At 51.1% G+C, this 142,018-nt stretch overlaps 3 protein-coding genes and 1 pseudogene across 3 annotated transcripts; all 4 read right to left on the reverse strand.

Annotated features, from left to right (window-relative positions):
- Nucleotides 1-838: 838 nt before the first annotated feature.
- On the reverse strand, nucleotides 839-16,395 carry LOC123345578 (annotated as a pseudogene).
- Nucleotides 16,396-26,328: 9,933 nt separating this feature from the next.
- Nucleotides 26,329-43,449, reverse strand: LOC123345576 (tripartite motif-containing protein 10-like). The gene is made up of 7 exons (XM_044982555.1): nucleotides 42,977-43,449; nucleotides 38,726-38,821; nucleotides 36,708-36,938; nucleotides 35,041-35,063; nucleotides 31,220-31,335; nucleotides 29,772-29,804; nucleotides 26,329-28,021 (listed from the first exon to the last, which is right to left on the reverse strand). The coding sequence occupies exons 1-7, from the start codon at nucleotides 43,391-43,393 to the stop codon at nucleotides 27,498-27,500; spliced, it is 1,440 nt and encodes a 479-aa protein (XP_044838490.1). The 5' UTR covers nucleotides 43,394-43,449; the 3' UTR covers nucleotides 26,329-27,497.
- A 10,177-nt stretch (nucleotides 43,450-53,626) lies between these two features.
- Nucleotides 53,627-77,174, reverse strand: LOC123345572 (zinc finger protein RFP-like). The gene is made up of 7 exons (XM_044982551.1): nucleotides 76,757-77,174; nucleotides 68,611-68,706; nucleotides 66,459-66,689; nucleotides 64,792-64,814; nucleotides 63,357-63,472; nucleotides 61,721-61,753; nucleotides 53,627-54,254 (listed from the first exon to the last, which is right to left on the reverse strand). Exons 1-7 carry the CDS (start codon nucleotides 77,171-77,173, stop codon nucleotides 53,728-53,730), a joined length of 1,443 nt encoding a protein of 480 aa, XP_044838486.1. The 5' UTR covers nucleotide 77,174; the 3' UTR covers nucleotides 53,627-53,727.
- Nucleotides 77,175-121,202: 44,028 nt separating this feature from the next.
- LOC123345583 (E3 ubiquitin-protein ligase TRIM7-like) lies at nucleotides 121,203-132,692 on the reverse strand. Its single transcript, XM_044982565.1, has 7 exons — nucleotides 132,276-132,692; nucleotides 129,805-129,900; nucleotides 127,640-127,870; nucleotides 127,212-127,234; nucleotides 125,632-125,747; nucleotides 124,042-124,074; nucleotides 121,203-122,170 (listed from the first exon to the last, which is right to left on the reverse strand). Exons 1-7 carry the CDS (start codon nucleotides 132,690-132,692, stop codon nucleotides 121,677-121,679), a joined length of 1,410 nt encoding a protein of 469 aa, XP_044838500.1. The 3' UTR covers nucleotides 121,203-121,676.
- Between the last annotated feature and the right edge of the window lie 9,326 nt (nucleotides 132,693-142,018).

Raw genomic sequence — 142,018 nt, forward strand, 5'->3', positions numbered from 1 at the left:
GTTAATAAGTAAATAAAAAGATTTCGTGCTCCGTTCAATAGTGTCTGGCGGTCTGGCTTTGGCTTGCGGTGCCCCTATTGACTGCCCCAGAACATGGCGGCGTGAGGAAGAGTTGTGGGATGAAAGAAGAGGCCACGTAATCTACTGGTCAGGTTTCAGAGCGGTCGCCGTGTTAGTCTGTACCAGGAAAAACAGCGCAGAGTCCTTGTGGCACCTTAGAAACCAACACGTTTATTGGGCAGAAGCTTTCGTGGGCTAAACCCCCTTCATCGGCTGCAGGGAGTGGAACATACAGGGGGGAGGTATAAACACACGGCACGTGAACAGAGGGGAGCTGCCGGACCGAGTGGGGGCTCAGTGCTAACGAGCCAATTCAATTAAGGTGGAAGTGGGCACAGTTGTCAACAGTTGTCGAGACTCAAACGCTGCCCCCCGGGCGCTTAGGAGCTCGTCAGTCCGAACCCCCCACCCAGTGTCCTGCTAACGCAGCTGGAAGAGCCGCTGGAGGGGAGCAGAGGACTCCAGTCCTGGGCTCTGATTGGAGGAACCCTGGGGGGCCCGACGGGTCCCCAGCCTCTGTGCGCCCCAAGCCAAGGGGCAGGACGTTGTCTGTGCAGCTGGGTCCTCCCTGCCCAGCTCTGCTTCCCCTGCGACACCTGCCCCTGGTCTCCTGGGAACCTCTCCCGCCTGGCGCCTGGTTTTCCCTCTGGTCTGTCCCCTCCAGCCCCCTCTCCCACCCTCTTCAGCCAGGGCTCCCCCTGCTCTCCCCTCCCCCAGTTGAGGGTCTCTCCCTGGCCCTTGGCTGGGTCCCTCCCACACAGGGGCTCCTTCCTTCCTTGGTGGGACACGCCCCTCCCCCAGAGTTGGCCTCCCAGGAGCACAGAGAACCAGCCTAGACCTAACACAGACCTCCACAGCCATAAAGCTACGGGTAGAGCATCACCCCCTTCAGCCCTGTCTGTGCCAGGGGAGGGAGGGAGAGGAGAGACCGGCTGAGTCCTCCAGGTAATAGAGATAAGGGGGGTGGGGGCTAGAGGAGCTTGTTTTGTGGGCACAGACAGGGCACCTCAGGGGGACAGGGTGAGCCGCGCACTAGAACCAGCCCAGAAGAGCGGGTGGATTCTCTCCCCAGCGAAAGAGGCCGGCGAGAAAGTGAAGATCGGGTCCCAGGTACCAGCATCGAAAAATGTCACCTGCCCCCGTTCACAGTCCAGAAAAACCCGGATCCTGCGGGGTGCTGAGCTCGGGGAGAAGCGGATGCTCTGTGCAGGGGATGTGGGAGCCTGGTACTGATCCTCCCAGCACTGCACAGCCCAGATCCCCTGCTCAGGGTAAAGGCTGATCCGTCCCTTCCTCCTCACAGACGCTCTGGCCACCCCTACGCCCCAGACTCCCCCCACCTCCACCCCCACCTCCCAGTAATGTCTGCCCACGGTGAATCCCTCACAGCCCAGCACACAGCGCACAGTGTCAAATCTCTCAGGGTTGTCGGCCAGATCCTGCCGTGCGTCCCCATCTCACACTTCTCCGATCCGCAGACAGGATAAGGTCGGGATGGGCCGTGTCTGGATCCAGAGTCACGTTCGCTGCAGAGAGAGAATCAGAGCGTGAGGGGCAGAGCTCAGCCCTGGGGCAGGGTCTGATCGTGTCAGTGACAGAACCTGCCCCAGCTGGGGAGTGAACCAGGCAACCTCCCCGCTCCCGGATTTACCCAGCTCTGCATGGGGAGCAGCGCTGAGATCTCAGCCCTGGGCCGGGGGGATTCACACCCTGACAGAGCCAGTTCAGGGACAGAGCGAAAGGATCAGCTCGGCTGAGCCAGGCCCCAGACCCTGAGTCTGAGTCTTGGTCTACACTACGAGTTTATATCGAATTTAGCAGCATTAAACCGAATTAACCCTGTACCCGTCCACACAACAAAGCCCTTTATATCGATATAAAGGGCTCTTAATACTGGTATCTGTAATCCTCCCCGACAAGGGGAGTAGCGCTGAAATCGGTATTGCCATGTTGGATTAGGGTTAGTGTGGCCGCAATTCGACAGTATTGGCCTCTGGGAGCTATCCCAGAGTGCTCCATTGTGGCCGCTCTGGAAAGCAATCTGAACTCGGATGCACTGGCCAGGTAGACAGGAAAAGCCCCGTGAACTTTTGAATTTCATTTCCTGTTTGCCCAGCGTGGAGCTCCGATCAGCACGGGTGGCGATGCAGTCCCAAATCCAAAAAAAGCTCCAGCATGGACCGTACGGGAGATACTGGATCTGATCGCTGTATGGGGAGACAAATCTGTTCTATCAGAGCTCTGTTCCAAAAGACGAAATGCCAAAGCATCTGAAAAAATCTTCAAGGCCATGATGGACAGAGGCCATAACAGGGACTCAGCACAGTGCTGCGTGAGAAGCGTAACGGAAAGCCAAAGAATCAAATGGACGCTCATAGAGGGAGGGGAGACTGAGGACTCCAACTATCCCACAGTTCCCGCAGTCTCTGAAAAGCATTTGCATTCTTGGCTGAGCTCCCAATGCCTGAAGGGTCAAAAACATTGTCACGGATGGTTCAGGGTATGTATCATCAGCCCCTCCCCGTGAAAGAAAAGGAAAAAAAATCGTTTCTCGCCTTTTTTCAATGTCATCATATGTCTACTGGATGCTGCTGGTAGACGCTGTGCTGCAGCGCTAAACAGCAGCATCTCCTCCTCTCCTCTCCCCAATAGCAGATGGTGCAATAGGCTTGGTAACCGTCCTCATCCCGTGAGTGCTCCTGGCTGGCCTCGGTGAGGTCGGTCGGGGACGCCTGGGCAAAAATGGGAATGCCTCTCGGTCATTCCCTTTTTAAGCTTTGTCTCCTGGAGATTCAGTCCTGGCTGGAATATCAGAGCAGCTGGAGGCTGCGCTCCTCTCCCACCCCCTTTTCATGTCTAATGAAGATTCGGGACTATCATAGCAGTGGGAGGCTGTGCTCCTCTCCCCCCCCACACCCTTTAATGAGCAATAGAGATGTCCTGCCTGGAATATCATAGCAGCTGGAGGCTGCCTCCCCCCAGTTTTATCTCAATAAAGTCAGTGTTGTTTCTTATTCATGCATTCTTTATTACTTCATCATGCAAACAGGGGGATAACTGCCATGGTAGCCCAGGAGGGGTGTGGGAGGAGGGAAGCAACAGGTGGGGTTGTTGCAGGGGCACCCCCTAGAACGGCAAGCAGCTCATCATTTCTGCGGGATGTCTGGGGCTCTGACTCGGAGCGGCTGTTTGCCTCTCTGGTTCTTTAGTAGGCTTGCCTGATATTCTAGGCAGGACTGACTCTACCTTTAGACAAAACATAAAGAAGGGAATGACCTGGAGAGTGATTCCCATTTTTGTCCATATGCCCCAGGCCGACCTCAGCGAGGCCAGCCAGGAGCACCCATGACAGCAGCAGACGGTACAATAGGACTGGTAACCGTCTCTGTTACCTTGCAAAGGCAAGGGAATGCTGCTGTGTAGCACTGCAGTACACATACGGTGAGAGTGAAAAAAGGCTAAACAGGCTCCATGGTTGCCATGCTCTGGCGTCTGCCCGGGCAATCCAGGGAAAAGGGTGCAAAATGATTGTCTGCCGCTGCTTTCACGGACGGAGGATTGACTGATGACATTTACTCAGAATCACCTGCAACACTGTTTTTGCCCCATCATGCATTGTGATCTCAACCCAGAATTCCAATGGGCGGGGGAGACTGCAGGAACTATGGGATAGCTACCCACAGTGCAACGCTCCGGAAATCTACGCTAGCCTCGGTACATGGACGCACACCGCTGAATTAATGTGCTTAGTGTGGCCGCGTGCACTCAACTTTATACAGTCGGTTTCCAAATACCGGTTTCTGTAAAATCGGAATAATCCCGTAGTGTAGACATACCCTCAGTGACTCCATCCTTGTGCCTGGGGGGAAGACGAGGGGGGTCAGAGGGAGCTGGTTTTAAGCCACCTTTGTCCTTCCTTTAGTCTGCCTGGCCCCTCGCTCCAGGGGCCTCAGGGCTGCGAAGCAGAGAGCAGCCAGAGTGTGATGGATCCTGTCTGTGCCCCCAGCAGATTATTGGCAATTAGCAGCAATGGCTAATACAGTATTGCTAATTTCAAGAGATCAAATGTCATGAGAGTGGCCTCAAAATCAGGACATTTTTAAAGAGGATTCTATTGTCCTTTTTTGTCAGTCTCTTGATGTTTGAACCCCCCTGGCCCCTCCCCAGGGTTGCGCATGTGACAGTCAGTGCTGCCCACTCTCCCACATGTCCTGGAGAAGGGGATTTTGGCTCCTGCTGCAGGAGCTCTCACCCCCCATCTGTCCATCTCCTGCCCAGCAATTAATCCTGTCCCCCAGCCCCCATCAGCTCTGTCCCCATCTAACCCCCTCAATTCAGTCCCCCAGCCCCATCATCACCCCCATCAGTTCACCCTCCCAGCACTCACCCTCTGCTCAGAACCCACCAGCAATGCAGCCCCCCCCTCAGCCCATCAGCCCCCCATTCACTTCAGGCCCCCTGCAGCCCCCAGGCCATAATAAAGCCTCCCAGCCCCACCTCTGCTCCTCCTAGGGCCCTTCACCCTGCCTAGGCCTGGGGGCTACAGTGGGGTTCCCCCTCCCACTTCCCAGGCTGGCAGGGGAGCAGCCGCACTGAGGTGGTGACAGCAGGAGCCCCAGCCGCACCCAGGGCAGCTGACAGGATTTCTAAGTAAAATTCAGCCTCGTTTTTAAAACTCTGAAATGTCGGGATTTTTTTTTTCAGCCACGGCTCTATGGTGAGATCATGAGTGAGGCTTAATTTTACTCAGAAATCGCATCTCTCACGCTTCATTCATGAGAGTTGGCCTGTCTGTGAACAGGTGATGTCTACCTAACCCCTTCTGACATTTTTAACATTTTTTCTTTTGACTTATAAAGTAGAGAGAAAACAGAAATGTCTATTTTTGTATGTTGGATTCTCCCATTCTTCATTGTACCACTTGTGCATTTGCTAATAATAGTAATATGGCCAGGGGATGTGATGTATGCGCATAAAGAGTTCTGAGAACGAGGTGAGATGTTCCTCTCTGATTTGCCAAAAGGCTCATTTTTAAACTCTTAGCTCTCTGCGGAGATCCACTGCTCGCCCCCTCTCCCGTACCCCAGCCCATCTGGGTAACCCAACCACTAGTTACAAATTCTAAATTCTAAGAGAGAAAAGAATCGACTTTTCTGGTTTTAGGAAAGATCTGGGCAGCCACCAGTAATATGTTGCTCAGCTCCTGTCAAATGCAAAATTGAAACAAATGCTGAACTATGGTGCTGCCAATGAGCCCCCATAATTCATAGGAAAGTTTTCACTCACCCTTTGATCCGAGAAATTTACCTTTGTCCAACCGCTGTCTAGACAACAGTGAGTCTAGAGGAAGAAATGGGGGAAAAAGACGAAATGTCAGGTTGTCGTGTTTAGGGATATATTCACATTGTTAATGTTCTAACACAAAAGCAAAATGAAAAGAAAACAAACTTTATGAAGTTCTAGTGAAGGAGGTTAAGTGCAATTCAGACCAGTACAAACCATTCCACCCCTCACTATAAAATAACCCCAAACATTAGAAACTAAGGACATGACAGACCAGAGATGTTTTACCAGCAATTACACACCTGTGGCTGGCCCATGACAGCTGACGTGGGCTCGCAGGGCTGGGGCACTGGGGCTGTTTCATTGCGGGGTAGATGCCGGGGCTTGGGCAGAGGCCTGGGCTCTGGGACCCTGTGATGGGAGAGAGTCGCAGAGCCCAGGCTCCAGCCCAACCCCGAACCTCCTGAGCCGCAATCAGCGGACACGGGCCAGTCACAGGTGTTTAATTGCTGTGTAGACAAACCCGCCCCCACTCCCAGAACCACAGCCCCCTCTTGGCTCCAGCTCTGGGGAGAGGGGGCAGAGACAGGTGTAAGGGGGGTGCCAGATAAAAAGTTTGGGGACCACTGGCTTTCAGCTCCCCCACTTGTAAAAATTCTTCCAGCACCACTGCCCCCACACCCTCTGTGGGGCTGGAGCTGCGAGCGCTGGCTCAGCCTGCTGCGGGGGAAGCCCCGAGCCTCCAGGCCCCCTCTGTGTCCTCCCATGGATGTGTGGTCAGCGATTGATTTTTTTCTGTGGGTCAATGGCCTGTGATAGAAAAAGGTTCCCCAGCCCTGCTCTGAAGCAAGAGAGGGACTGTGGTGACACCGGAGGCCTTGCAGACAAACAATCCAAACAAACATACTCCAGAAACAATGAACTCAGCTGGAAGCTCAAGCTCAGGTTAACGTTCCTGGGGGTTTCCTTTCTTAGCAGCTATGGAGTCCGAATGCAGGTCCCTAACCCAGTGTGTGTGGGCCGTACTGAGAGCTGGGTAGGGAATTCATAGTTTCCAAATGATTAGCTGACCATCTCCATCCACAATCATTGTCCCTAAGAGATTTCCCCAGCTCTGTCAATTATCAGTGTAACATAGGTGAGAAAATCCCCCAGGTGACTGGTTATTACCTTTGAATGTCCTCATTATGGTCTCCAGAGATGCGTTTCTTTGAGAAGATTCCCAGATTCTCCATTTCAGGTCAGAAGAAAAGGCCACTGGGTTCTGAAACTTCTCCCTCCCGCATCTGAAGAACAACCCAGTGTTACTCGCTGTGGAGTTCGGTCATGTTTGTGTTTTACTAACATGTATTTTACTCTAGTGAATGGCTGTAGCTCAGCAGACCCTGGAGGTTAAATTCTCTGTTGCCCCAGGAACAGGTCCAATCCCAGTTTGGACACTACAAGTTTCCCCTTCATTCTGGTGAGACCGATACTGGAAAACTGCATCCAGTTCTGGGGTCCCCATTTTAAAATGGACGTTGAAAAAGTGGAGCTGGTGCAGAGAAGACCCACAAATCTGATTTGAGGGCTGGTGAAAATGCCTTGTCCTGAGAGAACCCTGGCACTTGAGTGTGGGGTATAAACACCGTCCTGGGGAGAACAGACTTGGCACTAAAGGGCTCCTCAGTTTAGCAAACAAAGGCAGAACAAGGACCAATGGCTGGAAGCTGAAGGCAGAGAAATGCCCATGGGAATCAGACAGACATTGTTAGCAGTGCGGGTGCATTAACCATTGGCAGAAACTGCCCAGGGAAGTGGTGGATTCTCCATCTCTTGACAGGGCACCAGAACAGGGGGCCGTGGCCCCATCACTTTTAAAGGTGGGAGAGCTCTGCTCTCTGCCTTGGTACCTGCCTGAAAGGTGAGTGATGGGGGAGGGGGCGGAGAGGAGTGAGCAGGGGGCGGGGTCTCGGGGGAAGAGGCGGAGCAGGGGAGGGGCCATGGTTTGGGCACCAGTGGGGGCCCCCCCACTTCTAGGCGGCCTCAGGTGTTACTGTCTGTTGACGTTGGTAAATCAGGACTGACTGGCTTTCTGGAAGGTGCTTTAGTCAACACATGTCAGGATTTAGTCAAATACAAGTTATTGGGCTGAACACAGGAATAACTGGGTGAAATTTAAGGATCTGTGATACAGAGGCACCGACTCCATGGATGCTCTGGGTTGCACCCCGGGACCCCGTCGCACTGATGTAAATCTCCCTTGTTGCAAATTAAACCGATTCCTCCTTGTTCTGCCCTCAGGGGACGTGAAGAACAACTGGTCACCGCTCTCTGCAGAACAGCCTCAGGCAGACCTGAAGACTGTTAGGCCCTGCCTCAGTCTCCTCTTCTCTAGCCTGAACACACCCATTTATTGCAACCTTCCTCACAGCTCGTCCAGTCTAAACCTCGGGTCACTTCTGTTGCTCTGCTCTCAACTCTCTCCAATTTCTCCACATCCTTCTCACAGTGCGGTGCCCAGAACTGGACACAGGATTCCAGCTGAGGCCTCCCCGTGGCAAGAACGGGGGGAACAACGTCCTCCTGTGTCTTACACTGACACTCCTGTTAACACACCTGTGCTGGGTGTTCACCCCACATCAGCCCCGGAAAGGGTGAGGGAAGCAGAGAACGAGGAGATTGGGGAGACAGGCCACACATGGGGGGTTCAGGCCAGAGCAGTGACCCCTGGTTGGACGATGAAGCTCAGCTGAGCAGGTGGGGGCTGGGCTCGTGCAAAGCCAGGCAGGTGGCAGTAGAAATGGCTGCAGTGAGGAGTCTGCAGCCCCCCCGTGCACTCGACAGGGCAGGAGGGACCCAGGCAGAGAACAGGCTGCTGGGAGCCGGGCCTGGGGGAGGGAGTGTTAGACTCACAGGGCCAGAGGGGGCTGCCAGGGTCACCTGGTCTAACCCCCATCAGAGAGCAGGGGGGAGACGAAGGCCTGTGGGAGGGGAGTGGGGAGCAGCCCAGGGAGGGAGCAGACGTTGCCTGCATGTGGCAGGGTCCCTGGGCTGGACCCTGGAGCAGTGGGCGGCTCGAGCTCCCCACCCAGCCCCGGCTGGAGCGGCATTGCCTGGGCAGTGGGGCCAGCGAGACTCTGCCCCCCAGCAGGGGAACCATTCAGTGACCTGGCTGGGGGCTGAGTCACGCAGAGGAAGCTGCAGCTCCTGGGGGGAGAGATGAGGCTGCAGAGTGAGAGAGAGACAACAGGGGGGGGGGGGGGAGACGCCAGGGGAGGGGTTGGCCCTGGAAGAGCTAATCCCCAGAGCAGCCAGGAGGGGGCAGCACCTGCGGTGAATACAGCAACCTGGGACAGCCTCCCACAGTCACATCTGCCTTTTTCACAAGAGCATCACCCTGCCGCCTCCTTCACTGTGACCCACTGCAACCCCCAGAGCTTTTCCCGCAGTCCTGCTGCCTCCCCAGTGATTCCCCATTTCCTAGTTGTAGATTTGATTTTTCCTCCCAAAGTGCAGCACTTTGCCTCCATTGAATGTTCCCTTCAACTGATTTTAATCCTTCCTCCCTCCACCCTGTGTCTCTTGTGTCTATTTAGACTGTAACCTCCCTGGGGCAGGGACTGTCTCTGTCTGTGCAGCATCCGGCACGTTGGGCCCTGATTTTGGCTTGAGCCTCCAGGCGCTGCCATAGCACTACTGATAACAGCACGTTATAAACTCCTCAGAGCAGGGAACGTCTCTTCCATCGTATCTCCTGCCACGCCCAGCACACGGCTAGAGCTCACTGCACAAATAGAAACAAACAGCTCATTGAACAGTGATCAGATGGCACCGATTTTCCATCCCTACCAACCTGGATGGGGTTTGGAGTCTATGACCTAGAAATGAGAGACCCATTCTCCATCCCCAGTCCCCTGAGGTCTCCGTTCCACCAGCCATACTACAAATAACACCCCTGTCTGTAGGTCAATCACTCTTTTCTCAGGCTGCTCTATTCTGGAGTCTGGTCACAATGACAACAGCCCCGAGATTAGATGTAACGGAGGGAGATTGGGAACCAGCCCCACACTCTGCTCTGCTGGGCCGTGGGGAGCCAGGTCTCAGGTTTAAAATCCCTTCCCTGCCCTGGGAAGTGAAAGGGAGAGTGAGAAGGAGCCACCTACCTGCTCAAGGTGCCTTTGATGTCCTAGAGGGGAGAGAGAAAAGGAAATTCAGTCCCAGCTCTCACACTAAGGATCCCTCCTGCTCTGGAGGGGACTCACTTTGTCTTCACAGTTGGAAGTTCAGAGAGAAATTATTTGTTATTTATTAATGCAAAGAAAAACATTCAATGTGTTGCCTTTGCTCTTTCAGGGAAGTGCTCTGACTGCAGGAGCTGGGCCCGGGAAGTTTCTATAAGGAGGCACACAGGCTCTTTGTGTAGTGACATTTGCATAACCACCCGGCACGTAGAATCAAAGGCTCAGTCTTGCAATGTGCTGAACAAGGATCTTTCTAACACTCACAGGTGTGGGGAAGATCCCCTCCTGCAGACTCCAGGGGGGCCAGAGGGAGGGATGCCCCCATGCTGTAAACTCTCTCCCCACTCGCCCACAAACACTCTGAAGGCCGGTCCTGTGGGCTTCTTGACATCCACAGGAAGGTGGGGCTGGGTGAGAGCAGTGGGTGTGGGGTACACAGTAACACAGGGCCAATCACTGTCCTACATCCCAGGTTCAATGCAGGAAACCTGAGGAGTGAAGAATGCTTCCCACAGCAGATACTGGTCGCAACAGATAATCTGACCTAAATATCAGCTAGAGACATCCAGGATGCTACGTTTTATTTCTCGCCTTCTTTCTTATTTGCTAGAAAGAGGCATTTTTTGAAAAATAAAATCATCAGAAGGCTTTTGGAATTGTAATAACTATTTACATGTTCAGGCTACCGTAAGTAACGAACAGTTTCCCTGTCTAACTTCAGTTCTGGCAGAGAAAAATCATCACAGCCTCAGACCTCATGTGTCAATTTTAAGGCCAAGATTTTCCCTTTGTTATATGTAGGAAAGTGGCAAAATCAGGCTTTAAATGGAATCTTAGCCTCAATCGTAGCTATTTCCATAATTAAAGACTGGTTCCATCTTTAATCTTTTGGCATTAGCGTTTGGAACACAGGCAATGCCAGACTGGCTCAGATCGGACGTCCATCTAATCACTATTCTGTCTCCAAAGGTGGACAGTGCCAGATGCTTCAGAGGAAGGTATAAGATAATCTGCCTCCTACATTCTCATCCTTCTCTCTAACAGTTAGTGCCTGGCAGAAGGAATGAAGTATGAGGTTTAATATCACTCTGCATATTCTTGTTATCCATATAAATATCTGATCACTTTTGAGTTTTGCTAAATGCTTGGTCTCAGCAACATCCGGTGGCAATCAGCTCCACAGTCTAATTATGTGATGTGTGAATAATTGTTCATTGCATCGGTTTTGAATTTGTCACCTTCTAATTTTATTGAATGTCCCTTTGTTCCTGCACCATGAGACAGGGAGAACAGAGTTTGGAGTCTGTGATTTTTGGAGGAGTCTTCTCCTACTAGAATTCAAAAGAAGAATTACTTTTCATTTAGGCCTCGATCCAATGCTCATTGTATTCAAGAAGTATATTTCCATTGACTTTAATGGGCATTTTATCAAGCCCTTAAGGAACAATAATGTATATTGTAGCAATACTGTATGTTCTGACCATTCACTCCTACACTCCAAAAGTGAAGGGTTAGGAGACTTTCTTGCCCTGAGAAAGGTTCTGGGGTGTTTTTAACACCGTCTCACCTGCAGGAATTCCCTCACTGGCTGCTGGCACTTCTGCTCCATCTCACTGATCAGGGAACTGAAAGAAGATAGTTCCTCAGATAATTTGGCAACATACTCAGCCCTCCCCTTTTCAATTTCCTGATTCAGCTCTTCCAACTGGGCCAGGCGGAGTCGCTCTTGTTCCTCCAGAAACTGGCGCAGTTGCTGAAATTCAGACACAATCTTCTGCTTCTCAGTTTCTAGCTGTTTCTGAAATGACAAGATACGAACAGGAAAATCACTGCTCAAGGACAAGACTACGGAGTGAGTCATGGGACATTTTATGCACGTGGCAGCATGTCATTGCAACGTCGCAGAATTTAACTTCTGATATTTTATGGAGAACATACTCTATGCTCAGTAGACAGAAGATTTTCCAATAGATTTTCAAGAGTCCTAACTGGTGTTTAGAATATGAATTTTTCTTGCATGATTCGGTTAATCTGTGATCAGTGGCTTCTAGAAAACCAGATCCTTCTAGTAACAGGAAGCACAGCAGGTGTGGGATTCAGAACTGGACTGGCAAGGATTATTTTAGTAGAGGAAACAGCAGAACCCAAACTAAGAAGCACTAGACTTGATCTGGGGAACACAAGCTGTCCACAAAATACATAGAGACATAAAGGGCATTAAAAAAAAAAAGTACTAAAACTTGAGCTCCATCATTTGCTCTCATGAGTTCTGAAAACAGTTTTGGATGCATAACATTTGGCCCACCATAAATCTTGGATTTTAAGACACACAGGGATCTTGAGCACAAATTGGGCTGCCGGGAAGACCCTTTTGCAAATGCAAATCTGAGTTTGCAGGTTGGTTAGGACTGAGTGCATGTGAACTGGACAGAAGCCCATGAATTCATGCTGTTTCTGGAGCACTCTCTGGCCCCGGATACCCGAGGAGCCAGGAAATCAGACCAGATCTGGACCCAGATCGTCTCCATGGCAATGTCTAGCAGCGATACCATTCCGGGCCTGTTCCAAAGCTCACTGAACTGACCCAGAGTCTTTCCAATGAAGTCCTTGTGCTTTGTCTTAGGCACTAAGTGACCCTCCTCCTCTGGGGCAGCAGATTCCCAGAGCAGCTGCACTGATTGGCCAGCTGCGGTTCTCTCTGTTCAAAGTGCAGCTGGCCAAAAAAGTGGGGGGTGGGGGAATTTGAAAAAATAATTGAAATTTCAACGTTGTTTCCATTTCTTAGTTTTCAAAATGGAACTTCTTTTGATTTGTTTGAAAAATATGTTGAAATAACTTTTTTTAAATGTCTCATTTTTCTTTTTCCCTTTTCTCCAAATGGAACAAAATAATGTTCATTTCCCCCCATTTTTCTTTTTAGTACATCCTCTCTGTACCTCTTCAAAAGAGCTCCCAGTTTTGAAAAAGTGGCAAAAAGGAAAAGGAAAAACTAAGGGGAAAAAAACCTGGAAATTATTCACTTTAGTGCGCTCAGTCAAAAAAAGGGCTAAAAAGAGAAAGAAGGAGATAAAAAACAAACATGAACGTTTTAAAATTTTTCAGCTTTTTAAAAGCAAAATGAAAATTTCAGTTTGAAATGACACAAAAATGTTTGTTTCATTTTGAAATTTCCTGTAAAAAAATTTGAAAAATTTGTTGCAAGTGACTTTTTCCCATGAAAAAAATTGTTTTCTACTAATCCTCTTATCTGCAGGAACCTTTTTTGTTTGAAACTTTTTAACGAGCTTTGGTTGAAAGACTAAAGGAGAAACTACTGTTAAGTAAACAAATTACACTCGAATTAGCAGTGAAAGTATTTGGATGATTAAAACTCTTTCTTTAATGCTGCATTTTCCTGCTGACTCTCAATTAAAGCAGAACAGTTTTTCTTTACAATGAGAAGAAAGAAGTGATCATCTTTCACGGATGAGAATGTGTTACTCACTATTCCTCTGATGACACTCAGACTAAGCCGTGGATTGATAATGTCCCTGTGCACATCTGCATCTGAGTAATAATGGCACCTACCAGCAATTCCTGGCTTTTATTTTCCCCACTCAGTTTAAATGACAGAATCGCTTCTCTGTTTTTCTTCAAACTCTCCAAACGGCTCCGAATTTGGTCCTAAGAAATGAAAAACTGGTTTAGTTTTGGTTGTTTTTGGAGGATTTTCCCCCCAATTATTTACATTTGCAACAATATCAAATACATAATAAAATGGGCGAGTGCTCTAACCCCATGACTATACAGTCAGTCTCACGCTTGTGGTCTCTCTCTCTCTGGCCCAAATGACTCTTTATCCCCAGTGCAATAGCTTCTCCAGGGGAGAGGGAGGGAGCCCCACATCACAATACCCATGGGTAGGGCACTCCCCTGAGAGATGGCAGATCCCTGTTTGAATCTCTTCTCCTCATCAGGTGGAGGAGGGACTTGAACCAGTGTTTCCTACTTCCCAGGTGGGCACCCTAACCCCTGGGCTAAAAGTCAGGAGGGAGGCTGCCTCTGTGTGTACCAGCTTGTGGGGTCTGGTCTGGCAGGTGTGTTCAGAGGCCACCTACCAGGTTGGGCCTCACACTCTACCTAGGCAGCCGAACGCCTGTCTTCTTCCAGACTGTGAATCGCTCTAGGGCTTAGGTGGGAAATAGGCGTCTGGATGCCTAGCGGGAGGCAGCACTGCAGTGTGCATGTCTAGAAATATAGGGATGGTGTAAAAGCTGGAACGAGCCAGAAAGGCCCAGACCAACATTTTAGTCAATAAAATTGTTGCAAAAACCATCAGGTGTTTTTACAGACAGTTAAGAACAATATTTTAGTGATGAGAACAGACTCATAACACATTGTGCTCCTGGGGAATTCAGTGCCACTGTGCAATGCAGGATTTTGCAGAAATTAATGTTGGGCACCGAAAATTTCCTTTTCCCCACAGAAATGGGCTGCCGAGATGTTGGCCACCACTAGGGGCTGCTGGACTTGGCAGAGCCCAGATCTCAAACAGAGACAATCCCAGGGGGAGGGAACGGGAGTGTTCCCAGCAGCTGCTGTGGTTGCCAGCCCGCCCTGAGGGCAGGAAGGGGGCAGCAGCAAGCAGGAAACGAGTGAGGAGGGGGCAGGGTTGGGGTTGAGGAGAAGCCCAATGGCCCAGCACAAGGGAGGGGCCGGAGAGGAGAGAAGCCAGCTACGGCCAGGGAGGGGAAATGGTGCCCCAAATTTTCTGGTGCCCTACGCAGCCGCGTGTGCTGCATATGCCTAGGGACGGCCCTGAACGCCATCCCACGGAAATCCTTTTCTGAACCACCTTCAAGCGCCAGTTAATGGCAAAAAATAGCTTTATTTTGTCTGAGGTGGCACAAAGGAGAAACACGATTCCCATACACTGCGGTGCCATCTATAAACACGAGCCTGCATTGCATGCCCAACCGCCTGTGTATTGTCTGACAGGCGGTCTGCAGGCTGGGTCCGACATGCGGGACAATTCTCTCCAGCCTCGACGTAGAACAGACGGGTGTCCTTCGCAGAGCAGGACCTTGTGCGTAGTGCATGCGAGAGCATGTTCACACCGTAGGCAGGCCGCCGTTTTGGACTGCCTCAGGCGTGCAAATGACTGTCACAGACCGCGACTGTACACGTCACACAACTAACTGAGAACAGTTATGTTCTTAACAACACTAGAGAAAATCTTTGCTCCAACTAGCTTTATAAATAAAACTGCTGACGAAACAGTGGAGACTGTTACAGACACTTCAGAACAATCTTTTATTAACGAGAACTGACTAGTTACATGTGGTTATTAACCCTTTCTAACTCAGAAACTTTTATTTGAACACAGAAAAGGACCTGGAACACACGGTTCCAAAAGCGCTTGGGGACCAAAGCGATTCACGTAATACAACTCGCTGAGACTAATGCACTAACGCAGAAAACCTCTTCCAAACCCACCTGCAAGTGATGGTTTCAGGCACTCAGTTCTGAGGCAGCACAGGGGACAAAAATGATACTCACAATACCACCGAGACTAATGTTGGGCTACAGAACACCCCGACAAATCACCTGTTCAACAAACAGCTTTATTAACAAAACCACCCGCAGACTCAGCTCCAAAGTGGCTCACGGGATCCAAATAAAGGGCAATGGCTGGAATGGGATTTTAATAAATAAAAGTGATTTCAAACAGCTCAGTGGAAACAGTCAGACAACACTGGGAACGTTACTGTAGTCATGAGCACTGATTAACATTAACCCCTTCCAGCCCAGAACCATTTAGAAACCAAGGAGGAGCCTGGTCAGTTCTGAAGTGGCTCGCACCATCTTGTCAACTGTTGGAAACGGGCCATCCTGATTATCACTACAAAAGTTTTTTTTCCCTCCTGGTGATAATAGCCCACCCTAACTGATTAGTCTGTTAGAGCTGGTATGGCAACACCCAGTTGTTCATGTTCTCTGTGTATATATATCTTCCTACTGTATTTTCCACTGCATGCATCCGATGAGGTGGGTTTTAGCCCACGAAAGCTTATGCTCAAATAAATTTGTTAGTCTCTAAGGGTACGTCTTCACTATCCGCCGTATCGGCGGGTAGCAATCGATTTCTCGGGGATCGATATATCGTGTCTCATCTAGACGCGATATATCGATCCCTGAACGCGCTCATGTCGACTCCGTAACTCCACCAACGTGAACGGCGGTAGCGGAGTCGACATGGGGAGCCGCGGACGTCAATCCTGCGCTGTGAGGACGGTAAGTAAGGGGGTCAAACCGTATCTGATGGTTTTGCCATAATTTCTTTTATTAAAAGGCCGTTCCTGCCCGTTCCAGCTTTTACACCCTCCCGTGATTTCTCACCTTGTAATCCTCAGTCGCCTCCTCGATGGGCACCGCCGGGTGCTCTCGGTGATCTCGGGACAGGAGGCAAACCACACAAATGGGGGTTTGATCCTTTTGGCAGAAGACTTTTAACTCCTCCTGGTGCCGGTCACACACCGAGCCAAGCTCCGGTTCCTTTGCTAACTCCAGGCTCAGCATCCTGTCCGCGTGGACGATGTTGCTCAGCTGCCGGCTGGGCTGGAGGCTCCCCCGGGGGGAGGTTTCCCTGCACTCGGGACAGGGGAACTCCGCGCTCAGCCCCTCCCAGCACCGGGCGATGCAGCCCCGGCAGAAGTGGTGCCCGCAGCCCAGGGACGCCGGGTCTGTGAAATAATCGAGACACACGGAACAAGTCAGCTCGGCCAGGAGCTGCTGGGCCGGGGGCGCGGCCGCCGCCATGGGCGCCGCTGCTGCGGAGGGGAGCGGAACGGAGCGTCACTTCCCTGCAGAGCCGCCGGGGGGGGGGGGGGCAGCAATGGGCCCCCGGCTCCGCGCGGCCCCCCAGAGACCAGCGCAGGCTCCGCCCCCGCCCCGAGCCTCCGCGCATCCAGCAGCGGCCCCGGGCAGCGCCGCAGCGAGTCTCCGCCGGGGCCCCCGAGCCCCGCCCCCTCCGAGCCGCGTGGGGAGGGGGCGGGGCTGGGAGCTCCGGGCTGCGCTCAGCTGCCTCCGCGCGGCGCGAGCTCCCAGCCCCGCCCCTTTACTACGCCCAGGCCCCCCCCGGCGCTCCTAGCCCCGCCCCCTGACCGCGCGGCTCGGGGCGGGGCTCAGGCCCCCCCGGCGCTCCAAGCCCCGCCCCCTGACCGCGCGGCTCGGGGCGGGGAGTCCCGGGGACAGGGAGGGGGCAGAGGTGGGGGGGGGGACGGTCAGGGGACGGGGGGGGGTTGGATCGTGGGCGTTCTGGGGGGTCTGTCAGGACTCAGCGCAGGGGTGGGGGGTCCCGGGGTGGGGGGTCCCGGGGTAGTGGGGGGTCTCTGGGGGGCGGTGAGGGGACAAGGAGCCGGCTGGGTCGGGGATTCTGGGGGGGCAGTCTGGGGGGGGCAGGAAGTGGGTGGGGGTCGGATGGGGGCAGGGCCAGGCTGTTTGGGGGGCGCAGCCTGCCCCACCCTGCAGCTCGTTCAGCAGTGTGAGGCTGGCAGAGGAGCCGAGCTGTGAGCTTCTCCATTAGGGCCACCGGCCCTGTCACGCCTCAAATGCCAAATGATGGTCTGTATTTAATTTCAGTGCCACAGGGAGATTCATGTCAGGGGAGGGCGGCTTCATTTCAAATTAGCCAAGGGGGGGGAGGGATCACATGAGAAGAGCAATATCCTACGCCACCCACCTCCTTCCCAACCTACCAAGGGAGACCCCCACCCCTCCCCTGCATTCCCTGAGGCTCCAGAGGGTTAATTCAGAGGTTCTCAAACTTTTGTCCTGGTGGCCCCTTTCACATAGCAAACCTCTGAGTGCAACCTCCACCCTTTTATAAATTGAAAACACTTTTTTATATATTTAACACTATTATAACTGCTGGAGGCAAAGCGGGGTTTGAGGTGGAGGCTGACAACTCGCAACCCCCAGTAATAACCTCATGTCCCCCTGAGGGGTCCTGAGCCCCAGTTTGAGAACCCCTGGATTAATTTAATTTTAGCACCCTGTGTCCATTCTCATGCATGTGCTATTTTAAGCATGTCAGTTTTCACAACATAGGCTCATCCCAGATTCTGGAGCAAGCTCAAATGCTCAGTTTGTGGAGTATGTACATAAGCTATACTAAAGACAAACCCACAGTAACCATCTCCAGTTTGTGAGGGACCCGATGGAGCCAGTCTCTAGGAAACAGATAAATGCATGGAGATTAAGTCCATTAATGGCTGTTAGCCAGGATGGGTAAGGAATGGTGTCCCTAGCCTCTGTTTATCAAAGTTATGGAGACAGATATGAGTCAAGGAAGCCAGCAGAGTATCAGAAACCTGGAAAAATCTCTGACTGGATGGGCTCAGGCGTTTGGTTACAAGCTGAGGTGGTTCAAAAGTTTTGGATTTTTTTTTAAGCAGAATTTTTTTTATTATTTGTTTAAACAATCAAACACAGCAAGAGGCAAATACTTGGCCACACACTTCTGAAACCCCAAACCATGTTCAGGTTTTGGCAGACTAATTTCAGCTTTTCAATTAAAAAAAACAACAAATTTTGAAGGAAAGCAGACAGGAGGAAAGACCCAGAAAAAGTTTTGATGGAAAATATTTGTCCTACCCTTTTAATGAGCTTTAGTGCCTTTTAGCACTAGCTGATGCTGAGAACCAGCAATACCTTGTAAAGAAGTTTTCTCAAAACTGGGTTTGTGCTGAGATGTGGAAGGTTTATTTTTCCCAGGGGCGCCCGTGGGGGGGAGCAAGGGGGCAATTTGCCCTGGGCCCCGCAAGGGCCCCCAGGAGAATATACCATTGCAATTTTTTTTATAAAAGGGGCCCCCAAAATTTCTTTGCTCCAGGCCCCCTGAATTCTCTGGGCGGCCCTGGGCTGGAACAGGGCTGGATCAACTTTTTGTGGGCGCGGCACCAAACATATTTGTGGGCCCCCACTGGGGAAATAGGGCATGTGATGGGGGCAGTCCACAGATTGAGGGGCTGGTTGGGGACAATAGGCACAGCGGGAACGGTCCCACTCAGCCCAGCACAAGGGCACTGTTTACAAACCCACAACTGCTAGACACACAGTGGCCCGCCCAGCCCTGCGCTGCCAGCATGCCCCTTCCACACTGCCCCCCTGCCCTGCCCTTGTGCCAGCGCCCCCTCGCCCAGAGACCTCCCTCACTGATCCCTACGCCCGGCACCCCCCCTCACAGAGACCTCCCCCACAGATCCCTATGCCCGGTGCCCCCCCGCACAGAGACCTCCCCCACAGATCCCTACGCCCGGCATCCCCTCGCCGAGAGATCTTCCCCCCCAGATCTGGCCAGGTGGAAGTATTTCGGAAAAGGATGCGGGGGTTATAGTGGATCACAAATTGAACATGAGCCAACATGATGGAGGTGCAAAAAATGACTAATATTATGGGGTGTATTAACAGGAGAGTTGTATGTAAGATATGGGGCATAACTGTCCTACTATGATCAGCCCTGGTGAGGTCTCAGCTGGAGTATTGTGTCCAGTTCTGGGCACCGCACTTTAAGAAAGATGTGGATACATTGGGCAGAGTCCAGGGGAGAGACATGAAAGCGATAGGTTTGGAAAAACCTGATCTAGTGAAGCAAATGCCAAGACGTCTGTTGATTTCAGCAGGATTTGCAACAGGCTCCAAACGCATATCACAAAAACACATACACGTTATTCCCAAGAGCTAGTCATCCGATGCCCGTACGCGACAAAATCCATTGCCATAGAAGCAATGGCCAGTCGTGCATCAAAATCTAACACACACTTTTCCATTCTGAGCATGATAACTATGTATAGATTAAGCGACAGGTGGTGATTTTGGTACATACCTACTTTCCGTGCAATCCGCGGCTCCACACGCACGCTCCACTTGCTGTTTCGTGCTGTTCCAGCCACTTTGCATGTACAATTAAAAGCAAAAAACCTTTACCTGAAAGAAACAAAACAAACCTATACTGGGCGGAATAGTGAAACCTGAAAGAGTGCAAGTGAAAAGGACGGATTGATGCTACAAGGATGTGTAGATAGCTATGAAGAGAATATGAGATGTAGATAAATAGATATGAAGACACCAAGACACATAAATGAATCATATGGAGAGAGCACAATAAATCAAGAGATAACGAAAGCCTGATACAGACAGACAGGAAGAGAACGACAGCGATCAGCTAGACTGCTGTGGAGACACTGTGATAGACAGGTATGAAAAGAGAGTGAGAGATTAGATACGTACAGAGAGAGGGACAATTTGAGAGTTAGATATATAAAGATACAAAGAGAGTGTGACAGACAGAGCTGAGCATAGATACATGAGTACGTATAAGGATGGTGTAAGTGACCAGGGCATAGTCGGTCTGGCCTAGTGGTCACAGCTGGGCTGAGGTCTCCCCACCAGGGATGGGAGTTACTGCGGGGGAGTTGGAGGAATTGCAAGGCCAGGTCCCATAAACAAGAGTCAGGGTCGGGGACTGGAGACCAGAGGTAGTACCAGCTCAGAATCAAGGGGGAAGAATTAAGGGTTGAGTCAGAGACCAAACACCAGGAGATGAGGCAAAGCCCAGCAGGCCACAGACCATGTGGTTGCTCAAACAACTTCCTGGGTCAACCCCTGGGGTTAAATAGGGGCCCTTGGCCAATCAGAGACCTGCAGGGTGCTGTCACTCTCTGGGTCTCGTGGGTGGTACTTCCTGCTGCACTTACTCTGCACAGTGCGCCCTGGTGGCACCATGGGACTATCAGCCACCCCCAGCTGTGGGTTCTAATCCCCAGGTCCTCATAGACAGAGGGAACTGGGAATAGATGGGTATATAAGGACAGTTTTTGCTGTTTCTCCCCATTAAAATTATTCTAGACCAAGACACAGTGTGAATTTAAAGCCGGGTAACTGCTCCAGAACAACTCTGTGTGGAGCTACTTATTCTGGAATAAGAGTGTCTTGTTTCTGTTTAGCTTTTCCACTTTCCAAACTGGAACAGGGCACTTTTGTTCCAGAAAGTATCCGTGTAAGGAGGAGCATGTGTCTCTCCCCTTCTGACAGGGCGGGAGGCCGCACCACCTCACTGCTTCGCAAGCAGGGCGCAGCTCACAGCTAGTGAGCCCTCCTGGTGATTAGTGCAAGTAGCAGTTAGTCCCTCTGCCCAATCCCTCAGTCAGGGCGTTTCACAGTTTATAGCTCAGGATGAGTCCGGGCGATACAGCCCAGCAGTTCAGGGTGGGGAATTAGCTCCCAACCAGGAGTGACAGCAAATGCAGCTGGTGCCCTAGCTCTGGCAGGTGCCAGACTAATTCAGGCCTGGTGGCCACCCCTCCCAGGTGAGTTCCAGACCTCTGAGAGGTCTGGGTTCTCCATGGTCCTGGTTCCCAGACGCCGGCTTTCCATGGCACCTGATTTCCTGAGGCCGGGCTACTCTGAGGCCTCGTGTCCCTCATGCCGACCACTCTCATCACCTGGGTCTCTCCGTTCCCTATGGCCCAATTCCTACACAGCTGGAGTCCATCGCACCCACTGTCCCCAAGGGCTGGTTTCTGTAGCATCCCCGCGCGTGCTCTGGCCAAGCCACAGATTTTGCTCTTTCCATCTCTCAGAGGGAGCCAACCCCGGCAGCCCTGTGTGGACTTGACGCCCTTGTGGGCTCGCTTAGCTGCTCGCTGCCCCTCTCTATATGATTTGGCCTCTCTCTGCAAGGGGGGGCAGGGGAGCGGTGCTGGGGCAGGAGAGCACTGGGGTGCTGGGGGGTGCTGGGTGAGGAGCCGAGTGGCTGCTTTGGGGAGGCCATTTCCCGGTTCATTGGGAGCCGCCGTGCGTGCAGGGGAACGGCAGGATGAGGGTCTGTTCAGAGAGAAGGAGCCTGGAGTTCTTCATGGAGGTGACAGAAGTCACTGCCCTCCCGCATTGTGGGGTGGGGTGGGGGTTCGGGGAGGGGGTTCGGCCCATAGTTCACCGTGTGGGGGCTCATTCAGCTTGTCATGCACCACGGGCCGAGCTGGAGCCACCATCTTTGGGAGAGGTGAATAGATCACCAGCTGCGGCCTCCATCTTGAAGCAGGACAGCATTAAGGTCTGGGGTAGCCCGACATCTGTGTATGGGGCACGGCCTCCCCGCGGGCAGGTGGGTGCTCGGGTGGACTGGTCAGGGACTGTTCCCGTGAGATATGTGAGGGCATAGCCACCCTCTAGCAGATGAGTCTGTATCTCTTTGGCGGGGTGTCGTCAGTCCTGGGTGGACTTGAGGAGGGTGTCTGGCTGGGGTGGGGGATGGTATTTAATCCCTTAGGGGGCAGGTGTCTCTGGCCCCTCCCCCAGATCTGCATCTCCTTCGACGCCCAGGAGCTGACAGTGGCGCTGCCGGGGGAGCAGCAGCTCAAGTTCCCCAACAGGCTGGGGCTGGAGGCCATCGAATTCCTCTCGGTGGAGGGAGACTTCAGGGTCAAGTCCATCAAGTTCAAGTAGCTCCTCCCCTTCCCTGCTGGCTCCTCCCCTTCCCTGCTGGCTCCACCCCCTCCATGGAGAGTTAAAAACCTAACAATAAACATGAATCTGCTGGTCACCCTGTGCTGTCCCTGGGCTCATTATTCACCCCAGTGCAGCCCGGGAGCTGGGATCAGGGACCTGGACCCTTCTCAGCTGGCCCAGGGGAGCTGGTTGGGTGGAGGCTGGGCAGATGGGAGGGGGTGGATTCTCCTTTAGGGATAGGAGTTCCTCTGAGACTCATACAGGGGATGGGGGGAACCCAGGGGTTTAATACTGGAACATGGTCTAGTGTTTGGGAGCCAGGACTCCTGGGTTCTCTCCCCAGCTCAGGGAGGGGAGTGGCATCTAGGGGTTAGAGCAGGGCAGATGGGAGCCAGGACTCCTGGGTTCTATCCCCAAGTATGGGAAGGAGTGGGGTTACAGGTGGTGGGGGGCAGTGCTGGGAGCCAGGAGTCCCAAGTTCTACTCCTGGCTCTGGGAGCGGAAACACCTTGCGCAAAGGAGAGGACAGTTTCTCAGAAAGTTCTGATGTCTGGTGCTAGAGGGCGCAAGAACACCATGAGTGGCATACACACAGAAAACACCTCTCGTAGCCCCTTTGTATACCACCTCATTCCTCCTCCTCTCAATTCCCATGCTTGTAGCATGCATCCAAGGAACGTGTTAGCTCTCTTAGCTACAGCACTACCTTGGGAGCTCATGTTCAGCCGATTTCCACTATGGACCCCTACATCCTGTTTTTCAGAGTACCTCCTTTCCAGTTTTCAGTCTCTCATCCTGTAAGTGTGGCCTGCATTCTTTGTCCCATTAAGTATGACATTGCATGGGGCTGTCTTTAAACACGTTGTTCAGATGAGCCCAACCTACCAAGCCGTCCTGATCCATCTGTACAACTGGCCTGTCCCAATTTTTGAGTCACCTGCTAATTTTACCAGTAATGATTTATATTTTCTTCCTAATCATTGATAACGTTATTGAATTACATTGGGCTGAGAACAGATCCCTGCAGGACTGCATGAGAAACACCTCCATTGGATGACAATTCCCTACTTATCATTACCTTTTGAGATCTATCAGTTAGCCAATTTTTAGTCTATTTAATGTGGACTGAAATGGTTTTGCATGGGGCTAATTTTTGGTCAGAATTTTTTTAGCCCAATAAGTCTCACTCTTGTTCCATATTCCCATGACAAGTCCAGCTGGTGGTGTGACACTGGATGGGAAGGACGCTGAGCTACTACAGTGAATTCCTTCCCAGGCGTCTGGCTGGTGGGTCTTTCCACATCGTCAGGGTCTAACTGATCACCATATTAGCGGTTGGGAAGGTATTTTATTTCCCAGTCACAGATTGGCAGAGACCCTTGGATTTTTTGCCTTCCTCTGCAGCATGGGGCGCTGGTAGGTGACCAGACAGCAAGCGTAAACAATCGGGATGAGGGTGGGGGGTAATAGGTGCTTATATAAGAAAAAGCCCCAAAATTGGGACTGTCCCTATCAAATCTGGACATCTGGTCACCCAAGGCGCTGGTCATTTGCAAATTTAAACTAGTGTAAATGGTGGATTCTCTGTAACTCCAAGTCTTTAAACCATGATTTGAGGACTTCTGGAACTCAGCCAGAAGCAGGTGGGTGAGGTTCTGTGGTTTGCAATGTGCAGGGGGTCAGACTAGATGTTCATGATGGTCCCTTCTGGCTTTGAAGTCTAGGAGTCTCAAGAAGTCTCAGAGGGAGAGCCAGTTCCCTGATTATAAATGTTATCATCTTTCCCTTGCCAGAAATGTAACTTAATTTGGTGTGGGATCGTTCCATGTCAGGATTCCAATAAGCTATTTAGATAATATTCACACACATTGCCCTGCACTTTTATTTTAGGCTGACTAGGCAAGTTAGATCAGGTTGTAAATAACTCATTCTCAGAGAACATGGACAACATTTGCTTTTATCTCATCTACTAATGGTCCTTCCGGTGAATTCGTTGCCCGTGAGTACCGTAGTGGTAAGGCCGTGTCGATACTAGTAAAGTGCAAACCCATCTGTGCACACTTACATTGGTTTACACGTGGCTTACATCAAATACAGGACTTGGTCCAGGTGTTTTATATCATTGTAACTTAATTTGGTAAGGGATCTATTTCAACTAAATTGATATAGGCCTCAGTTAGTCTTGCTTGAGGTGTGACTGGAGGATCATAGAGATGTGGGGCTGGAAGGGACCTTGAGAGGTCCTCTAGTCTTCCCCCCTGCACTGAGACAGGACCATGTAAACCTTGACCATCCCTGACAGGTGTTTGTCCCGCCTGTTCTTAAAATCGTCCAATAACTGGGATTCCACAACCTCCCTAGGTAACCAGTTTGACGCTTCGCTATCCTTAGAGTTAGAAAGATTTTCCTAATGTCTAACCTCAATCTCATTTTCTGTAAACTGAGCCCATTACTTCTTGTCCTACCCTTGCTGGACATGGGGAACAATTGATCACTGTCCTCTTTGTAGCTGCCTTTTGCATATTTGCAGACCATCACGTCCCCATTCAGCCTTCTCTTCTCTAGACTAAACAAGCCCAGTTCTTTCCAGCTTTCCCTATAGGTCTTGTTGGCTAAGTCTCTCATCATGTGCTCTGCTCTTGTCTGGACGCTCTTCAATTTGTTCACATCTTTCTTAAAGTGTGGTGCCCAGAATTGGATACAGAACTCTAGATGAGACCTCACCAGGGCCATATAGAGTTGGGAATAATTATCTTAGAATCATAGAACCATAGAATATCAGGGTTGGAAGGGACCTCAGGAGGTATCTAGTCCAACCCCCTGCTCAAAGCAGGCTCCATCCCAACTAAATCATCCCAGCCAGGGCTTTGTCAAGCTGGGCCTTAAAAACCTCTAAGGAAGGAGATTCCACCTCCTGTATCGTACACCCAACACTTCTATTGGTACATCCAAGAATTAAATTTGCCTTTTTCGCAACAGCATCACAGTGTTGACTCATACTCCATTTGTGATCCACTATAACCCCCCGGATCCTTTTCTGAAGTACTGCCGCGTAGCCAGTTATTCCTCAGTTTGTGTTTGTGCATTTGGTTTTTCCTTCCTAAATATAATGCTTTGCACATGTCTTTATTGAATTTCATCTTGTTGATTTCAGACCAATTCTCCAATTTGTAAAGGTTGTTTTGAATTCCTATCCTGTCCTTCAAAGTGCTTGTCACCCCTCCCAACTTGGTGTCATCTGCACATTTTATACATATACTCTCCACCGCTTGGAGCAGAGAGAGCCAGGCATGCCCCTGGGCAGGGGGTTGTCATCTTCTAGCAGGGAGGAATGCAGAAGAACGGCTTCTTTACTTTTTTTTTTTAACCGAAAAAAATTATGAGTCTACTAGATGTCTTGGGGGGGGATGCCCCAGACAAGGCAGGAAACTGAATTTCTTTTCCTTACTCTCTCCCCCCCAAAAGGAATAAAATAAAATAAAGAAACATTCGCCTAACTACTTTTAAGGAGAACAGCAGTAACAAACCAAACACTACTTATGCAGATGGAAGTGAGGGGGTTCACCTCTGCAGTGCTAAATAGCCTCAGGATAGACCAGGAGGGAGGGAGGGCACATGCGCTGGCTCAATGGACACTGCTACCAAAAATCTCCAATTAGAGGCGCAGGGGTGCACATACACCTACAGTGGCGCACCCCAGGGACGCTACTCGAAGAAGAATAATTTGTTCCAGTATCTTTCTGGGTATTGAAATTAGGCTGGCTGGTCTCAAATTCCCTTGATCTTCCTTTTTTCAGACAGGCAAACATAGCGCCTCTCTCCAGAGCTCTGGGACCTAACCAGTCCTCCATACGTTCTTGGAGATACTTGCTAATGGTTCCAAGATTGCTTCAGCTGGTTGCTACGGTGAAAAGGCTTCAGGACCCACAAACTTAGATGTATTTAACTTATCTAAATATCTTTAATCGGTTCTTTCCCTATTTTGGTCTGAGATCCTTTCCCCTTGTTGTTAATATGAAGCACCTGGTCACAATTAAGCCTTTTGGTAAAGACCTGAGGCAAAATAGGGATCCCACGCTTCAGCCTTCAGAAGCAGTAGCACAGGTTAGATTTGTTTAACTGAAAACTGGCTTTTCAAGGGAAATGAAAAATGTGGTGGGAAATTTTTCATTCCTTTGAAATTTTTCAGTTTTTTTATTAAACTAAATGACAAATTGTTTAATTTAATTTAAAAGGCAGAGAGAAAAGTGAGGGCGTCGGGAATATAACAACCAAAGAACTGAAATGTTTTGTTAAGTTTGGTTTATTTTTTTTCAACTAAGGAAAAATTCCACAAAAATTGTCCCACAAAACACAATTTTTAAATTTTCCTTCAAATTTTTAATTTTTAAAATGAATTTGGCAGAGAAAATATTTTTCTCCTAGCTCTAAGGAGCAGCACCTGCCTTGGAGACCTCAGAAAACACTGACTCGTACAACAGTAGCTTAATCATAAAGAAAATGACATTTGTACTGCAGCTGAAAAGAGTTAGCCCAACAACGAAACTTTATAACACAATCTGCCAATATTAGCTTTTCAATAAACACTGTCTAAGGGAACAATCACTTCAACATCTTAATTGTTTCATTTGCTGGAAAAGGGGCGATTCCTCGGTTGAGTGTCGGGATTACACAGGGTATTGAGCTGTTTGTTCTGACAGGAGAGGTCACAGCTAAACCCCTTTGAAATAACTGGCCCACAGACCAGTGTCCAATCCCTCCCTTGCCTCTGTGGCAGGAACCGCAGATCTCAAACGCTGGCCCCCAGGGCGCTTGGGAGCTCGTCACTCCGAACCCGCCACCCAGTGTCCTGCTAACGCAGCTGGAAGAGCCGCTGAAGGGGAGCAGAGGGCTCCAGTCCTGGGCTCTGATTGGGGGAATCCTGGGGGGCCCGACGGGTCCCCAGCCTCTGTGCGCCCCAAGCCAAGGGGCAGGACGTTGTCTGTGCAGCTGGGTCCTCCCTGCCCAGCTCTGCTTCCCCTACGACACCTGCCCCTGGTCTCCTGGGAACCTCTGCCGCCTGGCGCCTGGTTTGCCCTCTGGCCTGTCCCCTCCAGCCCCCTCTCCCGCCAGGCTCCCCCCTGCTCTCCCCTCCCCCAGCCCCTTCAGCCAGGCTCTCCCCACCGCTGTCCCCTCCCCCAGTTGAGGGGTCTCTCCCTGGCCCCCGGCTGGGTCTCTCCCACAGTGGGGCTCCCTCCTTCCTTGGTGGGACCCCCCCACACCCTGAGTTGGCCTCCCAGGAGCACAGAGACTGATCCTAGAGCGCCACAAACAGACCTCCACAGCCATAGAGCTACGGGTAGAGCATCACCCCACTTCAGCCCCGTGGGCGTGTGGGTGGGGGCGGTGGCTGAGTCCTCCAGGTCAGAGAGATCAGGGGTGGGGGCTAGAGGACAGGGCACCTCAGGGACACAGCGTGAGCCGCGCACCAGCACTAACCCAGAAGATCGGGCGTATTCTCTCCCCGGCGAAAGAGGCCGGCGGGAAAGTGACGATCGGGTCCCCGGTACCAGCATCGAAAAACGACACCCGCCCCCCTTCATAGTCCAGATACACTCGGATCCTGCGGGGCACTGAGCTCAGGGACAAGGGGATGCTCTGCCCAGGGGACGTGTGAGCCCAGCACTGATCCTCCCTGCATAGCACAGCCCAGATCCCCTGCTCAGGGGTAAAGCTGATCCCTCCCTTCCTGCTCACAGAGTCTCTGGCCACCCCCACATCACAGACTCCCCTCCCCATCTCCACCTTCACCTCCCAGTAGTGTCGGCCTGAGGTGAATCCCTCACAGCCCAGCACACAGAGCTCAGTGTCAAATCTCTCAGGGTTATTGGGCAGGTTCTGCCATGTGTATTCCCATCTCACACTTCTCCGATCCGCAGACAGGATGAGCTCGGGATGGGCCGTGTGTGGATCCAGAGTCACGTTCGCTGCAGAGAGAGAATCAGAGCGTGAGGGGCAGAGCTCAGCCCTGGGGCAGGGTCTGATCGTCTCAGTGACAGAACCTGCCCCAGCTGGGGAGTGAACCAGGCAACCTCCCCCCTCCCGGATTTACCCAGTTCTGCACAGGGAGCAGCGCTGAGATCTCAGCCCTGGGCCAGGGGGATTCACACCTGACAGAGCCAGTTCAGGGACAGAGCGAAAGGATCCGCTCGGCTGAGCCAGGCCCCAGACCCAGAGTCTGAGTCTCAGCGATTCCATCCTTGTGCTGGGGGGGAGACGAGGGGGGGTCAGAGGGAGCTGGTTTTAAGCCACCTTTGTCCTTCCTTCAGTCTGCCTGGCCCCTCGCTCCAGGGGCCTCAGGGCTGCGAAGCAGAGAGCAGCCAGAGTGTGATGCCTCCTGTCTGTGCCCCCAGCAGAGCCGCCCCTGGGGAGGGTGAATCGGGGCGACCGCGCCGGGCCCTGCGCTTTGGGGGGCCCCGGGGGCTGGTGTGACTGGCTGGCGCGGTCGGTCCCAGAAGAGACGAATCCGTCACTTCCTCCCCACACACCCCCAGGGCCGGCCCTGGCCCCCAGCATGGCCCCAGCCCACTGCTACAATAACGGCTGGGGGCAGAGTTGCTGTGGAGCCCCTGTGCCAACTTCACACGGACGGGGGGGGGGGGGGGGGCTCCCGGGCACCGGAGCTATTTTCTGGGGACTCTTTCCAGGCACATCAAGGCCCCTTTGCTCTGACAGAGCAGCACGAACGGGCCTGACAGTCAGGCCCTGGAACCTTTCCCCACCTGCCGCCACCTCTCCCCACAGACGTGATCAGAGACCCTGGCAGCACAGGAGGCTCCCATCAGATCACGGGGCCCAACAATCAGGACATTTTAAAGGATTCTGTTGTGGGTTTTAGCTCAGTCTCTTGGTGTTTGAACCCCCCTGGCCCCTCCCAAGGGTTGCGCATGTGACAGTCAGTGCTGCCCACTCTCCCGCATGTCCTGGAGAAGGTGATTCTGGCTCCTGCTGCAGGAGCTCTCACCCCACATCTGCCCATCTCCTGCCCAGCAATTAATCCTGTCCCCCAGCCCCCATCAGCTCTGTCCCCATCCAACCCCCCTCAATTCAGTCACCCAGCCCCCATCATCACCCCCCATCAGTTCAGCACCCCTCCCCCACCGCCCTCAGTTCACCCTCCCAGCACTCACCCTCTCTGCTCAGAACCCACCAGCAATACAGCCCCCCCAGCCCATCAGCCCCCCAATCACTTCAAGCCCCCTGCAGCCCCCAGGCCATAATAAAGCCTCACGGCTTCACCTCTGCTCCTCCTAGGGCTCTTCACCCTGCCTAGGCCTGGGGGATACAGTGGGGGCCCCTCTCCCACTTCCCAGGCTGGCAGGGGAGCAGCTGCACTGGGGTGGGGACCCCGGGAGCCCCAGCCGTGCCCAGGGCAGCTGACAGGATTTCTGAGTAAAATTCAGCCTCATTTTTAGAGCTCTCAGATGTCGGGATTTTTTTTTCAGCCACGGCTCTATGGTGAGATCATGAGTGAGGCTTAATTTTACTGAGAAATCGCATCTCTCATGCTTCATTCATGAGAGTTGGCCTGTCTGCAAACAGGTGACGTCTACCTAACCCCTTCTGACATTTTAACATTTTTTCTTTTGACCTATAAAGTAGAGATAAAACAGAAATGTCTATTTTTGTACGTTGAATTTTCCCATTTTCACTCCCCCTTTGATAGGAGAAATTTACCTTTGCAGAACCACAGTCTAAACGACAGTGAGTCTAGAGGAAGAAATGGTGAAAAAGACGAAATGTCAGGTTGTGGTGTTTAGCGATATATTCACATTGTTAATGTTCTAACACAAAAGCAAAATGAAAAGAAAATGAACTTTATGAAGTTCTAGTGAAGGAGGTTAAGTGCAATTTAGACCAGTACAAACCATTCCACACCTCACTATAAAATAACCCCAAACATTAAAAACTAAGGACATAACCTAAGGTTACATGACAGACCCAGAGATGTTTTACCAGCAATTACACACCTGTGGCTGGCCCATGGCAGCTGACTTGGGCTCGCAGGGCTGGGGCACTGGGGCTGTTTCATTGTGGGGTAGATGCTGGGGCTTGGGCAGAGGCCTGGGCTGTGGAACCCTGTGACGGGAGAGGGTCGCAGAGCCCAGGCTCCAGCCCGAGCCCGAACCTTGTGAGCTGGAGTCAGCGGACACGGGCCAGTCACAGGTGTTTAATTGCTGTGTAGAGAAACCCTCTGAAACCAACACGTCATTCACAGACAGACCAACACACAGACACTGTGTCACTGATTAGCATTCAATCATTAGTACTCAGTAAATCTGGCTCATCCTTTGGGGGTCTCATTCTCTCCAGCTCAGGAGGGTAAAAGGTGGAGAATCTCTAAAGCAGGGGTGGGGAACCTACCTCTGCGAAGAGCTGCAGGAACTAGGAACACGGGGGGTTCCCATTTGCTGGCCCCGCACCCAGGACTCTGCCCCAGTCCCCAGGTGTGGTCCCAGCCTCAGCCCCCTTACCCCATCCTGTCCCCCCTCCCGGGGCCACGGCCCAGTCTTGGCCCCCGCTCTGGGGAGAAGGGGCACAGACAGGGGTAATTGGGGTGTCAGGTAAAATGTTTGGGGGCCACTGGCTTTCAGCTCCCCCACTGTAAAATTTCTTCCAGCGCCACTGCCTCTGCACCCTGCACGGCTGGAGCCGCAAACGCCAGCTCGGCCTGCTGCAGGGGGAAGCCCCGAGCCTCCACACCCCCTCTCTGTCCCCCTGCAGGTGAGTGGTCAGCGACTGATTTTTAATGTGGGTCAATGGCCTGTGATAGAAAAAAGGTTCCCCAGCCCTGCTCTGAAGCAAGAGAGGGGCTGTGGTGACACCGGAGGCCTTGCAGCCAAACAATCCAAACAAACATACTCCAGAAACAGTGAATTCAGCAGGAAGCTCAAGCTCAGGTTAATGTTCACAGCTGCTAGGAAAGGAAACCCCCAGGGGGTCCGAATGCAGCCCCCTACCCCAGTGTGTGTGGGCCGTACTGAGAGCTGGGTAGGGAATTCATAGCTTCCAAATGATTAGCTGACTATCTCCATCCACAATCATTGTCCCGAAGAGATTTCCCCAGCTCTGTCAGTTATCAGCGTAACATAGGTGAGAAAATCCCCCAGGTGACTGGTTATTACCTGTGAATTTCTTCACTATGGTCTCCAGAGATGCGTTTCTTTGAGACGATTCCCTGATTCTCCCCTTCAGTTCAGAAGAAAAGGCCACTGGGTTCTGAAACTTCTCCCTCTCGCATCTGAAGAATAACCCAATGTTACTCAGTGTGGAGTTCGTTCATATTTGTGTTTTACTAACATGTATTTTATTCTAGTGAATGGCTGTAGCTCAGCAGACGCTGGCAATAAATTGTCTGTTGCCCCAGGAATAGGTCCAATACCAACTTGGACCCTACAAATTTCCCCTTCGTTTTGGTGAGGCCGATACTGGAAATCTGCATCCAGTTCTGGTGTCCCCAGTTTAAAATGGACATTGAAAAAGTGGAGCCGGTGCAGAGAAGACCCACAAATCTGATATGAGGGCTGGTGAAAATGCCTTGTCCTGAGAGCTCCCTGGCACTTGAGTGTGGGGTACAAACACCGTCATGGGTAGAACAGACTTGGCACTAAAGGGCTCCTCAGTTTAGCAAACAAAGGCAGCACAAGGACCAATGGCTGGAAGCTGAAGGCAGAGAAATGCCCATGGGAATCAGACAGACATTGTTAGCAGTGCGGGTGCATTAACCATTGGCAGAAACTGCCCAGGAAGTGGTGGATTCTCCATTTCTGGACAGAGGCCCCAGAACACGGGGGCCGTGGCCCCATCACTTCTAAAAGTGAGCGAGCTCTGCTCTCTGCCTTGGTACCTGCCTGAAAGGTGAGTGATGGGGGAGGGGGCGGAGAGGAGCGAGCAGGGGGCGGGGTCTCAGGGAAGAGGCGGTGCAGGGGTGGGGCCACGGTTTGGGCACCGCTGACCCCCCCCACTTCTAGGCAGCCTCAGGTGTTACTGTCTGTTGATGTCGGTAAATCAGGACTGACTGGCTTTCTGGAAGGTGCTTTAGTCAACACACGTCAGGATTTAGTCAAATACAAGTTACTGGGCTGAACACAGGAATAACTGGGTGAAGTTTAAGGACCTGACACACGTCAGCACCAACTCTGTGGGGGCTCTGGGGCTGGAGCACCCATGGAACAAAAATAGTGGGTGCTCAGCACCCAGCAGCAGCCCCACAGATCAGCTTCCACCGCTCCCCCCCTCCCCCAGCTTTACATTGCCTTTCAGCTGCACTGAACGTCCCCTCGGTCTTGTATTGTGAGTGTAGCAAAAAGTCCTGGGGCACCTGATAGACTAACAGACGTATTGGAGCATGAGCTTTCGTGGGCGAATCCCCAGTTGGTCCTGCTCCAATACGTGTGTTAGTCTACAAGGTGCCACAGGACTCTCTGCTGCTTTTACAGATCCAGACTAACACGGCTCCCCGCTGATATTGTGAGTGTGGGAAGCAGGATCCCCTGACGTATCCCATACCCCACTGAAGGGAGATAATTAGGGACAATCCTTGGGGTGTTGTAGATGCCCATCGTACCAGGACCTGGCGTGAGACCCACTATCCCATTTCAAAGATAATTTATGTTCTTATTTAGCTCTTTGGATACATACGATGGTCAGTCCACTAGCTCCGGGGTCCTCAGCTTACAAAGGCCAGTGTGTTTCCCCCCCGCACTGGGGACGGCAAACGCCTGAATGAACCTGCACTGCCCAGGGAGCCGGGAGCAGTGGGAGTCGGTGCAGTTCTGGGGGGCAGGGCTGGAGCTGGGGGGAACTGGCTGGCGCCTTCTATTGCTGGTTCGTCAATGGCTGGGGGATGAGCCATGTAACACGGCCGGGCGGGTCCCTGCCCGCAGGTGTCTGTGTCAGCGCAGGGCCTGTCAGGCCTGTAGCTCGACATCAGCATCGCGGGGCGAGAGGCAGCCCAGGCTGGGGATCTGGGGGGCTCAGCAGTGCCACAGGCCAGGCTGCACCCCGGGACCCCGTCGCACTGATGTAAATCTCCCTTGTGGCCAATTAAACCGATTCCTCCTTGTTCTGCCCTCAGGGGACGTGAAGAACAACTGGTCACCGCTCGCTGCAGAACAGCCTCAGGCAGATCTGGAGACTGTTATCAGGCCCTGCCTCAGTCTCCTCTTCTCTAGCCTGAACACACCCATTTATTGCAACCTTCCTCACAGCTCGTCCAGTCTAAACCTCGGGTCACTTCTGTTGCTCTGCTCTGAACTCTCTCCAATTTCTCCACATCCTTCTCACAGGGCGGTGCCCAGAACTGGACACAGGATTCCAGCTGAGGCCTCCCCGTGGCAAGAAGGGGGGAACAACGTCCTCCTGTGTCTGACACTGACACTCCTGTTAACACACCTGTGCTGGGTGCTCACCCCACATCAGGCCCCGGAAAGGGTGAAGGAAGCAGAGAACGAGGAGATTGGGGAGACACGCCACACACGGGGGGTTCAGGCCAGAGCAGTGACCCCTGGTTGGACGATGAAGCTCAGCTGCGCAGGTGGGGGCTGGGCTAGAGCAAAGCCAGGAAGGTGGCAGCAGAAATGGCTGCAGTGAGGAGTCTGCAGCCCCCCTGTGCACTCGACAGGGCAGGAGGGACCCAGGCAGAGAACAGGCTGCTGGGAGCCGGGCCTGGGGGAGGGAGTGTTAGACTCACAGGGCCAGAGGGGGCTGCCAGGGTCACCTGGTCTAACCCCCGTCAGAGAGCAGGGGGGAGACGAAGGCCTGTGGGAGGGGAGTGGGGAGCAGCCCAGGGAGGGAGCAGACGGTGCCTGCATGTGGCAGGGTCCCTGGGCTGGGCCCTGGAGCAGTGGGCGGCTCGAGCTCCCCACCCAGCCCCGGCTGGAGCGGCATTGCCTGGGCAGTGGGGCCAGCGAGACTCTGCCCCCCAGCAGGGGAACCATTCAGTGACCTGGCTGGGGGCTGAGTCACGCAGACGAAGCTGCAGCTCCTGGGGGTAGAGAGGAGGCTGCAGAGTGAGAGAGAGACAACGGGGGAGAGACGCCAGGGGAGGGGTTGGCCCTGGAAGAGCTAATCCCCAGAGCAGCCAGGAGGGGGCAGCACCTGCAGTGAATACAGCAACCTGGGACAGCCTCCCACAGTGACATCTGCCTTTTTCACAAGAGCGTCACCCTGCCGCCTCCTTCACTGTGTGACCCACTGCAACCCCCAGAGCTTTTCCCGCAGTCCTGCTGCCGCCCCAGGGATTCCCCATTTCCTAGTTGTAGGTTTGATTTTTCCTCCCAACGTGCAGCACTTTGTCTCCATTGAATGTTCCCTTCAATTGATTTTAATCCTTCCTCCCTCCGCCCTGTGTCTCTTGTGTCTGTTTAGACTGTAACCTCCCTGGGGCAGGGACTGTCTCTGTCTGTGTCTGTGCAGCACCCGGCACGTTGGGCCCTGGTTTGCCTTGAGCCTCCAGGCACGGCCATAGCGCTACTGATAACAGCACGTTATAAACTCCTCAGAGCAGGGAACGTCTCTTCCATCGTATCTCCTGCCACGCCCAGCACACGGCTAGAGCTCACTGCATAATTAGAAACAATTAACAAACAGCTCATTGAATAGCCATCAGATGGCCCTGACTTTCCATCCCTACCAACCTGGGTGGAGTTTGGAGTCTATGATGTAGAAATGAAAAACTCGTTCTCCATCCCCGATCCCGAGGTCTCCGTTCCACCAGCCACACTACAAATAACACCCCTGTCTGTGGGTCAATCACTCTTTTCTCAGGCTGCTCTATTCTGGAGTCTGGTCACAATGACAACAGCCCCGAGATGAGATGTAACGGAGGGAGATTGGGAACCAGCCCCACACTCTGCACTGCTGGGCCGTGGGGAGCCAAGTCTCATGTCCAAAATCCCTTCCCTGCCCTGGGAAGTGAAAGGGAGAGTGAGAAGGAGCCACCTACCTGCTCAAGGTGCCTTTGATGTCCTAGAGGGGAGAGAGAAAAGGAAATTCAGTCCCAGCTCTCACACTAAGGATCCCTCCTGCTCTGGAGGGGACTCACTTGGTCTTCATAGTTCGAGGTTCAAAGATAAATTATTGGTTATTTATTAACGCAAACAAAAACATTCCATGTGCAGCATTTGCTCTTTCGGAGAAGTGCTCTGACTGCAGGACCTGGGCCTAGGAAGTTTGTACTAGGAGGTACACAGGCTCTTTGTGTAGTGACATTTGGATAACCTGCTGGCACATGGAACCAGAGGGCTCAGTCTTGTGATGTGCGGAACAAGGATCTTCCTAACACTCACAGGTGTGGGGAAGATCCCCTCCTGCAGACTCCAGTGGGTCCAGAGGGAGGGATGCCCCCATGCTGTGCTGCCCCCATGGTGTAAACTCTCTCCCCACTCGCCCACAAACACTCTGAAGTCCTGTCCTGTGGGCTTCTTGACATCCACAGGAAGGTGGGGCTGCGTGAGAACAGTGGGTGTGGGGTACAGAGTAACACAGGGCCAATCACTATCCTACACTCCAGGATCAATGCAGGAAACCTGAGGAGTGAAGACTCCTGCCCACAGCAGATACTGGTCACAACAGATAATCTGACTATAAATATCAGCTAGAGAAGTCCAGGATGCTACGTTTTATTTCTCACCTTTTTTTTTCTTTCTGCTAGTTAGAGGCATTTTTTGAAAAATAAAATCATTAGAAGGCTTTTGGAATTCTAACGACTACTTACACGTTCAGGCTGCCATAAGTAATGAACAGCTTCCCTGTTTAACTTCAGTTCAGGCAGAGAAAATCATCACAGCCTCAGACCTCATGTATCAATTTTTAGGCCAATATTTTCCCTTTTTGTGATATGTAGGAAAAGTGGCAAAATCAGGCTTTAAATGGAATCGTAGCTTCAATCGTAGTTATTTCCATAATTAAACAATGGTTCCATCTTTAATCTTTTGGCGTTAGCGTTTGGAAGACAGGAAATGCCAGACTGGCTCAGACAGGACGTCCATCTAATCAGTATTCAGTCTCCAAAGGTGGACAGTGCCAGATACTTCAGAGGAAGGTGTCAGATAATCTGTCTCCCACATTCTCATCCTTCTCTCTAACAGTTAGCGACTGGCTGAAGCAATGAAGCATGAGGTTTAATATCACTCTGTGTATTCTTGTTATCCATATAAATATCTGATCACTTTTGAGTTTTGCTAAATGCTTGGTCTCAGCAACATCCGGTGGCAATCAGCTCCATAGTCTAATTATGTGATGTGTGAATAATTGTTCATTGCATCGGTTTTGAATTTGTCACCTTCTAATTTTATTGAATTTCCCTTTGTTCTTGCATTATGAGACAGGGAGAACAGAGTTTGGAGTCTGTGATTTTTGGAGGAGTCTTCTCCTACTAGAATTCAAAAGATGAATTTCTTTTCATTTAGGGCTCGATCCAATGCTCGTTGTACTCAAGAAGTATATTTCCATTGACTTTACTGGGCATTTTATCAAGCCCTTAAGGAAAAATAATGTATATTGTAGCAATACTGTATGTTCTGACCATTCACTCCTACACTCCAAAAGTGAAGGGTTAGGAGACTTTCTTGCCCTGAGAAAGGTTCTGGAGTGTTTCTAATACCGTCTCACCTGCAGGAATTCCCTCGCTGTCTGCTGGCACTTCTGCTCCATCTCACTGATTAGGAAACTGAAAGAGGATAGTTCCTCAGATAGTTTGGCAACATATTCATCCCTCCTTTTTTCAATTTCTTTCTTCAGCTCTTCCAACTTGGCCAGCAGGAGTCGCTCTTGTTCCTCCAAAAACTGGCGCAGTTGCTGAAATTCAGCCACAATCTTTTGCTTCTCAGTTTGTAGCTGTTTCTGAAATGACGAGATACGAACAGGAAAATCACAGGTCAAGGACAAGACTACGGAGTGAGTCATGGGACATTTTATAAACCTACGGGATATTTTATGCACGTGGCAGCATGTCATTGCAACACCATGGAATTTAACTTCTGATATTTTATGGAAAACATAGTCTATGCTCAGTAGACAGAAGATTTTCCAATAGATTTTCAAGAGTCCTAACTGGTGTTTAGAATATGAATTTTTCTTGCATGATTTGATAATCTGTGATCTGTGGCTTCTAGAAAACCAGATCCTTCCAGTAACAGGAAGCACAGCAGGTGTGGGATTCAGAGCTGACTGGCAAGGATTATTTTAGTAGAGGAAACAGTAGAACCCAAACTAAGAAGCGCTAGACTTGATCTGGGGAACACAAGCTGTCTACAAAATAGAGAGAGACAGAAAAGGGCATTTAAAAAAAAAGTACTACAATTTCAGCTCCATCATTTGGTCTCATGAGTTCTGAAAACAGTTTTCGATACATAAAATTTGGCCCACCATAAATCTTGGATTTTAAGCCACAAGGGACCTTGAGCACAAATTGGGCTGCTGGGAAGACCCCTTTTTACCCATGCAAATCTGAGTTTGCAGGTTCCTTAGGACTGAGTGCATGTGAACTGGACAGAAGCCCACCAATTCATGGTGTTTCTGGAGCACTCTCTGGCCCCGGATACCCTAGGAGCCAGGAAATCAGACCAGATCTGGACCCAGATCTTCTCCATGGCAATGTCTAGCAGCGATACCATTCCGGGCCTGTTCCAAAGCTCACTGAACTGACCCGGAGTCTCTCCAATGACGTCCTTGTGCTTTGTCTTAGGCACTAAGTGAACCTCCTCCTCTGGGGCAGGAGATTCCCAGAGCAGCTGCACTGATTGGCCAGCTGCGGTTCTCTCTGTTGAAAGTGCAGCTGGCCAAAAACTTGGGGGTGGGGAGGAGGAATTTGCAAAAATAATTGAAATTTCAACATTGTTTCCATTTCTCAGTTTTCAAAATGGAACTTCTTTTGATTTGTTTGAAAAATATGTTGAAATAACTTTTGAAAAATGTCACATTTTTCTTTCTCCCTTTTCCCAAAATGGAACGAAATAATGTTCATTTCCCCCCATTTTTCTTTTTAGGATTTCCTCTCTGTACCTCTTCAAAAGAGCTCCCAGTTTTGAAAAAGTGGCAAAAAGGAAAAGGAAAAACTAAGGGGAAAGAATGGGAAATTATTCATTTTAGTGCGCTCAGTCGAAAAAAGGGCTAAAAGAGAAAGAAAGAGTTTAAAAAAATGAACATTTTAAAAAATTTCAGCTTTTTAAAAGCAAAATGAAAATTTCAGTTTGAAATGACACAAAAATGTTTGTTTCATTTTGAAATTTCCTATCAAAAAAATTGAAACGTTTGTTGCAAGTGACTTTTTCCTATGAAAAAAGTTGTTTTCTATTAAACCCCTTTTATCTACAGGAAGCATTTTTTTGGTTGAAACTTTTCAACCAGCTTTAGTTGAAAGACTAAAGGAGAAACTACAGTTAAGTAAACAAATTACACTCGAATTATCAGAGTTTTAATCATCCAAATATTGTCACTTTCTTTAATGCAGCATTTTCCTGCTGACTCTCAATTAAAGCAGAACAGTTTTTCTTTACAATGAGAAGAAAGAAGTGATCATCTTTCAGGATGAGAACGTGTTACTCACTATTCCTCTGATGACACTCAGTTAAGCCGTGTATTGATAATGTCCCTGTGCACATCTGCATCTGAGTAATAACGGCACCTACCAGCAGTTCATGGCTTTTATTTTCCCCACTCAATTTAAATGACAGAATCTTTTCGCTCTCTTTCTTCAAACTCTCCAAACGGCTCCGAATTTGTTTCTAATTAAAGAAAAACTGGTTTAGTTTTGGTTGTTTTTGGAGGATTTCCCCCCATTTATTTATATTTGCAAGAATATCAAATACATAATAAAATGGTGGGTGCTCTAACCACATGACTATACAGTCAGTCTCACGCTTGTGGTCTCTCTCTCTCTCTCTGGCCCAAATGACTCTTTATCCCCAGTGCAATAGCTTCTACAGTGGGGAGGGAGGGAGCCCCACATCACCACAGGCCATGGGTAGGGCACTCCCCTGAGAAATGGCAGATCCCTGTACCAATCTCTTCTCCTCATCAGGTGGAGGAGGGACTTGACCCAGTGCTTCCTACTTCCCAGGTGGGCACCCTAACCCCTGGGCTAAAAGTCAGGAGGGAGGCTGCCTCTGTGTGTACCAGCTTGTGGGGCCTGATCTGGCAGGTCTGTTCAGAGGCCACCTCCCAAGTTGGGCCTCACGCTCTACCTAGGCAGCCGAACGCCTGTCTTCCTCCAGACCGTGAATCGCTCTAGGGCTTAGGTGGGAAATCGGCACCTGGATGCCTAGCGGGAGGCAGCACTGCAGGGTGCATGTCTAGAAATATAGGGATGGTGTAAAAGCTGGAACGAGCCAGAAAGGCCCAGACCAACATTTTAGTCAATAAAATTGTTGCAAAAACCAGCAGGTGCTTTTACAGACAGTTAAGAACAGTATTTTGGTGATGAGAACAGACTCATAACACATGGTGCTCCGGGGGGAATTCAGCGCCGCTGCGCAATGCAGGGTTTTGCAGAAATTAATGTTGGGCACCGAAAATCCCCCCCCCCCCGAAATGGGCTGCAGAGACGTTGGCCGCCACTAGGGGCTGCTGGACTTGGCAGAGCCCAGATCTCAAACAGAGACAATCCCAGGGGGAGGGAACGGGAGTGTCCCCAGCAGCTGCTGCAGTTCCCAGCCTGGCCTGAGGGCAGGAAGGGGGCAGCAGTGAGCAGGAAACGCCGCGCAAGCCGGGACCCAGCATGAGGCTGTTTCTCCTTCTGGGTCCCTGGGCTCGGGGGGAGACGGGCTGTGAGTGTGTGGGCCGGGGAGGGCTCCTCAGCTCGGCTCTGGGGTCGGAGGAGGCAGAGAAGCAGGAACTGGGTTGTTGTCGGGGTTTCTTTAACTCTCTACCCCGGGGAAAAAATTGTGTGTGTGTCTGTATTGTTACAGACAGATTTGCTGACAGGTATTTTGAAATAAATTACGAAAATAATTAAAACTGGTGTGATTGTATTGTGTTATTTTGACAAATAAAATTTGCAGAATTTTAAAATATTGTGCACAGAATTTTAAATGTTTTGGTGCAGAATTCCCCCAGGAGTAACATTCTCATTAACTCATTTTGGCTCAAAACCATATTTTAAACCCCAAAAGACCTTGAGGACAATATTTTACCACTGAGAACTGATTCCTAGCACGCTGTTATTAACCCGTTCCAGCCCAGAGCCAGTTTTTAAACACCACGAAGGACCTGGGGCACATGGTTCCGAAGTGGCCCAGAAGGTGAGATGTGTAACCAGAGCACATTGCCTTATGGACAATATTGTACCACTGAGAACGGATTAACAGCTGACTGTCATTAACCTCTTCCAGCCCAGAGCCAGTTTTTGTACGCTAATAGGGACCTGGAACAATCGGTTCTGAAGTTGCACAGGTGGAGGAAATTATTACATATTGTACATAGAGATGAGAATACATAATGCTAATGAGAAACCCAGGTAATTTATCTTTGATGGGGCATTCTGGGTAACAATTAGCTTTATTACTAAAGCTGCACAGGACACATGGTTCCGAAGAGACACAGGAATGGCATTTTGATAAATAAAACTGTTGCCAAAAAGAGCAGATACTGTGGCAGACACTTAAGAACAACATTTTAGTAACGAGAACAGACTAATCGAACATCGCTATTAACCTGATCAGGCCCAGAACCTCTTTTTTAACCCCCAAAAGGACCCAGAACACACAGTTCTGAAGTGGCTCATGGGACCAGAATGATACGCACAGAGGCGTAGCGAACGCCCTCTGTACCCTCCGACCGGAGGGGGCCCCGCAAGGAAGGTGGCCCCTAAAAGTGGCAATAAAATAAATACCGCATTCCAGTTTCTGCATTGTCAGGGGCCCCGGACATATGTTCGGAGGGGGCCACATATGTTCGGAGGGGGCCACGTTCTTTGTTGCTATGGTCCTGGATACGCATAACACAACTCACTGAGAACAATGCTATCAGGACCGTCCTTAGGATTTACGGGGCCCTGCGCTAGGGTGACCAGATGTCCCGATTTTATAGGGACAGTCCCGATATTTGAGGCTTTTTCTTATATAGGCTCCTATTACCCCCCACCCCCTGTCCTGATTTTTCACATTTGCTGTCTGGTCACCCTACCCTGCGCAGCATTATTAAACGGTTGCCCCTCTGCTCCACTGATGGCGGTCCCCAGCCAGCGCTGCTGACCCCAGTGTGTCGAGGGGGCACAGCCACCACCCCCGTGCCCGGACCCCCAGAACCTCCCCCCCCCATTGCTGACACACACCGGCAGTGGCTCAAGACAGGCTTCACGCTGTCACATGGGGGCTGCATCTTGCCAGAGCCCACGGCCCTCCTGCAGCCCCTCGCCACTCCTGGCTCCCCACGGGCATTGTGACAGGAAGTACCAAGCAGTAACAACAACAACAATACTACGTGTGTGTGCGCGTGACAGTGTGTGTGTGAGTGAGTATGTGTGTGAGAGAAAGAACCTCTGTGTGTGTGTGTGTGTGTGTGTGTGTGTGTTGGGGAGTGTGAGACTGTGTGTGAGAGACAATCTGTGTTGGGGAACTGTGACTCGTGAGAGGCCGAGTGTATGTGGGTGTGAGAATCAGTCTGTGTGTGAGAGACTCTGTGTGTGTGTGTGTGTGTGCGCGCGCGACACTTCTCCTGTCCTGGCCCTGGTCCGGCCCCCGCCAGAGACGGAGCGGCGCAGCCAGGCAGGGTGCAGGGAGGGACTCCGCTGCAGGCAGCGGTGGGCTCCCCGGGGCTGGGGCGGCAGAGCTGAGCCGGCTGAGGAACGAGTGAGGAAGGGGGCAGGGTTGGGGTTGGGGAGAAGCCCAACGGCCCAGCACAAGGGAGGGTCCGGAGAAGAGAGGAGCCAGCTGTGGCCAGCGAGGGGAAATGGTGCCCCAAATTTTCCGGTGCCCTACACAGCCGCGTGTGCCGCGTATGCCTAGGGACGGCCCTGAACGCCATCCCACGGAAATCCTTTTCTGAACCCACCTTCAAGTGCCAGTTACAGGCAAAAAATAGCTTTATTTTTTCTGAGGTGGCACAAGGGACCAAAATGATACACACACAGTGTGGGTGCCATCTATAATGCAAGCCTGCATTGCATGCCTGACCGCCTGTGCATTGTCTGACTGGCCCCTGCAGGCTGGGTCCGACACACGGGACGATTCTCTCCAGCCCCGATGTAGAACAAAATGGTGTCCTTCGCAGAGCAGGACCTCACACACAGTGCATGTGAGATCATGTTTACACCGCATGCACTGGAATGGCATTTTAATAAAAACAACTCAGTGGAAACAGTCAGACAATAATGGGAACGTTACTGTAGTCATGAGAGCTGATTAACGGCTGAGTGTCATTAACCCATTCCAGCCCAGAACCATTTTCAAACCAAGGAGGAGCCTGAACAGTGAGTTCTGAAGTGGCTCACACCATCTTGTCAACTGTTGGAAATGGGCCATCCTGATTGTCACTACAAAAGTTTTTTTTTCCCTCCTGCTGATAATAGCCCACCCTAACTGATTAGTCTGTTAGAGCTGATATGGCAACACCCAGTTTTTCATGTTCTCTGTGTATATATATCTTCCTACTGTATTTTCCACTGCATGCATCAGATGAAGTGGGTTTTAGCTTTTCCACTGCATGCATCAGATGAAGTGGGTTTTAGCCCACGAAAGCTTATGCCCAAATAAATTTGTTAGTCTCTAAGGTGCCATAAGGACGCCTCGTTTTTTTTTAAACAGTGTGTTATGTCTGTTCTCATTGCTAAAGTATTGATTGTAAGGGTGTCTAACTGTATCTGCTGGTTTTTGCCAAAAATTATTTTATTAAAATGCAGTTCCTGGCTGTTCCAGCTTTTACACCGTCCCGTGATTTCTTACCTTGTAATCCTCAGCAGCCTCCTCTATGAGAACCGCAGGGTGTCCTTTGTGATCTTGGGACAGATGGCAAACCACACAAATGAGTGTTTGATCCTTTTGGCAGAAGACATCTAAAGCCCTCTGGTGTTTTTCACACACTGTCTCAACTTCTGGTTCTTTTGTTAACTCCAGTGTAAGTTTTCTGGAAGCTTCTACAATATTCCTCAGCTGTCTGTTTGGTTTGAGGTTTCTCCGGGAGAAGGTTTCTCTGCACTCAGGACAGGGGAAGTCTGTACTCAATCCTTCCCAGCACTGAGTGATGCAGGCCTGGCAGAAATGGTGCCCACAAGCTAGAGACACTGGATCTTTAAAATAATCTAGACACACTGAACAAGTCAGTTCAGCGAGGAGCAGTTGTGCTGGAGTCGCAGCAGCCATGGCTGCTTCTGCAGAGAAAAGAGGAATTTAGTTTCATTTCCCTGTTCTCAGAAATGGGCTGATTCTGAACTTTGCACACGAAGCAGGCGTTTCCTGTGCATTCGTTGTCTCATGTTACTCTTGGGAGGCTGGAACAGGGCCAGATTAACTTTTTGTGGGCACGGCACCAAACATATTTGTGGGCCCCCACTGGGGAAATAGGGCACATGATGGGGGCGGTCGGCAGAGCGAGGGGCCGGTTGGGGGCAACGAGGCGCAGCGGGAACGGCCCCACTCAGCCCAGCACAAGGGCACAAACCCACAACTGCTAGACGCACACTGGCCCGCCCAGCCCTGCGCTGCCAGCGTGTCCGTTCCACACTGCCCCCCTGCCCAGTGCCCTGCCCTTATGCCAGCGCCCCCTCGCCCAGAGACCTCCCCCACAGATCCCAGCCCCCTCACCCAGAGACCAGCCTCACAGATCCCAGCGCCCCCACCCAGAGACCTCCCCACAGATCCCAGCGCCCCCACCCAGAGACCAGCCTCACAGATCCCAGCGCCCCCACCCAGTGCCCTGCCCTTATGCCAGCGCCCCCTCACCCAGAGACCTCCCCCACAGATCCCAGTGCCCCCACCCAGAGACCTCCCCACAGATCCCAGCGCCCCCTCACCCAGAGACCTCCCCCACAGATCCCAGCGCCCCCACCCAGAGACCAGCCTCACAGATCCCAGCGCCCCCACCCAGTGCCCTGCCCTTATGCCAGCGCCCCCTCACCCCGTGTCCTCGCCGTCAGATCCCAGCGCCCCCACCCAGAGACCTCCCCCACAGATCCCAGCGCCCCCTCACCCAGAGACCTCCCCACAGATCCCAGCGCCTCCACCCAGAGACCAGCCTCACAGATCCCAGCGTCCCCACCCAGAGACCTCCCCACAGATCCCAGCGCCTCCACCCAGAGACCAGCCTCACAGATCCCAGCGTCCCCACCCAGAGACCTCCCCACAGATCCCAGCGCCTCCACCCAGAGACCAGCCTCACAGATCCCAGCGCCCCCACCCAGTGCCCTGCCCTTATGTCAGCGCCCCCTCACCCAGAGACCTCCCCCACAGATCCCAGCGCCCCCACCCAGAGACCTCCCCCACAGATCCCAGCGCCCCCACCCAGAGACCTCCCCCACAGATCCCAGCGCCCCCACCCAGAGACCTCCCCCACAGATCCCAGCGCCCTCACCCAGAGACCTCCCCCACAGATCCCAGCGCCCCCACCCAGAGACCTCCCCCACAGATCCCAGCGCCCCCACCCAGAGACCTCCCTCACAGATCCCAGCGTCCCCACCCAGAGACCTCCCTCACAGATCCCAGCGTCCCCACCCAGAGACCTCCCCCACAGATCCCTACACCCAGCACCCCCCCGCACAGAGACCCCCCTCCCCACAGATCCCTATGCCCAGTGCCTCCTCACCCAGAGACCCCCCCACAGATCCCTACGCCTGGTGCCTCCTCACCCAGAGACCCCCCCACAGATCCCTACGCCTGGTGCCCCCTCACCCAGAGACCTCCCCCACAGATCCCTACGCCCCCTCATCCAGAAACCCTCCCCCACAAATCCCTACGCCCAATGTCCCCTCACCCAGAGACCCCCCCACAGATCCCTACGCCCGGTGCCCCCTCGCCCAGAGACCTCCCTCACAGATCCTACGCCCAGCGCCCCCCCACACAGAGACCTCCCCCACAGATCCCAGCACTCCCTCGCCCAGAGACCTCCCCCACAGATCCCAGCACCCCCTTGCCCAGAGACCACCCCGACAGATCCCAGCACCCCCTCGCCCAGAGACCTCTCCCACAGATCCCTACGCCAGGCGTCCCCTCGCCGAGAGATCTTCCCCCCCAGATCTGGCCAGGTGGAAGTATTTCGGAAAAGGATGCGGGGGTTATAGTGGATCACAAATTGAACATGAGCCAACATGATGGAGGTGCAAAAAATGACTAATATTATGGGGTGTATTAACAGGAGAGTTGTATGTAAGATATGGGACATCATTGTCCTACTATGATCAGCCCTGGTGAGGTCTCAGCTGGAGTATTGTATCCAGTTCTGGGCACCGCACTTTAAGAAAGACGTGGATACATTGGGCAGAGTCCAGAGGAGAGCCATGAAAGCGATAGGTTTGGAAAACCTGATCTAGTGAAGCAAATGCCAAGACGTCTGTTGATTTCAGCAGGATTTGCAACAGGCTCCAAACGCGTATCACAAAAACACATACACGTTATTCCCAAGAGCTAGTCATCCGATGCCCGTACGCGACAAAATCCATTGCCATATGTAAGGGGACTGTTGCCCCCTTACTAACATTCAGTGGGGGTGTTTTGGTTGCTAGCTCCCAGCACTAAAAGGGGAGGGGTCGATGGCAAATCAGGACCCTGAGACTGACAGTCCCCAGGAACAATGGCAAGAGGCCAATGCTCCAGGTCAGCCTGATTGACAGGGCAGGCCGGCTAATCAAGGAGACAGAAGGCCAGGGTGGGTCCCGTCCTCTGTGTGTGAGCAGGAATGTGCCTGAGTCAGACAGAGTGGGGCCGAGCTAAGGAGAAAGCAGGGGCCTAAGCTGAGCTGGGGAACAGAGCCAGAGGGGCCAGATCCAGAGCTGCACCCACAGAGCCAGAGGCACAGCCCAGGGGGAGCAGATCCTGTGCTGGGAGCGGAGCTGCAGCCACAGAGCCAGAGGCACAGCCCAGGGGGAGCAGACCCTGTGCTGGGAGCAGAGCTGCAGCCCCAGTGCCAGGTGTGGTGAGCAACTGGGGCCAGCCAAGGGGGGACTCTGGGCAAAGGGCCCAGCGCAGAAAGACGCCCCAGCCAAGGGTCCATGCAGGCCAGGTTGGGAGGGGGATCTTAACCTGACTGGGGGGCTGGCACTGAGAAGAAGGGTCCCACCACCCAAAGCCCGGAGGTGTGTGGTCACCACCATTTCAAGTGTCCCACCCACAGCATCCCTGCAGCACAGCCAGGGCCTGAGAAGGAGGCCTGGGGCCTACAAGGAACAGACTGCAAAGTGCCTTGATGTCCAGAGACATTGTTTGTAATGTTCCCTGCCACAGAGCAGGGTGATGTGTTTCCCTGTAACCGTTCCCATTTATTCTTATTCTTTTCTTTAAATTGATTGTTAAGTAAACAACTTGTATTTGCTTTAAATTGTATGGAATAATCAGTGGGTCAGGGAGGTGCCCAGTGCAAAGAGCGTACCCCGGAGTGGGGACACCTTAGCCCCTGTCCTAGGTGGCCACAGCAGGGTTGGGGGTCGAGCCCCCCAGGAATCCTGGGCCCAGCCTTGTTGGGACTACGAGAACTCTGCCAAACAGGAGAGTCCTCAAGGGCAGGGAGGCCTCTGGGTAAAGGAAGTGGGAGCGAGGACTCAGATCCTTTCGCTAGCCCACTTCCCCGGGGTAGCAAAGAAGCCAGGAAAGTTCCCCACAATAGTGGGACCATTCCCCCGCTTACACATGGCTCCTGGTATCTCCATGGCGGGGTATCATCGCACCTATTTTTTCTGTCGGCTGGTTTCCCTAGCACCTGGTGTGACAGGGTCTACAGAACACAGTGAGGAAGGGGTTAAGTGCCTTCCCTGCCTGCAGACAGCAAACCCTGTACGGGGAGCTGGTGCGGCAGCCCTGGCTGTGAAGGGGTGGCCAGCAGGGAGCATTTTCTTCCCATGTAGGCGAGTGGAATATCCTGCTTTGGGTTTATGTTTCTTTGCCATGTTGAGTCTGGCTTTGCTGAATATTTGTAGACACCCCAGGCTCGATTCTGATGTTGTTTACACCAGTGTAAACCAGAGTAACTACAGAGTACACCACTTTGGATCCATATCATATAGACCTGATTGCCCACAGTGTGACTCTGGTTTCACACCGGTCTAACTCCTCTGATTTCAGAGGACTCTGGCAGGTGTAAATCTGGAGTAAGGCAGTAGCGAATCAGCCCTGTGTTTGTGTCTGATCACTGCTACGTGAAGGGGCCTGCAGATTCCTGGGGTGTGAAGCTTGTGTCTTGGTGTCGGAGCAGAACTTAACTTCCATCACTGACCAGTTACCCCAGTCCAGCCTTCCCTAACCTTGCGAGCCCTGACACCAGGGCAGGGTTTGGCTGACAGTTCCAGGGCTGGCTCCCTGACCAGCTGGCAACGGGTGCTGTTATTAACGCCTGTGCAGACTGAGCGGGAAACGCTACTCCACAAGGCTTTGTTCTCCAGGAGGTTCTCATGTCTCTCAGAGGCAGCCTGATGCTAGCTGCTCTGGCAGAGAACTGCTCCTCCCTGGACTCCCAAAGCTCCTCTGCCCCTTCTCTTCCTGTTTCTCCCTCTTTACACTGGGGCTGGCCCTCATTAGCGACAGCACCTGGGGGTGTGCCTCTGTGTAACTGCATTTCGCACAGCAGAGACAGGGCAGGGCTGGCTCTGGCTTTTTTGCCGCCCCAAGAAAAAAAAAGGGGGGGGGCAGGGGCCGCCGGAGCGGTAAAGCAGGGGAAAAAACGAAACCACAGCGGGGCCAGAGCGGCAAAGCGGAGTGGTGGGGGGGGACAAAAAAATGGCGTGACTGGAATGGCAAGGGGGGGGGGGAGCTGCAGCGCAGCCGGAGCAGCGAAGCAGGGAAAAAACAAAACAACAACAACATAAAACCACGGTGGGGCTGGAGCGGTAAAGTGGGGGGAGGGAACAGGGCGCTGGAGCGGCAAAGCAGGTGAAGAAAAAAAAAGAAAAAGAAAACGGTGCAGCTGGGATGGCAAAGCTGGTGAAAAAACCCAACCTGCGGCTCGGCTGGAGCGGCAAAGCGGGGGTGGGGGAACGGCGCGGCCGGCAAAGCAGGGGAGAACAAAACAAAAAACCCTACAGGGCGGCCGGCGCCAGGGGACTCCCTGTGCTGCAGAGCGCGCGCCCGGTCTAGTGGGGGGAAGGGGAGGGAGCGAGGGGGGAGAGAGAGAGAGAGAGAAGGGGGGCGGCCAGGGCTTCAGGGGGGTGCTCACCACCTCTGCGCCGCCTGCCGGGAGGGCTCCGTGCTGCTCCAGTCGGCGGGGAGGGAAGGACGCGGGCTGCCCTGCCGAGTTTGCTGCAGGGAGCTCCCCTCCTCCACCCCCTACAGGGGGGCCAGAGCAGCAAACAAAAAAAGCGTCAGTGCCGCCCTAGGATTGGGTGGAAGCCGCCCCCTAGTATCTGCCGCCCCAAGCACCAGCTTGCTCAGCTGGTGCCTAGAGCCAGCCCTGCACTTGCCTGTCCCCCCGCCTTCTCCCCTCTCTGACCATGCAGACACAAGCACCCCATGGGCCCAAGATCTGGGTCACAGGCTGGTTTTGTGTTGTCCTGAGTGGGGCTCTAGGTCGGAGTCCTGCAGAGTGGGGCTGAAACAGGCTCTCAGCTCATCCGTCGCGTCCCCCTGGGATTGCAGCTCCCACCAGGTTCTCAGGGCAGAGGAGATGCAGGTCCCATGGATTCAGTTCGGTCCCTCTGGGGCGTCCTTCTCCCAAGGGCTCCGCTCAGCTTCTCTCCTGCCCTGCTCCAGCGGGTCCTGAGAACCAAACGAGAGACGCCCATTTCAATTGGAGAATATTAGAGTTGGTCAGGGGCAAAGGCGCCAGCTCTGTGGGTGCTCTGGGGCTGGAGCACCCACGGGCAGAATATGGTGGGGGAGGGAGTCTGAGCTGTAGGGCTCAGGTCACAGCCTCAGGCAATGGGTCCCATGGAGCAGACACAGGAGAGTTTTTTTGTCTGTAATGGCACCAGGCCGGGTGTCCAACATGCAGCCCAGGGCCGCATCCAGCCTTTGCTCTGCGTTTACGTGCCTGCAGGACGTGTTCAGACTGTGCAGGGTTTGGGAGCAGCAAAGGGACGAGGGGCTGTGATGCTGAGTGTCACCACGTCTGACTTGCAGGTGTCTGGCAGATCCCTGCCATTCACTGCACCTGAGTTCGGTGCCTGGGCTCCTACACAACGAACTGGGAGAGCCAGGCACAGAGACAGCGATTCACAAAAGCCAGCAGGGTGGGCAGGGGGCACCTATGCCAGCCAATGGGAGGGGTGCACGGTGGATAACTAACTGAAGAGTCATTGGAGCTGGGGGACTGGATCCTGGGTCTCCCACCACTGAGCAGCTACCGGATTGGGTCCCGCAGGTGAGTGAGGCAGATGAAGGCCTGTCATCCCCTGGTTTGTGAGTCGCTCTGGGGTTGGATGGGAACTAGGCAGCCCAGCACTAGAGAGAGGTACCAGTGCACATGCCCAGAGGGAGACACAGGCGTGGAGGGAATTTTTATGGCAAATACGTAGGTGCTGAGGGAGTTTAGGTGCCTACCGGGCTCAGCAAGAGTTTTGTGCATCTCAGTGGATCCTAAAACTGGGATTTAGCTGCCTGACCCCTGGCTTTCACTTTACAAATAAAGAGTGAGGCCCAGCTCCACAAAGATGTTTTGCTGCCTAACTTCAGGACCTACATTTCTAGCCCTAATGGCAGCAGAAATGGCCTTCCAAAAAGGAACGGCGTGTAACTGGCCCAGCGATGTCCGCCAGAGTCTGCAGAGAGCCTGAAACCATTCCCAAGTGAATGCCTCTGCCCTGGATTAACTTGACAGGAGCCGCAATTCTAAAGCTCGGGACTGGGAACTGTTCAGTGTCAAACGTAATGATTTCACTGCTGATCATTAAAGCAGATTGCCCTGGGAAAGGGGGTGGGGGTGAGTGAAAGCCCATAGCCTGGGAAATGGAGAGTTCCCTCCGAGAAGGAAATGCAGAGCTGAGAACAGAGACTTGCAGAGAAAAGAGAAGGAGGAAGGAAGAGAAATGAAGGGCAAACATGGAGGGTGGCCGTAAGGGAAGCAGATTTTCTCACTGAGGAGTGAATGTGGCCCTAAGGCCAGATTTTGAAAGGTATTTCGGTGCTGAACTCCTATCTCTTCATTTCCTTCCCTGCCACAATTCGCAATTTCTGACCTCTGGGTTTCACCCCCACAGGTGGGAAACTGATTTCAATGGGAGTCAGGTGCCTAACTACCTGTCAAAACCTGCCCTTTCATTGTTACATAAATGCCACATCCTACCATTGACCTGAGTGGGAGACCCACTGTGCATTGTGGGAAGGGCATAGGCCAGAATTTAAACCCCAGCCCATAGGTCACAGCCCTAGAGGGAACCGGGCCCTGTGCTCTGAACGAGTCTGACACCCCTGCCACAAGCGTTCTAACTTGTGTGAGAACATCTCACCCCACTGTGTCTCCTTCTGTTCTTCATCTCCTGTCCCCCTCCCATGTGGTCTGAACCTTTCTATATCCCGTACGTGTGTCTCTGCTGCCTGAGTCCAGGGGTGGCTCCAGGCACCAGCACGCCAAGCGTGTGCTTGGGGCGGCAAGCCGCGGGGGGCGCTCTGCCGGTCGCCACGAGGGTGGCAGGCAGACTGCTTTCGGTGGGTCCGCTGGTCCCGCGGACACCCTAAAACTGTCCCTCCTAACCGACAAACTCTTCAATCCCTCCCTCTTCCCCCAAAGCCAAAGTTAATCATTAAAAATAACAGTTAAGATCGTCAAGTGACAACAAGGTACCTAAACAGCTAAAATGAAGATGCATCAACACAGCTGTGTGTTGGGGAGCCCCGGGCTGGGCTAGCAGCACCTGCAGGTTGGGTTTGAGGGGCACCAGCAGAAGTGTGGGGGGAGCCCAGGGCTGGGCTAGCAGGGGACTGTGGGTTGGGATTCAGGGGTACCAGCAGAATTGAGGATTGTGGGGGAGCCCAGGGCTGGGATTGAGGATTGTGGGGGAGCCCAGGGCTGGGGGAGCCGGCTGGGATTGAGGATTGTGGGGGAGCCCAGGGCTGGGGGAGCCGGCTGGGATTGAGGAACATCAGCAAAGGTGGGGGACATATGAGGACTGACATAAAAGGGCAAGAAAGACCAGGGGATTTATAGAAGAGAAATGAGGGAGACGTCAAAGGCAGTGAGAGATGGGAGCAGTGTAGGAAGAGGGGGTGGGGGGGTAAGCCCTGTGTCTCCTCAGGAGACAGAGAAACAGGAGAACCCCTTTATCACAGGCTGGGGAGGGAGAAGAGAAGAAGCCTCCGAAAATGCCAAGAGGTGGGAAGAGGCTCACGATTTGGGGCGTGGGGACAGCTCATTCCATACCCGGTGCTGGGCACAGCAGAGGGGCCTCCCGCAAGATCGCACGGGGAACAAGAAACTCCTCAGCGGTGGAGGCAGTCGGTGGGGCTGGGGGACCAGGGGTGGCTCATAAAGGGTCACCACAGGCTGAGACTCACCCCAAATCCCGAGGGGGCCCATTTCATATGGAAAATAAGCAACATTTCCCTGAATGATCCCCCCCACAATTCCCATCTCCTAAAACCAGCTCTTCTCCCCACTTTCTTAAGAACGTTGGTGAAATCCTGGGAGTTTTTCCACTGACGTTAGTGGGGCCCAGACTTTATCCTTTCCCACGTAGGAGAGGGAACGAGAGACAAGAACAGAGAGAGAGAGACCCTGAGACAAGGTCACCTACTAACCGGGCTTGGAGGGATTCCAAGGGGGACCCAAAATCTCCCCGATTCCTCTCCCCTCTTTTAGGGATCGGCCGACGGGCTCCACTCTGGCCCCACATCCGCCATTATCCTCAAGAGACGTGTCGGTTTCTAAATGGCGCCGGAGCCTTTTCCTGCTCGGCACAGACTCTGAGCTCAGGGTAGAGCTGCCCTTCGCCCGCAGCTGGGCTGGGCTGGGCGGGGAGAGACACACGGTGGAGGACTAAGGGCCTTTCGTCTGCCCCGATACACCCCCCTGCGGACTTTATTCCAGGTGGAGGGGAAAGAGATAAAGAAATAACTGGGAGAAGAGATACACCCCATGGGAGCCCGGCCCAGCAGTCCTGGATTTCCCTTGCTGATGTGTCCCAGTTCAGACGCTGGCTCCAGCCCCTGCCGCCCAGCTGGGATTAGCTGTTGTTAATTATCATGTACCCCTTGCACCCACCATCACTCTGCCCGCACAGCTCGTTAGCTTAGGTGAAGGTTGATAAATGCCATTCACAGCTACGCTAAACCCTCCCACCCCTCCCGAACATGAGACATCTCCGCGGCCGTGGCGAGCCCCCAGGGGCCGGTCCCTGCCCAGCTCACCCTCCAGCCGGAGATCCCGGCGCAGAGCGGGGTTTTATAGCAGTGCTGCTCCTCCAGCTTGTGGCCATCCGGGGGCTGTGCTCCTGCAGCTTCCCCCATCACCTGCTTCTTGCAATGCACAGCGGCCTGCCCACCCCGCCCTGAGCGTCCCTGCAGAGCTGGGGAGGAGGGGAAGCAGGGACCCATGGCCGGGATTCTCTGAGCAGTGGGGGAGAACCAGACTCAGATGGGCCCGGGGTGCTGGGAGAGGGGTGCAGAAGAACCAGGCCGGGGTATTGTTGTCAAGGTCCAAATTTCTTGGTCACGTTATAGCCCAGGTCCAGACTCCACAGAAACGTTTCCCACATGATGCTGTTCATAAGTAAATAAAAAGATTTCGTGCTCCCTTCAATAGTGTCTGGCGGTCTGGATTTGGCTTGCGGTGCCCCTATTGACTGCCCCAGAACATGGCGGCGTGAGGAAGAGTTGTGGGATGAAAGAGAAGAGGCCACGTAATCGACTGGGTCAGGTTTCAGAGCGGTCGCTGTGTTAGTCTGTATCAGCAAAAACAGCGCGGAGTCCTTGTGGCACCTTAGAGACCAACACGTTTATTGGGCAGAAGCTTTCATGGGCTAAAACCCCCTTCATTGGCTGCAGGGAGTGACACATAGAGTAAGCTGGAAGAGCTGCTGAAGGGGAGCAGAGGACTCCAGTCCTGGGCTCTGATTGGGGGAACCCTGGGGGGCCCGACGCGTCCCCAGTCTCTGTGCGCCCCAAGCCAAGGGGCAGGATGTTGTCTGTGCAGCTGGGTCCTCCCTGCCCAGCTCTGCTTCCCCTGTGACACCTGCCCCTGATCTCCTGGGAACCTCTCCCACCTGGCGCCTGGTTTGCCCTCTGATCTGTCCCCCGCTCCCCTCCCCGCAGCCCCTTCAGCCAGGCCTCTCCCCCCAGTTGAGGGGTCTCTCCCTGGCCCTCGGCTGGGTCCATCTCCCACAAGGCAGCTCCCTCCTTCCTTGGTGGGACCCCCCCCCACTCCACACAGAGTTGGCCTCCTAGGAGCAGAGACCCAGCCTAGAGCCTCCCACAGACCTGCACAGCCATAGAGCTACAGGGGGAGCGTCACCCCCCCTTCAGCCCAATCTGCGTAGGAGGGAGGCGGGCAGCTGAGTCCTCCAGGCCATACAGATCAGGGGGGTGGGGGCTAGAGGAGCCTGTTTCATGGGCACAGACAGGGCACCTCAGGGACACAGCGTGAGCCGCGCACTAGAACCAACAGCACCGAAGAACGGGCGGATTCTCTCCCCGGCAAAAGAGGCCGGCGGGAAAGTGACGATCGGGTCCCAGGTACCAGCATCGAAAATCGACACCTGCCCCCGTTCATAGTCCAGATACACCCGGATCCTGCGGGGTGCTGAGCTCGGGGGGAAGGGGATGCTCTGTGCAGGGGACATGTGAGCCCAGTACTGATCCTCCCTGCTCTCCACAGCCCAGATCCCCCGCTCAGGGTAAAAGCTGATCCGTCCTTTCCTGCTCACAGACTCCCTGGCCACCCCCACATCACAGACTCCCCTCCCCACCTCCACCTCCACCTCCCAGTAGTGTCGGCCGGAGGTGAATCCCTCACAGCCCAGCACACAGGGCGCAGGGTCAAATCTCTCAGGGTTGTCGGGCAGGTGCTGCCTTGTGCATCCCAATCTCACACTTTTCCGATCCGCAGACACGATGAGTTGGGGATGGGCCGTGTGTGGATCCAGAGTCACGTTCGCTGCAGAGAGAGAATCAGAGCGTGAGGGGCAGAGCTCAGCCCTGGGGCAGGGTCTGATCGTGTCAGTGACAGAACCTGCCCCAGATGGGGAGTGAACCAGGCAACCTCCCCCCTCCTGGATTTACCCAGCTCTGCACGGGGAGCAGCGCTGAGATCTCAGCCCTGGGCCGGGGGGATTCACACCCTGACAGAGCCAGTTCAGGGACAGAGCGAAAGGATCAGCTCGGCCGAGCCAGGCCCCAGACCCCGAGTCTGAGTCTCAGTGATTCCATCCTTGTGCTGGGGGGGAGACGAGGGGGGTCAGAGGGAGCTGGTTTTAAGCCACCTTTGTCCTTCCTTCAGTCTGCCTGGCCCCTCGCTCCAGGGGCCTCAGGGCTGCGAAGCAGAGAGCAGCCAGAGTGTGATGCCTCCTGTCTGTGCCCCCAGCAGAGCCGTCCCCTGGGGAGGGTGAATCGGGGCGACCGCACCGGGCCCTGCGCTTTGGGGGGCCCCGCGGGCTGGTGCGATTGGCTGGCGCGGTCGTTCCCAGAAGAGACGAATCCGTCACTTCCGCCCCGCACCCCCCTAGGGCCGGCCCTGGCCCCCAGCATGGCCCCAGCCCACGGCTACAATAACGGCTGGGGGCAGAGTTGCTGTGGAGCCCCTGTGCCAACTTCACACGGACGGGGGGGGGGCTCCCTTGCACCGGAGCTATTTTCTGGGGACTGTTTCCAGGCACATCAAGGCCCCTTTGCTCTGACAGAGCAGCACGAACGGGCCTGACAGTCAGGCCCTGGAACCTTTCCCCACCTGCACCCATCGGCGGCAGTTTTGTATAATTTTTGGTGGTGCCCAAAATGGTGGTGCCTCCCCCCCACTCCCACCCTGTAAGCTGATATATATATATTATTAAATAGTGTAAACATGGACTGGAAGCCGTAAGCATTTAAGTTTCTCCTTATTGCACAATATCACTATCAGAAAAATCCATTGTTGATTATTAGTGGTCCTACAAATCAAGAATTTGTTGCTGGGATAAAATGAAGCTACAACGCGTCGGCGCCACAAGATTACAAGCGTCAATTAAAAGTGGAAAGTCAGAAGCAGCTTCAATATACGGTATTATATTTTGTGGGAATGTTCTTAATGTTTTTTCTGAATACTGTGTGGGTGCCTCAGCTTCCCCTGCAAGGTGCCAACTGAAGGTGTTGGGGACAAAGAGATCAGGGGGCCTCCTTGTCCAGAAGAGACACAAAGGCCAGACGAGGGAGTGTCAGTTTGGAGCTGGCTGGGGAAATGGGGAGAGGCCCAGAACTTGGGTCTGGGCTCCCCACCCCCCAAGATGGACCTGACTGAGGGGTCCTGTTTTCTGTACCTACAAGCTCTGTTTTAGACTGTGATCCTGTCGTCTAATAAACCTTCTGTTTTACTGGCTGGCTGAGAGTCACATCTGACTGCGGAGTTGGGGTGCAGGGACCTCTGGTTGCCCCAGGACCTGCCTGGGCAGACTCGCTGCGGAAAGCGCACGGTGAGGAAGGGCTGAATGCTCTGAGGTCAGACCCTGGAAGGTGTAAGCTTCTTGCCCTGGAGATAGTATGCTCCGAGAGAGGAGGCTCCCCCAGAGTCCTGACTGGCTTTGAAGGAGTGGTTCCAGAGCATCCCAGCATCCCCTTCCACACCGTGCGCTTCCCGGAAGTCCGCACAGGCACTGACACTCCCTCCTCTGGCCTTTGTCTCTTTTCCAGGCATTAGGAGGCCACCTGATCTCTTTGTTCTCCAACACCTTCAGTTGGCACCTTGCAGGAGAGCATCACACTGGCCCTCTAGGGCTCTACAACAATCACACCCCCTTTTCCCACCATCTAGATCGTTAAGAAATGCACAGGGGAAACTGAGGCATCACACAGTATTCAGAGAAAACATTAAGAACATTCCCACTCGTAACACCTGTATACAACTAGTTATATACTTTAAAGGGTGTAAAATAATCAAGTATTGTGCTAAACACAATTATACCAGTTAGTAGGGGAAGCAAAAGTGGATGGCAACCTGGGAGGCAGTGACCATGAGATGGTCGAGTTCAGGATCCTGACACAAAGAAGAAAGGAGAGCAGCAGAATACAGACCCTGAACTTCAGAAAAGCAGACTGACTCCCTCAGGGAACTGATGGGCAGGATCTCCTGGGAGAATAACATGAGGGGGAAAAGAGTCCAGGAGAGCTGGCTGTATTTTAAAGAATCCTTATTGAGGTTGCAGGAAAAAAACATCCCGATGTGTAGAAAGAATTGTAAATATGGCAGGTGACCAGCTTGGCTTAACTGTGAAATACTTGCTGATCTTAAACACAAAAAAGAAGCTTACAAGAAGTGGAAGATTGGACAAATGACCAGGGAGGAATATAAAAATATTGCTCAGGCATGCAGGAGTGAAATCAGGAAGGCCAAGTCACACTTGGAGTTGCAGCTAGCAAGAGATGTTAAGAGTAACAAGAAGGGTTTCTTCAGGTATGTTAGCAACAAGAAGAAAGTCAAGGAAAGTGTGGACCCCCTTACTGAATGAGGGAGGCAACCTAGTGACAGAGGATGTGGAAAAACCTAATATACTCAATGAATTTTTTGCCTCTGTCTTCACAAACAAAGTCAGCTCCCAGACTGCTGCACTGGGCAGCACAGTATGGGGAGAAGGTGACCAGCTCTCTGTGGAGAAAGAAGTGTTTTGGGACTATTTAGAAAAACTAGACGAGCACAAGTCCATGGGGCCGGATGCGCTGCATCCGAGGGTGCTGAGGGAGTTGGCGGATGTGATTGCAGAGCCATTGGCCATTATCTTTGAAAACTCATGGCGAACGGGGGAGGTCCCGGATGACTGGAAAAAGGCTACTGTAGTGCCCATCTTTAAAAAAGGGAAGGAGGAGGATCCGGGTTACTACAGGCCAGTCAGTCTCACCTCTGTCCCTGGAAAAATCATGGAGCAGGTCCTCAAGGAATCAATTCTGAAGCACTTAGAGGAGAGGAAAGTGATCAGGAACAGTCAGCATGGATTCACCAAGGGCAAGTCATGCCTGACTAACCTAACTGCCTTCTATGAGGAGAAAATCATAGAATCTCAGGTTTGGAAGGGACCTCAGAAGGCCATCTAGTCCAACCCCCTGCTCAAAGCAGGACCAATCCCCAAAAGACCCCCTCAAGGATTGAACTCCTAACCCTGGGTTTAGCAGGCCAATGCTCAAACCACTGATCTATCCCTCCCATCGACTGGCTTTGTGGATGAGGGGAAAGCAGTGGATGTGTTATTCCTTGACTTTAGCAAAGCTTTTGATACGGTCTCCCACAGTATTCTTGACCGCAAGTTAAAGAAGTATGGGCTGGATGAATGGACTATAAGGTGGATGGAAAACTGGCTAGATGGTCGGGCTCAACGGGTAGTGATCAATGGCTCCATGTCTAGTTGGCAGCCGGTATCAAGTGGAGTGCCCCAAGGGTCGGTCCTGGGGCCGGTTTTGTTCAATATCTTCATTAATGATCTGGAGGATGGTGTGGACTGCACTCTCAGCAAGTTTGCAGATGACACTAAACTGGGAGGAGTGGTAGATACGCTGGAGGGTAGGGATAGGATACAGAGGGACCTAGACAAATTAGAGGATGGGGCCAAAAGAAATCTGATGAGGTTCAACAAGGACAAGTGCAGAGTCCTGCCCTTAGGACGGAAGAATCCCATTCACTGTTACAGACTAGGGACCGAATGGCTGGGCAGCAGTTCTGCAGAAAAGGACCTAGGGGTTACAGTGGACGAGAAGCTGGATATGAGTCAGCAGTGTGCCCTTGTTGCCAAGAAGGCTAATGGCATTTTGGGCTGTATAAGTAGGGGCATTGCCAGCAGATCGAGGGATGTGATCATCCTCCTCTATTCGACATTGGTGAGGCCTCATCTGGATACTGTGTCCAGTTTTGGGCCCCACATTACAAGAAGGATGTGGAAAAATTGGAAAGAGTCCAGTGGAGGGCAACAAAAATGATTAGGGGGCTGGAGCACATGACTTATGAGGAGAGGCTGAGGGAACTGGGATTGTTTAGTCTGCAGAAGAGAAGAGTGAGGGGGGATTTGATAGCTGCTTTCAACTACCTGAAAGGAGGTTTCAAAGAGGATGGATCTAGACTGTTCTCAGTGGTAGCAGATGGCAGAACAAGGAGCAATGGTCTCAAGTTGCAGTGGGGGAGATTTAGGTTGGATATTAGGAAAAACTTTTTCACTAGGAGGGTGGTGAAGCACTGGAATGGGTTCCCTAGGGAGGGGGTGGAATCTCCTTCCTTAGAGGTTTTTAAGGCCCGGCTTGACAAAGCCCTGGCTGGGATGATTTAGTTGGGTTTGGTCCTGCTTTGAGCAGGGGGTTGGACTAGATACCTGCTGAGGTCCCTTCCAACCCTGAGATTCTATGATACTCTAAACTGACCACCAAATTTAAGTTGCGTGTTTTTCTCCTCAGGTGAGGACTCTGGGATGGGGCTGGGAATGAGGGGTTCACAGTGCAGGAGGGTGCTCAGGGCTGGGGCTCAGGGTTGGGGTGCTGGGGGCACGGGCTCTGGGGTAGGGCAGGGCTGGGGATAAGGAACTTGGGGTGCAGACAGGCTGCCCCAGGGCTAGGGCCAGAGAGGACTCCCCTCCACCCTCCCTGGCAGCAGCAAGCTCCAGGGGAGGGACCCCTCCTTTTCCCCCCGCCCCGTGATCACTGCACATGCTCCTAGGGCCCCTCTCAAGTCCAGAAAGCCCACTCGCCTCCCCTGTGGTGGGTACCGGGGGATGGGGAGGTTGCCATCACGTGTGGCCTCCCCTGCTGCTGCCCCTCACCATAGCCTCACTGGGGATGGGGCTGCCCCTTGCCCAGCGTGGGGCAGGAGTGGGGACTGCAGGGTGGTGTCTGGGGGGGGGGGCAGGGTGTCACAAAATTCACCCCAGCCCCAGCAGCTCAGGTCTAGGAAGCTCCCCTCCCCAGTGGTGTAGCCAGGTTCTAACATCAGGGGGAGCGAACACGTAAAAAAAGGTGCCACCCGACATCTCCAATTACTAATCAGGTAGTAGGGTTTACAGTGCTATAACAAGAGATTATGCTATGACCATTATCCAGTCACCTTGCCAGGGCCGGCTCCAGACCCAAGCATGCGCTTGGGGCGGCATTTTGTCGCCAGGGCGGCAGCCGGCTCCGGCGGACCTTCCGCAGTCATGCCTGCAAGAGGTCTCCCGGAGCCGTGGGACCGGCGACCGCCAGAGCGCCCCCCGCGGCGCGCCGCCCTGCTTGGGGCGGTGGGATTCCTAGAGCCACCCCTGCAGCTTGCACACTGCTATTTTGAATTAGTGATAATTCACAGAGAGAGAAAGAAGGAAGCTGAATTTAGAGAACAATTATTGACCAGATTCCTGGTTATCCACCAGCCACTTTGCTCCAGTCCATAGCACAAAGCACCGTAAACGCAGTAGAATCTGGCGGCCACACGCAAAACCCGGAGCCCAGTGCTGGCTGCCTGGAAAGGTGCCGATTTTGGAAAATGTGCTCAGAGGGGAGCGTCCGCTTCCCCCTTCCCCCCCACTACGCTACTGGGTGGGGGGCATGCTCCAGGGCGCGGGGGGATGGCATGGGCCGGTGCCCACTCCAGGCAGGGCCAGGGGAGAAATCCAGTTCCAGATATTGGTGGAGCACAGCCCCCAGCCCTCAATATTCCTGGTGCTCCAGCACCTGGAGCCCATATAACCTGCCATCTATGCCTGCACCCACCTCTCCCCACAGACGTGATCAGAGACCCTGGCAGCACAGGAGGCTCCCAGCAGATCACAGGGCCCAACAATCAGGACATTTTAAAGGATCCTGTTGTGGGTTTTAGCTCAGTCTCCTGATGTTTGAACCCCCCTGGCCCCTCCCCAGGGCTGCGCATGTGACAGTCAGTGCTGCCCACTCTCCCACATGTCCTGGAGAAGGGGATTTTGGCTCCTGCTGCAGGAGCTCTCACCCCCCATCTGCCCATCTCCTGCCCAGCAATTAATTCTGTCCCCAGCCCCCATCAGCTCTGTCCCCATCCGACCCCCTCAATTCAGTGCCCCAGCCCCATCATCACCCCCCATCAGTTTAGCACCCCGACCCCACCACCCTCAGTTCACCCTCCCAGCACTCACCCTCTGCTCAGACCCCACCAGCAATACACCCCCCCAGCCCATCAGCCCCCCAATCACTTCAGGCCCCCTGCAGCCCCCAGGCCATAATAAAGCCTCCCTGCCCCACCTCTGCTCCTCCTGGGGCTCTTCACCCTGCCTAGGCCTGGGGGCTACAGTGGGGGCCCCTCTCCCACTTTCCAGGCTGGCAGGGGAGCAGCCGCACTGGGGTGGTGACAGCGGGAGCCCCAGCCGCGCCCAGGACACTGACAGGATTTCTAAGTAAAATTCAGCCTCATTTTTAGAACTCTCAAATGTCGGGATTTTTTTTCATCCACAGCTCTATGGTGAGATCATGAGCGAGGCTTAATTTTACTCAGAAATTGCATCTCTCTCAGTTAATTTGTGCGAGTTGGCCTGTCTGCAAACAGGTGACGTCTACCGAACCCCTTCTGACATTTTTAACATTTTTTCTTTTAACTTATAAAGTAGAGAGAAAACAGAAATGTCTATTTTTGTATGTTGGATTTTCCCATTCTTCACTGTACCACTTGTGCATTTGCTAATACTAATAATATGGCCAGGGGATGTGATGTATGCGCATAAAGAGTTCTGAGAACGAGGTGAGATGTTCCTCTCTGACTTGCCAAAAGGCTCATTTTTAAACTCTTAGCTCTCTATGGAGATACACTGCTCGCCCCCTCTCCCGTACCCCAGCCCACCTGGGTAACCCAACCGCTAGTTACAAATTCTAAATTCTAAGAGAGAAAAGAATCAACTTTTCTGTTTTTAGGAAAGATCTGGGCAGCCACCAGGAATATGTTGCTCAGCTCCTGTCAAATGCAAAATTGAAACAAAACCTGAACTATGGCGCTGCCAATGAGCCCCCATAATTCACAGGAAACTTTTCACTCCCTGTAGTAGGGTGGTCACCCGCTCCTGCCCTGAGGGGCTTAAACCACCCAGGAGAGGGCTGTGGCTGGGGGTGAGCAGCTCCGAGGCTGATTGAGGAAGTGGGCACAGCTGGCCCTTATAAAAGGGCTGTGAGCCAGGCAGTCAGTCAGGGAGTCTCCTCTAGCTGTGGAGGGAGACGGGCCTGGCTGCTTGGGAGCATACCAGGGTACTTGATGTGGGAAGACCCAGAAACTGTGGGTGTACTGCCAGGGGCAGCCCCCAAGAGAAAGGGGCACCAGGGTCTGGGAGGGACATGGGGGCCAGCGACAGGTGAGACACTGGCCGGCAGAGGGCTCTCTGGAAGCTGGTGAGCTAATTCCCTGGACAGTCAGCAGGAGGCGCTGTGGAGGTGAGCACTGCATCGTTACACTCCCCTTTGAGATGAGAAATTTACCTTTGTCCAACCGCTGTCTGGATGAGAGTGAGTCTAGAGGAAGAAATGGGGGAAAAAGACGAAATGTCAGGTTGTCGTGTTTAGGGATCTATTCACATTGTTAATGTTCTAACACAAAAGCAAAATGAAAAGAAAACGAACTTTATGAAGTTCTAGTGAAGGAGGTTAAGTGCAATTCAGACCAGTACAAACCATTCCACACGTCACTAAATAACCCCAAACATTAAAAACTAAGGACACGACCTAAGGTGACATGACAGACCAGAGATGTTTTACCAGCAATTACACACCTGTGGCTGGCCCATGACAGCGGACTTGGGCTGCGGGACCCTGTGACGGGAGAGGGTCGCAGAGCCCAGGCTCCAGCCCGACCCCGAACCTCCTGAGCCGGAGTCAGCAGACACGGGCCAGACACAGGTGTTTAATTGCTGTGTAGACAAACCCGCCCCCACTCCCAGAACCACGGCCCCGTCTTGGCCCCAGCTCTGGGGAGAGGGGGCAGAGACGGGGGTAAAGGGGGGTGCCAGGTAAAATGTTTGGGGGCCACTGGCTTTCAGCACCCCCCACTGTAAAAATTCTTCCAGCGCCACTGCCTCTGCACCCTCTGTGGGGCTGGAGCTGCGAGCGCTGGCTCAGCCGGCTAAGGGGGAAGCCCCGAGCCTCCAGGCCCCCTCTGTGTCCCCCCGTGGGTGTGTGGCCCATGACTGATTTTTTTCTGTGGGTCAATGGCCCGTGATAGAAAAAGGTTCCCCAGCCCTGCTCTGAAGCAAGAGAGGGACTGTGGTGACACCGGAGGCCTTGCAGACAAACAATCCAAACAAACATGCTTCAGAAACAGTGAATTCAGCAGGAAGCTCCAGCTCAGGTTAACGTTCCAGGGCCGCCCAGGGGGGTGGGGGGGGGCAAGTGGGGCAATTTGCCCCAGGCCCTGGGCCCTGCAGGGGCCCCCACGAGAGTTTTTCGGGACCCCTAGAGCAGGGTCCTTCACTTGCTCCGGGGGCCCCGGAAAACTCTCGCGGGGCCCAGGCCCCCGGAGCTTCTTCGCTCCCGGTCTTCGCTGGCCGGGGGTCCTTCCTCTCCGGGACAGAAGGACCCCCCGCCGCCGAATTACCGCCGAAGCGGGACCCGCTGCCGGAGTGCAGCTGGGTCTTCGGCGGTAATTCGGCGGCGGGAGGGGGGTCCTTCCGTTCCGGGATCCGCCGCCGAAGTGCCCCGAAGGCCCCCGGTGGGGGCTGCACTTCGGCGGTGGGTCCCGCTTCGGCGGTAATTCGGCGGCGGGGGGACCCTGAAGGGAAGGACCCCCTGCCGACGACTTACCGCCGAAGCGGGGCCCCCCGCCGACGACTTACCGCCGAAGCGGGGCCCGCCGCCGCCAAAGACCCCGGGCCCCTGGAATCCTCTGGGCGGCCTTGTAATGTTCACAGCTGCTAGGAAAGGAAAACCCCCAGGGAGTCCAAATGCAGGCCCCTAACCCAGTGTGTGTGGGCTGTACTGAGAGCTGGGTAGGGAATTCATAGCTTCCAAATGATTAGCTGGCGATCTCCATCCACAATCATTGTCCCGAAGAGATTTCCCCAGCTCTGTCAGTTATCAGTGTAACATAGGTGAGAAAATTCCCCGGGTGACTGGTTATTACCTTTGAATTTCTTCACTATGGTCTCCAGAGATGCATTTCTTTGAGAAGATTCCCAGAGTCTCCATTTCAGGTCAGAAGAAAAGGCCCCTGGGTTCTGAAACTTCTCCCTCTCGCATCTGAAGAACAACCCAGTGTTACTCGGTGTGGAGTTCGTTCATGTTTGTGTTTTACTAACATGTATTTTACTCTAGTGAATGGCTGTAGCTCAGCAGACCCTGGAGGTTAAATTCTCTATTGCCCCAGGAACAGGTCCAATCCCAGCTTGGACACTACAAGCTTCCCCTTCATTCTGGTGAGACCGATACTGGAAAACTGCATCCAGTTCTGGGGTCCCCATTTTAAAATGGACGTTGAAAAAGTGGAGCCGGTGCAGAGAAGACCCACAAATCTGATTTGAGGGCTGGTGAAAATGCCTCACACTGAGAGATCCCTGGTACTTGAGTGTGGGGTACAAACACCGTCATGGGGAGAACAGACTTGGCACTAAAGGGCTCCTCAGTTTAGCAAACAAAGGCAGAACAAGGACCAATGGCTGGAAGCTGAAGGCAGAGAAATGCCCATGGGAATCAGACAGACATTGTTAGCAGTGCGGGTGCATTAACCACTGGCAGAAACTGCCCAGGGAAGTGGTGGATTCTCCATCTCCTGACAGGGCACCAGAACACGGGGGCCGTGGCCCCATCACTTTGAAAAATGGGCGAGCTCTGCTCTCTGCCTTGGTACCTGCCTGAAAGGTGAGTGATGGGGGAGGGGGCGGAGAGGAGTGAGCAGGGGGTGGAGTCTTGGGGGAAGAGGTGGAGCAGTGGTTTGGGTGCCACTGGCCCCCCCACTTCTAGGCAGCCTAAAGGTAATAATTGGAGATATACCAATCTCCTAGAACTGGAAGGAACCTTGAAAGGTCATTGAGTCCAGCCCCCTGCCTTCACTAGCAGGACCAATTTTTGCCCCAGATTCCTAAGTGGCCTCCTCAAGGATTAAACTCACAACCCTGGATTTAGCAGGCCAATGCTCAAACCACTGAGCTATCCCTCCCCCGCAGCAGCCTCACGTGTTACTGTCTGAAACAATTAACAAACAGCTCATTGAATAGCCATCAGATGGCCCTGACTTTCCATCCCTACCGACCTGGGTGGAGTTTGGAGTCTATGACCTAGAAATGAAAAACTCATTCTCCATCCCCAGTCCCCTGAGGTCTCCATTCCACCAGCCACACTACAAATAACACCCCTGTCTGTAGGTCAATCACTCTTTTCTCAGGCTGCTCTATTCTGGAGTCTGGTCACAATGACAACAGCCCCGAGATGAGATTTAATGGAGGGAAATTGGGAACCAGCCCCACACTCTGCTCTGCTGGGCCGTGGGGAGCCAGGTCTCAGGTTTAAAATCCCTTCCCTGCCCTGGGAAGTGAAAGGGAGAGTGAGAAGGAGCCACCTACCTGCTCAAGGTGCCTTTGATGTCCTAGAGGGGAGAGAGAAAAGGAAATTCAGTCCCAGCTTTCACACTAAGGATCCCTCCTGCTCTGGAGGGGACTCACTTTGTCTTCATAGTTTGAGGTTCAAAGATAAATTATTGGTTATTTATTAACGCAAACCAAAACATTCAATGTGCAGCATTTGTTCTTTCGGAGAAGTGCTCTGACTGCAGGATGTGGGCCCAGGAAGTTTGTATAAGGAGGCACACAGGCTCTTTGTGTAGTGACATTTGCATAACCACCCGGCACATGGAATCAGAGGGCTCAGTCTTGCGATGTGCTGAACAAGGATCTTCCTAACACTCACAGGTGTGGGGAAGATCCCCTCCTGCAGACTCCAGTGGGGCCAGAGGGAGGGATGTCCCCATGTTGTGCTGCCCCCCTGCTGTAAACTCTCTCCCCACTCACCCACAAACACTCCGAAGGCCTGTCCTGTGGGCTTCTTGACATCCACAGGAAGGTGGGGCTGGGTGAGAACAGTGGGTGTGGGGTACAGAGTAACACAGGGCCAATCACTGTCCTGCACCCCAGGTTCAATGCAGGAAACCTGAGGAGTGAAGACTCCTGCCCACAGCAGATACTGGTCACAACAAATAATCTGAATCTAGATATCAGCTAGAGAAGTCCAGGATGCTACGTTTTATTTCTCGTCTTTTTTTCTTTTTCTGCTAGTTAGAGGCATTTTTTGAAAAATAAAATCATCAGAAGGTTTTTGGAATTCTAACGACTACTTACACTTTCAGGTTACCATAAGTAACGAACAGCTTCCCTGTCTAACTTCAGTTCTGGCAGAGAAAATGATCACAGCCTCAGACCCCATGTATCAATTTTAAGGCCAATATTTTCCCTTTTTGTGATATGTAGGAAAAGTGGCAAAATCAGGCTTTAAATGGAATTGTAGCTTCAATCGTAGCTATTTCCATAATTAAACAATGGTTCCATCTTTAATCTTTTGGTGTTAGTGTTTGGAACACAGGAAATGCCAGACTGGCTCAGACTGGACGTCCATCTAATCAGTATTCAGTCTCCAAAGGTGGACAGTGCCAGATACTTCAGAGGAAGGTGTCAGATAATCTGCCTCCCACATTCTCATCCTTCTCTCTAACAGTTAGCGATTGGCTGAAGCAATGAAGCATGAGGTTTAATGTCACTCTGCGTATTCTTGTTATCAGTATAAATATCTGATCACTTTTGAGTTTTGCTAAATGCTTGGTCTCAGCAACATCTGGTGGCAATGAGTTCCACAGTCTAATTACGTGATGTGTGAAAAAGCATTTATTGGATCAGTTTTGAATTTGTCACTTTCTAATTTTATTGAATTTCCCTTTGTTCTTGCATTATGAGACAGGGAGAACAGAGTTTGGAGTCTGTGATTTTTGGAGGAGTCTTCTCTCAGTAGAATTCAAAAGAAGAATTTATTTTCATTTAGGGCTCGATCCAATGCTCGTTGTACTCAAGAAGTATATTTCCATTGACTTTACTGGGCATTTTATCAAGCCCTTAAGGAAAAATAATGTACATTTTAGCAATACTGTATGTTCTGACCTTTTACTCCTACACGCCAAAAGTGAAGGGTTAGGAGACTTTCTTGCCCTGTGAAAGGTTCTGGGGTGTTTCTAACACCGTCTCACCTGCAGGAATTCCCTCACTGGCTGCTGGCACTTCTGCTCCATCTCGCTGATCAGGGAACTGAAAGAAGATATTTCCTCAGATAATTTGGCAACATACTCAGCCCTCCCCTTTTCAATTTCCTTATTCAGCTCTTCCAACTGGGCCAGCAGGAATTGCTCTTGTTCCTCCAAAAACTGGTGCAGTTGCTGAAATTCAGCCACAATCTTCTGCTTCTCAGTTTGTAGCTGTTTCTGAAATGACGAGATATGATCAGGAAAATCACAGGTCAAGGACAAGACTACGGAGTGAGTCATGGGACATTTTATAAACCTATGGGATATTTTATGCATTAGGCAGCATGACATTGCAACGCCACGGAATTTAACTTCTGATATTTTATGGAAAACATAGTCTATGCTCAGTAGACAGAAGATTTTCCAATAGATTTTCAAGAGTCCTAACAGGTGTTTAGAATATGAATTTTTCTTGCATGATTTGATAATCTGTGATCAGTGGCTTCTAGAGAACCACAGGAACCACAGCAGGTGTGGGATTCAGAGCTGACTGGCAAGGATTATTTTAGTAGAGGAAACAGTAGAACCCAAACTAAGAAGCGCTAGACTTGATCTGGGGAACACAAGCTGTCTACAAAATAGAGAGAGACAGAAAAGGGCATTTAAAAAAAAAGTACTACAATTTCAGCTCCATCATTTGGTCTCATGAGTTCTGAAAACAGTTTTGGATACATACAATTTGGCCCACCATAAATCTTGGATTTTAAGCCACAAGGGACCTTGAGCACAAATTGGGCTGCCAGGAAGACCCCTTTTTACACATGCAAATCTGAGTTTGCAGGTTGCTTAGGGATGAGTGCATGTGAACTGGACAGAAGCCCACCAATTCATGGTGTTTCTGGAGCACTCTCTGGCCCCGGATACTCTAGGAGCCAGGAAATCAGACCAGATCTGGACCCAGATCTTCTCCATGGCAATGTCTAGCAGCGATACCATTCCGGGCCTGTTCCAAAGCTCACTGAACTGACCCGGAGTCTCTCCAATGACGTCCTTGTGCTTTGTCTTAGGCACTAAGCGAACCTCCTCCTCTGGGGCAGCAGATTCCCAGAGCAGCTGCACTGATTGGCCAGCTGCGGTTCTCTCTGTTCAAAGTGCAGCTGGCCAAAAAACTGGGGATTGGGGGAATTTGCAAAAATAATTGAAATTTCAACGTTGTTTCCATTTCTCAGTTTTCAAAATGGAATTTCTTTTGATTTGTTTGAAAAATATGTTGAAATAACTTTTGAAACATGTCACATTTTTCTTTCTCCCTTTTCCCAACATGGAAGAAAATAATGTTCGTTTCCCCCCATTTTTCTTTTTAGTACGTCCTCTCTGTACCTCTTCAAAAGAGCTCCCAGTTTTGAAAAAGTGGTAAAAAGGAAAAGGAAAAACTAAGGGGAAAGAATGGGAAATTCTCCTGTCTGTGTGTTCCATTCTATGCATCCGAAGAAGTGAGCTATAGCTCACGAAAGCTCATACTAAAATAAATTTGTTAGTCTTTAAGGTGCCACAAGTACTCCTGTTCTTTTTGCGGATACAGACTAACACGGCTGCTACTCTGAAACCTATTCATTTTAGTGCGCTCAGTCGAAAAAAGGTCTAAAAGAGAAAGAAAGAGATAAAAAAAAATATGAACATTTTAAAAAATTTCAGCTTTTTAAAAGCAAAATGAAAATTTCAGTTTGAAATGACACAAAAATGTTTGTTTCATTTTGAAATTTCCTGTCAAAAAATTGAAACATTTGTTGCAAGTGACTTTTTCCCATGAAAAAAGTTGTTTTCTACTAAACCCCTTTTATCTACAGGAAGCGTTTTTTGGTTGAAACTTTTCAACCAGCTTTAGTTGAAAGACTAAAGGAGAAACTACTGTTAAGTAAACAAATTACACTCGAATTAGCAGAGTTTTAATCATCCAAATATTGTCACTTTCTTTAATGCAGCATTTTCCTGCTGACTCTCAATTAAAGCAGAACAGTTTTTCTTTACAATGAGAAGAAAGAAGTGATCATCATGGGTGAGAACGTGTTACTCACTATTCCTCTGATGACTCTCAGACTAAGCAATGGATTGATAATGTCCCTGTGCACATCTGCTTCTGAGTAAGAACGGCACCTACCAGCAGTTCATGGCTTTTATTTTCCCCACTCAATTTAAATGTCAGCATCTCTTCGCTCTCTTTCTTCAAACTCTCCAAACGGCTCCGAATTTGTTTCTAATTAAAGAAAAACTGGTTTAGTTTTGGTTGTTTTTGGAGGATTTCCCCTCATTTCTTTATATTTGCAAGAATATCAAATACATAATAAAATGGTGGGTGCTCTAACCACATGACTATACAGTCAGTCTCACGCTTGTGGTCTCTCTCTGGCCCAAATGACTCTTTATTCCCAGTGCAATAGCTTCTACAGCGGGGAGGGAGGGAGCCCCACACCACAATACCCATGGGTAGGGCACTCCCCTGAGAAATGGCAGATCCCTGTTTGAATCTCTTCTCTTCATCAGGTGGAGTTGGGACTTGAACCAATGTTTCCTATTTCCCAGGTGGGTACCCTAACCCCTGGGCTAAAAGTTAGGAAGGAGGCTGCCTCTGTATGTACCAGCTTGTGGGGTCTGGTCTGTCTTCCTCCAGACTGTGAATCCTCTAGGGCTTAGGTGGGAAATAGGCGTCTGGATGCCTAGCGGGAGGCACGACTGCAGTGTGCGTGTCCAGAAATATAGGGATGGTGTAAAAGCTGGAATGAGCCAAAACAACATTTTAGTCACTAAAATTGTTGCAGAAACCATCAGGTGCTTTTACAGACAGTTAAGTACAATATTTTAGTGATGAGAACAGACTCATAACACATTGTGCTCCTGGGGGAATTCAGTGCTGCTGCGCAATGCAGGATTTTGCAGAAATTAATGTTGGGCACCGAAAATTTCCTTTTCCCCCCCAGAAATGGGCTGCCGAGATGTTGGCCACCACTAGGAGCTGCTGGACTTGGCAGAGCCCAGATCTCAAACAGAGACAATCCCAGGGGGAGGGAACAGGAGTGTTCCCAGCAGCTGCTGCGGTTGCCAGCCCGCCCCGAGGGCAGGAAGGGGGCAGCAGCGAGCAGGAAACTCCGGGACCCAGCATGAGGCTGTTTCTCCTTCTGGGTCCCTGGGCTCTGGAGAGGTCGGGTCTGTGAGTGTCTGCGCTGCCCTGGGGGGAACCTCGCAGCTGGGCTCTGGGGGAGACGGGCTGTGAGTGTGTGGGCCGGGGAGGGCTCCACAGCTGGGCTCTGGGGTCGGAAGAGGCAGAGAAGCAGGAACTGGGTTGTTGTTGGGGTTTCTTTAACTCTCTACCCCGGGGAAAAAATTGTGTGTGTGTCTGTATTGTTACAGACAGACTTGCTGACAGGTATTTTGAAATAAATTACGAAAATAATTAAAACTGGTGTGATTGTTTAGTGTTATTTTGACAAATAAAATTTGCAGAATTTTAAAATATTGTGCACAGAATTTTAAATGTTTTGGTGCAGAATTCCCCCAGGAGTAACATTCTCATTAACTCATTTTGGCTCAAAACCATATTTTAAACCCCAAAAGACCTTGAGGACAATATTTTACCACTGAGATCTGATTCCTAGCATGCTGTTATTAACCCGTTCCAGCCCAGAGCCAGTTTTTGAATGCTAATAGGAGCCAGGAATACAGTTCTGAAGTGGCAAAGGGACAACATTTATACATGTAGCTCATTCCCTTGAGGACAATAGTTTAGGAATAAGAACTGATTAGCAGCACACTTTTGTTAACCCATTCCAGCCCAGAGCCACTTTTTAACACCAATAGGGACCTGGAACAATCGGTTCTGAAGTTGCACAGGTGTAGGAAATTATTACATATTGTACATAGAGATGAGAATACATAATGCTAATGAGAGACCCAGGTAATTTATCTTTGATGGGGCATTCTGGGTAACAATTAGCTTTATTACTTAAGCTGCACAGGACACATGGTTCCGAAGAGACACAGGAATGGCATTTTGATAAATAAAATTGGTTCCAAAAAGAGCAGATACTGTGGCAGACACTTAAGAACAACATTTTAGTAACGAGAACAGACTAATCAAACATCGCTATTAAGCTGATCTGGCCCAGAACCTCTTTTTTAACCCCCAAACGGGTCCAGAACACACAGTTCTGAAGTGGCTCATGGGACCAGAATTGTTGGTGTCACTAGGCATGACTCTAGGTAACTCAGGAGGGTGGAAAACCATAAGTGTCAATAAAGCCTTCCTGTAGTAGGCCTAAATGAACTAAAGTCACTCCATGTCTGACCAAAGTGCTTCCATGTTTATGTTTGAACTTTAATCAACCTAACAAGCCAGTAACCGAGAATGGAATGTGTAGCAGCTAGTTATCAGTGCAACACTGATACCAGGAGGCAATAATAAGGCCTGCTTGCACCTGGCTAAGAGGAGGGGGGGAGGGCAGAATAACAAATCAGAGGGAGTAAAACAAAATAACCGGTCAAGAAAAAGCCACTAACGAGATGATTTGTTTGTTGCCAAGTATGACTTAACTGCTTAATGTAATTGGTACTTGCATGATGTATTTGCTATAGAAAAATAGACGGGAGGGGGAAGAAGGGGGGTAAGGGGGAGGAGTGTGGGGGGTAATGGGAATGCTTAGCTGAAATCATGTATAAGAAGGGAAAAACGGCTTGTATCTGTGTGCAGGATTTGAGATTGCTAGGTCTCCCTTGCACCTTATTTGGGCTCAAATAAATTTTGTCTGCTTCTCCACCTTGGTGTGTTTATTGGAGCGAAGCACACCGGGCAACGAACCACTGTTGCTGCCTCGAGCATTCTGTGCCGGCAACAGAATGATACGCATAACACAACTCACTGAGAACAACGCTATCAGGACCGTCCTTAGGATTTACGGGGCCCTGCGCAGCATTATTAAACGGGTGCCCCTCTGCTCCACTGACGGCGGTCCCCAGCCGGCGCTGCTGACCACAGTGTGTCGAGGGGGCACAGCCACCACCCCCGCGCCCGGACCCCCAGAACCTCCCCCCCGCCATTGCTGACACACACCGGCAGTAGCTCAAGACAGGCTTCACGCTGTCACATGGGGCTGCGTCTTGCCAGAGCCCACGGCCCTCCTGCAGCCCCTCGCCACTCCTGGCTCCCCACGGGCATTGTGACAGGAAGTACCAAGCAGTAACAACAACAACAATAATACGTGTGTGTGCGCGTGACAGTGTGTGTGTGAGTATGTGTGTGAGAGAAAGAGCCTCTGTGTGTGTGTGTGTGTGTTGGGGTACTGTGTGACAGTGTGTGTGTTGGGGAGTGTGAGACTGTGTCTGTGTGACAATCTGTGTTGGGGGACTGTGACTCGTGAGAGGCCGAGTGTATGTGGGTGTGAGAGTCAGTGTGTGTGTGTGTGTGTGTGTGTGTGTGTGTGTGTGTGTGTGTGTGTTAGGGAAGTGTGAGCGACAGTGAGCGCACTGGTACTTTAAGTCCCCCCCTCCTCACTCACGAGGAAGTTTCACTTCTCCTGTCCTGGCCCTGGTCCGGCCCCTGCCAGAGATGGAGCGGCGCAGGCAGGCAGGGTGCAGGGAGGGACTCTGCTGCAGGCAGCGGTGGGCTCCCCGGGGCTGGGGCGGCAGAACTGAGCCGGCTGAGGAACGAGTGAGGAAGGGGGCAGGGTTGGGGTTGGGGAGAAGCCCAACGGCCCAGCACAAGGGAAGGGGCGGAGAAGAGAGGAGCCAGCTACGGCCAGCGAGGGGAAATGGTGCCCCGAATTTTCCGGTGCCCTACGCAGCCGCGTGTGCCGCCTATGCCTAGGGACGGCCCTGAACGTCATCCCACGGAAATCCTTTTCTGAACCCACCTTCAAGTGCCAGTTAATGGCAAAAAATAGCTTTATTTTTTCTGAGGTGGCACAAGGGACCAAAATGATACACACACAGTGGTGTGCCAGCTGTAAATGCAAGCCTGCACTGCTTGCCCGACCGCCTGTGTATTGTCTGACTGGCCCCTGCAGGCTGGGTCCGACACGCGGGATGATTCCTCCAGCCCCGATGTACAACACTATTTTGTTCTTCTCACAGCAGGACCTCACACACAGTGCATGCGAGATCATGTTTACACCGCATGGAGGACGCCATTTTGGACTGCCTAAGGCATGTGAGTTGTTGCCTGGCTTGCTAAGCCTGTCACGGCCTGCGACTGTACACGTCATACAACTAACTGAGAACAACACTACAGGAAACCTTCGCTGAAGCCACCTTTAGGGGCCCGTTCCAAGCTCCATCCGGCTTTATAAAGAAAACTGCCCAGAACACTCGGTGCCGAAGAGACACAAGGAACAGAAATATGCCAGAAACATCTTAATAAATGAAATTGTTGAAAAAACAGTGGCTACTGTGGCAGACACTTCAGAACAATCTTTTATTAATGAGAACTGACTAGTTACACGCTGTTATTAACCCTTTCTAACTCAGAACCTTTTATTTGAACACAGAAAAGGACCTGGAAGAGACGGTTACTCACCTGTAGTAACTGTTGTTCTTCGAGATGTGTTGCTCCAATCCATTCCAGTTAGGTGTGCGCGCCGCGCGTGCACGGCTTCTCCGGAACTTTTTTTACCCTAGCTACTCCGGCGGGCCGGCTGGCGCCCCCTGGAGTGGCGCCGCTATGGCGCCGGTTATATACCCCAGCCGGCCCGTCCGCTCCTCAGTTCCTTCTTGCCGGCTACTCCGACAGTGGGGAAGGAGGGCGGGTCTGGAATGGATTGGAGCAACACATCTCGAAGAACAACAGTTACTACAGGTGAGTAACCGTCTCTTCTTCTTCGAGTGATTGCTCCAATGCATTCCAGTTAGGTGATTCCCAAGCCTTACCTAGGCGGTGGGGTCGGAGTGAGACGTGGCGGAGTGTAATACCGCAGAGCCGAAGGCTGCGTCGTCTCTAGACTGCTGCACCAACGCGTAGTGGGAGGCGAAGGTGTGGACCGAAGACCAGGTGGCCGCTCTGCAGATGTCCTGGATAGGGACATGGGCCAGGAAGGCGGTAGACGAGGCGTGCGCTCTCGTGGAGTGAGCGGTGAGGCGTCACGGCGTCACGTGAGCCAGCTCGTAGCATGTCCAGATGCATTGCGTTACCCAGGAGGAGATGCGCTGGGAAGAGACCGGCTCGCCTTTCATGCGATCGGCGACTGCTACGAAGAGCTGTGTGGAGTGCCGGAAGGGCTTCGTCCGCTCGATGTAAAAAGCAAGCGCTCGACGGACGTCGAGGGTGTGGAGCTGTTGTTCCCGAGGCGTGGTATGGGGCTTCGGGAAGAAGACCGGAAGAAAGATGTCTTGATTAAGGTGGAAAGCCGAGACCACCTTTGGCAGGAAGGCCGGGTGAGGACGAAGCTGCACCTTATCTGCGTGGAAGACGGTGTAGGGCGGGCCCACCGTCAACGCTCGGAGCTCCGATACTCGTCTTGCCGATGTTATGGCAACCAGGAAGGCCGTCTTCCAGGAGAGGTAAAGGAGAGAGCATGTGGCCATAGGCATAGACATGAGTCTGGCCAGGACGAGGTTCAAGTCCCAGGTCGGGGCAGGACGTCGAACCGGCGGGTATAAGCGGTCGAGGCCTTTCAGGAAGCGGGAGACCATCGGATTGGAAAAGACGGAGCGACTCTCCACCGATGGACGAAAGGCGGACACTGCTGCGAGGTGGACCCTCAAGGAGGAAACCGCCAAACCTTGCTCCTTAAGGTAGCAGAGGTAGTCCAGGATGGTAGGGACCGGTACCACGAATGGGTTGAGCCCCTGTTGGTCACACCAGAGTGCGAACCTCTTCCATTTCGCCAGGTAGGTGGAACGAGTGGAAGGCTTTCTGCTTTCCAACAGGACTTGCTGCACGGCCGCCGAACAATCCCTCTCTGCGTGGGTCAACCACGCAGGTACCAGGCTGTAAGATGGAGGGACTGCAGGTTCGGATGGTGGAGCCTGCCGAAGTCCTGCGTGATGAGGTCCGGCCATAACGGGAGCGGGATGGGATCCCGAACGGAGAGCTCGAGGAGCAGGGTGTACCAATGCTGCCTCGGCCAGGCCGGAGCCACGAGTATGACGGTGGCTCGATCCCTCCGAAGCTTCTGGAGCACTCTGTGTACGAGCGGGAACGGAGGGAAGGCATAGAGGAGGTGAGTCTCCCAGGGATACAGGAAGGCGTCCGACAGAGAGCCCGGCGAGTGACCCCGGAACGAGCAGAACTGGAGACACTTCCTGTTCGCCTTGGAGGCGAAGAGGTCGACCCGGGGAAACCCCCACCTCTGGAAGATCGTGTGTGCAACGTCGGGACGAAGGGACCACTCGTGGGAGAGAAACGACCTGCTGAGATGGTCGGCCAGCGTGTTCTGCACTCCCGGAAGAAAAGACGCTTCCAGGTGAATGGAGTGGGTCACGCAGAAGTCCCACAGGAGGATCGCTTCCTTGCAGAGGGGGGACGAGCGAGCTCCGCCCTGCTTGTTCACGTAGAACATTGCTGTTGTATTGTCCGTGAACACTGTCACACAGCGGCCGTGCAGGTTGGTCCGAAAGGTGTGACATGCAAAGCGGATCGCTCGGAGCTCGCGGACATTGATGTGGAGTGCGAGCTCGTGCGCTGACCAGAGGCCTTGAGTGTGAAGGTCCCCCAGGTGAGCCCCCCATCCGAGTGCAGAGGCGTCCGTGGTCAACGTTGCCGATGGCCGAGGAGGGTGGAACGGGACTCCGGCGCACACGACCTCCGGGTCGAGCCACCAGCGGAGGGAGTCGAGGGTCGTCCTGTTGACCGTGACCACCATGTCGATGGAGTCGCGACGCGGGCGGTACACCGTCGCGAGCCAGGACTGGAACGGACGGAGGTGGAGCCGCGCATACGCGGTGACATACGTACATGATGCCATGTGGCCTAGGAGGCGAAGGCATGCCCGCACCGTCGTAGTCGGGAAATTGACGAGGTCCCGGATGAGGGAGACCATTGTCTGGTGCCGAGCTCGAGGGAGAGAGGCTCTGGCCACCGTGGAGTCGAGGACCGCGCCGATGAATTCGACGCGCTGTGTCGGAATCAAAGTGGACTTGTCGCCTATATACAACGATGAAGAAGAGAGAAAGCTAGGGACGTGGAGAACTGTTTAGCACTCCACAGTTCCAACTGCCGTCACGGGCGGTAAGAAGGAACTGAGGAGCGGACGGGCCGGCTGGGGTATATAACCGGCGCCATAGCGGCGCCACTCCAGGGGGCGCCAGCCGGCCCGCCGGAGTAGCTAGGGTAAAAAAAGTTCCGGAGAAGCCGTGCACGCGCGGCGCGCACACCTAACTGGAATGCATTGGAGCAATCACTCGAAGAAGAACACACGGTTCCAAAAGCGCTCGGGGACCAAAGTGATTCACGTAATACAACTCGCTGAGACTAATGCACTAACGCAGAAAACCTCTTCCAAACCCAGCTGCAAGTGATGGTTTCAGGCAGTAAACAGCTGTATCAGTAAATCCGCCCAGAACACTCCGTTCCGAGGCAACACAGGGGACAAAAATGATACTCATGATACAACCGAGACTAATGCTGGGCTACAGAACACCCCGACAAACCACCTGTTCAACAAACAGCTTTATTAACAAAAGCACCCGCAGACTCCGCTCCGAAGTGGCTCACGGGACCCAAATAAATGGAAATGGCTGGAATGGCATTTTAATAAAAACAACTCAGTGGAAACAGTCAGACAATAATGGGAACGTTACTGTAGTCATGAGAGCTGATTAACAGCTGAGTGTCATTAACCCATTCCAGCCCAGAACCATTTTCAAACCAAGGAGGAGCCTGAACAGTCAGTTCTGAAGTGGCTCACACCATCCTGTCAACTGTTGGAAACGGGCCATCCTGATTATCACTACAAAAGTTTTTTTTCCCCTCCTGCTGATAATAGCCCACCCTAACTGATTAGTCTGTTAGAGCTGGTATGGCAACACCCAGTTGCTCATGTTCTCTGTGTATATATATCTTCCTACTGTATTTTCCACTGCATGCATCAGATGAAGTGGGTTTTAGCCCACGAAAGCTTATGCCCAAATAAATTTGTTAGTCTCTGAGGTGCCATAAGGACGCCTCGTTTTTTTTTAAACAATGTGTTATGTCTGTTCTCATTGCTAAAGTATTGATTGTAAGGGTGTCTAACCGTATCCGCTGGTTTTTGCCAAAATTTATTTTATTAAAATGCAGTTCCTGGCTGTTCCAGCTTTTACACCGTCCCGTGATTTCTTACCTTGTAATTCTCAGCAGCCTCCTCTATGAGAACCGCAGGGTGTCCTTTGTGATCTTGGGACAGATGGCAAACCACACAAATGAGTGTTTGATCCTTTTGGCAGAAGACTTTTAAATTCTCCTTGTGTTTTTCACACACAGTCTCAACGTCTGGTTCTTTTGTTAACTCCAGTGTAAGTTTTCTGGAAGCTTCTACAATATTCTTTAGCTGTCTGTTTGGTTTGAGGTTTCGCCGGGAGAAGGTTTCTCTGCACTCAGGACAGTGGAAGTCTGTACTCAATCCTTCCCAGCACTGAGTGATGCAGGCCTGGCAGAAATGGTGCCCACAAGCTAGAGACACTGGGTCTTTGAAATAATCTAGACACACTGAACAAGTCAGTTCAGCGAGGAGCAGTTGTGTTGGAGTCGCAGCAGCCATGGCTGCTTCTGCAGAGAAGAGAGGAATTTAGTTTCCTTTTATTGTTCTCAGAAATGGGCTGATTCTGAACTTTGCACATGAAGCAGGCGTTTCCTGTGTATTCGTTGTCTCATGTTACTCTTGGGAGGCTGGAACAGGGCCGGATTAACTTTTTGTGGGTGTGTGACGGTGCGATTCTGGCGGGACCCAACTGAAAGTGCCAAATCAGGACCAATTGCTTAAACAGGGCAGTCACAGCCCTAGGCTGGGGTTTTTCCACCTCTAAGGCAAACCAAACCAGCCAGACAAAAAGGACTTTGGTCTCACCCCACTGGCTAACCACAAGTCACACAAGCAATTTCCTTAGACACTCCAGTCTCCCAGCATCACCACCAGTGCACTCGTCCTGGGGATGAATGGTTATGAAAACCAACACCCCAATAAAAGAAAAAGGTTCCCTCGATCCCAAAGGACCAAGCCTCAGACCCAGGCCAATATACACATCAGATCTTACCCACAAATCACGCTGTTGCCAATCCTTTAGAATCTAAAATCTAAAGGTTTATTCATAAAGGGAAAAAGGTAGAGATGAGAGGTAGAATTGGTTAAATGGAATCAATTACATACAGTAATGGTAAAGTTCTTAGTTCAGGCTTGCAGCAGAGATGGAGTAAACTGCAGGTTCAAATTGAGTCTCTGGAATACACCCCCGCTGGGATGGGTCAGTCAGTCCTTTGTGCCGAGCTTCAGCTTGTAGCAAAATCCCTCCAGAGGTCAGAAGCAGGATTGAAGACAAGATGGAGATGATGCCTCAGCCTTATATAGACTTTTCCAGGTGTAAGAATCCCTTTGTCCTCACGGTGGAAACTTACAGCAAAAATAAAATGGAGTTTGCAGTCACATGGACAAGTTTCTGCATACTTTGCTGAGTCACAAGGCGTGTCTGCCTTCTCTCCATGGGTCAATTGTGTAGCTGATGGCCCTTTAATGGGCCATCAAGCCAGCTATGCAGGGCTAACATCAGCTTGTCTGGGATCTTTCCCAGAAGCAGAGCATAATACAAACTACAGACAGTACAGAGCCAATACTTATAACTTCAACTACAAAATGATACACAGACATACAGACAGCATAATCATAACCAGCAACCCAGAACCTGGTCTTAGACACCTTATATGACCCTCTTTACTTAGGATTTGGTGCCACCACAGGACCTTGGTTGCAACCCATGTTCTATATGGTTCCCATTTATATCAATAACGTCACAGGGTGCGGCACCAAACAAATTTGTGGGCCCCCACTGGGGAAATAGGGCATGTGATGGGGGCGGTCGGCAGAGCGAGGGGCTGGTTGGGGACAATGAGGCGCAGCGGGAACGGCCCCACTCAGCCCAGCACAAGGGCACTGTTTACAAACCCACGACTGCTACACGCACACTGGCCGCCCAGACCTGTGCTGCCAGCGTGTCCCTTCCACACTGCCCCCCTGCCCAGTGCCCGGCCCCCCCGCCAAGCACCCCTTCGCCCAGAGACCTCCCCCACAGATCCCAGCGCCCTCACCCAGAGATCTCACCCACAGATCCCTACGCCCGGCACCCCCTCGCCCAGAGACCTCCCCCATAGATCCCTACGCCCGGCGCCCCCTCGCCCAGAGACCTCCCTCACTGATCCCTATGCCCGGCACCCCCCTGCACAGAGACCTCCCCCACAGATCCCTATGCCCGGCGCCCCCTCACCCAGAGACCTCCCCCACAGTTCCCTACGCCCGGCACCCCCTCCCCCCCGCCCAGAGACCTGCCCCACAGATCCCTATGCCCGGCATCCCCTCACCCAGAGACCCCCCCACAGATACCTACGCCCGGTGCCCCCTCACCCAGAGACCTCCCCCACAGATCCCTACGCCAGGCGTCCCCTCACCGAAAGATCTTCCCCCACAGATCTGGCCAGGTGGAAGTATTTCGGAAAAGGATGCGGGGGTTATAGTGGATCACAAATTGAACATGAGCCAATGTGATGTAGGTGCAAAAAATGACTAATATTATGGGATGTATTAACAGGAGAGTTGTATGTAAGATATGGGGCATCATTGTCTACTATGATCAGCCCTGGTGAGGTCTCAGCTGGAGTATTGTGTCCAGTTCTGGGCACTGGACTTTAAGAAAGACGTGGATACATTGGGCAGAGTCCAGAGGAGAGCCATGAAAGCGATAGGTTTGGAAAACCTGATCTAGTGAAGCAAACGCCAAGATGTCTGTAGATTTCAGCAGGATTTGCAACAGGCTCCAAATGCATATTACAAAAACACATACACGTTATTCCCAAGAGCTAGTCATCCGATGCCCGTACGCGACAAAATCCATTGCCATATGTAAGGGGACTGTTGCCCCCTTACTAACATTCAGTGGGGGTGTTTTGGTTGCTAGCTCCCAGCACTAAAAGGGGAGGGATCGATGGCAAATCAGGACCCTGAGACTGACAGTCCCCAGGAACAATGGCAAGAGGCCAATGCTCCAGGTCAGCCTGATTGACAGGGCGGGCCGGCTAATCAAGGAGACAGAAGGCCAGGGTGGGTCCCGTCCTCCGTGTGAGCAGGAATGTGCCTGGGTCAGACAGAGTGGGGCCGAGCTAAGGAGAAAGCAGGGGCCTAAGCTGAGCTGGGGAGCAGAGCCGGGCCAGATCCAGAGGGGCCAGAGCTGCAGCCAGAGAGCCAGAGGCACGGCCCCAGTGGTTTCTCCAGGAATTGAAATTAGGGGGGGTGTTTGAATTTACAGGGTGGGTGTCAGGACCAATGAGATATATAAAAGAGATATGAATAAAGTAAATGTTTTGATAGGATTATGCAAATTTAACATAAGAATAATGCAAGTTACATCAAAACACATAACAGGTCTAGATTTCTAAAAAAATATACATTTAAAAAAAAAGTATTTAAATTGATTTTTGAAACGTAAGCCATCATGGGGTAAGAGGAAAGTCCTCTCATGGATCAGTAACTGGTTAAAAGATGGGAAACAAAGGGTAGGAATAAATTATCAGTTTTCAGAATGGAGAGAGATAAATAGTGGTATCCCTGAGGGGTCGGTACTGGGACCAGCGCTGTTCAACGTATTCATAAATGATCTGGAAAAATGGGTAAACAGTGAGGTGGCAAAATTTGCAGATGATACAAAACTATTCAAGATAGTTAAGTCCCAGGCAGACTGCGAAGAATTACAAAGGGATCTCATAAAACTGGGTGACTGGGCAACAAAAATGGCAGATGAAATTTAATGTTGATAAATGCAAAGTAATGTACATTGGAAAACGATCTCAACTATACATACAAAATGAAGGAGTCTGAATTAGCTGTTAACACTCAAGAAAGATCTTGCAGTCATTGTGGATAGTTCTCTGAAAACATCCACTCAGTATGCAGGGGCAGTCAGTGATTCCCAACATTCTGTTTGCTTTTTTAAAAAGAACAGGAGCACTTGTGGCACCTGTCAGGGACTCGAACCCCGACAGCGAAGTTCGTTGTCTGACCGCAGAGAGACAGGCAACACCAGCAAGGTCCGATCAAAAGCTCTTTATTGACAAGTGCACGCATCAATAGAGAGCAGCTCGGCTCCAGAGAGAGCCAACTGCACTTTACTTCTTAGTATCAGCCTATATAGACAGTTTTATTACGTCATAGATCATTCACTTGAACAACCCATCCCCCTTTTCTAACAACTAGAAATTAGACACCTTTAATATACACGCATGCCTAGTCCCCTATGTCTACAGCATTAGATTGTTAATAATATCTTAACAACCACCAAAAGTTAGAAATGTAGGGGAGTTAAAAACAAACCGAAGACTAAAACCAGTGAGTGAATAAGGACGCTGGGAGTCTGGGGTTTCTTATCAGTTCTTCAAACACTGTTCCTAACCCAGCACAGCTGGTACTATGCCAGGAATGCAACCCCTCACTTATCTCACTTTTTCCCAGGGCTTTGTGAGACATGCTACTTCTAAGTATTTTTCACTCCAGGATTACCCAGAAGCCCTTGTTAGCCTGACTTCAGTCAGGTTGGCATAACTGGTTTTGTGCTACATCTTTATTCAGGCCTAAAACACCTTAGAGACTAACACATTAAAATATCATATTGCCTCTATATAAATCCATGGCACATGTACACCTTGAATACTGTGTGCAAATCTGGTTACCCCATCCCAAAAAAGACATACTGGAAATGCAAAAAGTACAGAGATGGGCAACTAAAATTATTAGGGGTATGAAACAGGAGAAGAAATTAAAATGACTGGGAATTTTCAGCTTAGAAAAGAGTCGACTAAGGGGGGATATTCTAAAATCTTGACTGATGTGAAGAAAGTGAATAAAGTAAATGTTTTGTTAGGATAATACAAATTTAACATAAGGAAAATGCAAGTTACATCAAAACACATAACAGATCTAGATTTCTAAAAAAATATATAATTTTAAAAAATGTAATTAATTTAAATTGACTTTTGAAAAGTAAGCTATCATCGGGTAAGAGGGAAGATCCTCTCATGGATCAGTAACTGGTTAAAAGATGGGAAACAAAGGATAGGAATAAATTATCAGTTTTCACAATGGAGAGAGATAAAAGTGGTATTCTTGAGGGGACAGTACTGGGACCAGTCCTATTCAACATATTCATCTGGAAAAATGGGTAAACAGTGAGGTGGCAAAATTTGCAGATGATACAAAACTATTCAAGATAGTTAAGTCCCAGGCAGACTGCGAAGAGCTCCAAAGGGATCTCACAAAACTGCGTGACTGGGCAACAAAATGGCAAATTAAATTCAATGTTGATAAATGCAAAGTAATGCACATTGGAAAGCAATCTCAACTATACATACAAAATGATGGCATCTGAATTAGCTGTTAACACTCAAGGAAGAGATCTTGGAGTCATTGTGGATAGTTCTCTGAAAACATCCACTCCATGTGCAGCAACAGTCACAAAAGCAAACAATGTTGGGAATCATTAAGAAAGGGATAGATAATAAGACAGAAAATATCATATTGCCTCTATATAAATCCATGGTGCGTGCACACCTTGAATAGTGTGTGTAGATCTGGTCACCCATCCTAAAAAATATATATTGGAATTGGAAAAGGTACAGAGATGGGCAACTAAAATGATGAGGGGTATGAAACAGGAGGAGAGATTAAAGTGACTGGGAATTTACAGCTTAGAAAAGAGATGACTAATGGGGATATGAGAGAGGTCTACAAAATCTTGACTGGTGCGAAGAAAGTGAATAAGGAAATTTTATTTAATCCTTCACATAACACAAGAACTAGCAGTCACCCAATGAAATTAATAGGCAGCAGATTTAAAAAAAACAAAAGGAAGTATTTCTTCACACAATATAAAGTCAACCCAGGGAACTCTTTGCCAGGGGATGCTGTGAAGACCTAAACTATAACAGGATTTTAAAAAGAACTAGATAAATTCCTGGAGAACAGGTCCATCTGTGGCTATTAGCCAGGACGAGAGGGATGCAACGCCATGCTCTGAGTGTCCCTAGCCTGTTTGCCAGAAGCTGGGAATGGGCAACAGGGGATGGATCACTTGATGATTCCCTGTTCTGTTCATTCCCTCTGAAGCACCTGGCCTTGACCACTGTTGTAAGACAGGGTACTGGGCTATATGGACCAGGGGTCTGACCCAGTATGACCATTCTTATGTAAAAATTAATTATAATAAAAATGTTTAGTACAGAAACTCCCCAACATAATGACCTCCCAAGATAGCAACAATGTGAGATAACAACCTTGGTAAATACTGCATTTTAAAAATCTTGGCCTACTGGGAAACATATTTATATAAGTTTCCATTCCCAGTCACAAATCCAGCATTCTGGAGCAAAGTGACTAAAATATAGTCCAACAAACAAATGTTTATTTAACGTGCCCCTCACTTTTCCCTCCACCGCACTCCACTCACCGGTGTTGTCCTTGGTCAGTGGAGACAGAGTTCAGAGGTGCTTTCACGTGAGTTCACCTTCCAGGTGGGGGACAAAAAGGCACAGATTGCTCTGGCCATGGCTGTTTGTTGTGCCACCGTTCACTCCACCGCTCTGTTGCCAATGGCCCTGCACAGTCACCTTCTGTTGTCACCTACCACTGTGACCTCTGCGAGTTGGTCTCTTGAGGTTCCACCAGCTCTCAGTGATTTCAGCTGAGCTCTCAGGGCTTGGCTACACTTACAAATTTGCAGCGCTGCAGCAGGGTGTGAAAACACACCCTCTCCAGCGCTGCAAATTGCGGCGCTGCAAAGCGCCAGTGTGGGGTGGAGTACGGACAGCGCTGGGAGAGCTCTCTCCCAGCGCTGGCACTTTGACTACACTTAGCGCTTCAAGGCGCTGCCGCGGCAGCGCTTTGAAGTGTAAGTGTAGCCAAAGCCTCAGTGTGGGAACCTCGCTGCTAGTGCAGTCTGGGCTGTCTCTTACACAAAAACACTGTCCCCACAGGAACACTGTCCCCACAACAGGACTAAGCACTTAGACCTGATTGTCAGTTATTTCAGCTGCAGTGGTCACTTAACAGAACAAAAGACTATCTATTGGAGCCTAATCAGCTCTGTCTTTAAACAGTGGAGAGGGACAGGTCCCCACCCTCTCTCTTGATGCCTTCAAATCATCACAGGCTAAGTACAGTTCTACTGCCCTTTACTCATACAATAAGAACAACATTTCATCCCCTCTTCCCCCCACATTCAAGTGGTTTGTAACCCAACCCCAGCCAAAATCTATCACTTGGACAACACAGCTCTGTTTGCTGGATCCCTAGGTAGATTAGATGTGAATGTAAATATAATCTGGCCCTGAAGCCTTAGCCCCCAGCTCATCACTAGCTGTCAGGGAGAACTCATTTAGACTTTGCTTACAAATCATCATTTGAAATTATTAGGTTGGCCAACATCACCGAAATGAATGCACTGACATCATAAAAAACAGCTGTATAAGGAAGCAAGGAAGCTAGTCTATGTTCATACTTTTCAAATCTATTATACTTTTTCAGATACACATTTTATCATACACTGTATAAGCTTTTAAAGTGTGTATTAATGTTTCAGTTTAAATTCAGATTTCCAAACAGTCACTAAATTGGTATGTAACTAGCTCACAAAACTGGGGGGGTGTTGGGAAAATTCAGGGGGGGTGTAGGGAAATCACTGTAGCTGAGGCTGATCCCCCCTACCCCCCGAGCTCTGAAGCCGGCACCTCCCACTAGCAGCAAATTTCCTCACTTTCATGCTGTTGGGCAGGGGCATTGCTGCCTTCAGTTGACGCCAAGCAGCAGCCGCCTCGCTCTGCTCTGCTTTGCAGCCAGGACAAATGCCCAGGTTTGGCGAAGAAGTAGGGATGGCCGAGACAGAGCTGGAAAAGGGGCCTGTCCTGGCCAAAATGGGGCATATCATCACCCTAGCCAGCCCGGCCCTATTGTTCTCAGCTGGCCCCGCACTCCCCTGTGTCGTGCCCCATTACCCCTAGCCGGCTGCTCGCTCCGGGGTACCCCATAGAGAACATGGCCTGGCGAGCTCAGCCTCCCTGCACCAGCCTCTCCTCCTCTGCAGTATGGGGAGTCCCTGAGGTAAAATCCACCCTGTGACGGTACCTCCCATAAGGCTTCATGGAAATATGCTTAGAATGTGTTTTATGGTAAATATGCCATGTAACATATCTCGGTAAAGGTTCTGATCTACTGAATGTATTAATCCTATTTGTATGCATGTGTCATTTTTGTATTTGAAGTTATGAATGTTACGAATGTTGGCTGGGTACTGGCTTGGTTTCTGAATAACCTTAGTCGAGCATTTGGTCAATTCCTGAAGAAAGGAATGTGCAGATTAAGTACCTGATCAAGAAACACTTAAAGGACAATGGATCTTGGAAGGCTCCAATCCACATGAGAAGTCTGCCTGAGGCCGTTCAAAGGAGCATGTGAACAATGGCTACTACCTGTAAAAACTGTGAATCATGCATGGACATGTGACTTGCCCAGGTGACTCCAGAACTCCATCTTGGAGCTGGACTTTGCATAGGAGTGAGGCGGGGGTCTCCACCCACAAGAGAAAGTCTATTTAAGCCTGTGGGAGACCCCTCCATTTTGTCTTCAGCTGGCTAAAGAGGGAGCCTCTCCAGCCCCCAGGATACTTGAAAGAAACTGGAACAAAGGACAGTGTGCAGGGGGTGTGAGTGATTGCTGGACCCAGGCTAAAAGGAGACTAGTCTGTAAAAGGAACATTCTGGAACTGGTGAGGATCTTCTCTCTATTCAGTTTGATTAGACATAGATTTGAGTGTTTTGTTTTATTTTGCTTGGTGATTTACTTTGTTCTGTCTGTTACTACTTGGAACCACTTAAATCCTCCTTTCTGTATTTAATCAAATCACTTTTTACTTTATTAATTAACCCAGAGTCTGTATTAATACCTGGAGGAGCAAACAACTGTGCATCTCTCTCTATCAGTGTTATAGAGGGTGAACAATTTATGAGTTTACCCTGCATGAGCTTTATACAGGGTAAAAGAGATTTATTTGGGTTTAGACCCCACTGGGAGTTGGGCATCTGGGTGTTAAAGACAAGCACACTTCTGTGAGCTGCTTTCAGGTAAATCTGCAGCTTTGGAGCAGGTAATTCAGACCCTGGGTCTGCGTTGGAGCAGACGGGTGTGTCTGGCTCAGCAAGACGGGGTGCTGGGGCCCCGAGCTGGCAGGGAAAGCAGGGGTAGAGGTAGTGTTGGCACATTGGGTGGCAGCTCCCAAGGGGGTTTCTGTGATCCAACCCGTCACACACCCTCCCTTGTAAACAAGGGCTCTCTCAGGGGAAGGGAGCCCACCTAGCTCAGTAAAAGGAGGCCAGCCTGGCGAGCCCAGCATGTTGGTGATTTTATGTGATTTTATATAATAAATGATTTTAAATGTTTAGGATCAGGTTTTTTCATGTGGTTCCCCCCTTATCAATATGGACTTTGGTACTTTTTGAAATGGAGTCAAATCTCCATTTTGTCCTCAGAGGTGGAAGAATGAAGGCGCCCGAGCTGTGGTGCAAAGGGCTGGTTCAAACCGGTTGGAACTGGCTTGTAACTGCCGTCCCCTCAGCGCTTTCCCGCCTCTCGCGCCTTATAAGGACCTGTGCCCTGTCGTCACGGCGCTGCCCGTCCGGGGGCAGCCATGTGCGGTCGGGCTTTTGCCTCAGTCTCCGGATCGAGAGCTGGGAAGGATCCTGTGACCCCAACAATTTACCTGCCACCCAGGGTCCTTTGGTCCATCCGCAGCTCCGGTCCCAGCCGCTTGTCACCATCCCACAGCCGAGATCCAGCGTTTCTCCCCAAAGGGCAGCGTTCGGCCGAGGGGAGAACGCCCTGGACCCACCACTCGCTACCATGTGCCCTGCCCAGAGATGATGTGGGATTAACAGGAGGCCATAGAGGGGATTTGATCTGTTTTGTTCTTGCTGCCAAGGGAGGGGTATATTGGGCCTGATCTTCAAGCTCCTTTATTGCAGTCCACTGGTTGCTGAGTGTTTGTGTTTGCTACGACTTTCTCCTTGCCCCTGTCTTGTAATCCACCTTCATACAAACCTTCCTGTTTCAAACATGACTTTTCTCTCTTTTCTTTTCTTACACCCCACGTGTGAGGGGGGTGGGTGGGACCCAGGAGCTGCTTCCTCAGGTGATAGACCCTGAGAGCAAGTCCAAGACCCCGCACCTGTAAAAGGGAAACAGAGAGGCACATTGGGGTTCACATAGATCTACTGTGGGCTGGAAACTGGGGGTGGGCTGGGGGCTTTTGCTGCCCAGGGTGGGTGAGGGTCCAGGGCTCGCTGGGTGGCTCTTACCATGGCCAGCTCCAGCTTCTGGCAAGGCAACAGGGCCTCTGGGGGCAGAGGAGGAGCAGGGGGCAGGACCATAGTTCTGACCCCCCTCCGCACTTCTACACAGCTTCTGGTGCTTCTGGGGACCCCAAATTGGCCGGGCCTCTGGGCACGGGCCCTGGAGCCTGGTCATTAATCCAGCACTGAGGCCCAGGACGCAGCACCAGCCCGTCAGTCAGTGCCTCCCTGCGGGCCTCTCCCTCTCCCCACGGCAGGGAGCTGGGGCCTTGCCCTGTCACCCTTCCCAGCCAGGCTCTGAGGCGCTGTGGTGGGGTGAGCGACCCAGCTGAGAGGCGCTTGGCAGCTCCACCAGCAGGGGCGGCTGTGCCCCGGTGCAGGGTGGCCATCAGTCCCACGTCATAAAGGACTGTCTCGTACTAATCAATACGGGATGACTTTTATCCCATATTTCAATCTGGGCACAGGGGGTAGCCAAGTGCTGGCAGAGAGGCCCAGCATCTCCCTCCGGCACCTGAAGTCCAGAATTGCGCCTCCAGCAGTTTATTTTGCAAAGTGCCACGGGCTGGCAACGCAGGCCGGTGCACAGGGTCGCAAGGCCACTCAAATTCGGCCTGGCGGCCGCCCCTCCAAAACCCACCCCCTTCCCACTGAAATCTGGAGTGAGGCCCCATTGCAGCAAAGCTTTCTGCAGCTGCTGCCTTCCTCTGGGCCGCACTCCTCCTTTCAGCCCCAACCTCCGGCCGTGCCCAGCTCTGCAGCGGGCAGAGACCAACAACCGCAGCCTCCGACTCGGCGCCCATGCAGAACTTGAAAAGGAGCCACAGCGGCTGTCCAGCCAGCGCCAGAGACCCTGGGGTGGCTGCAGCACCCAGAGCTGGAGAGAGACCCCCTAGGAAGGACAGAGGCGATGGAGGGAGTGGCCCCCCCAGAGGCTCAAGTCAAGACAGGGAAGAGCTGAGCTCTGTCCTGTATTTTTGGCAACCCTCTCCTGGTGTCTGCCCCCTGCAGCTGGCATCTGCCCCATCCCCAGCACACAGCCGCCCGCCTGCCCTGGGCCTCGCTGCGGAGCTGGGCGGGGAGAAAGGGCGGGAAACACGACCCATCAACCCACTGCCTGAGCAGCATCCTCTAGGTGCTGACTTTCCTGGTGGCCCAGGGTCTGTGAGGTCTGGTTTCCCTGTGGCCCCATTTGCCTAAAGCCTGGACTCTCCATGGCCTTGGTTTCCAGACACCGGCTTTCCCTGGCACCTGCTTTCCTGAGGCTGGGTTACTGTGAGGCCCCATGTCTCTCATGTCGACCACCCACATCACCTGGGTCCCCTGAGGTCTCTTGGTTCCCTGTGGCCCAGTTCCTACGCAGATGGTGTCCATCGCATCCCATGTCCCCAAGGGCTGGTTTCTGTAGCATCCCAGTGCGTGCTCTGGCCAAGCCACAGATTTTGCTCTTTCCATCTCTCAGAGGGAGCTAACCCCTGCAGCCCTATGTGGATTTGATGCCCTTGTGGGCTCGCTTACACACTTGCTGCCCCTCTATACTGGCACTAGAAAAGGTTCAGAAAAGGGCGACTAAAATGATTAGGGGTTTGGAACGGGTCCCATATGAGGAGAGATTAAAGAGGCTGCACATTGGAAAAAATAACCCCAACTGTACATACAATATGATGGGGGCTAATTTAGCTACAACGAGTCAGGAAAAAGATCTTGGAGTCATCGTGGATAGTTCTCTGAAGATGTCCACACAGTGTGCAGAGGCAGTCAAAAAAGCAAACAGGATGTTAGGAATCATTAAAAAGGGGATAGAGAATAAGACTGAGAATATATTATTGCCCTTATTTAAATCCATGGTACGCTCACATCTCGAATACTGGGTACAGATGTGGTCTCCTCACCTCAAAAAAGATATTCTAGCACTAGAAAAGGTTCAGAAAAGGGCAACTAAAATGATTAGGGTTTTGGAGAGGGTCCCAGATGAGGAGAGATTAAAGAGGCTAGGACTCTTCAGCCTGGAAAAGAAGAGTCTAAGGGGGGATATGATAGAGGTCTATAAAATCATGAGTGATGTTGAGAAAGTGGATAAGGAAAAGTTATTTACTTATTCCCATAATACAAGAACTAGGGGTCACCAAATGAAATTAATGGGCAGCAGGTTTAAAAGAAATAAAAGGAAGTTCTTCTTCATGCAGTGCACAGTCAACCTGTGGAACTCCTTGCCTGAGGAGGTTGTGAATGCTAGGACTATAACAGCGTTTAAAAGAGAACTGGATAAATTCATGGAGGTTAAGTCCATAAATGGCTATTAGCCACGCTGGGTAAGGAATGGTGTCCCTAGCCTCGTTCGTCAGAGGATGGAGATGGATGGCAGGAGAGAGATCACTTGATCATTGCCTGTTAGGTTCACTCCCTCTGGGGCACCTGGCATTGGCCACTGTCGGTAGACAGGATACTGGGCTAGATGGACCTTTGGTCTGACCCAGTACGGCCGTTCTTATGTTCTTATGTTCTCTCCCTCCCTCTCGATCTGATTCTGCCTCTCTCTGTATGAGGGGGAAAGGGAGTTATACTGGGGCAGGGGAGCACTGGGGTGCTGGGCGGTGCCGGCTGAGTAGCTGAGCGGTTGCTTTGGGGAGGCCATTTCCCTGTTCAGCTGGGAGTTGCCGTGCTTGCAGGGGAATGCCAGGATGAGGGTCTGTCCAGAGAGAGGGAGCCTAGAGTTCCCCGTGGAGGTGACAGAAGTTACTCCCCTGCCCTCCCATGTTGCTCCATGCGGGGCCTTGTTCAACCCGTTATTCACCGTGGGCCGAGTGGAGTCGCCATCTTTGTGAGGGGTGAATAGATCGCCGGCTGCGGCCTCCATCTTGGAGAGGGGCGACACTAATGTCTGGGGTGGCCTTTATCTTTGCGAAGGGCACGGCCTCCCCAGGGGCAGGTGGGAGAGTCGATCGGGGAGCTGTTCCCACGAGATTTGGTAGGGTGGAGCTGTCCTGAATGCCAGCCCCCTGTGCTGGGGCAGAGAGGGCTGGAGGGCACTAGAGGGGACACATGGATCTCGGGGCTACGGAGGTGGGAGAATGAGGGGGCTGGAGGTGCCATATGGGGCCTCTCGGCCATAGAGAGGAAGGCCGTGGGGCAGGAACAGGTTTACAATGGTGCCAGGGCCACACTCAAATGGGCCCTGTTTCCTGCTGTGAGGCCCTGCCCCCTCCTGCTCATCTCCCCTCTTACCCCCCGGAGGAAAGCTGATGAAGCGGGTTTTTGCCCAAGAAAGCTTATGCTCAAATAAATCTGTTAGTTCTGAATTCCTCATCTGTCCAGATGAAATCTCATATAGAATTCCCCTGTGTTGGATGTAACACCCTGAGTGAGGAAAATGTTGATCAGATGAGCCCACCTTTCCAATCTATCCAGAACAGTCTGTATATGTAATCTGCCCTCTTTATTACTTATCAATCCACCATTTTTTTTCATGTCACCTGCAAATTTTACCAGTAGTGGTTTATATCTTTTTCCAGAGCGTTGATAAAGTTATTGAATTGCATTGGCTGAGAACAGATCCCTGCAGGACTGCACAAGAAACATCCCCATTGGATGACAATTCCCCACTTATCATTACCTTTTGAGATCTATCAGTTAGCCAATTTTTAGTCCATTTAATGATGACTGAATTGCTTTTGCATGGTGCTAATTTTTTGACAGAATTCTTTTACCACAATGAATCTCGCTCTGGTTCCATGTTCCCATAACGTCTTGGGCTTAGGGGGCAAGCTAGTTCGGTGGTTATGAATGTTATCATCTTCATCTAGTTTTGTTTCTGGTAAGGGAAAAAGTTCCTCGAGCAACGTCAGGATTCCAGGAACTTATTTAGATAATATTCTTGCACTTTGCCTTGCACCCTTATTTTAGGCTAACGAGGAGAGCTGGGTCAGGTTGTGAATAACTCATTCTCAGAGAACACAGACATTTGCTTTTATCTTATCTACTAACGGACCTTCCAGTGAATTCATTGCCTGTGAGTATCCTAGTGATTTATATCATTGTAACTTAATTTGAGAAGAGATCAATTTAAATTAAATTGATATAAGCCTAAATCAGTCCTGCCTGAGGTGTGATTGGATGATCATGGAGTCATAGAAACTCAGGGCTGGAAGCGACCTCAAGAAATCATCAATTCCAGTCCTCTGCATGGAGGCAGGACCAAGTAAACCTTGACAATCCCTGGCAGGTGTCTGTCCAACCTATTCTTAAAACCACCAATGACGGGGATTCAACAACCTCCCTTGGAAGCCTGTTCCAGAGCTGAACTAGTTTGACAGTGTTGACTCATATTGAATTTGTGATCCACTATAACCCCCAGATCCTTTTCTGCAGTGCTGCTGCCTAGCCAGTTAGCCCCCATTGTGTAATGGCACATTAGATTTTCCTTCCAAGGTGTAGTACTTTGCACTTGTCTTTATTGAATTTCATCTTGTTGATTTCAGACCAATTCTCCAATTTGTAAAGGTTGTTTTAAATTCTAATCCTGTCCTTGCAAGTGCTCACCACCCTTCCCAGCTTGATGTAATCTGCACAGTTTAGAGGCATGCCCTCCACTCCATGGTCCCTCTCCATTAGCAAAGTCGTTAATGAAAATATGGAAGAGTACCAGACCTAGGACAGAGTCCTATGGGACCCCACTCAATCCGTCCTCCTATTTGACAGCAAACCATTGATAACTTCTCTTTGAGAACAGTTTTTCAATCAGTTGTTCACCCACCTTATAGTAATTTCACGTAGACCATATTTCCTTTGCTTATGAGACTGTCACGTGGAACTGTGTCAAAAGCCTTAATAAAGTCTAGGTATAACACACCTACTGCTTTCTGCCATCCACTGGGCTGGTTATGCTGTCAAAGAAGGAAATCAGATTGGTTTGGCATGATCTGTTCATGACAAACCCACATTGGCTGTTTCTTATAACCCTATTATCTACTAGGTTTGAATAAATTGAGCGTGTAATAATTTGTTCCAGTATCTTTCTGGGTATTGAAATTAGGCTGGCTGGTCTCTAATTCCCTTGATCTTCCTTTTTCAGATAGGCATCAAACCTAACAGCTTTGAATCAAATAACTTAAAAGCTTCAGGGGCAATTTTCATCCTTCTTATGAATACCAAATAGCATCTTTCTCCAGAGCTTAGGGACCTAACCAGTCCTCCATACGTTCTTGAAGATACTTGCTAATGGTTCCAAGATTGCTTCAGCTGGTTCCTATGGTGAAAATTCTGCAGGACCCACAAACTTAAATGTATTTAACTTATCTAAATATTCTTTAATCAGTTCTTTCCCTATTTTGGTCTGAGATCCTTTCCCCTTGTTGTTAACATGAAGCACCTGGTCACAATTAACCATTTTGGGAAAGACCTGAGGCAAAATAGGGATCCCACGCGTCAGCCTGCAGTAGCACAGGTTAGATTTTTTTCATTGAAAACTGGCTTTTCAAGGGAAATGAAAAATGTGGTGGGAAATTTTTCATCCCTTTGACGTTTTTGCAGTTTTTTTTATTAAACTAAATAACAAATTGTTTAAATTTTTTAATTAAAAATGCTTTTGTGAGTCTTGGCGAGTCCGCCCCAGTGGGGTCCTGGGGAAGCCAGATAGTCCTGCACCCCCACTTTGCAGTCAGATGTGACTCTCAGCCAGCCAGTAAAACAGAAGGTTTATTAGATGACAGGAACAGGGTCTAAAACAGAGCTTGTAGGTACAGAGAACAGGACCCCCTCAGCCGGGTCCATTTTGGGGGGCAGTGAGCCAGACAATCCCATCTACACTTCACTCCTCGTCCCCCAACCAGCCATTAGTTGCCAGGAGATAGAGTGTCGGCCATTTATGTGCACTGGCCCTTTGCTCAGCAACAATCTCACCCCCTTATCCCACCACCTAGCGACTTAAGAAATGCATAGGGGAAACTGAGGCACCCTGACAGTATTCAGAGGAAACATTAAGAACTGTCCCACTTTATCACAGCCTCACACAGACCTCCACAGCCATAGAGCTATGGGTAGAGCATCACCCCCCTTCAGCCCTGTCTGTGCGGGGGCGAGACTGGCTGAGTCCTCCAGGTCACAGAGATTAGGAGGGTGGGGGGTAGAGGAGCCGCACAGTAGCCTGAGCTGGGGAATGCGGGACAATAGTGCTAAGCCGGAAGTACGGGCGGATTCTCTCTCCAGCAAAAGAGGCCGGCGGGAAAGTGATGATCGGTTCCCTGCTACCAGCATCGAAAAGCTGCACCCGGCCCCCTTCATAGTCTAGATAAACCCCGATCCTGCGGGGTTCTTGGCTTGGGGTCAAGGGGATGACCGGCATAGGGGACGTGGTATCCTGGTACTGATCCTCCCAGACCTGCACAGCCCAGATCCCCTGCTCAGGTTTAGGGCAGATCTGTCCCTTCCTGTTCACAGACTCTCTGGCCACCCCCACAAAACAGAACTCCTTGTTCTCCACCTTCACCTCCACCTCCCAGTAGTGTCGGCCCGAGGTGAATCCCTCACAGCCCAGCACACAGGGCCAATTGTCAAATCTCTGAGGGTTGCTGGGCAGAGCCTGCCATACGCCTCCATATCTCACACTTCTCCGATCCTTAGACACGATAAGTTCGGGATGGGCCGTGTTTAGATCCAGAGTCACGTTCCTAAGTTCGGGATGGGCCGTGTTTAGATCCAGAGTCACGTTCGCTGCAGAGAGAGAATCAGAGCGTGAGGGGCAGAGCTCAGCCCTGGGGCAGGGTCTGATCGAGTCAGTGACAGAACCTGCCCCAGCTGGGGAGTGAACCAGGCAACCTCCCCGCTCCCGGATTTACCCAGCTCTGCACGGGGAGCAGCGCTGAGATCTCAGCCATGGGCCGGGGGGAGTCACACCCTGACAGAGCCAGTTCAGGGACAGAGCGAAAGGATCCGCTCGGCTGAGCCAGGCCCCAGACCCAGAGTCTGAGTCTCAGTGATTCCATCCTTGTGCTGGGGGGGAGACGAGGGGGGTCAGAGGGAGCTGGTTTTAAGCCACCTTTGTCCTTCCTTCAGTCTGCCTGGCCCCTCGCTCCAGGGGCCTCAGGGCTGCGAAGCAGAGAGCAGCCAGAGTGTGATGCCTCCTGTCTGTGCCCCCAGCAGAGCCGCCCCTGGGGAGGGCGAATCGGGGCGACCGCGCCGGGCCCTGCGCTTTGGGGGGCCCCGCGGGCTGGTGCTATTGGCTGGTGCAGTCGGTCCCAGAAGAGACGAATCCGTCACTTCCGCCCTGGACCCCCCTAGGGCCGGCCCTGGCCCCCAGCATGGCCCCAACCCACTGCTACAATAACGGCTGGGGGCAGAGTTGCTGTGGAGCCCCTGTGCCAACTTCACACGGACGGGGGGGGGGGGGGGGAGCACCCTGGCACCGGAGCTATTTTCTGGGGTCTGTTTCCAGGCACATCAAGGCCCCTTTGCTCTGACAGAGCAGCACGAACGGGCCTGACAGTCAGGCCCTGGAACCTTTCCCCACCTGCCCCCACCTCTCCCCACAGACGTGATCAGAGACCCTGGCAGCACAGGAGGCTCCCAGCACATCACAGGGCCCAACAATCAGGACATTTTAAAGGATTCTGTTGTGGGTTTTAGCTCAGTCTCCTGCTGTTTGAACCCCCCTGGCCCCTCCCCAGGGCTGCGCATGTGACAGTCAGTGCTGCCCACTCTCCCGCCTGTCCTGGAGAAGGGGATTTTGGCTCCTGCTGCAGGAGCTCTCACCCCCCCCATCTGCCCATCTCCTGCCCAGCAATTAATCCTGTCCCCAGCCCCCATCAGCTCTGTCCCCATCCAACCCCCTCAATTCAGTCCCCCAGCCCCATCATCACCCCCCATCAGTTCAGCACCCCTCCCCCACCGCCCTCAGTTCACCCTCCCAGCACTCACCCTCTGCTCAGAACCCACCAGCAATGCAGCCCCCAGCCCCAGCCCATCAGCCCCCCAATCACGTCAGGCCCCCTGCAGCCCCCAGGCCATAATAAAGCCTCCCAGCCCCACCTCTGCTCCTCCTAGGGCTCTTCACCCTCCCTAGGCCTGGGGGCTACAGTGGGGGCCCCTCTCCCACTTCCCAGGCTGGCAGGGGAGCAGCCGCACTGGGGTGGTGACAGCGGGAGCTCCAGCCGCACCCAGGGCACCTGACAGGATTTCTAAGTAAAATTCAGCCTCATTTTTGTAACTCTCAAATGTCGGGATTTTTTTTTCCTCCACGGCTCTATTGTGAGATCATGAGTGAGGCTTAATTTTACTCATAAATCGACTCTCTCACAATTAATTCATGAGAATTGGCATGTCTGCGAACAGGTGATGTTTACCTAACCCCTTTGGACATTTTTAACATTTTTTCTTTTGACTTATAAAGTAGAGAGAAAACAGAAATGTCTATTTTTGTATGTTGGATTTTCCCATTCTTCATTGTACCACTTGTGCATTTGCTAATACTAATAATATGGCCAGGGGATGTGATGTATGCGCATAAAGAGTTCTGAGAACGAGGTGAGATGTTCCTCTCTGATTTGCCAAAAGGCTCATTTTTAAACTCTTAGATCTCTATGGAGATACTGTGAAAGACCCAGGCCAGTGGGGTGCAGGAGTCTGGTAGAGGACAAGTATACTGGTCACTGGATGAGCAGTTTTCTGTTCCCTGAGTGACCAGAGCAGGGGCTGCACTAGAGTAATCAGGAACCTGCTAGAACCAATTAAGGCAGCCAGGCTGACTAGAACACCTGCAGCCAATCAAGACAGGCTAATCAGGGCACCTGTGTGTAAAAAGGAGCTCACTCCAGTTTGTGGGGTGCGTGTGAGGAGCTGGGAGCAAGAGGCACCAGGAGCTGAGAGTGAGGGGGTGCTGCTGTTGCTGGAGGACTGAGGAGTACAAGCGTTATCAGACACCAGGAGGAAGGTCCTGTGGTGAGGATACAGAAGGTGTTTGGAGGAGGCCATGGGGAAGCAGCCCAGGGAGGTGTAGCTGTCATGCAGCTGTTCCAGGAGGCACTCTAGACAGCTGCAATCCACAGGGCCCTGGGCTGGAACCCGGAGTAGAGGGCGGGCCCGGGTTCCTCCCAAACCTCCCAACTCCTGATCAGACACAGGAGGAGTGGACCCAGACTGTGGGGAAGATCACTGAGGTGAGCAAATCTGCCAATAAGCGCAGGACCCACCAGAGTGTTAGCCAAAAGGGCTCGTTTCCCCCTGGAGCTTACCTAATTACACCAAGGAGGCACGGAGACAGGAAGACAAGTACCACACCCTTTATTGATCGGTCAGCTGAGCGGGTGTTCCTCTCGGCTAGTGCCAGAGAAAGAGACACACCTTTCATGGCCAAGCGGCCTACCTTTATACCCCGAAACAAACAACTTAGCCTACGTTTGTCTACGTCATTTGGTTGACCTGTAGAACCTGTACATGCATCTGTTAGGGGATAATTGGATATGCAGGATACATATATCATTTTGTGGGGGTTACAAGAGACATACAGCTGTTGAGGATACATTTGTCATTCTGAAGGGGACACAAGATACATCCGTTGACCCTTTGTACTAGATACTTTGGATGGATACATGTGAACGCAGCTGCATACACTTGGGGAGCCAACATATACTTGGGGAGCCAAACAAAACTGATAAGCGAAATAGCTGACTTAGGTAGATACACGGCCTTCAGTCTAATGAGTTCTGTAAGCTTTCCAACACAGTTTGGACAAGCATAACATAACTTTGGTTTACTCAGGCCTAATACGGAAAGGCTTCATTAGCACTATGATTTTCCAACAACTCCCCCCTTTGAGAATACTCACCAAACCTTTTGGCTGAGTTTTCTCACACTTTGAGGCCAAAAAGCAATGAAGCTCTGCAGAAATATTTACAACTGCTCTTTTAAGCTTAGTCACCCCCAACCCAGGAATGAATGCATGGACAAAAGAGTGGAACCTTGTTCATTGAACAACTAAGGGATTGGGGCACTGACTATAACTCAGGTAGGCATACCTAATGGTTTAATTTCCCAGATGTCTCAGTGAATAATTTAGTCCCATATGCATCCTCCCCATGGACCCGGCAGGATTCGGTATGTGGTAGCCACACCCACCCTAACCGGTTCATATGCTTGGAAGGAGCACTGTAAATGTTCACACTTCCATCCAGAAAGTGTCCAAATATGTTTCCATGACCACAGATCAGATGGTACTTCAGATGTGTCTGTAAGGGCAGTGGGCCAAGTCTGGTGCTCAAGATTACTCCAAATGGCCATCAGCTGGTCATTCAGGAAATCCTGGATTTCTAAACATACTAGATCCCACTGCAATGCCTTCCCAGTCTTAGTGATATTTAACACCATTTCTGTCAGTAACTTCTGGGTCATAGAACTAAGGGTGGAAATGACATGTAACTTACCAACTCCAGCCTATACTTAAGATAGCTGAGCTTCAAAAATAAGGCTAGTGGCCTTTTCTAGTTGGCCCAATTTCTTAGCATATTCTTGGCTTTGAAAAATAATTCAGATGACTGCAACACTATTGGCCCCAGCCCACAGGGATCTGGTCAATTCCCCTTTCTCCAGAGGAAATAACCCAGGCTCTTTGTTGTGCTAATCTAATGGCAGCCCCTTGTGAGCAATCTGGGTATGTAAAAGTGATCTGAAAACTGGATAAAGGCAATGTCATTTAAAATCCAATTAGGGAGGGCAATACATACTAAAGGATTTATCCAAAACACAGGGCGCAGCCTGTAGAATAAACCCCAAAATTCAATTAATACCACATTTCCAAACAGGATCCCACAAGTTTCTTCCTGCCAGTGTAGAATTTTTGTTTCTTTACCAGGGTCAGTTCTCAATGTCCTTTTTAGTCAGGAATTCCTGGACTTTGGCAGTGTCAGTGGAGTGAGTGTTTCTTCTAGAAAAGTTCAAAGGCACAGTAGGTCTGTCAGCGGACAAGGGAGAGGTTAGCTAGCACGTCACCTTGTCCTTTTTCCCTGCTGTCCAGAAGGCACAGTGGAGCTAGAAGAAGGAATAGGCTAATCATATAGGAGAGTTCTCCTGATGTGGACGGGTCTTTTTGCAGTGAGAATCATGGGTCCAAGCAATCAGTCTTTGGCACTTCACAGCGGTGTTGGTAATCAGCAGGACTCAATAAGGGCCTTTCCAGTGTGGAGCCAAAGCAGTCTTTCGTTGGTGGACCTGTACATTGATCCGGTCTCCAAGGTCCATGGAGTGGCAGGGCTGCTAGGGTCTTCGGGTAGTGCGTCTTTACCTGTGTAAAAAGGAAACCTAACACATTGCATTAGTGTCTTTGCAGATTGTACAGCCCCCCTTTTCTGGTTGTTAGCCAAGTGTCCTTGAACGAAGTCAGTGTATCTCTTTTTTTTTGGCTTCCTTTTTTTTAACCTACAAAGGAAACTTTTACTTTTGACTTATACACCTTTTGTTAACAATGAACACATACACATTGCTGTTATACAGTACATTAGTCTTATTATTTAATGTATGCCACATATACCCTTCTACTAAAATAACCTTATTACAGAGCTTTGGAACAACAAGCCAGGACAAGCACACCCACTTTGATGAGTTCATTTAATACAAGCTCTAGTTCAATAGCTTCCCACCATCCCCAGCCCTCTGGCTAGAAATCTGAGGTAGCCAGAAGGATCCCATGTACAATATGGGGAGTGGGTTAACTTTTTATGTCCTTGCTTCCAAAGACTGTTAGTATGCAGTTTGGCCAATGCAGTTTTTTTTCTTTTACTTAAGAAAATACATAAGACTTTAGTATATCACATTTTTCTGATGTATCCAAACACTTTGTATTTTAAGTTGAACAAAACAAATATCTCCATTTCAATTCAAGCCTTCTGCTTTATTTCAAACCAGACCATCCCATGAAAATATTAATCACAACAATTTGGCTACAAGACAAACACCACAAGACAGAACATAGAACACAAAACTTAATTTTTACTCTGCCAGTAAATCACGATACGTTGAATGCTGTTCAGCTGGCATTAGTTTTCTTTGATTATCTGAAAGACCAAAACAGAGGTCTACCCCTTCTGGGCAGTCAATTATTGCTTAAAATATACAAATACCCTTGTTGATTTCAGGCAAAACAAGGGAATTATCCCATATTGTCTTATATGTGTTTCATAGACAGCCCAGATTTCAGTGGCTTTTACCTTATCAGTTAGATAATTTGCATTAATACAGATGCTTTCTGGCTTGCTTTTTACTTTTAACTCCTGCTTTTAAACACTGAAAGAAAACATCACCACTTATAGTGCCTTAGAGCCTAATAAATTTTCATTTACATAGCACTGTATACATTCTTCAGCTAATTCAACAAAATTGTTCATAGCCAAATGATTACAATCTAATAATTTCTTTGCCTGAATTTATTTACAAACATTTAAAAAAAACACCAAGAACTTTTCTCTTTAGCATTTTTACAAAGTTCAACTACTATTCCCTCCAGCAACTACAGAGTTAACTTTTCACTCTCCTTCAAATCACTTGCTCTTTCCTTATATCACTTGCTTGGCTCCCAACAGCCACTTACCAATTCAAATCACCATTCCAAATATCCTTATGAGTATTTGAAATCCCCATGCTTACACTCACTTACTTCTTACTTCCACTAGACCCTCAAAAGTTTCCAACCTGTTCTCCAAGCTCTCTGTCTGTTGCCTGCCCGCCTGGGCCCGATCCTTTTTTTTTTTTTTTTTTTTTTTTTTTTGGCGCTGAACCGTTTCTTTCATGGGCTTCTGCCCCCACCCTTCTGGTTTTTTTCCTAAAACATTTTATTCACAAGACGACCCGAGTCCTCCCTCGTGAGGCTTGCCACCTGGGCAAAACGCATGGCCCACTGGCGTTAACTATTTAATTGCCTCTTGTAGCAAACACACTGCTGTTACGGCATATGCTGAGCACGAATGGTTACATTTTAACAAGTCCCTGAAGGACTGGTACTTGCTTAGCCAGGGCTTCCTTTTCTCCAACTACTCTATTGCCCAGTCCTGCTACGACTGGGGGTAGATTCACCTGCCACCCTTCCTGGTCAACCAGGGTGGAGAGAGGAATGCTAAACCCTTCTCCAGTTCTCAGACTTACTGCAGCTGAGAATGGGCACACCTTTAATTATGCAATCCTCAACATATAACACCAACAGAACCAAATAAAACAAACATAAAACAACAAGGGTAAAACAAATAGATGGTGTAAATTCTGCAGGGTTCCCCCATTCTCTATTGCTCACCAAACTGTGACAAATTTCTGTTACCAATTATCCCTCATGTCAGGTGATCAAACTGACACTGCAGGACGTTGCAGGAGGATAGAGAAAATACACCATATAACCAAATTTTAAAGCTTCATTAAAATGATAAAACAACAATGGAGAGTGTTGGGAATGCTTCCACATCACTCATAAAAAATACGAATGCCCCATACTTACACATATCCAGACTGGCCACGTCTGTATATAACATTCAGAAAAGGGGAATAGGTGGACGGGAGATTATCCTGTATACAGCTTGTTCAGAATTTCCAACATGCTTCCGCTCTTGGGAAGGCTGTTCTTTTACACCCTGGAATCTCCTGCGGTGTCTCTTTCAGAGATTCTAGTCCAGGTCAGCTACCTCTGGCTTCTCCAGTGTCACCAAGCCACACCAGCACCGGCATCCGTCACAAAGTCAGACTGTTGGATCTCACCAAACAGTTAAGCTTTGCAAATGTAATCTCAGTTCTGTAACTTGTACTGCCTTTGGTTTGCTTGACCTTGAGCATAAAACAACTTTCTCTTTTTATCTCTGGGCGAAGCTGAGTTTTAAATTAACCCGTTTCTAGACAAATTGCTCACACTGTGTCAGAGGCTTTTCTTTGGTGATTAAAAGCTCCTCTGAGATATATGATCTTATCTAGATTAAAGGTACCTTTTAATGGGCATTGTTTAGATGGATCTTCACGCGTATAAAGATTCCAATTCTCTAAATACCTGCAGGTTTTAGAACCATAATGTACGTAAATATAATATGCTGGGGTACCCTTAGGGGGTGAGGTGGAATGTTTAGACTGTCCCTTACCCACACGGAAAAGAAGGGGGGGGGGAGAGAAGATGGGTTCACACGCTCCTAGACCCGATTACAGTTTTGGCTTCCAGCATACCAATAGAACAAGAAACAAAAGTACCCCTACCAAAAAGAAAAGCCAGCCCTGGGGCTGCTCTAAGTCCCAGTAATTGTTCAGCACGGCCCACGGACTCGTGGAGTTAATGGAATTATTCATTAGCCGTGTCTGAACCTAGGTACCTTAACCAGAAAGCTTTTACCCACACTCACCTTCCTATTTGTGGGTTCCTTTACCATTAGGGGCCCAAGGTCCCAACCCTCACTCTTCGGGGGCGTTAATCCTCAAACCCAGGAGGTAACGCACTTACCACGCCCGGAGTGGCCACGTCTGGCAGGTGGACTCCCCTCTTCTGGTACTGTCTTGCCTCCGTGTCGTTTGGAGTTCTCTATGGAGGGGGCGTAGCCGTCCCGGCCGATTGCGGCGACCCGGAGCTTGAGCAAACCAATAGCTCAAGGTGGCCACTCTCCTGAGCCGTCCTCGGCCGCCGGTCAGCGCCCCCAACAGGGAGAGAAGTCCCATCTGGGTCGCCATTTGTTAGCCAAAAGGGCTCGTTTCCCCCTGGAGCTTACCTAATTACACCAAGGAGGCACGGAGACAGGAAGACAAGTACCACACCCTTTATTGATCGGTCAGCTGAGCGGGTGTTCCTCTCGGCTAGTGCCAGAGAAAGAGACACACCTTTCATGGCCAAGCGGCCTACCTTTATACCCCGAAACAAACAACTTAGCCTACGTTTGTCTACGTCATTTGGTTGACCTGTAGAACCTGTACATGCATCTGTTAGGGGATAATTGGATATGCAGGATACATATATCATTTTGTGGGGGTTACAAGAGACATACAGCTGTTGAGGATACATTTGTCATTCTGAAGGGGACACAAGATACATCCGTTGACCCTTTGTACTAGATACTTTGGATGGATACATGTGAACGCAGCTGCATACACTTGGGGAGCCAACATATACTTGGGGAGCCAAACAAAACTGATAAGCGAAATAGCTGACTTAGGTAGATACACGGCCTTCAGTCTAATGAGTTCTGTAAGCTTTCCAACACAGTTTGGACAAGCATAACATAACTTTGGTTTACTCAGGCCTAATACGGAAAGGCTTCATTAGCACTATGATTTTCCAACAAGAGTAGAGGAGGAATTTTGTCACAATACACCGCTCGCCCCCTCGCCTGCACCCCAGCCCATCTGGTTACCCCAACCACTAGTCACAAATTCTAAATTCTAAGAGAGAAAAGAATTAACATTTCTGTTTTTAGGCAAGATCTGGGCAGCCATCAGTAATATGTTGCTCAGCTCCTGTCAAATGCAAAATTGGCAGCACCATAGTTCAAGTTTTGTTTCAATGAGCCACCATAATTGATATGAAAGTTTTCACTCACCCTTTGATCCGAGAACGTTTCCTTTGTCCATCTGCTGGCTAGACGACAGTGAGTCTAGAGGAAGAAGTGGGTGAAAAAGACGAAATGTCAGGTTGTCGTGTTTAGGGATATATTCCCATTGTTAATGTTCTAACACAAAAGCAAAATGAACAGAAAACGAACTCTATGAAGTTCTAGTGAAGGAGGTTAAGTGCAATTCAGACCAGTACAAACCGTTCCACACCTCACTAAAAATACCCACAAACATTAAAAACTAAGGACACGACCTAAGGTTACATGACAGACCTAGAGATGTTTTACCAGCAATTACACACCTGTGGCTGGCCCATTTTTAAGAGTGCAGGTGGATTAACCACTGGCAGAAACTGCCAAGGGAAGTGGTGGATTCTCCATCTCTGGACGGGCCCCAGAACAGGGGGGGCCGTGGCCCCATCACTTTTAAAAGTGGGAGAGCTCTGCTCTCTGCCTTGGTACCTGCCTTAAAGGTGAGTGATGGGGTGAGGGGGCAGAGAGGAGTGAGGAGGGGGCGGGGTCTTGGGGGAAGAGGCAGAGCAGGGGTGGGGCTAGGGTTTGGGCAGCAGTGGGGGCCCCCCCACTTCTATGGAGCTTCAAACGTTACTGTCTGTTGATGTTGGTAAATCAGGACTGACTGGCTTTCTGGAAGGTGCTTTAGTCAATGCACGTGGGATTTAGTCAAATACAAGTTACTGGGCTGAACACAGGAATAACTGGGTGAAATTTAAGGACCTGTGATACCCCATTTCAAAGATAATTTATGTTCTTATTTAGCTCTTTGGATACATACAATGGTCAGTCCACTAGCTCCGGGGTTCTCAGCTTACAAGGCCAGTGTGTGTCCACCCCACACTGAGGGACGGCAAACGACTGAATGAACCGGCACTGCCCAGGGAGCCGGGAGAAGTGGGAGTCGGTGCAGTTCTGGGGGGCAGGGCTGGAGCTGGGGGGAACTGGCTGGCGCCTTCTATTGCTGGTTCGTCAATGGCTGGGAGATGAGCCATGTAACACGGCCGGGCGGGTCCCTGCCCGCAGGTGTCTGTGTCAGCGTAGGGCCTGTCAGGCTTGTAGCTCGACATCAGCATCACGGGGCGAGAGGCAGCCCAGGTTGGGGATCTGGGGGGCTCAGCAGTGCCACAGTCCAGGCTGCACCCCGGGACCCTGTCGCACTGATGTAAATCTCCCTTGTTGCAAATTAAACCGATTCCTTCTTGTTCTGCCCTCAGGGGACGTGAAGAACAACTGGTCACCGCTCTCTGCAGAACAGCCTCAGACATTTTTGAAGACTGTTGTTATCAGGCCTTCCTGAGTCTTCTCTTCTCTAGACTGAACACACCCATTTCTTTCAACCTTTCCTCACAGCTCGTCCAGTCTAAACCTCGGATCACTTCTGTCGCTCTGCCCTGAATCTCTCCAATTTGTCCACATCCTTCTCACAGTGCGGTGCCCAAAACTGGACACAGTTTCCCAGCTGAGGCCCCCCTTCTTGCCACAGGGAGGAACAACGTCCTCCTGTGTCTTACTCTGACATTCCTGTTAATACATCTGTGGTGGGTGCTCACCCCACATCAGCCCCCGGAAAGGGTGACGGAAGCAGAGAACGAGGAGATTGGGGAGACAGGCCACACACGGGGGGTTCAGGCCAGAGCAGTGACCCCTGGTGGGACGATGAAGCTCAGCTGAGCAGGTGGGGGCTGGGCTCGTGCAAAGCCAGGCAGGTGGCAGCAGAAATGGCTGCAGTGAGGAGTCTACAGCCCCCCTCTGTGCATTCGAAAGGGCAGGAGGGGACCCAGGCAGAGAACAGCCTGCTGGGAGCCGGGCCCTGGGGGAAGGGAGTGTTAGACTCACAGGGCCAGAGGGGACTGCCAGGGTCACCTGGTCTAACCCCCGTAAGAGAGCAGGGGGGAGACGAAGGCCTGTGGGAGGGGAGTGGGGAGCAGCCCAAAACTCCCCCAAAAGACCTTGAGGACAGTATTTTACTACTGAGAACTGATTCCTAGCACGCTGCCATTAACCCGTTCCAGCCCAGAGCCAGTTTTGAACGCTAATAGGAACCAGGAATACGCAGTTCCGAAGCGGCAAAGGGACAACATTTATACAAAGAGCACATTACCCAAAAGCTTGTCTCACCAACAGAGTTGGTCCAATCAGAGATATCACCTCCCCCACCTTGTCTCTCTGCCCCCTGTAAGTCCATTTCCTTACCCTGATCTCAGTCTTCCCTCACGGAGCACTTCCAGTGCTCCCTCCCAGACCAGCTCAGATGTTAGCACAGAAATGGGGCCAGGGAGAAGGCAGTGAGGGCAGGGCTGGCTCCAGGCACCGGCGAAGGAAGCAGGTACCTGGGCTGGCCAATAGAAAGGGGCGACAGTCCGTCAGTTGTTGGGGGCGGCACATCCGGGTCGGTGGCAGCGGCACTTCAGCGGCAGCTCAATCGGCCGCTTCAGTCTTCGGCAGCAATTTGGTGGCGGGTCCTTCACTCCCTATCTTCCTCTTCGCCGGCAGCTCAGTCGGGTTTTTCTTTCTTTTTTTTTTCCCGCCACTTGGGGTGGCAAAAAAGCTGGAGCCGGCCCTGAGTGACGGGGACAGGGTGGGTATTCCATGGGGGCAAACACTCCCTTTCTTGCTGCTTCAGAACGCATGTACCCGTGGGGACACCCGTTTCCACCCCATTTTCACCTCTGCTCCTCTGCAGTTTGGAACCTGGACCTTCCCCCCCCGGCCCGTAGCTCTCAGTCGGTGTTGAGGATGCACAGAGCTGCTTAGAGGGTGTGGAAATTCAGGGTGTGTACAGTTGCATGGCACATAAATAGGTTCAGAATAGGCCACTAACCTCCTAAGTCCCTATCCCTTGTTGCCAATCACGGAGCTGGGAGTGTGTGTTGCTTAACTGCAAAACATTATTCTACTTTAATCATCCTACGCTATCATTAGTTGCATCTCGGCAATTGTCCCGTTGGTGTTACCTGGGGTTCTTTCAACCCAAAGCTCTTGGTAACAGAAAAGCAGAATCAGTCCCAATGATTAGTGATCTCTAAGACCTTCACTGTCCCCTGGAAGGGTTTGTGTGTCACTACTGCCAAGTCCCTGAAATCTCTGCAAGTTGGGATCTTCCAGACATATTGGTATTTTTTAAGAGATGAGAATATTGAAGCCAACTACACTTGTTCATATGCCACGTTTCAGCCAGGAGAGTTTTCCTTTACCCCTTCATGTGCCATTTTTCAGGAAAATCCAGCAGTTCCCGTGGCTGCGCTGATTCATGACAAGTGCACAACACATGCACACAAGATGTTTTTTCATTCCTAGCAGAATCTGTGTCCCAGGTCGGCAGCAGTTCCACTGTAACAGCACTGGGCTGTAGGTTGTACATTTCCGCCCCTGGGCAATTCAGAACTGACTTTTCTGGGTCCTTATTGGTGTTAAATATGATTTTGGGCGGGAACAGGTTAATAACTGTGTTATAAGTCTGTTCTCGTTACTAATGTATTGTTCGTAAGGGTGCCTAACCGTACCTGCTGCTTTTTGCTATAATTTCTTTTATTAAAATGCTGTTCCTGGCAATTCCAGCTTTTACACCATCCCGTGATTTCTTACCTTGTAATCCTCAGCAGCCTCCTCTATGGGAACCACCGTGTGTTCTCTGTGATCTCGGGACAGATGGCAAACCACACAAATGGGTATTTGATCCTCGTGGCCAAAGACTTTTAAATCCTCATTGTGTTTTTCACACACTGTCTCAACTTCTGGTTCTTTTGCTGACTCCAGTGTATGAGTTCTGGAAGCTTCTACAATATTCCTTAGCTGTCTGTTTGGTTGGAAGTTTCTCTGGGAGAAGGTTTCTCTGCACTCAGGACATCAGAAGTTTGTACTCAATTCCTCCCAGCACTGAGTGATGCAGGCCTGGCAGAAATGGTGCCCACAAGCTAGAGACGCTGGGTCTTTAAAATAATCTCGACACACCGAACAAGTCAGTTCAGCGAGGAGCAGTTTTGCTGGATGCGCAGCAGACCTGTCTGCTTCTGCAGAGAAGAGAGGAATTTAGTTTCCTTTTATTGTTCTCAGAAATGGGCTGATTCTGAACTTTGCACACCAGATAGGACTTTCCTACGTGTACATTGCCTCATGTTACTCTTGGGAGCTTGGAAACTGCTTCTGCTCCAAGTTAGCACCTGGAGGAGGCACCAGAACAGACTGTGGAGAGGCAGCACCTGACACTGTTGATGCCTGCAATGGTGCAGCCTCGCCCCTCTGCAGAACAGTGGATTGAAAAACAGCCCCTGCCACATCCACACCCAGCTCCATACAGCATTTCTCCCCACCATCGCTTGTTGTGGGACTGCAGAGGGACCTACAGCCTAGTTCATGGCACAGCTCCCTGCAGCAGGTGGTTCTGGGAAAATTTACAAAGTGCTGTGGGCTGCCAGTGGTATTAGAAGGGGAGGATCCTAGACTCAATGACTGGGGCAATGACCATCTTTTTTTCTGTTCAGTGTTCGCCCTCTCTGGTTGATACAATACTCTCTCAATATCGTCTTCCTAGCCAGGTTCCCAGAGGTCAGCAGGGGATAGACACATGGTCTGCGACTGAGGAAGAGGGAAAACGGGACTGGAACAATGGGGGCCGGAGGCACTGCCTGATTCTCATCAACTGCAGCATGAAAACATTTGGATATCTTGTGCCAAGGGCTTTGCATGAGGCACCGCTGGGCTTCTTAGCCTCCATCTAACTTCTGCAAAGTCCTGATCGGCAAAGCTGTTCCAGGTGACAAAAAGGCCTGGTGGATCTGTGTTGCTTCCAGTGACATATGCAATCAAGTAGTTTTCACTGTGAGGGGTTTTAACCCATTTCTCAGAAAATAACCTGCAGATTCAGACCAAACTTTCAGATCCCAGAGCGGTGGATTTGTCTGTGGGGGAGTGTAAGCGTCCGGTGTTGGGACTCGGCCCTCTCAGGTGCGGCCGGGAGCCAGGCCGCCTCACTATGCGGGGCCGCGTAATCCGTTCAGTCTCTGAAGTCCAAGCCCTAGGTCAGGGCGGGGCAGCAAATAGTAGGTCACGGGCTCAGGCCCTCAGGCAGGGGCTGAGCAAAACAAACAAACAGTCAGTGAAGCCCAAGCCCTCAGTCAGGGCGGGGCAACGAACAGTAGTTCAAGGGCTCAGACCCTCAGGCAGGGGCTGAGCAAAATGAACAGTAAAGCCCTAGGTCAGGGCGGGGCAACAAGCAGTAGTTCAAGGGCTCAGACCCTCAGGCAGGGGCTGAGCCAGACAGGCAGCAATTTAAACCCAAGCCCTCAGTTAGGGCGGGGTGACAAACAGCAGTTCACAGGCTCAGGCCCTCAAGCAGGGGCTGAGTAAACAGCAACAGTTCAGGGGCTCAGACCCTCAGTCAGGAGCTGAGCCAACAGCCGGTAAGTCCAGACTTCTGTGTCTGAGCGCTGGTGCGAGGGGGAGATGCCACCCATGAGTAGGGTGGCAGGGGGGACACAGGCCCACCCACTCCACTGTGTCCCAGCCCGGGGCCCTAACAGCGGCAGTCAGTCTGCTGCTGTGCCGGTGGGGTCCTGACCGCAACACACCAACATCGGCTCGAAATCTGCGGTAGCCAGACTGGGGTCAGCTACCCCCGGGCTACTTTCCATCTCCCCCTCCATGGGTACCTGCTCATCGCTGGTGTCCGCCGCGGGGTCCCACACCATGGGCTCCTCGACGTGCTGAGGGCTGGCTAGCTCGGGCTGCTCCTCAGGACTCGGGTCGGGGGGACGCTCGGGCAGCTCCTCAGGGTACCGGGCTCGGGGAAGGCTCGGCCCGTCCTCCTCAGGGTACCGGGCTCGGGGCAGGCTCGGCCCGTCCTCCTCGGGGTACCGGGCTCGGGGCAGGCTCGGCCCGTCCTCCTCGGGGTACCGGGCTCGGGGCAGGCTCGGCCCGTCCTCCTCAGGGTACCGGGCTTGGGGAAGGCTCGGCCAGTCCTCCTCAGGGTACCGGGCTCGGGGAAGGCTCGGTCCAGCAGGAGCTCAGTCAGGAGCGTCTGTCCTCTGAGCGGTGGGCCTGGGCCTTTATACTTCCTGTCCCGCCCCTTGACTTCCGGGGGGCGGGGACAGGCGGCAGTGGCTCCGCCCACTGTGGCGGCTGTTCTGGCTCCTCCCTCTTAGGTGCGGCCGGGAGCCAGGCCACCTCACTACAGGGAACAACGCTGTCATCTCTGCTTGAGTATGAGCCACTGTCACTGGCCAAGGGAGTGGAAGTTCCTGCTGCTCTTTGGGTTATAACCCGTGAGCTGGACTCTAATAAAATCCAACTGGGAGACACTGGGACTATTATCAGAAGAGAGTTAGGGCAGGAAAGCGACGGATTGGCCCTTACTAAAGACATAATTTTCTGACAGTAAAAATCTTCTCAGTTATTGCCCTGTCTGTTAGCTCCTTTTTAAGGGAAAGTTCATCCAGAATATTCTGTCGAGGCGATTCTAGGGCTAGTTGTGGGGACCTCAGATTTCCTTGACTCCCGTCAGTCCGGTTGTTAGCCAGCGTTTAGCACACAGACTACATTGGTAACGGACCTTCTCCAGATCATGAGTGAAGATCAAGTCAATCACGCTGACTCTTGTACATCTGTCAGACGTCTTTGATATACTGACTATGGTGAATTGTAACTCACAGTGCTACACTCGAGTGGCTTTGTCCTTTTCTTTCTAGGGGGATCTCACAGATAGTAGGATAGTGCTTTGCAATGTTCTGTCTGCCCTGAGCACCTTTTCATGCAGGCTGCCACAAGCTTCTATTCTTAGGTTAAGGAGAGAGATCTCTGAGCTGCTCTTCCAACTGTTAAAACAACACAAGCCATTCAAGTTTGCACTTTGTGTTGGGAGGTTTCATTTTGAGGATAGAGCTAATATGATAAGTAAACATCATAGTGCATGGCAAGAGTTTATGGGCATTATTATTTCATCTGACCTTATCACTGCTAATCTGAAGGCTAAAGTCCAGCCCATCCCTATTAGGTTGGATATTAGGAAAAACATTTTCACTCAGAGAGTGGTGAAGCACTGGAATGGGTTACCTAGGGAGGTGGTGGAATCTCCTTCCTTAGAGGTTTTTAAGGCCCGGCTTGACAAAGCCCTGGCTGGGATGATTTAGTTGGGAATTGGTCCTGCTTTGAGCAGGGGGTTGGACTAGATACCTCCTGAGGCCCCTTCCAACCCTGAGATTCTATGATTCTTGGGGAAGAGTGACTCTATAATTTATGGGAAATGGCAAAACAGCATTAGGAAGTCCTGTGTTCTGACTGGCCATTAGACATGTTGTGACACACATTGCAACCCCACGCACTGTCTTTGGTGACCACTGTATCAGACATTTATGAAAGGTTTATGTGTGATTGGGTCTTCCTCCTTGAGGGAGGGTCCCACAAGTCCTCCAGGAATTTGAAAGGGTGTGTGGGTGGGAGAGGGATTAAGGGGAGTCACTGAATACTGCAAACAGCCCCCAGAGGTGCCAGCTGCTTCAGGTGTCCGCTCCTGTGAACGAGGGAGGTAGAGTGGGTTCAACAACTCAATCTTATTTAAAATACTCTGCGTTGGGTCCCGCACGGCAACCCATGTTTTAACACAAGCACAGTAGCCTGGGGCAGGCACGTATTGGCAGAGGTGGGCCTTAGCCACAGGGCCCTGACCCCTGCTCCTCCTCTCCTCCCGATGCCCCACCCCTGGCCAGGCCTGAAGCAGGCCACGGTAAGAGACCGGGGGGCAATTTCCGTGGTAGAGCGAGTGACCCAGCCAAGAGGCACTTGGCAACTCCACCAGCAGGGGCGTCTGTGCCCCGGTGCAGGGTGGCTGTCAGTCCCACGTCATAAAGGATTGTCTCGTACTAATCAATACGGGATGACTTTTATCCCATATTTCAGTCTGGGCGCAGGGGGTAGCCAAGTGCTGGCAGAGCGGCCCAGCATCTCCCTCCGACACCTGAAATCCAGAATTGCGCCTCCAGCAGTTTATTTTGCAAAGTGCCACAGGCTGGCAATGCAGGCCGGCGCACAGGGTCGCAAGGCCACTCAAATTCGGCCTGGCGGCTGCCCCTCCAGAACCCACCCCCTTCCCACTGAAATCTGGAGTGAGGCCCTGTTGCAGCAAAGCTTTCTGCAGCTGCTGCCTTCCTCTGGTCCGCACCCGTTCTTTCAGCCCCAACCCCCAGCCATGCACAGCTCTGCAGCGGGTGGAGACCAGCAACCGCAGCCTCCGACTCGGCGCCCACGCAGAACTTGAAAAGGAGCCGCAGCGGCTGTCCAGCCAGCGCCGGAGACCCTGGGGTGGCTGCAGCACCCAGAGCTGGAGAGAGAGACCCACTAGGAAGGACAGAGGAGATGGAGGGAGTGGCCCCCCCCAGAGGCTCAAGTCAAGACACTGAACAGCTGAGCTCTGTCCTGTATTTTTGGCAACCCTCTCCTGGTATCTGCCCCCTGCAGCTGGCGTCTGCCCCATCCCCAGCACACAGCCGCCCGTCCGCCCTGGGCCTCGCTGCAGAGCTGGGCGGGGAGAAAGGGCAGGAAACACGACCCATCAACCCACTGCCTGAGCAGCATCCTCTAGGTGCTGACTTTCCTGGTAGCCCAGGATCTGTGAGGTCTGGTTTCATCTTTGGCCCAGTTCACCTGAGGCCTGGGTTCTCTAAGGCCTGGTTTCCATGACACCTGGTTTCTCTGAGGTCTGGTGTCCAGGGCACTGGGTTTCTCTAAGGCCGGGTTTCCATGATACCTGGTTTCTCTGAGGCCTGGTTTCCCAGGTGCTGACCTTCCTGGTGGCCCAGGCTCCATGAGGTCTAGTTTCCCTGTGGCCCAGTTTGCCTGAAGCCTGGGTTCTCCATGGCCCTGGTTCCCAGATGCCGGCTTTCCATGGCGCCTGATTTCCTGAGGCCGGGCTGCTCTGAGGCCTCATGTCCCTCATGCCAACCACCCTCATCACCTGGGTCTCTCCGTTCCCTACAGCCCAGTTCCTACACAGCTGGAGTCCATCGCACCCACTGTCCCCAAGGGCTGGTTTCTGTAGCATCCCCACGCGTGCTCTGGCCAAGCCACAGATTTTGCTCTTTCCATCTCTCAGAGGGAGCCAACCCCGGCAGCCCTGTGTGGATTTGACGGCCTTGTGGGCTCGCTTACACGGTCGCTGCCCCTCTCCTGCCGTCTCGATCTGATTCTGCCTCTCGCTACACAGGGGGGGTGCAGGGGAGAGGTGCTGGGGGAGCACTAGGGCGCTGGGGGGTGCCAGCTGAGTAGCCGAGCGGTTGCTTTGGGGAGGCCATTTCCCAGTTCAGCTGGGAGCTGCCGTGCTTGCAGGGGAACGCCAGGATGAGGGTCTGTCCAGAGAGAGGGAGCCTAGAGTTCCCCATGGAGGTGACAGAAGTTACTCCCCTGCCCTCCCATGTTGCTCCATGCGGGGGCTTGTTCAACCCGTTATTCACCGTGGGCCGAGTGGAGTCGCCATCTTTGTGAGGGGTGAATAGATTGCCGGCTGCGGCCTCCATCTTGGAGAGGGGCGACACTAATGTCTGGGGTGGCCTGTTATCTTTGTGAAGGGCACGTCCTCCCCAGGGGCGGGTGGGAGGGTCGATCGGGGAGCTGTTCCCATGAGATTTGGTAGGGTGGAGCTGTCCTGAATGCCAGCCCCCTGTGCTGGGGCAGAGAGGGCTGGAGGGCACTAGAGGGGACACATGGATCTTGGGGCTACGGAGGTGGGAGAACGAGGGGGCTGGAGGTGCCATATGGGGCCTCTCGGCCATAGAGAGGAAGGTCATTGGGCAGGAGCAGGTTTACAATGGTGCCGGAGCCACCCTCAAATGAGCCCTGTTTCCTGCCATGAGGCCGGGCCCCCTCCTGCTCATCTCCCCCCTTCCCCCCAGAGGAAACCTGACAAAGTGGGTTTTTGCCCACGAATGCTTATGCCCAAATAAATCTGTTAGTCTTTAAGGTGCCACGGGACACATTGTTGGTTTTTAATTTATCTAAATATTCTTTAATCTGGTCTTTCCCTATTTTGATCTGAGATCCTTTCCCCTTGTTAATATGAAGCATCCGGTCACTATTAACCATTTTAGTAAAGACCTGAAGCAAAATAGGTATCCCACACTGGAGCCTTCAGAAGCGGTAGCACAGGTTAGAATTTCTTCATTGCAAACTGGCTTTTAAAAGGAAATGAAAAATGTGGTGGGAAATTTTTTCATTCCTTTGAAATTTTCCAGGTTTTTAATGAACTAAATGACAAATTGTTTAAGTTTTTTAATCAAAAAATGTTTTTGTGAGCCTTGGCTTCTGAAAAAGTGAAACATACTTGGAGTGTTGAGTGTGTCTGTCCCACATTTCTTCCCCCCCCCCTCCATTTTCCACTGGAAGGGGGAGAAAAGGCAGAGCATTAGGGGTGTGTGTGTGTGTGTGTGTGTGTGTGTGCGAGAGAGAGAGAGAGAGAGAGAGAGAGAGATCAGAACAAAAGAACTGCATTTTTTATTAAATTTTGGGGTGGTGTTTCAACTAAGGAAAAATTCTGTGAAAATTGTCAAACAAAACAGCATTTTTCCTTCAATTTTTTAATTTTTAAAATTAATTTGGCAGAGAACATATTTTTCTCCTAGCTCTAAGAAGCAGCTACTGTCTTGGAGCCCTGCAAAAACATTGACTCATACAACAGTCATTTAATCATAAAGAAAGTGAAATTAGCTCAACAATTAAACTTTATAACACAATCTGTCAATATTAGCTTTGCCCTAAACACTGTCTAAGGGCACAATCACTTCAGCATCTGAATTATTTCACTTTCATTGAAAGAAAAAGGGACGATGCCTCGGCTGAGTTTTGGGATTACACAGGGTACGGAGCTGTTTGTTCTTCTCACAAGAGGGCTCACAGCACTAGATATTTGAAGACTAAATACCTTTGAGAAATCTGGCCGGCAGATTGGTGTCCGGTCCCTCCCTTGCTTCTGTGTCATGACACTCTGCCAATCAGTAGTAATTTATGGATGGTGCTGTACAGAGCATGGGCTGTTGTGCTGTATGAACACGGTGCTGGTGTTGAGTGGGGCCAGGGGGACATTTATCCTGGGCTGTTATCCCCCCTAACTTGGAAGAGATTTCTCCCAACACCCGGCATAACAATACTTAAAAGCAAAACCTTCCTTCTCAGTGTCCTCAAGTCTGCTGGCCAGAGCTTTCTCATGTCCTTTTGCCTCTCATCGATTTTCTATGATTCCTAGCAGTGACTATAAATGTGACCCCATCCATTTCCCCTTTTCTCTGTTATAGTTTTTATTATTATTTATAACACCTTTTTTTCACCTCCCCTCTAAGCAAGATTGTGGGTTTTTTTTCCCCCCAGCTAGTATAACTTTCCTTCTCAACTGCAGAACTGTGGCTTATTGGGCATTTAACCAAATGTTCATAAACAGCTCCCAATTATCATTCACATTCTTCACTTTAAATGCTTTCTCCCAAAGCACCTTGCGTGTGTCTATTGTCATGGGGCAAGGCCAGATGGCTATAGGAAAGTAGTGAGAAACAGGTACATTAGCCCCAGGCTAAACAAATCCCTGTTACCATGGTAACCAAATGGTAGTTGCTCCAGGTCAATTAAGACACCTGGGGCCAATTAAGATCCTTCTGGAAAGCAGTGGAGACAGCTGGGTTGATTGGGACACCTGAAGGCAATCAAGGGCTGGCTGGAACTAGTTAAAAGCCTCCCAGTCACTCAGTGAGTGGGACATGTCAGGAGCTGTAGGAGGAAGCCGCGCTGCTGGAGAAACTGGGCAGTACAATCACTATCAGGCACAAGGAAGGAGGGTGAAGTAGATGTTGAGGAAGTGGGTGGCGAGACTGCTGTGGGGAAGTGGCCCAGGGAATGGTACCCTTCCTGTTTCAAAAAGTCAGCTACCAACAGCTGCTACTATTAGGGTCCCTAGGCTGGAGCCCAGAGTAGAGGGTGGGCCCGGGCTCCCCTCCCTCCATCCCCCCCTGATTAATCACAGAGACTGTGCAAAGGAGGGTTGCTTCTTCCCACCTCCTTTGCTGGCTAATGATGAAAGTGGCTCAGTAGGCCTTGACCCTTGCCTCTAGAGAGAGAAGGGCTACGTGGAGGGTCACAGTGAGCCGCTGAGGCTAGCGAAATCCGCCTGGCAGCGTGGGACTCACTGCGACAAGGTCGGAGCTTTGTCACAACATCTATTACTTCTATAGACACAGTAATAAATGTACTCCAGTCATGGTCACTTGGATCTCCACAGACACTACCTTTCAGTTCTCAATTCCTCATTGTCTGTCCAGATGAAATCTCATATGGAATTCCCCTGTGTTGGATGTAACATCTTGAGTTAAGTATCAGAGGGGTAGCCGTGTTAGTCTGGTTCTGTAGAAGCAGCAAAGAATCCTGTGGCACCTTATAGACTAACAGACGTTTTGCAGCATGAGCTTTCGTGGGTGAATACCCACTTCTTCAGATGCAAGTATCTTGAGTTAGGAACTAGTCCTCTCTAATTTTGAGGAAATGATAGCAGGAAAAAAAGCATTCAGCATATGCCACTCAGATTGACGTCCTTCATAACATGGCAGTTTTTTCCCTACATGATATCCTGTTTTCTCTATCACTTCTTTCCAGGATACGGTCTTCCATCCTGCAACTGTGACCTGCGTTCTTGGTTTAGATGTAGGACCTTGCATTTGGCAGTGTTAAGGTAATTGCATTGCATTGTCTGAAAACAGATCCCTTCACGACTTCACTAGAAACACCCCATGGGTGACGATTCCCCACTTACAATTACATTTTGAGATCTAGCCCTTAACCAGTTTTTAGTCCATTTAATCAGAACTGAATTGATTTGTTTTTAGTCCATTTAATCAGAACTGAATTGATTTGGCATGGAGCTCAGTTTTTGTCAGAACTCTTTTACCATGATAAGTCTCGCTCTGGTTCCATATTCCCATAACATGTCTTGGGCTCAGAGGCTGAGCTAATTTGGTGATTATGATGTTATCATCTTCTAGTTTAGTTTCTGGTAAGGGAAAAAGTTACTCAAGCAATGTCAGGATTCCAGTAACTTATTTAGATAATATTCACGCACTTTGCCCCGCTTCCCACTTCCTTCCCTGTCCAATCAGCTGCCTGCCCTGTCCAAAGTGAGCCTTTTGCCAACTGCCTTGCCTATAAAAAGGATGAAGTTGGGTGTGTTTCCATTCCATCGCTTTGTGTGTTTGTGAGCTACTGTGTTAGTGTAAGCCGATAATGGGTTGTCTGGGGCGCTTTGTCTGGAAAGCAGTGGAGAATTCCTTGTAGTGGTAAGAGGCTGAATATGGTTTACTATTTGGGGTGTTTTGTATGGGGGGAATTTTTTTGGCTGATTATTGAACCATTATAACTGCCAGTAGTCTGTTATGAAGTTGCAGGATATTTAAATAGAGGGATTGCTTTAGACATCTGCATTACATTAGTGCTTAAGGTTAGGATTTCTGGGGTCTATTCCTGGCTTTAGGAGGGAAGGGGTGGGGGGAGGTCTATCCCAATTTTTTACACGTGCTGTCTGGTCACCCTAGTACCCCACGTCCAGGGGTGAAAGTAACTTACAGGACTTACCAGTATTGCCGGAGTCCTGAGGGGGCGTGGCCTCAACCAGAAGAGGCGTGGCCTCAACCAGAAGAGGCGGGGCCTCTCAAGATTTAAAGGCCCTGGGGCACCAGCTGTGGCTGGGAGCCCCAGGACCTTTAAATCAACCCAGGGCTCCCAGCTGCAGAGGTGGCTGGGAGCCCCCGGGGCAAATTAAAGGGCCCGGAGCTCCGGCCGCCGCGGCGCTCCGGGCCCTTTAAATCCCGGCCCCAGCCCAGCCGCTGGAGCCGTGGGTGGGATTTAAAGGGCTCTGGGCTGCCTGCAGCCGCAGGAGCTCTGAGCCCTTTAAATCCCCGCCGCAGAAGCCGGTGCGGTCCAGGCCGGTGTAGTGGCTCTTGCTGGTACTCCGGACCGGACCGTACTGACTTACTTTCACCTCTGCCCATGTCCCTCCTCTCTGAGCTGGTGCCTCTCTCTCTGATCTCTCATGGAAGACTGGGCAAGGGCTCACTGGAGTCCCAGTGTAGAGTGGGAAATCTGTTTAAATCTGCAGGATGGGAAAACTATTTCAGGGCCAGCTCTAGCGTTCAGGTTCTGACTCCCGTTCATCACCCACTTGTCGGGGGGAGGCGTAAGGGTGATGGTTTGAAGGATGCACAATGGCGTATTCTCTTGGCAGATCTTAGAGCACTTGTCGAAGGTGGAGGGTATCCTTCCCCCTCTGTGTCTCCATTTCCCAGCTGTAAAATGGGGAAATTATATAGTCAGTGGAAAGGCCAGAGAGAGAACCCAGGAGTCCTGGCTCTCTGCTCTAACCACTAGACTCCTTTAAGCAGAAAAATAACCTAGAACTCAGAAGCAGCATCTATATCATGAGGGGGTCTGCATCCAATTTATTTCAACTACATGTACTAACTGAACTAGCTGAGACTGCATGGAAACTCATCTCACTTGTGGCCAGGGAAGGGGTGTGAACCCAGGTCTCCAGGGAACTAGCTCTGATTGCTTTCCTTTGCAGATTAAACTGGTCTCCTACGACTGAGTGCCAGCAGCATGGGTGGGTGTGTGCCTAAATGCACTACCCCAGAACTCCTGAGCATTGAGCAACTCCTCCGGGTCCGGGCGCGTCTGGAGTCCCGGAAGCGGTTGACCGAGGAGCTCAAGGCCTGTTTCAACCTGGCGCTGAGCGAGTTCTCCCAGGAGCCGCTCTGCATCCAGGAGAACGCCAGGATGACCATCCAAAGCGGGACCACGGTGCTGGTCTTTGCAACTGGCAAGCAGGAGAATGAAATATCCATTTTCTATCTGAACGAGGAGGTCCAGTACAACATCAAAATAACCCGGTGGGACGCTTCTGCGGCCAGAGTCTGCAGCAGGGTGATTGTGAAGAGTGTGGCAGAGATGGTCAGCTACATCCCGGCTGAATGGCTCTTGGAAACTCTGAAGAATATGGTTCAACTTGGGTTGAAGTCCAAGTTTGTGCCGCTTGGTTGGCTCTTTTAGCTCTTCCGCAAGCCAAGTACACTGAACGGAATCGGTTAATGATGGAAGAGGCTCACTAGCAAAATGGCCCAGACTGGACTCCCCCTTCCCCCAGCTATTAACCCCACCCACACCATCGTCTAGTGAGAGTTGCTGATACTGACGGGGGTGGGCAGAGTGAGGGCAACGGCTTCAGCAGGTGTTACTGAGCACACTTAGTACAAACCAAGCAGCAACTCGGGGGTAGGGGGTGACCCCACATACCCCCCCACGCATCGCCTCTACATCTAGCCCAATAAACATACTAATATATTAATCCTTCTCCCTCTAATTATCATCCGTAGACAATCTGATTTACTCTCCTCAAGTTTCCCCTAGTGTTTGAACACTGGTTCAAAATAGACACACCTGCTAAATTATAATGCAGACGTGATATAAACATGGACTGGCAGGGATCTTAACAAGTCAAAGGCAAACAGAGGGAGAGGCACAAGGGAGCGTCTGCGGTGGTTTAGATGGTGGAGTGTGGTTATCATAAGGCTCCCTTCTAGCTCTAACATCTGGGAGAGCCATGACCCTCGACAGGGAATCGGAGCAAAAGAGACTATGTGAGAAATGTCACCTGCTTATGGAGGTGGGATGATGCGAAAAGACCAGGAAAGCTCCCCTGCTTCTCCTGTCTTCTCCAGGGTGTAAACAGCTGAAGGAATTCAAACACACCCAAAACATGGGTTTCTTCTCGTTTCCTTTTGCTTTGCAAACCGTTGTCATCTCCTTGGAATAAAGGCTGCACCCGACAAACAGGCAGCCTCACAGAACACAAAGCTACACAGGACAGTTAGTTCATCCAGCCCGACCGCCTCAGTTTATTCAGATCTCTGACCACAATGAGATCCAGAGGGACTGTGATGGAGTCAGGCCAGATTCTGATCTCAGTGACCCTGGTGTAAATCCAGGGTGACCCCACTAAAGTTGGGGGATCCTGCAAGGATCAATTCTTGGCCCTGTGCTGTTGAATGCTTTTATCAAGGACCTGAATGAAAATCCTAATCGTTTGCAGATGACACAAAGATTGGGGGTTGGTGAACAACTAAGAGGACAGGTCACTGATACTGTGCGAACTGGATCACTTGGTAAGCTGGGTGTGAGCAAACAATATGAGTATTAATACGGCTGAATGCACTTAGAGAGTTGGAACAAAGAATGTGGGAATAGATACAGGATGGCGGGGGGCGGCGGGGCGGCTTCGGTCCTGGGACGAGGTAAGTCTTAGAAGACAAACTTACAGTCCTGGTGGATGATCAGCTGGACATGTGCTCCCAGGGTGATGCTGTGACCAAAAGCGCTAACGTGATCCTTAGAGGGAGCGACAGGTGTAACGAGTAGGAACAGCCGGGCTATTTTATCTCTGTATTTGGCACTGGTGCGACTGCTGCTGGAAGCCTGTGTCCGTTCTTATGCCCAGAATTCAAAGAGGATGTTAATAAATTGGAGAGGGGTCAGAAAAGAGGAGCTCTGAATGAAGGTTGAAACCCCCCAAACTGCCCAGAATGCAGATATGGGCCCCCTAGCCCTCCCCCAACACCCCCAAACCCCAGTCTGCATATGCACCTGCTGGCACAGGAGAAGAGGAACGAGGAATGCAGAGACCACGTCACCTACGTACAGGGCTCAGGGGATCTGTGGACGTCTGGACTCACCCCTGCGGCGCCCTCTGCTGGTTATCCTGGGAATTAGCTCAATCCAGCCCGGAGCGCCCTCTGCAGGCCGGTGATCCACCTTCCAGCTACTGGCCCCCGTGTCCCTCCCAGGACCCCGGTGCCCCTTTAACTGGGTCTCCCCCTCCCAGGGGAACCCCCCACCCCACTATCCCCACTTTGCCTCAGTATTGGCTACTGACCAGTCTCCATCTAGCGCCCATTCACTGGGGCAGGCTGCAGTATCCGCCACTCATCACAGGCAAAGGGGTTTGGACGTGCCGCCTTGGCCTACCCCTGGGCTACCCCTGCAACCCCCGGTACCTCTTGGCCTTATGCTAGGCCGCAGCCTGGGGCTTTCCAGGCAGGAGCTCCCCAGCTTTCCCCAGCCCTGCTCCACCCAGGTACCCTGTGTCCAGCTCCCTGCAGCCAGGCCCTTCTCCCTCTACAGCCAGAGGGAGAGTGTCTGGGCTCCTGGCTCACTGCCTCTTATAGGGGCCAGCTGGGCCTGACTGGGACCTGGCCACAGCGGAGGCTGCTTTCTCCCAATCAGCCCAGGCTTCTGCCCCTGCCCCAGCCCTCTCCTGGGCTGTTTTAAGCCCCGAAGGGCAGGAGCGGGGGACCACCCCGCTACAGGATCCCTGAAACCACCCCAGTTTGTCTCTCTGCACCAGGCTGGGAGCGACTGTCGGGCCCCAGTGTCGTCCCAAAGCTGCCATTAGCCTCACGCTGTTTCGTTCCCCAGCAGTGCCGTAGTGGGGCTGGGGGAGGCTGTTCAGAAGCCCCCAGACAGGACAGGAAACTGGATCTCTCGTCCTTTCTCTCTCTCTTTATTTTATTTTATTCCTTTGGGGGCGGGGGAAAGAAACACTCACCTAAGTATTTTAAGGAGACAACAGTAACAAACCAAACTTAGGAAGAAGGAAGTGAGGGCGGTTCCCACCGCCCCTGCAGTGCTAAATAGCCTCGTGGTAGACAATGAGGGAGGGAGGGCACATGTGCTGGCTCAACGGGCACTGCTACTGTTAGGCCTAAATAAAAACTTCGCTGTTGGGGTTAGAGTCCCTGACACTACCAAGAATCTCCGATTAGAGGCGCAGGGACACATACACCTACAGTGGAGCACCCATAGGGACTCGAAGAAGAACAATTTGTTCCAGTACCTTTCTGGGTATTGAAATGAGGCTGGCTGGTCTCGAATTCCCTTGATCTTCCTTTTTTCAGACAGGCAAACATAGCGCCTCTCTCCAGAGCTCTGGGACCTAACCAGTCCTCCATACGTTCTTGGAGATACTTGCTAATGGTTCCAAGATGGCTTCAGCTGGTTCCTATGGTGAACATTCTGCAGGACCCACAAACTTAGATGTATTTAACTTACCTAAATATTTCTTTAATCGGTTCTTTCCCTATTTTGGTCTGAGATCCTTTCCCCTTGTTGTTAATTTGAAGCACCTGGTCACAATTAACCATTTTGGTAAAGACCTGAGGCAAAATAGGGATCCCACGCTTCAGCCTTCAGAAGCAGTAGCACAGGTTAGATTTTTTTTTCCATTGAAAACTGGCGTTTCAAGGGAAATGAAAAATGTGGCCGGAAATTCTTCATTCCTTTGAAATTTTTCAGTTTTTTTATTAAACTAAATGACAAATTGTTTAACTTTTTGAATCAAAAATGCCTTTGTGAGTCTTGGCTTCTGAAAAAGTGAAAGACACTTGGAATTGTGGGCGTCTCTGCTCACTTTTCTTTCTCTCCTCCCCCACTCCCCGTTTTCCAATGCAAGGGAGAGAAAAGGCAGAGAGAAAAGTGTGGGTGGAGGGAATATGACAACCAAAGAACTGAAATGTTTTGTTCAATATGGTTTAATTTTTTTCAACTCAGGAAAAATTCCACAAAAATTGTCCAACAAAAACAGCATTTTTAAAATTTCCTTCAATTTTTTAATGTTTAAAATTAATTTGGCAAAGAAAATATTTTTCTCCTAGCTCTAAGAAGCAGCACCTGCCCTGAAGCCCTCAGAAAACGCTGACTCGTACAACTGTAGTTTAATCATAAAGGAAGTGAAATTTATATCCTAGCTGACAACGGTCAACTCAACATTTAAACTCTCTGCTCTCCCTGCACCCCAGTTGAGGGGTCTCTCCCTGGCCCTCAGCTGGGTCCATCCCCCACAAGGCGGCTCCCTCCTTCCTTGGTGGGACACCCCCCTCCCACTGCACAGAGTTGGCCTCCTAGGAGCACAGAGACCCAGCCTAGAGCCTCACACAGACCTCCACAGCCATAGAGCTACGGGTAGAGCATCACCCCCCCTTCAGCCCCATCTGTGTAGGGGGGACACTGGCTGAGTCCTCCAGGACATAGAGATCAAAGGGGTGGGGGCTAGAGGAGCCGCACACTAACCCCAGCCTGGAATAACGGGCGGATTCTGTCCCCCGCCAAAGAGGTCAATGGGAAAGTGATGATCGGCTCCCCACAACCAGCATCAAAAAATGCCACCCAGCCCCCTTCACAGTCCAGATACACCCGGATCCTGCGGGGCGCCCGGCTCGGGGTACACGGGGTGCCCTGCTCAGGGGACGTGACAGCCCAGTACCGATCCCCTCTGCCCTGCACAGCCCAGATCCCCTGCTCAGCATTAGAGCTCATAGACTCTCTGGCCACCCCCACAACATAGACTCCCCTTCCCTCCACTTCCACCTCCCAGTAGTGTCGGCCCGAGGTGAATCCCTCACAGCCCAGCACACAGGTCCAATTGTCAAATCTCTCAGGGTTGTCGGCCAGGTCCTGCCATGTGTCTCCCCTTCGCACACTTTTCCGATCCGCAGACAGGATGAGTCGGGGATGGGCCGTGTCTGGATCCAGAGTCACGTTCGCTGCAGAGAGAGAATCAGAGCGTGAGGGGCAGAGCTCAGCCCTGGGGCAGGGTCTGATCGGGTCAGTGACAGAACCTGCCCCAGCTGGGGAGTGAACCAGGCAACCTCCCCCCTCCCGGATTTACCCAGCTCTGCACAGGGAGCAGCGCTGAGATCTCAGCCATGGGCCGGGGGGATTCACACCCTGACAGAGCCAGTTCAGGGACAGAGCGAAAGGATCAGCTCGGCTGAGCCAGGCCCCAGACCCAGAGTCGGAGTCTCAGTGATTCCATCCTTGTGCTGGGGGGGAGACGAGGGGGGTCAGAGGGAGCTGGTTTTAAGCCACCTTTGTCCTTCCTTCAGCCTGCCTGGCCCCTCGCTCCAGGGGCCTCAGGGCTGCGAAGCAGAGAGCAGCCAGAGTGTGATGCCTCCTGTCTGTGCCCCCAGCAGAGCCGTCCCTGGGGAGGGCGAATCGGGGCGACCGCGCCGGGCCCTGCACTTTGGGGGGCCCCGCGGGCCGGTGTGATTGCCTGGCGCGGTCGGTCCCAGAAGAGACAAATCCATCACTTCCACCCCGCACCCCCCTAGGGCCGGCCCTGGCCCCCAGCATGGCCCCAGCCACTGCTACAGTAACAGCTGGGGGCAGAGTTGCTGTGGAGCCCCTGTGCCAACTTCACACGGACGAGGGGGGGGGGGGCTCCCTTGCACCGGAGCTATTTTCTGGGGACTGTTTCCAGGCACATCAAGGCCCCTTTGCTCTGACAGAGCAGCACGAACGGGCCTGACAGTCAGGCCCTGGAACCTTTCCCCACCTGCCCCCACCTCTCCCCACAGACGTGATCAGAGACCCTGGCAGCATAGGAGGCTCCCAGCAGAATACCCTCTGCAATTCAGTCTCCAGCCTCCATCATCACCCCCCATCAGTTCAGCACCCCGACCCCACTGCCCTCAGTTCACCCTCCCAGCACTCACCCTCTCTGCTCAGAACCCACCAGCAATACAGCCCCCCCCCCCCCCAGCCCATCAGCCCCCCATCACTTCAGCCCCCCTGCAGCCCCAGGCCATAATAAAGCCTCCCTGCCCCACCTCTGCTCCTCCTAGGTCGCTTCATCCTCCCTAGGCCTGGGGGCTACAGTGGGGGCCCCTCTCCCACTTTCCAGGCTGGCAGGGGAGCAGCCGCACTGGGGTGGTGACAGCGGGAGCCCCAGCCGCGCCCAGGACACTGACAGGATTTCTAAGTAAAATTCAGACTCATTTTTAGAACTCTCAAATGTCGGGATTTTTTTTCAGCCGCAGCTCTATGGTGAGACCATGAGTGAGGCTTAATTTTACTGAGAAATCGACTCTCTCATGATTAATTCATGAGAGTTGCCATGTCTGTGAACAGGTGATGTCTATCTAACCCCTTCTGACATTTTTTACATTTTTTCTTTTGACTTATAAAGTAGAGAGAAAACAGAAATGTCTATTTTTGTACGTTGGATTCTCCCATTCTTCACTGTACCACTTGTGCATTTGCTAATAATAATAATATGGCCAGGGGATGTGATGTATGCGCATAAAGAGTTCTGAGAACAAGGTGAGATGTTCCTCTCTGACTTTCCAAAAGGCTAATTTTTAAACTCTTAGCTCTCTATGGAGATCCACTGCTCGCCCCCTCTCCCGCACCCCAGCCCATCTGGGTAACCCAACCGCTAGTTACAAATTCTAAATTCAAATAGAGAAAAGAATCGACTTTTCTGTTTTTAGGAAAGTTCTGGGCAGCCACCAGGAATATGTTGCTCAGCTCCTGTCAAATGCAAAACTGAAACAAAACCTGAACTATGGTGCTGCCAATGAGCCCCCATAATTCATAGGAAAGTTTTCACTCCCCGTTTATACGAGAAATTTACCTTTGTCCAACCGCTGTCTGGACGAGAGTGAGTCTAGAGGAAGAAATGGGTGAAAAAGACGAAATGTCAGGTTGTCGTGTTTAGGGATATATTCACATTGTTAATGTTCTAACACAAAAGCAAAATGAAAAGAAAAGAAATTTTATGAAGTTCTAGTGAAGGAGGTTAAGTGCAAATCAGACCAGTACAAGTCATTACACACGTCACTAAATAACCCCAAACATTAAAACTAAGGACATGACCTAAGGTTACATGACAGACCCAGAGATGTTTCATCAGCAATTACACACCCGTGGCTGGCCCATGACAGCTGACTTGGGCTCGCAGGGCTGGGGCACTGGGGCTGTTTCATTGCGGGGTAGATGCTGGGGCTTGGGCAGAGGCCTGGGCTCTGGGACCCTGTGACGGGAGAGGGTTGCAGAGCCCAGGCTCCAGCCCGAGCCCGAACCTCGTGAGCCGGAGTCAGCGGACACGGGCCAGTCACAGGTGTTTAATTGCTGTGTAGACAAACCCTCTGAAACCAACACATCATTCACAGACAGCACAGAAACGTTTTCACTGATTAGCATTCAGTCAACTTTAAATCTGCCCCTGAAACATTAGTATTTAGTAAAACTGGTTCATTCTTCCTGACAGACCATTCTCTCCAGCTCAGGAGGATAAATGGTGGAGAATCTCTAAAGCAGGGCCACATCCAGCCTGCTGCTAAATTTCATCCGGCCCCCAGCACCCCTCCCTTCCCCCACCACAAGTGCCAACTCACCCTGCCACCGGGGGAAGCCCCGAGCCTCTGCACAGAGCCATGGGAACTAGGAGTGTGGAGGGTGCTGCAACACCCCCCAGGTTTTGTGCAGGGTCCCAGCCGCTGGCCCCACACCCCATGTTCCTGCCCCGGTGCCGCAGGCAGGGTCCCGTCTGCTGGCCCCCCCCACGGGGCTCTGCTCCCACCCCAGATGTGGTCCCAGCCTTAGCCCCCTTACCCCTGTCCACACGCTGCCCCCCGCCCCCCCGGAGCCACGGCCCATTCCAACCCCTTCCCCAAAGTCGCCACCCCAAGCCCGCCCCTCCCTGCCCCTATTAGACCACTTCCCCAATCTCTGCCCGGGCCCCACCTCTCCCCGCCTCCTCCCCTGAGCTCGCTGTGTTCCCGCTCCTCCTCCCTCATTCCCGGAGCTTGTTTTGTGGCAGCAAGCGCCAAGAGCTAGGGGGAGAAGCAGGGACACGGCGCGCTTGGGGGAGGACGCGGAGGTGATGTGAGGCGGGCGGCAGGGTGGGGAGCTTGGCTGCCGGTGGGTGCTCATAGCTGCTAAGAAAGGCAAACCCCCAGGGAGTCCGAATGCAGGCCCCTAACCCAGTGTGTGTGGGCCGTACTGAAAGCTGGGTAGGGAATTCATAGGTTCCAAATGATTAGTTGACTATCTCCATCCACAATCATTAACCCTAAGAGATTGAGGAAGTGAGGTTTTTTACCCACGAAAGTTTATGCCCAAATAAATCTGTTAGTCTTTAAGGTGTCACCGGACTCCCTGTTGTTTTTTCAATTATCAGTGTAATATATGTGAGAAAATTCCCCACGCGACTGTTCATTACCTTTGAATGTCCTCATTATGGTCTCCAGAGATGCATTTCTTTGAGAAGATTCCCAGATTCTCCATTTCAGTTCAGAAGAAAAGGCCACTGGGTTCTGAAACTTCTCCCTCTCGCATCTGAAGAACAACCCAGTGTTACTCAGTGTGGAGTTCGTTCATGTTTGTGTTTTACTAACGTATTTTATTCTAGTGAATGGCTGTAGCTCAGCAGACACTGGAGGTTAAATTCTCTGTTGCCCCAGGAATAGGTCCAATCCCAGCTTGGACACCACAAGCTTCCCCTTCATTCTGGTGAGACCGATACTGGAAAACTGCATCCAGTTCTAGTGTCCCCATTTTAAAATGGACATTGAAAAAGTGGAGACGGTGCAGAGAAGACCCACAAAACTGATTTGAGGGCTGGTAAAAATGCCTTGTCCTGAGAACTCCCTGGCACTTGAGTGTGGAGTATAAACACTGTCATGGGGAGAACAGACTTGGCACTAAAGGGCTCCTCAGTTTAGCAAACAAAGGCAGCACAAGGACCAATGGCTGGAAGCTGAAGCCAGAGAAATGCCCATGGGAATCAGACAGACATTGTTAGCAGTGCGGGTGGATTAACCATTGGCAGAAACTGCCAAGGGAAGTGGTGGATTCTCCATCTCCTGACAGGGCACAGAACAGGGGGCTGTGGCCCTGTCACTTTGAAAAGTGGGAGAGCTCTGCCCGTAGGTGTCTGTGTCAGCGCAGGGCCTGGCTTGTAGCTCGACATCAGCATCGCAGTACAAGAGGCAGCCCAGGTTGGGGATCTGGAGGGCTCAGCAGTGCCACAGTCCAGGCTGCACCCCGGGACCCCGTCACACTGATGTAAATCTCCCTTGTGGCCAATTAAACCGATTCCTTCTTGTTCTGCCCTCAGGGGACGTGAAGAACAACTGGTCACCGCTCTCTGCAGAACAGCCTCAGGCAGATCTGGAGACTGTTATCAGGCCCTGCCTCAGTCTTCTCTTCTCTAGACTAAACACACCCATTTATTGCAACCTTTCCTCACAGCTCGTCCATTCTAAACCTCTGAGCATTTATGTGGCTCCCCTCTGAATCTCTCCAATTTTTCCACATCCTTCTTACAGTGCGGTGCCCAAAACTGGACACAGTTTTCCGTGGCATGAAGGGGGGAACAACGTCCTCCTGTGTCTTACACTGATACTCCTGTTAATACACCTGTGCTGGGTGTTCACCCCACATCAGCCCCCGGAAAGGAGTGAAGGAAACTAAGGAAGAGGAGATTAGGGAGACAGGCCACACATGAGGGGTTTAGGCCAGAGAAGTTGTACGCTCCGGTCAGCGGGGAGGGAAGGACGCGGGCGGGTAGCTCCCCTCCTCCGCGCCCCACAGGGGGGCCAGAGCAGCAAACAGAGAAAAAAAAAAGCGGCCGTGCCGCCCTAGGTTTGGGCGGAAGCCGCCCCGTAGAATCTGCTGCCCCAAGCACGAGCTTGCTCAGCTGGTGCCTGGAGCCGGCCCTGCACGGGGAGCCAGGTCTCATGTCCAAAATCCCTTCCCTGCATTGGGAAGCGAAAGGGGGAGTGCGAAGGAGCCACCTACCTGCTCAAGGTGCCTTTGATGTCCTAGAGGGAGAGAGAAAAGGAAATTCAGTCCCAGCTCTCACACTAAGGATCCCTCCTGCTCTGGAGGGGACTCACTTTGTCTTCACAGTTTGAGGTTCAAAGAGAAATTATTTGTTACTTATTAATGGAAACAAAAACATTCAATGTGCTGCATTTGCTCTTTCGGAGAAGTGCTCTGACTGCAGGAGCTGGGCCCAGGAAGTTTGTATAAGGAGGCACACAGGCTCTCTGTGTAATGACATTTGGATAACCAGCTGGCACATGGAACCAGAGGGCTGAGTCTTGTGATGTGTTGAACAAGGATCTTTCTAACACTCACAGTTCACTCCTATTCTCCAAAAGTGAAGAGTTAGGAGAGTTTCTTGTTCTGTGAAAGGTTCTGGGGTGTTTCTAACACCGTCTCACCTGCAGGAATTCACTTGCTGGCAGCTGGCACTTCTGCTCCATCTCACTGATCAGGGAACTGAAAGAGGAGAGTTCCTCAGATAATTTGGCAAGATACTCAGCCCTCCCGTTTTCAATTTCCTTCTTCAGCTCTTCCAACTGGGCCAGCAGGAGTCGCTCTTGTTCCTCCAAAAACTGGCACAGTTGCTGAAATTGAGACACAATCTTCTGCTTCTCAGTGTCTAGCTGTTTCTGAAATGATGAGATACGAACAGGAAAAGCACAGGTCAAGGACATGAATACGGAGCAAATTATAAAACCATGGGACATTTTATGCATGAGGCAGCATGTCATTGCAACGCCGTAGAATTTAACTCCTGACACTTTCTGGAGAACATAGTCTATGCTCAGTAGACAGAAGATTTTCCAACAGATTTTCAAGAGTCCAAACTGGTGTTTAGAATATGAATTTTTCTTGCATGATTCGGTTAATCTGTGATCGGTGGCTTCTAGAAAACCAGATCCTTCTAGTAACAGGAGGCACAGCAGGTGTGGGATTCAGAACTGGACTGGCAAGGATTATTTTAGTAGAGGAAACAGCAGAACCCAAGCTAAGAAGCACTAGACTTGATCTGGGGAACACAAGCTGTCCACAAAATACATAGAGACATAAAGGGCCTTTTAAAAAAAAAGTACTGAAACTTGAGCTCCGTCATTTGCTCTCATAAGTTCTGAAAACAGTTTTGGATACATAACATTTGGCCCACCATAAATCTTGGATTTTAAGCCACACAGGAACCTTGAGCACAAATTGAGCTGCCGGGAAGACCCCTTTTTGCACATGCAAATCTGAGTTTGCAGGTTCCTTAGGACTGAGTGCATGTGAACTGGACAGAAGCCCACCAATTCATGCTGTTTCTGGAGCCCTCTCTGGCCCCGGATACCCGAGGAGCCAGGAAATCAGACCAGATCTGGACCCAGATCTTCTCCATGGCAATGTCTAGCAGTGATACCATTCAGGGCCTGTTCCAAAGCTCACTGAACTGACCCGGAGTCTTTCCAATGACGTCCTTGTGCTTTGTCTTAGGCACTAAGGGCTTGGCTACATTTACAAATTTGCAGCGCTGCAGCAGGGTGTGAAAACCCTCTCCAGCGCTGCAAATTGCGGCGCTGCAAAGCGCCAGTGTGGTCAAAGCCCCAGCGCTGGGAGCGCGGCTCCCAGCGCTGTCCGTTATTCCCCACAGGGAGGTGGAGTATGGACAGCGCTGGGAGAGCTTACTCCCAGCGCTGGCGCTTTGACTACACTTAGCGCTTCAAAGCGCTGCCACGGCAGCGGTTCCGCGGCAGCGCTTTGAAGTGCTAAGTGTAGCCACAGCCTAAGTGACCGGCCTCCTCCTCTGGGGCAGCAGATTCCCAGAGCAGCTGCACTGATTGGCCAGCTGCGGTTCTCTCTGTTCAAAGTGCAGCTGGCCAAAAAATTGCGGGTGGGGGAATTTGCAAAAATAATTGAAATTTCAAAGCATTTTCCATTTCTCAGTTTTCAGAATGGAACTTAATTTGATTTCTTTGAAAAATATGTTGAAATAATTTTTGAAACATGTCACATTTTTCTTTCTCCCTTTCCCCAAAATGGAACAAAATAATGTTCATTTCCACCCATTTTTCTTTTTAGTACGTCCTCTCTGTACCTCTTCAAAAGAGCTCCCAGTTTTGAAAAAGTGGCAAAAAGAAAAAGGAAAACAAAGGTGGGAAAACTGGAAATTATTCATTTTAGTGCACTCAGTAGAAAAAAGGACTAAAAAGAGAAAGAGATAAAAAAGAAACGTGAAAGTTTTCAAAATTTTCATCTTTCTAAAAGCAAAATGAAAATTTCAGTTTGAAATGATACAAAATTTTCAACCAGCTTTAGTTGAAAGACTCAAGGAGAAACTACTGTTAAGTAAACAAATTACACTCGAATTAGCAGTGAAAGTATTTGGCTTATTAAAACTCTTTCTTTAATGCAGCATTTTCCTGCTTACTCTCAATTACAGCAGAACAGTTTTTCTTTACAATGAGAAGAAAGAAGTGATCATCTTTCACGGGTGAGAACGTGTTACTCACTATTCCTCTGATGACTCTCAGACTAAGCAGTGTATTGATAATGTCCCTGTGCACATCTGCATCTGAGTAATAACGGTACCTACCAGCAGTTCGTGGCTTTTATTTTCCCCACTCAATTTAAATGTCAGAATCTCTTCGCTCTCTTTCTTCAAACTCTCCAAATGGCTCCAAATTTGGTCCTAACAGAAGAAAAACTGGTTTAGTTTTGGTTGTTTTTGGAGGATTTTCCCCCCCATTTATTTATATTTGCAAGAATATCAACTAAATAATAATCACGGTTAGTGCTCTAACCACATGACTATAGAGTCCTTCTCATGCTTGTGGTCAGGGCTGGCCTTACCATGAGGTGAACTGAGGTGGCCACCTCAGGTGCCAGACTGGGGGTGGCGGCGTCACTAGGACCCAGAGTGTAGAAAATTGTGTTCCCTAGAGAAATTGTTCCGACTCTTACGTACCCTGCAAATGTTCACCTTATTTCTAAGCTAAATTTGTCTGGCTTCAGTCTCCAATCATTGGATCTCGTTCAGCTTTTGTCTGATACATTAACGAGTCTCTCCTGCCAGAAATCTTATCCCTGCGTAGGTACTTATAGACCATCACCTATTAACCTTCTCCTCCGTGAGCTAAAGAGATTAAACTCCTTCGGTCTCTCTCTGCACAGCAGGTTTTCCAGACCTTTTCTGGCTCTTTCCAATTTACCAAATGTCCCTTTTGGAAGGCAGACACCAGAACAGGACCCGTATCCAGTAACAGCCGCACTAATGTCATATACAGAGGTAACACCACCCCGCTACTCCGGTATTCTATGGTGCAAAGTCCGTTAGAGCATCACTGCTTTCCAGGATAAAGCCTCCCATTTTAATAGATTCCCCTGATCTAACCCGCTGGACCCCAATCTTTCCCCACAGCTGGGGACCAAACTCAGGTGTCCTGACTCCCACTTTCACTCGCTGTAACCAGTTAATCTTGCCTAGCACTTTGTCCAAGGACCAAACGGCTTGGCAATCATTAACCGATGGATCCACTCATCTTGGTTCCTAGGAAGAAATTAACACACCTCCGGGAGTGCCCGGTACACGTGTTTCAGAACTTTGTAAACATAAGAGTGAGTTCCCATGAACGTTAAACATCGCCGATTTCCATGGAAGAAGCAATAAACCTCCTGCTTGATTTTACAGTGGAGTGACCTCAGCCTTGCAAGAATGGGCTAAAAAGGGAATGGGAGCGGCCTGTCCTTTCTCCTCCTGCCACGTCCCACACTGCACCCCAATACAGCCCAGCTTGGACCGACAGCTTCAACGTTCAGTTCCCCACCTGCTCCTCCAGCAGCCTGAGCGGAGACATTTTGGTCTCTGGATGATTCGCTCTGCTGAAGGGGAGATGGCTGCTGATACTGAGGGTGTCAGATGGGATGGTGATTCCACTACAGTCACTGATCTCAGAGGCCTCAGTGTAAATCTGGTGAAAGTGAGATCAGAACGTGGCCAACTGACATGTCACGTTTTCCTCTGCACTGCGCCCATCTCAACTCTGAATAGCCTTGTTTTGGCCCTGTGGATGGCCCTAAACCAAACGGTATCAGTTAGCTTCCAAACATGAGGAAGACATCTTTTCCCAACGGGGGGAGCCTCTGGTAAGGCAGAGATATTTTCAAAGGCTGATTGATACAGATGAGCTTTTGTGTCACAGATACGGATATGAAATTCTTCATGGAAAGGTGGACAAAGTGCTAGCTCCTTATTTGGGACAAGATGACGCACCTGACCCATGTGTGCCCTATAGGAATATGAGAAAATATCCATTGATATCTCATGGTCATACACTGCCATCTGTACTGTCAAAATTTAGGCCTATCTAAAAATTACCAGTGAAAAATAACAGACTCTAATGTCTCAGCTGCACGTATGAGCGTGACATGTCTCAAAAATATACAAGAAATAAAAAATAAAGTATGAAAAACAGAAAAGCAGAATCAGTCCCAATGATTAGTGATGTGTACGACCTTCACTGTCCCCTGGAAGGGTTTGTGTGTCAGCACTGCTGGGTCCCTGAAATCTCTGCAAGTTGGGACCTTCCAGATGTTACTGGTATTTTTTCAGAGGTGACAATACTGAAGCCAACTACACTTGTTCATATGCCATGTTTCAGCTAGGAGAATTTTCCTGTCCCCCTTCATTTGCCTTTTTTCAGGAAGATCCAGCAGTTCCCGTGGCTGCGCTGATTCATGACAAGCGCACAACACATGCACACAAGATGTTTTTTCATTCCTAGCGGAATCTGTGTCCCAGGTCAGCAGCAGTTCCACTGTAACAGCACTGGGCTGTAGGTATAAATTTCAGCCCCTGGGCAATTCAGAACTGACTTTTCTGGGACCTTATCGGTGTTAAAAATGGTTTTTGGTGGGAACAGGTTAATAAGTCTGTGTTACAAGTCTGTTCTCATTGCTAAAGTATTATTTATAAGGGTCCGTATCCGCTGTTTTTTGCCATAATTTTTTTTATTAAAATGCAGTTCCTGCCCATTCCAGCTTTTACACCGTCCCGTGATTTCTTACCTTGTAATCCGCAGCAGCCTCCTCTATGGGAACCACCGTGTGTTCTCTGTGATCTCCGGACAGGTGGCAAACCAGACAAATGGGTGTTTGATCCTCTTGGCAGAAGTCATCTAAAGCCCTCTGGTGTTTGTCACACACTGTCCCAACTTCTGGTTCTTTTGTTAACTCCAGTGTAAGTTTTCTGGAAGCTTCTACGATATTCCTCAGCTGTCTGTTTGGTTTGAAGTTTCTCTGGGAGAAGGTTTCTCTGCACTCAGGACAGGGGAAGTCTGTACTCAATTCCTCCCAGCACTGAGTGATGCAGGCTAGGCAGAAATGGTGCCCACAAGCTAGAGACGCTGGGTCTTTAAAATAATCTAAACACACTGAACAAGTCAGTTCAGCGAGGAGCAGTTGTGCTGGATTTGCAGCAGCCATGGTCGCTTGCCTGCTTCTGCACAGAAGAGAGGAATTTAATGTCCTTTTATTGTTCTCAGAAATGGGCTGATTCTGAACTTTCACACCAAACGGGCGTTTCCTATGTATACGCTGCCTCGTGTTACTCTTGGGAGGCTGGAAACTCCTTCTGGTCTGAGTTAGCACCTGGAGGAGGCACCAGGACAGACTGTGGACTGGCAGCACCTGACGCTGTCGCTCCCTGCAATGGTGCAGCCTGGCCACTCTGCAGAACAGCTGATTGAAAAACAGCACCTGCCACATCCACACCGAGCTCCATACAGCATTTCTCCCGCCATCGCTTGTTGTGGGACTGCAGAGGGACCTACAGCCTAGCTCATGGCACAGCTCTCTGCAGCAGGTGGTGCTGGGAACATTTACAAAGTGCTGTGGGCTGCCAGTGGTATTCCAGCTTTTGGAAGGGGAGTCACGCTCCTTCTCCTCCAACCCAATGACTGGGACAGTGACCATCTTTTTTTCTGCTCAGTGTTTGCCCTCTGTGGTTGATACAATACTCTCTCAATATCGTCTTCCTAGCCAGGTTCCCAGAGGTCAGCAGGGGATAGACACATGGTCTGTGACTGAGGAAGAGGGAAAACAGGGGGCTGGAACAATGGGGGCCGGAGTCACTGCCTGATTCTCACCAACTGCAGCATGAAAACAGGTTGATATCTTGTGCCAAGGGCTTTGCATGAGGCACCGCTGGGCTTCTTAGCCGCCATCTAACGTCTGCAAAGTCCTGATCGGCAAAGCTGTTCCAAGTGACAAAAAGGCTTGGTAGAGAATGCCTTACTTTGAGAGAACAGAGGCATTTGAGTGTGGGGTATAAATACCTTCTTGGGGAGAATATACTGGGTACAAAAGGGCTCCTCAATTTAGAAGACAAGGCGTAAAAGGAACCAATGGCTAAAAGCAGAAGCCAGACACATTCAAATGGACAATAAGGCAGACATTTTACTAATGAGGGCAATTAAGCATTGGAAGAAACTCCCAGGGGAAGTGGTGGATTCTTCCTCCCTTAATGTCTTCAGATCCGGACTCACTGCTTTTCTGGGAGATGATTTAGTTAAACACAAGCTCAGCTTTAGTTCCATATCAGTTATTGGGCTCAATACAGAAATAAATGGGTGAAATTTAAGAGCCTGTGATATACCAGAGGTCAAATGAGATGATCTTATCATCCTTTCTGGCCTAAACGACATGAATCTATGAATATTGTCTGGCAGTGATTTCCGCAGGTTAATCATGAGTTGTGTAAGAAAAAAGTATTTCCTTTTCTCAGCTTTCCACTAGTTGCCTTTTAGATTCACTGAAAGTCCCCTCGATCTTGTACTGTGCATGTGGAAGTAGGATCCCCTGACGTGTATCCCGTACCCCACGGAAGGGAGATAATTAGTGACAATCCTTGTAGTGATGTAGATACCCATTGTACCAGGACCTGGAGCGAGAACCACTAACCCATTTCAAAGATAATTTATGCTATTTAGTGCTTTGGATACATACAATGTTCAGTCTACTCGCACAGAAGTTCCCAAACTCCTTCATAGACCCAAGCCACATCTCAACAGAGCGATTGCCTAGCAGGCATCTCCTCTCCCTGTAGCCCAGTGGGCCAGGTGGGCCAGATACATTTATACAGAACATATCACCGGACACCGCCAATACCACACTGAGGGTACGTCTACACTACGGGACTATTCCGAATTTGCATAAACCGGTTTTGTAAAACAGATTTTATAAAATCGAGTGCGCGCGGCCACACTAAACACATTAAATCGGTAGTGTGCGTCCATGGTCCGAGGCTAGCGTCGATTTCTGGAGCGTTGCACTGTGGGTAGCTATCCCGTAGCTATCCCATAGTTCCCGCAGCCTCCCCCGCCCCTTGGCATTTCCGGGTTGAGATCCCAGTGCCTGATGGGGCAAAAATCATTGTCGCGTGTGGTTCTGGGTACAGCCTCACCCCTCCCTCCCTGAGCAGCAGACAACCGTTTCGCGCCTTTTTTTGCTTGGTGAACTGTGCAGACGGCATAACACAGCAAGCATGGACCCTGCTCAGCTCCATACCGCAATCGTGGATGTTTTAAACACCTCGCGCACTCTCCTGCAGTATATGCTGAACCAGGACCTTCAATCCGAGGCGAGGAGGAGGCGGATACGGCAGCGCGGCAATGACAGTGATGAGGACATGGACACAGAATTCTCTCAAACCGCGGGCCCCTGCGCTTTGGAGATCCTGATGGTAATGGGGCAGATTCTATCCATTGAACGCCGATTTTGGGCCCGGGAAACAAGCACTGACTGGTGGGACCGCATTGTGTTGCAGGTGTGGGACGATTCCCAGTGGCTGCGAAACTTTCGCATGCGTAAGGGCACTTTCATGGAACTTTGTGACTTGCTTGCCCCTGCCCTGAAACGCCAGAATACCAAGATGAGAGCAGCCCTCACAGTAGAGAAGCGAGTGGCGATAGCCCTGTGGAAGCTTGCAACGCCAGACAGCTACCGGTCAGTCGGGAATCAATTTGGAGTTGGAAAATCTACTGTGGGGGCTGCTGTGATGCAAGTAGCCAAAGCAATCACTAAGCTGCTGCTACGAAAGGTTGTGACTCTGGGAAACGTGCAGGCCATAGTGGATGGCTTTGCTGCACTGGGATTCCCTAACTGTGGGGGGGCGATAGATGGAACCCATATCCCTATCTTGGCACCGCAGCACCAGGGCACCCAGTACGTAAACCGCAAGGGGTACTTTTCAATGGTGCTGCAAGCACTGGTAGATCACAAGGGACGTTTCACAAACATCCACGTGGGTTGGCCAGGGAGGGTTCATGACGCTCGCGTCTTCAGAAGCACTACTCTGTTTAAACGGCTGCAGCAAGGGGATTACTTCCCAGACCAGAAAATAACAGTTGGGGATGTTGAAATGCCTGTCGTTATCCTGGGGGACCCAGCCTACCCCTTGATGCCATGGCTCATGAAGCCATACACAGGCAGCCTGGACAGGGGTCAGGATCTGTTCAATTACAGGCTGAGCAAGTGCAGAATGGTGGTGGAATGTGCATTTGGCCGTTTAAAGGCGCGCTGGCGGACATTACTGACTCGCTCAGACCTCAGCCAAACCAATGTCCCCTATGTTATTACTGCTTGCTGTATTCTCCACAACCTCTGTGAGAGTAAGGGGGAGACCTTTATGGCGGGGTGGGAGGCTGAGGCAAATCACCTGGCCGCTGATTACGCGCAGCCAGACACCAGGGAGATTAGAAGAGCACACCAGGAAGCGGTGCGCATCAGAGAAGCTTTGAAAACGAGCTTCATCAATGGCCAGGGTACAGTGTGACTGCTGTGTTTGTTGATGAACACCCACCCCGCCTTGACTGACTCATTCCCTGTTAGCAACTCACCCTCCCCCTTCGAGTACAGCTTACTTATGCAAATAAAGTCACTCTCATTTAAAAAGCATGAATTCTTTATTGATTCATTATAAAAAGAGGGAGAGAAGTAAGGGTGTGGTTTGGGAGGAGGATAGGAGGGATGGAGAAGGCCATTAAAAAAAATTCACAGTAACGACATCCTTCTGGTTGGGCTGTCCATGGGGGTGGAGTGGGCGGGTGCACGGAGCCTCCCCCCACGCGTTCTTACACGTCTGGGTGAGGAGGATATGGAACATGGTGAGGGTTGAGGGTGGTTATACAGGGGCTGCAGCGGCACTCTGTGATCCTGCTGCCGTTCCTGAAGCTCCACAAGACGCCGGAGCATGTCAGTTTGATCACGCAGCAGCCCCAGAGTTGCATCCCGCCACCGCTGATCTTCCTGCCGCCACTTCTCATCTCGGTTGTCCCTCCTGTCCTCACGTTCATCCCTCCTGTCCTCACGTTCACTGGCCTCTTTCCTGTAATTTGAAACCACGTCCTTCCACTCATTCAGATGAGCTCTTTCATTGCGTGTAACTTCCATAATATCCGAGAACATCTCATCTCGCGTCTTCTTTTTCCTCCGCCTTATCTGTGCTAGCCTTTGGGATGGAGGAGGGATGGTTGATAAATTTGCAGCTGCATGAGGGAGAAAAATATTTAGAAAGATACATTTTACAGAACAATGGTTATACTATTTCACAGTGAACAGCAGTATTCACCACCTAGCACATGTGATTTCCCTACAAGGTCGCATTTTTTCATCTTAATAGTGAGTGCCTGCAGCTCTGGAGTTACAGATCTCACAGACGCAGGTCCAGGCATCATAATTCAGCTTGCATGCGGCCATGGTAAGCCACTGTCTTTCGGCTTCTGTAGTGATTTAACCCTTCCCCCCCAACAACGCATGGCTAATACCACGCTAGCTCCCTGCTAATCAACAACCTTCCCCCCCCCTCACCCACTGCGTGTCTGGTGCCTTGGGGAAGATCGCCGGTGACCAAACACAGAAAAGATCATCGGCATTTCACTCCTCCCCTCCCCCCGCTTCGCTACGTGCAGGAAAGTTTTTTTTTAAGCTGATGCAGTCCACGAACCCAGTAGAAAAATGGCCACCCCCCCCTTACTTAAATTCCTGATTTTTAACCAGGTTATCCTGAACGATATCACTTTGCTGAGGATAACAGAACAAGATAAAGAACGGATGCTTCTTGAATGCCAGCAGTCACCGGGACCATACGCTGCTATGCTTTGCCACGCAATGATACCTGATTACTTGCTACATGCATGGCGTGGTAAAGTGTCCTACCATGGTGGGCGGAACAAGGCTGCCTTGCCCAGAAACCTTCTGCAAAGGCTTCTGGAGTACCTACAGGAGCGCTTCATCGAGATGTCCCTGGAGGATTTCCTCTCAATCCCTGGACATGTTAACAAACTTTTCTAAGTAACTATACTGTCTGCGAATGCATCCCAAGACCTCAGGGCAAATCAATCATTAAAAAAGGCTTGCTTAAAAAAAAATGTTTGATATTTGCAAAGGTACACTCACCAGAGGTCCCTTCCATGGCGTCATTGTCTGGGATAGTGGCTTGTGAGGGCTGGGAGGACGGTAATTCCGTCAGGGTGATAAAAAGCTCCTGGCTGCTGGGGCTCACGGAGTGCTGTGTGCTCTCTGCTAGGTCTTCCTCCTCTTCTTCATCTTCCTCTTCCCCGTCTGCATAATCCTCAGCCATGGCAGAGATTACAACCCCCACCTCGGAATCCACGAACAGGGGTGGGGTACTTGTGGCGCAGCCCCCTAAAATTGCATGCCGCTCAGCATAGAAGCGGCATGTTTTTCGACCTGCCCCTGACCTTCCGTTTGCTTCTTTGGTTTTCTGGTAGCCTTGTCTGAGCTCCTTAACTTTCACTCTGCACTGCACTGAGTCCCGGCTGTGGCCTTTATCCATCATAGCCTTAGAAATTCTTTCAAATACTTTTTCATTTCGTCTTTTGGAACGCAGTTCTGTTAGTACTGAATCCTCTCCCCAGATAGCGATCAGATCCAGTACCTCCCGTGTAGTCCATGCTGGGGCTCTTTTACGATTCTCAGCAGACTGCATTGTTAACGCTGATGAGCTGTGCGTGGTCACCTGTGCTGATGAGATGAGATCTCCACGCTGGGGAAGCAGGAAATGAATTTCAAAAGTTCGCGGGGCTTTTCCTGTCTACCTGGCCAGTGCATCCGAGTTCAGAATGATGTCCAGAGCGGTCACTGGTGCACTGTGGGATAGCTCCCGGAGGCCAATGCCGTCGATCAGCATCCACACTAACCCTAATCCGATATGTTAATACCGATACTAGCGTTACTCCTCTCGTTAGGGAGGAGTACAGAAACCGGTTTAAAGAGCCATTAAAATCGATATAAGGTGCCTCCTAGTGTGGACGGTTGTGGCGTTAAATCGGTTTTACGCTCCTAAAACCGATTTAAACGCCTAGTGTAGACCAGGCCTGAATAACTGAGACAGCCGACCAGGGAAATAACCCACTTCCTTCCCTGACGGACCAAGGGACGCACCCCACCCATGTATTTATCTGCTACACCGATACTGACTTGGACTCCTTATTCATTCCATGGGTGGCGTACCCGAGCCCACTTATCCACTGACACTTTAAAAACCCTTGCACCCCAATCTAGGTCTATGCCGGTTATGCGCTATGTATGTATCTTTTCATCCTTGCAAACGATATCTGTAACCCCCCATAACCCAAGCCTGACCCCAGATGTACAGTACCTTCCCTCTCAACCGGTGTATATTTCATTTCAAACGTTCACTCTAATAAAATATTCATTCCTTTGTTATCCCGTTTTATTATATTTAATAGTAATGCAAGGAACCTACAGGCTTTTATCCTGTAAGATTTGGCTTTAGTAGATGACGTGAGGCCTGAGTAACTCATAAGTTACAGGGAACGGAAAGTAGCATGCGAGAGGGAGAATTTGGTCCCAAATACCAACATCAGCCACCCACAGAACATAGCTGACACCAGCATCCGGAAGGTTCTGGACAGACTGTCCGACCGCAAAGGTGCCATGACAGCAAATGGACGTGTAGGCTAATAGGGTAACGTCATACACACTAACCTGTCGAACACGGACACCTTAAGGGGAGGAAATACAAATAAGGACCTCTATGGAATATGCATTGGACATGGCGGCGTCAGCGTAACCGACTATAAAAGTAACATCCCAGGGGCAGCAGAGAGGCTGGAGAGATGTAGACCTTGGGAGGGGCCAGATTGGTGGCCACCGGGGAAGATGAGGACGATGACAGTGATGAGAAAGATAATGGTTAAGTAGGTTAAGATAGATAAGGGTGTAAGTATGGATGTCCAGAGACACTTTCTGTATTATCTCTATCTGCCTTGTTAAGTTTAAGGGTGTGTATAACTTTGCTAAATTATTCATAAAATCATATATTTGTAAATATAGAGAGAGAGTTCCTATAGTGTGAGTGTTGCACCTGTGCATAGCAGGGTTCCCAAATTCTATGATCATTTTACATAATCTTACTGGGCCTGATCTTGGGAAAAGAACCTGTTAATCCTCACGTTACAATTACATATACCCAGCTTTGGGTCAGGCTACATCCATTCACAATCTTGCGGCTCACTTCCTGTTCTATTTGTGATCACATACCATTCCTATGGCACCTGTAGCAATTGCTTAGATGGATAAAGTCATATTAAGGAAGTAGTTAGTGTCTAGTTAGATATTTTTAATGGTAGAAGCAACTGGAAATAAGGAACAAAAGGAGCACCTAGTGACCCGCCACCACTCTGCAACCACCAGCAAGTGCACTGTAGACCACAGACCACTGCTTGTGAGCCATTGTGAGAGGAAGGATGGTCTTGTGGCTAAAGCAACGGGTTCCTACAGAGACCTGGGTTCAATTACTGATCCCCTGGTGCAACTCTGGGAAAAATACTTAATGTCTCTGGTTAGGGAGGTCGCTCGGACCCTCGATCAAAACTGCTGTTTGGGTGGAGCTGTTTGAGATGTCGATGGTTAGGACTGGGGTGCGCTCCATCTCTGAGGACGTTGTCTGTGTCTCTGGGTCTTGTATTGCCTCTATTGTGGGTGGTTAGATGAAGAATCTCTATTTCTCTGGTACGGCTGATATCATCACCTTTTTGTAGGTGGCGTGTGTAAATGCCCGAAGTACATAGAGTGGCACGTGAATCCTTCATAGAATGAAGCACCTCATCTGTTTCTGTGGAAAACAGTTTCTCTCTGTTGAAAGGTAGGTCTTCAACATAATGTGGAGGTCCTTAGGTATTCCTGCGGATCGTAACCAAGATGCTGTATGCATAACCATGGCTGCGGATGTTGTTCTGGCTGCCAAGTCTGCTACATCTAGTGATGTTTGCAGAGCTGTTCTTGTGATAAGCTGTCCCTTATTCCAGATGGCTCTAAATTGTGTGAAGGAAGCAGAGAAAGAGGAGATTAGTGAGACAGGCCACACACGAGCCGTTTAGGCCGGAGAAGCCACCCGGGATTAGAAGATGAAGCTCAGCTGAGCCGGTGTGGCCTTGGCTAGTATAAAGCCAGGAAGCTGGCAACAGAAAATGGCTGCAGTGAGGAAGTCTGCAGCCCCCTGGGTGCATTAGTGAGGGAAAGAGAGAAAGAGAGAACCCAGGGAAAGAATAGTCTGCTAGGAGCCGGGCCGTGGGGGACGGGAGCACCTGTACTTAGAATTGATAGATAGGATGCTTTGGAGTGGGCCCAAAGGCCCACAAGATAGGCTGAGCAGGTGACCACACGCTTGATGCATGAACAAGGGGGGCTGAGAAGGTGAGTGAATGAAGTCAGCAAGCAGGAGCTGGGTGGATAACCCCCTGCCTTGCACTCACGCTTGGGAGGAGGCAGCGGTAAGTCCGTCTAGGAATAAATACCCTTCGCTGCTGTTTTACAAGTTTGTTTCTTGGCGCCTGCACGTAAATTAAAAAAACTCACGCTTGGGAAGTGCCGATAAAAAAGTTCTCAGTACTGATAAGGAGCTGCTTGTGCACCAGGAACTGCTCAAGGCCATGACTTTTGTAATCAAATGCTTCACCAGGTGCCGTTAATTAACCGCAGGCAATTAAATGCTTTAACTGTGATGTAAACATGCTTATATAAATTTGTGTTGTATTGAAGAAAGGGGAGGGCTGGTTCTGGTTCTCTGTGGAGAACGGGCTTGTTCTTCATTGCTTGCGTGCATGCATCAATAAAGAACTTGGTTTCAGACTTTGCTGGGTTGCCTGTCTCTCTTGCGGTCAGACACCGAACCTGAAAAGCCTGGGATAAAGATAACCCCGACAGACTTGGCGACTCCTCGGGGACCCGTCTGACTCTCCGGCGGGGGAGTCCGTCTCTGAACGCAACGCAGCGCGCATCCTTCGATTGAGAGGAGCCTTGCCCAGGAGTCGGATCTCACGCTGGCGATAAGGCGTCATCTCACGAACCAGCCTGAGCCCGTTTAAATCCAGCAATGTCCACCTGCCCTTTGAGCAGGAGTCCCGGGAACTAGGTAAGTGAGCGCTCGGTACAGGAAAATGGGACTGGGTGGCAGTCAATGCCTGGGGGAACGCCCCGTTATCTCTCATTCTGAGAGAGCGGAAGGATATATCCGGGACGGCCGGATTGTCCAAGGCTAAGATGAGAGATTTGTGTCGGATCCAATGGCCGTCATTTACCTTCCATTTGTCCCCGACTAGAGACTGGCCCGAGGGTGGAACCTTTTCCACAGAGAGGATGAACTCCTTAAGGGATATTTTGGTCGATCTTAGACCGGGACAAATGGATTATTTGTTTGTGTGGTATAATTATAAACCCACGGAGGGACGAGTGGCTATTGAAGCTGTTTGTATGGAACGCTCTTG

Source organism: Mauremys mutica, chromosome 12 (genome assembly GCF_020497125.1).
Source record: "Mauremys mutica isolate MM-2020 ecotype Southern chromosome 12, ASM2049712v1, whole genome shotgun sequence".
NCBI lineage: Eukaryota > Metazoa > Chordata > Testudines > Geoemydidae > Mauremys > Mauremys mutica.

Bases quoted from the DNA above. Each gene is read 5' to 3' on its own strand.
- LOC123345576 (XM_044982555.1), bottom strand. From the start codon at position 43,393: ATGGCTGCTGCGACTCCAGCACAACTGCTCCTCGCTGAACTGACTTGT. The intron at 31,336-35,040 runs GTAGGTGGCTCC...GTTATTCTTCAG, and splicing joins ATCAAAGGCACCTTGAGCAG to ATGCGAGAGGGAGAAGTTTC. The intron at 28,022-29,771 runs GTAAATTTCTCC...CTCTCTCTGCAG, and splicing joins TAGACTGTGGTTCTGCAAAG to CGAACGTGACTCTGGATCCA.
- LOC123345572 (XM_044982551.1), bottom strand. From the start codon at position 77,173: ATGGCTGCTGCGACTCCAACACAACTGCTCCTCGCTGAACTGACTTGT. The intron at 66,690-68,610 runs GTAGGTGCCGTT...TCGTCATTTCAG, and splicing joins ATAAAAGCCATGAACTGCTG to AAACAGCTACAAACTGAGAA. The intron at 61,754-63,356 runs GTAATAACCAGT...TTCTTCCTCTAG, and splicing joins CATAGTGAAGAAATTCAAAG to ACTCACTCTCATCCAGACAG.
- LOC123345583 (XM_044982565.1), bottom strand. From the start codon at position 132,692: ATGGCTGCTGCAAATCCAGCACAACTGCTCCTCGCTGAACTGACTTGT. The intron at 124,075-125,631 runs GTAATGAACAGT...TTCTTCCTCTAG, and splicing joins CATAATGAGGACATTCAAAG to ACTCACTCTCGTCCAGACAG. The intron at 122,171-124,041 runs GTAAATTTCTCG...CTCTCTCTGCAG, and splicing joins CAGACAGCGGTTGGACAAAG to CGAACGTGACTCTGGATCCA.